We start from the raw sequence: 140,178 nt of genomic DNA on the forward strand, positions 1-140,178 counted from the left end.
GTGGCACCTTTCAGCCCCACGGGAATTGTACGAGTTGCATAGATCACCATTTTGGTTTTGGTACCCATGGCAGACATTGCTAACTGATCACAGAATCTTGATCCTGGGTGAAGTTTCAGAATGCATTCTCTCCTACACAGTGTTCTAGGAAGCCATTAGAGTTGGCACCATTTAGAGTTGACACAGTTAGTGAAACCTGTCAGCCACATCTGGTATAGAGCTGAGTCCGCTCATATGATAGGTCTAGGGCATCCAGAAGTGAATGAAATCATTTCTCCCCTTAAGAAGTTCAAGGGGGAGAATTTACAGAATTTTACCCACTTATTGGTAAGTGGCCCTTAATGATTTAGAAATCTATATACCTTCTAAGAATTACCTTCAGTTCTTGAAGTCTCTTTGAAAACTAGAAATCCCCTTCATCCTTTAGGAATTTGTTCAAAGAAAGCAGCATTGGACATAAAAGCTCTTAAATGGAGTTGATTTCAGAATTTTTAGCCGTGGCCCAAAAACCCAAGCCTCATTTTTATTTTGAAATTAACTTTATCCAAATACAGAAATTATAAAGATGTAGAAAAAAAAAAAAAAACGCGTACAGCGTGATTGTCACAAGGTGAACAGAGTTGTGCGAACGCTTCCCCAGATGGAGAAAAAGAACATAACCAGCGCCCAAAAATCGCCTGTGCCCCTTTCCAACAATTATTTGCATCTTTCTTCCTAAAGGTAATCGCTTGTCCCAAATTCTAACAGCAAAGATACATTCTGAATTTTTTGTAAATGAAATCACACAGTGTCGATTCTTCCATAGGTCTGGCTTCTTTTGTTCTACGCGGTAAGATTAATTCATTCCATGTTTCTGCACGTGAGAGTAGTTTCTTCATTCTTATGAAGTATTCCATTATATGACCATTCCACAGTTTATCCGTTCTAGTGCTGATGGACAACTGGACTGTTTCTAGGTTTTGACAATTTTGAAGAATGCTTCTAAGAAAATTCTTGTGCGTGACTTTTGTTGCACATATGTTCACATTTATATATTTAGAGGAGTCTTTTTTTTCTCTTAAACTTGAGTGGATCATATCTTCGACTTTAGTAAGATAAATTGTTTTCCAAATGGGTTGCACCAATTAGTACTTCTGCTAGCAGTGTTTGGAAGCTTCAGTTACTCCACATCCTTGGTAACACTTGGTATTGTTAGTACTTTTAATTTAAGCCTTGTGGCAGGGTTGTGTTATTTCATTGTTACTGTAATTTGCATTTCCCTGATAAGTAAGGATTTGAGAAGCTTTTCATTAGTTTCTTTGCCGTATGTCCAAAACCTTTTGTAAAGTGCCTGTTCAAGTTTTTTAACTGTCTTTCTTTTGGATTGTTGCTTTTTCTTACTGATTAACAGATCTTTTTATGTTCTAGATATAAGCCGCTTGATGATTACATGTCTTGTAAATATTTTCTCACACTCTATAGTTTGTCTTTTTACTGGCTTAATGGAGTCTCAATTTCTAATTTTAGTGTACTTCAATTACTCAATTCTTTATGTTTATTCAGGGATTTGGAAGGGGGTATCCTATTTTAAAAAGTTTTGCCTTTCCCGCATTCATTACTTTATTCTTCTGCTTTTCGCATTTAAAACCACAATATACCTGGAATTGATTTTTGCATATATCTTAAGATAAAAGTCAATATATTTTATTGACTCAGCACTCTTTATGTAAAAGGCAGAACTTTCCCCAAAGTGTATCTTTTTCATAAGTCAAATATCCATATATATGTGGGCTGGTTTCTCTTGTGTTTTTGTCTCATTGTTTATTTATCTGTCTTGGTGCTATAAGTTTACTGCCTTAAACACTTTACCTTGATGAATATTCATATCTGGTAAAGTAAGTCCTCCAACTTTGTTCTTTTTTAGTGTCGTGTTTGGCTATTTTTGCCTCTTTGCATTTCATATGTTTTGAAATCAGCTTGTCATTTTCCACACACACACAAAAGATGTTGTTGGGATTTTAATTTGGTTTACTTGAGACCCATAGATCAGTTTGGGGAGGATCAACACATTTATAACATTGAGTCTTCCAATCTAAGAAAATAATATCTCTCTCCATTTTATTTAGTCTTCTTTAATTTCTCTAAATAATGTTTAATAGTTTTCTGTGTAAATCATTAGATTTATTCCATATAGTTGATGTTTTCTTTATGCTATTGCAAATGGTATCATTTCTAAAATTTCATTTTCTATTGTTTATTGATTTATTTTTTTATTTTTGAAAGAAAGAGCACACACGAGCAGAGGAGAGGGGCAGAGGGAGACAGAATCTCAACCAGGCTCCATACTCAGCACGGAGCCCAATGCGGGACTTGATCCCACAACCCTGGAATCATGACCTGAGGCGAAATCAAGAGTCAGACACTCCACCGACTGAGCCACCCAGGTGCCCCTAAAACTTCATTTTCTAATTGTTTATTGCTGGTATACAGAAATGCAATGATGTTTTTTTCTATATTGACCTTTCGTGCAGTGACATTGCTGAATTCCCTTAGTCTAATAGTGTATTGATAAGATTCATTTAGACTTTCTACGTACATAATTATGTCATCTGCAAATAATAGTTTTAGTTTTTGCATTGTTTTCTTTTATTAATTTTTTTAACATTTATTTATTTTGAGAGAAAGAGAGACAGAGTGTGAGTGAAGAGGGGCAGAGAGAGGGAGACACATAATCAGAAGCAGGCTCCAGGCTCTGGGCTGTCGGCACAGAGCCTGACACAGGGCTCGAACTCTCAGACCGTGAGATCATGGCCTGAGCTGAAGTCAGACACTCAACCAACTGAGACACCCAGACGCCACATATTTTTTGCATTTTCATCCTACCTTATTCCATAGGATAAGAATCTTGAAAAGAAGTAATAACAAATATCCTTGCCTTACTCACAATCCTAGGGAAATTTTTCAATATTTCACTATTAAGTAGGAAGTTTGTTGTAAGTTTTTGATAGATACCCTTTATTCCATTAAGAAGATTCATATCTATTTCTAGTTTGCTATTTAAAAAAATGCATGTTGAATTTTATCAGTTTTCCTGCATCTCTTTAAAGGATCGTGTGGGGTGCCTGGGTGTCTCAGTCAGTTAAAGGTCCAACTTCAGCTCAGGTCATGACCTCGAGGTCCATGAGTTCGAGCCCCTTGTTGGGTTCTGTGCAGAGCCTGGAGCCTGCTTCAGATTCTGTCTCCCTCTCTCTCTGCCCCTCCCCTGCTTAAACTTTGTCTCTCTCTCAAAAATAAATAAACATTTAAAAAAGTTCTTTAAAGGATCATGTGATTTTTCTCCTTGCATGTATTAATGTTGTGAATGACATTGATTCTCAGATGTTAAACAATCTGTATTCTAGACTAGATTCAAATTTGTCATGATATATTATTCTTTTTGTATATACCAGGATTTGATTTGCTGATATTTTGGTTGAGATTTTTTTCATCTATAAGAGAGACTGGTATGTGTTTTTCGTCTTTTGTATTGTACTTGTCAGGTTTTAGTATAAAGATTGTGTTGGGGGGTGCCTGGCTGGCTCAGGCAGTACAACATGTGACTCTTGATCTCAAGGTTGTAAGTCTGAGCCCCCACGTTGGGTGTAGATTTTACTTAAAAATAAAATATTGAAGAAGAAAAGAAGATTGTGTTGGCCTCATAAGACAAGTTGGGAAGGCTTCTCTCTTTTTCTGTTCTCTGAGTTTGTGTGAGATTGGCACTCTTTCTTCCTAAAATGTTTGGTATGATATACCAGTGAAGACATCTGGGCTTATAATTTTCTTGGGGGGAAGATTTTACTTACAGATGAAATGTCTCTCTTTGGTAGATTTAGGACTATTCACATTTCTCTTTCTTCTTGTGTCTTCCTAGGACATTGTCAGTTTCATCTAAATTTTCAAATGTATTGGCATAAAATTGTCCACCGTGTACTTATTCCTATTTTGATATCTGTAGAATTTGAAACAGTGTCCCCTTTTTCATTCCTCGTATTTGTTTTTTTTTGTGTGTGCTTTCCCTATTTCTTTTGATCAGTCTTGACAGAGGCTTATTCATTTTATTAGTCCTTTTAGAAAACCAGGCTTTGGCTATGAGGATCCCCTCTATGATGTATTTTTATAGCTTATTATTTCTGCTCTCTGTTATTCTCTTCCTTCTCTCTTTTTTTAGGGAAGGGTATTCTGTTATTTTTCTAAGTTCTTGAGATAGATGCATAAACATTGCTTTTTATCCTTTTTTCTTAATATATGTATTTAAGACTTTCTAAACAACTTTCACTTCATCTTACAATCTTAGATACATTGTGTTTCTGGTATTATTCAGTTCAAAATATATTTTTATTTCCATTGTGAGTTCTTCCTTGACTCATAGGTTATTTAAAATTAGGCAACAAAAATATTGTCTAATTTCCAAACATTTGGGGAATTTCCTAGTTTCTTCTTTGCTGTTGATTTCTAGCTTAATTCTACTGTGGTCAGAGAATAAACCATGCCTAATTTTAATCCTTTGAAAGCTATTGGGGCTAACTCTATGAGCCAACATATGGTCGACTTTGGTAAATGTTCCATGTGTGTTTAAAAATGCTGTGATTTGGGGCGCCTGGGTGGCTCAGTCGGTCGAGCGGCCGACTTCGGCTCAGGTCACGATCTCGCTGTCCGTGAGTTCGAGCCCCGCATCGGGCTCTGTGGTGACAGCTCAGAGCCTGGAGCCTGTTTCAGATTCTCTGTCTCCCTCTCTCTGACCCTCCCCCGTTCATGCTCTGTCTCTCTCTGTCTCAAAAATAAATAAACGTTAAAAAAAATTTTTAAAAATGCTGTGATTCTACAGATATTTGGTGCCGTGTTACAACAAGATTATGTTTGTTACTTCTGTTATTCAAACCATCTATCTTCTTACTGATTTTTTTTTTTTTGTCTACTAGTTCTATTGGCTCCCAAGAAAACTGTGTTGAAATCTCCCACCATAATTGTGGATTTGTCTATTCTTTTAATTCTGTCAGCTTTTGGCTTTATATATTTTTGTGTTATTAGTGTTATAAATTAAGCATTTTATTTCTTTCTGGTGAGTTGCCCTTTTAATTTTATATTTTTTAAAGTAGGCTTTATGCCCGGCCCAGAGCCCAACACGGGGCTTGAACTCACAACCCTGAGATCAAGACCTGAGCTGAGATTAAGAGTTGGATGCTTAACCAATGAGCCACCCAGGTGCCCCGACCTTTTTATTTTAATGTAATGTCTCTTTATGGCAGTATTTTTCAGTTGTGGCACTATTGACATTTTGGGCAAAATAGTTCTTTGTTAGGGGGATGGCGTGCCATCCTGTGTCTTGTAGGATATTTCAGCATCCTTGTTCTGTAGCAACCCCACCCCAAGTAGCAGCCCCACCCCAAGCTGTGACAATCAAAACTATCTCTAGACATTGCCAAATGTCCACTGGGGGGCAAAATCGCTCCTTGTTGAGAACCACTGATCTACGGCAAGGCTCTGTGCCTTAAAGTCTATTTTGTCTGATTGTTAGTAAAGATAGTTTCTATCGGTATTTGCAATAGAAAATCTTTTACGTCCAACCTTTCAATATCCCTAGTTAAGAGGCACCTCTTGAGGTGCCTGGGTGCCTGACTCCTGATCTCGGTTCAGGTCACAACCTCACAGTGCGTGGGTTCGAGCCCCGTGTAGGGCTCTGTGCTGTCAGCACAGAGTCTGCTTGGGATTCTCTTTCCCTCTTTTCCTGCTCCTACCCCCTTGTGCTCGCTCGCTCTCTCAAAATAATAAAATAACTTTATTTAAAAAGAAAACGATGTGTCTCTCATAAGCAGCATTAGGTTGACTGTCTTTTTAATACAGTCTGACAATCTTTTAATTGTGATTGGAGTTATTTGTCACTTTTACCTTTAATATGATCACAGATGTGTTTGGGTTTAAATATGCTATATGGGGGCAGCCGGGTAGCTCAGTCAGTTGAGCATCCTCCTTTGGCTCAGGTCATGATCTTGTTGTTCATGAGTTCGAATCCCACTTCAGGCTTGCTACTGTCAGTGTGGAGCCTGCTTTGGATCCTCTGTCTCACTCTCTCTGCACCCCCCTGCTCGTGCTCTCTCTCTCAAAAATAAATAACACATTTAAAAATAAATATGCTATGTGATTTATTTCATATTTAATCCATGTTCTGTGTTTTTTGTTATATCCATGTTCTGTTATTTCCATGTTCTTTTTTTTTTCTCCCCTTTCTTACTTTCTTGGGTTCTGTATTATTTTATTATTTTCTTATTCATCCCATTAGTTGAGCATCCTTTTATTATTTTTCTTTTAGCTGTTTAGAGGTCACAACATGTATCTCTAACCTATGAAAATGTAATGTGCGGACGTGTACCAATTTCTGTGTCGTTCCATTAAAACCTTCTGTATGAGGACAGTAGACCTTTCTATTCCATTTACCCCAATCTCACATCGTGTGAATTTTTATTTCTCCATAAATAGGACCAAAGCAATTCATCATTTCTTAACTTTATATAGTCAATGTTTATTTAAACTTGAATATTCATGTTTTTCATTGTTCTTCATTTCTTTCTGCCTCTCCCGCCTCCATCTGGGATTATTTTCTTATTGCCTGACCAACTCCCTTTGGTCTTTCATTTAGTGAGATCTACAATTGCTGAGTTCTCTAGGTTTATACCTGCCTAACAGTTGTCTTTCTCTTTATTTAAAGGCCGTTGGCTTGGCGTGGGATTTCAGGTTGTGGTTCTTTTCTTTCTGTTGGTAAATCAGTCATCAGTCTTTTGGCTACACCTTCGAAGAGAATGTGTTTTTCTGCTTCTCTTTGTCTATGGGTTTCAACAATTTTACTACGATGTTCTTGGGTGAGGTTTTGTTTATCAGCATTGGCACTCAAAATACTTTTTAACCCATCGCATAATAGTTTTCATTAGTTTGAGAAAATTCGTGGCCATTGTGGCTCCAAATAATTGCTTTTACCCCATTCTCTTTATTATCTCACCCTCTGGGACTCCATATTACACTTTCCAATTGTAACACACAGATAGGAAACACCTTACAAATACGAACCAACAGAAAGCTGGTGTGACTATACTATGGTATTTTTCTGTTTTTCCCTTTTCTCTCTCTGGGCTTCAGTCTGCATATTTTCCCTTTTGATTTATCTTCCAGATCACTAGCTCTCTTTAGCTGTATCTAATCTACTATCACTCTCCACTTTAGTTATCTGTTGCTACGTAACAACCTATCCCAAAGTTTTGTGTCTTAAAACCGCTGCTGCCATTTATTTGCACATGATGCTGCAATTTAGGCAAGGTTCAATAGGGCCAGTATGTCCCTGGGCCATGTGACGTGGACTAGGCTAGCTTAATTGGGGCTTGGGGATCCACAATGACTTCGCTCACATGTCTGGCACTTCAGTGAGGGGGACCGGAAGAGTTGGGGGCTGGTTGGATCTCCCTCTCTCTCTCTCTCTCTCTCTCTCTCTCCATTTTTTCCATTCTCTAGGGCCTGTCTCTCTTCACGTGCTCCTCCCCTTCCATACCATCAGGGTATCTGTAATTATTGCACGGTAGGTCGGAACCGCCAACAGGGTGAAAATGGGAGGTGCTGTATGTCTTGATGCCTAGGCCTAGAACTAGCAAGGCATCATTTCTCCCACATCCTTCAGTCCACAAAGTAGCCCATCAGATGGTTGAACTTAGCTGCCGTACTCTCCCCAAACTCCTGCAACATCACTTCATCCGGCATGGTATTGACTCCTTCACCATCGTCCCTATTCTCCATGGCCCCTGGACCTCAGAGAGTGGTGGGCGCATAGCGCTCCCCAGCAAATGTTTTTTTTTTTCAATAAATGAAGAAATGAATGCAAGCTGCTGATGCAGTGTTTTCTTCAGCAGCGTCTGTGCTAATATTGGAACTATACTAGCCAAAATGGTAGCCAAGTCTGCAAAGTTAAGGTAAAAGTCTTTAAGGTCTTCTACATCCCCTACAAAAACCTAGTAATTCATTAACATTCTCCAGTTTGCTCCTCGACCCAGAACAGGACAGTGAAGGGGTGAGAATGAGAGAAATCTCAATGGAAACAGCCTTTGGGCTCTGAGTATCAGGGAGAATTCCCAGGACCGGAAACAATCTTCCATTCTTTCTGCAGATAAGACCCCAGGTGGCTCAAGTAGTGTCTTCAGAGACCATCACCATGCTTCTGGGATCATTATCGGGGTGCTCTCTTCTCCCCTCTTTGGTGATCTGAGTACATTTGTTGCTGTTATACCCAGCTGTGATGACTGCCCCCAACCGTTGACCCATACCCTGTCCTATCATGGCCCATGTTGACTTTATGGTTCCTTCTGCCAACCTAGAATTGCCCGATGCTCACACCGAGGTGGGTGTTCTCTCTCTCACCACAAGTAGTACATTACAGTCCTTTCCCTGACTCTCAAGAAGGTGTCAATATCTTACAGCCCCTTCTCTTTCAAGGAATGGCGAGACCAGTTCCTCTGGGACCAGGTCAGAGGACATTTGAAAGGTGCCTCTAGTGGCAAAAGTAATAGAAATGAACTCTGATGCAAAGTTCAGGGAGCTCCCGGGGACAAACTGATGTGTGTGTGTGCGTGTGTGTGTCTGTGTGTGTGTGTGTGTGTGTGTGTGTGTGTGTGAGAATACCAAATTTTCCCGACTCCCTTTCCACAAATCTTTCCACTGCACCATGTTAACAACAAAAACAAAGGTAAGACTATCGACTAATGTTGAATGAGTACTTACTATTTGCCAGGCATTGATTGTGCTAGGTGCTTTATATGTATCATCACATACATAATTTGGGGAGGAGGGATTGATTTTAGGCAAATGAAGCATCATAGAGTGGGTGAATGGGGGGAGGGGAGGCCATTTGAAGGAACTATTAGAATTTTGTAAAGAACCTGAGTAAAGATATGAAAGGAGAAGGTGAAAACTGGTCAGGGTAGCAGGAGGCACAGTCAGTGAGGCGTCCGACACTTATCTAGGCTCAGATCATGATCTTACAGTTCGTGTGTCCCAGCCCCACATTGGGCTCTGAGCTGATGGTGGTGAAGCCTGTCTGGGATTCTGTCTCTCCTCCTCTCTGCCCCTCCCACGCTTATTTTCTCTCTCTCTCTCTCTCTCTCTCTCTCTCTCTCTCTGCCTCAAAATAAATAAATAAGCTCTTAAAAAAATTTTAAAGAAAAGAAAACCGGACAGGGTCAGCCAAACATGTGGATGTGTGTGAGAGGGAAGAGGAGTGGCAAAAAGGCCAGAGCGCCAAGGGCAGGGCGAAGTAGGAACCCGGAGGGATTTTAGGATAATAAAATCAAAAGTGATCAAAGGAAGTTATTATAACCATTTGTGAACGGAGTTCTTTCCAAGTTTCAGAAGTAAAATTAATGTGTTCTATTTTGACATAACGAAGAGACCGAGACCGGCTCTTGGGGCCAAACTAAAATAAAGCACATCAGAGTCTTAATGGCCTTCCTGGTGTCTCTAAAGGGTTACTCATTATCTGTTAAATATTTGAATAGAGCATTGTTCTGGTATCGCCACAGGAACGGTCCTTTGCATAAAAGCAGAGGAACCAGTCTGAAAGCCCTGTCTGCAGTGAAAGCCACAGGGCAGTGCATCAACCCCAGCAGCGCTGTGTTGACAAGGTGGTCTGCATTCAGCCTGGACGTGGAGACGCGGACGGGCTCTCAGCCAGGCACATTAGGAGGTTCCTGAGGACCAGCCAGGGGATCACGGGGGATGCCCTGTGCGTCTGTTATGAAGGCTGACTTGGTTAGGGCATGGGAGGCAGGCACGTGACGTGTGCTGAGCGGTGAGACCAGGCTCAGACGAAACCCTGAAACCAATGCCCAGCTGGGAGGCATCTCCTGGCCCCACGAGTGACGCGCCCCCCTCGGACTCTGTCTTCAACCTCTCCGTTGACTGCTTCTCCACGTTGTAAGCTCCTCTGTTTCCCCGATCTTTTAAAAAGCAGCCAGTCACGACAGGACAGCTCACCCTTCCTGCGTTCTTGCTCGTCCCCCTCCATTGCCTGGAAAGAGGGGTCTACACTGGCTGCCTCCACGCGCGCGCATCTCACTTGCCTCTTGGGCCGCTGTTGCTCCCTGGTTTCTTCCCCTCCACCATGTCAGTGAAGCAGTTCCCACCAACGTCACCAAAGACTTCTCGGTCACCAGATTCGATGCGTCCGTCTCGTGTCTTATTCCACTTGACCTTCCTGTGGGCATCCGTCTGGAAGGATCCCTCCTTTTAGACATTCTTTGATTTTTTTGGTTTCCCCAGCACTCCACTCCTCTTTCTTTGTTTTCCTGCGTGACCCTTAAAGGTCAGTGTTACCAGGCTCCATTCTTGGCCACTGCTTTTCTGATTGGACACAGTCTCCCGGGAACCTCCCTCAGGGTTTCAACCACCACTGGTATCATGGTATCATTGAAATCTCTATATTCTGTCTTGACCACCTTCTCTAAGCTGTATATTCAGCTGTCCGCTAAGCATCCCTTTCCAGACGCCCCACGGAAATTTCGACACACAAAACCACTTATAATCTCATCCCCAAATTGCCCTTTCTTCATGGATTTCCTCATCTGAGTGCCAAAACTAATCACCCTGTTGCTTAACCCAGAAACCAGGGAAGGGTTTCTGACTTGGTTCCTCCTCCCTAGTTACCACCCAGTGAGTCAGCAAGCCCTGTCACAGCCCCTCTGTCTCCTGGTGACAGCACCCACCACCACAGCTAAGCTCCTGCCTCCAGACCCTTAGCCTCAAATCCACCTCCGCGCTGGCCACCAGAGTAATTCGTCTGGACCCAAACCAGGATCATGTCCCTTCTCTGCTCAAAGTCTCCCTGTGGTTTCCAACTGACAACCTTCCGTTCTCATTCCTTTCCTCTCCCCTATTTCCACCCTAGGCCCACAGGGACGCTGGACCACAGGGGGCAGGCAGCCAACAGCCCGGGCTTCGAAGCTAGTCAGAGGGATTGAGTTTTGACATAAGATGACATAGGAACCGTTCACAGGTTCACGGACGGCGCATGATGGCATGATGACAGATACACACGACAGGCGGTACAAGCGGGAGACGCATTAGCAGACTGCTATGGACTGAATGTTTGTGGCCTCCCTAAATTCATATGCGAAATCCTAACGTCAAATGTATCTGGAAGTGAAGGCTTTGGGAGGGGATGAGGTCATGGGGTGGAGCCCTCATGAATGGGATTAGTGTCCTTACAACAGGGACCCCGGGGAGCCCCCGTGCCCTCTTCCCACTCCTACCTGTGGAAGGACACAGGGTAAACACTGCGGAAAACACTGTCCTCTATGAACCAGGAAGCCGGTCCTCACCAAAAAAAACCAGAACTGCCTTGTTCTTGGGCCTCCCAGCCTCCAGAACGGCGAGAAATAAACTTTCCGTTGTTTTTAAGTCACCCCGTCTGTGGTATTTTGTTATAGAAGCCTGAACCGGCTGATGCTGGCTATCATAACGGAGACCAAAGGACCTAGACTAGTTTTGTACAGTGAGAAAACAAGACAGGTGAGCCTGTAGGAGCTATGAGGAAGGGGTCATATCTGAAAAGGAAAATCACCAGGTGCAAGTGGTAAGGAAATGCATTAGGGGGTCATGTCAAGCACTAGTAACAACATAATCATCAGAAAGTCTAGAGACTTTAGAGCTCCATTATTGGAAGCCCAGCACTAGGAACAGGAGCAAGGGTTGGTATTCCACACACACACACACACACACACACACACACACACACACACACAGTTCTACAAGGCAAGTGAGGGAGGCAGACGCTGATAGAAAGAAATAGCTGCTATCAAAGGGGGGAGGGCAGGAGAGCTCAGAAGACGGGACAGACGCACACAAGAACTGTTCTTGTGACAAGATGAAGGCCACAGAAAGTCGGTTACACTCAGGAGCTGCGCCCGCTGACTTCCCAAAGGTGGGCTTCAGGATGCTGTAAAGAAGTAGCGGTCATCATTAGACAGATTCAACACACGTTGTCCAAAACGTTGGCAGGATTGGAAACGAGTGACCTGCCAGAGTTCAGTCCCTTCCACAAAACTGCAGGCCTGTAAGGATCCACGCAAGGAGAAGCACAAGCTTTTGTGGACTTTGGAGGCGCGCGGGTCCGCGTTCGAATCCCGACTGTGCCGCTCGGCCCAGGACGGCACCTCCCGCGACCCCGGCTCCAGAGCCCGCCCTAGGTGGGTCACAACCCATTGTCAAGGGCAGACCTGGGGCGAGAACCGGACAAGATCGCCGACTCCGGAGCGGTGCTCTTTCCAAGCAGCCTGGGTGATGCTCGGGGCAGCGGGTCCCCTCCGCAGTCGTCCCCCAGGCCTGGAGCGCCTTTGTGCCCCACTCACCGGAGAGCATCCGCAGCAGTGGCCGCGGGGGGCGGCCGGGCGGGGGCGGGGAGGGGGGGGGAGCGCCCCCCAGGGTGGCGCTGGCCGGCGGGGAGGGGGGCGGCCAGGTGGTGATTGGCTGGGCTGCGCCAGGCAGCTCCGGGCCCAGAACAAAAGAGAGCGGGCGGCGGGCGTCCTCCGGAGTAGGCGCTCCCGCCCGCCCCGCGCGGGCTTCGGTGCTGGGGGAGGACGCGCCCACCGCCCGCCCGCCCGCCGAGCAGCCGGGCTGGCGCGCTCGGTTTCTGGGCGAAAGCCGGCCGTGTACCTAGGAATTAACCGGCCGGCGCGGGAGGGGAGGGGAGCGGGAAGCGGGGCGGGGGGGGATGCTGAGCGCGCGCGAGAACAATAATAAGATCGTGTTTGCGGTCGCTGCCCGAGGAGGAATTCGGAGGAGGCGCGAGGCCCGGCGCTCGCGCCGCGCCCGGGAGCCCGGGAGGGAGGCCGGCGGCGGCGGCGGCGGCGGCGGCGGCGGCGGCGGCGGTGGCGGCATGAGGCAGGCGACGCGGCGCCTGTGAGCAGCGCGCGGCGGCGGCGGGGACCTCGGCGCGGGCGAGAGCCGAGCGGCCGGGGGCTCCCCTCCCCCGCTGCCGGGCCGTGATTTGCCGGGCCTGCTGCGCCCCCCGCCCACCCCTCGCCTCAGCCGCCGCCTCGCCGCTTCCCCTCGTCGGAGCGGCCGCTCGTCCGCCCGCCCGCTCGAGGCCCGCGGGGAGCGCGGCGCAGTCCGTCGGCCCGCGGGGGGGCGGCCTCCCGGCATCTTCGCGGCGACCAAGGACGACCGGGGGAGGAAGCGGCCGGGATGGCGCGTCCGCGGCCCCGCGAGTACAAGGCGGGCGACCTGGTCTTCGCCAAGATGAAGGGCTACCCGCACTGGCCGGCCCGGGTGAGTACGGCGGCCGCGGGCGGGCCCGCCCGCCCACCATTTTCCCCTTCATGATGGCGCGCCCGCCCCCCCCCCCCCCCGTCCCCATCCGCCTCGGCCCGGAGCCCGGAGCCCGGCGCCCGGCGCCCGGAGGGAGCCCGGCGCCCCGAGCCGGCCGCGGCCGGGGCCGGAGGCGCGGGCGGCGCTGCGCACGGAGGACGTGCCCGGGCCGGAGGCGAGGGTTCCGGGCCGCGCCCGCTCCCCGCGAGGGCGGCCATCCTTCCGCCCACTTTCGAAGGCGGCTCCGGCCCGGGCAGGCCCGCCGCCGGGGCTTGGGAGCCCGCGCCGCCGGGCGGCGGGCCTGGGCGGCAGGCACCGCTGCGGGCAGGGTCGCGGGTGGGAAGCCGGGTCCCGGGCGAACGTCGGGGCACGTAGGGGAGCGTAATGCAAATGGCTGGCGGCGGGCCGGCGGGGGCCGCGCGGCCGGGGATCCTGGAAAGGGGCCGTGGCCGTCCCGAGGCCAGCGGGAGCCTCTTGGCAGCCGTTCATCCATCCCTCGGCGCATCCTTCGCCATCCAGACTTGTTGAGTCTTCCCTGCGCGCGATTCCGGGTTCCCCGCGGGCCCCATCATTGTCCTGGGGTACGTGCATCCCCGCTGCCCATCGTTCTCCCGAGCCCACCCGGAGGAGCTGCGGGGGGAGGGGGGCTCGCCGCTTGGCCCCGGCGGCTGGGTCCAGGAAGCTCCTCGTGCCTTTTCACCTCCATATTTGTTTTAGGTCGGATCCCAGACCTTCTCCTTGGCCTTCCACTACAGTCCACAATAGCTCTCTCTTTCCTATCTAGCAAGGCTGTCGCCGGGCTCTTTTCTCTAGAAAGCATCTGCGTGTAATGCACAGCATTCGATTTTTTTTTTTTTTTCTTAAGCAGGCCTTTTGGGGAAGAGATCAACACTACCGTGTGTGCTTTGTGTTTTAAAAATAAATCGCTTTTGCTTCTAATTCTGATCATACTTGGTAGTTAGTTGTTTGAAATAAATACAGTGAAAAGGAGGGTCAAGGCATCTTGGAGGCTTGTTGGTATCTTTGGGGAACAGAGGTAGATGTGGGGAAATACTGGCATAAATAAGAGTGTGAGCTCTAAAATGTTGTATTACAGTAAAGTGCAGATAGCTAGACCAAGAAAGAAAAAAAAAAAAAAAACCCACCCATTCACAAAAGGAAGTGACATCACGGGTGGCCAGGCTGAAATTAGCGAAGTTGAAGTAATGGATGGTTATAACCACTTTTTTTTGTATTTAGTTTGACATGATTGTGAAATGGAGAGAACACTGTGCCAGGAATTGGGGGCCTTGGTATTTGGTCTTTGTGGGCTAATCATTTCAACTGAATATCCATTTCTGCAACTCTAAAATGATCATCTGTAGGATTCCTTCCAATACTGACAACCTCAGATCTCAAATGAGGTTCAGGTTCCATTAGGCTGTGAAAATCACTCTTCTCCACATGTGAACTGTAGGTTGGCCTCAACCTCACGGTAGGATAACTGGTTACTTTTCATACTGAAGTGCCATCCTGCTTAAAGGGGCAAGATTTGTGACTTCAGGCATCCTTTAGGGAATCTCTGAGTATATTTATCAAGAAATAAACAGCTATAGGGTTCATTGGTATACACATGGTCAAAAGTGAATTAAAGATTATCATCACCAGTTGGTCGGTTCCTTGTAATCCAGTGGCTTCCTTGAATCTTACCTTTGGTAAATATCTTCTGAGAGTCAAAAAGAAAATACTTAAAGTTTCCTTAACAAGTTGCTTTCATAGGTTGGCCACCTGTAGTAATTTTGAAACAAAAACGTGCTGCAGAAGTGGTCGTAGTTGTATATCTAATCCACATAAAATTCCTAGAATTTGTAATTCCAAAACAAGGCAAAATGAAAAGTGAAATGAGGAAACAAAGTCAGTTGGGTTGTTAGGTATAGTAAATACAGGAAAGAAAAATCTAAGTCTCTTCACATTTAACATAAACTTAAGGGAAGGACCTAAGTCTTTCTTTTTTTTAATTAAAAAAGTATTATTTTATAGTGAGTGGCATGTTATCATTTCCAAGGGAAGGTAAGGGTTAGAAAAAGATATTTGAGTCCCTACTCTGTTCGTTACTGTGCTGTATGCTTCACATATGTTCTCATTTTATTTCTTCTCCAGTTCTGTGAGGCATTATCCCCACTTACACCCAGTCATAGCTTGTAGATGATGTTATAAAGTACTCACTGGAAAAAAACTCTACTTATTTGAATTCTGTCGCTTGCTATGAAGACCAGTCATGTGGGGATTAAAGTCTATATGGCCCCAAGCGATCAGACGATCAGACGATCAGACGTAGGAGGCAGAATGTGGGGGAGACAGATTTCGGTTCAGACCGTAGGGAGTTTTCTATCGGAGGTGGTCCATGCTTGGATGGAGAACCAGCTGCTGTGCTGCAGTGAAGACGTTTGGTTCTAGGCAGCCCCTTGTGAGAATGTGGGCCAAGAGGATTCAGGCATCTAGGAAAATGGTCAGGTTAGATTTAGTTTTGGGCTGGGTTTCATACTCTCTGACCTTAGGCGTGTTCTGTAATCTTTCTAAGTTTTAGTTTGCGAAATAGACATAATTCAGCCCTCACGGATTTAACGTATGTAAAAGCATCAAGCAGTGGTGGTTGAATGTTCCTGCCTTTTTTTCCTTTTTGAATTTCTAGCTTGAATTTCTAGCCTGTATCACTATACTGTTTTTAATTTTCAACTTAGGAGTAGATTGATTCTTTTTTCCACCATTTTATCATGAGTAATTTCAAACACACAGAAAAGTTAAAAGAATCGTACACCCTTCTCTCCGTCACCCAAATTCTATAAGTAGCATTTACTGTACTTGCTTTATCATGTTATTCATATATCCATCCCTCTATCCATATAGCAGTCCATCTTATTTTAATGCATTTTAAAGTAAGTTGCCAACATCAGTATAATTTACTCCTAGACACTTCAGCATGAATTATCGTTAACTAGAGGTCAATATTTTTTTAGATCCTGTTTTTTTTTGGTTTTTTTTTTTGGCCTTTTGAGGTAAAATTTACATAAACTGAAACATACTTAAATGTACCAGTGAGTTTGACAAATACGTACACTGGTATAGTCCAAACCTCTTGCAAGATACAGCAGAGTATCAGTACCGATGAAAGTTCCCTCATTTCCTCTTCCCAGTTAATTCCTGTCTTCCTCCCAGTTCAGATGTGTTAACATTCAGTAGCCAGCTAGCTGTTTCTAATGGAGTATACTTGATTAAATATGACTTAAAAATTACAAGTTCATTTGTACCCAAGGATTAACTAGCTTAATATTAAAAATACACTAAAACGAGTCTCTGAACCCTTTTGATTGTGTACCCTATTGGTAAAAAAAATTTGTGTAAACTTACTTTAAATCATAGGGGCGCCTGGGTGGCTCAGTCGGTTGAGCGTCCAACTTCACCTCAGGTCATGATCTCGCAGTTGACAAGTTCGCGTCCCGCGTCAGACCGCTCCGGAGCCTGGAGCCTGGAGCCTGCTTCTGATTCTGTGACTCTCTCTCTGCCTCTCCCCCGCTCATGCTCTGTCTCTGTCTCAAAAATGAAGATGAATAAATAAACACTTAAAAAAATTATGTATACATGTACTTTGTACTATTCTGTACATTGTGAAACAAATACAAGAGAATCTGAAGGGAGTGACAAATGATATAAATAATTTATGTTTTAAAATTCTTATTAGCGGGGTGCCTGGGTGGCGCAGTCGGTTAAGCGTCCGACTTCGGCTCAGGTCATGATCTCACGGTTGGTGAGTTCGGGCCCCGCATCAGTTTCTGTGCTGACAGCTCAGAGCCTGGAGCCTGTTTCAGATTCTGTGTCTCTCTCTGTCTCTGACCCTCCCCGTTCATGCTCTGTCTCTCTCTGTCTCAAAAATAAATAAACGTTAAAAATTTTTAAATTCTTATTAGCAAAATATTAAGAGTAATAGATTGTTTATATTTTTAAAAATATTAATGTTATTTTTTGCCTGTTTCATGGGAGATCTGACTAGCTAGTCACAGTTTTTATCATCTAAAGAGATTTTCTATAACAGAACTGTCAGCTTGGCCATTTCCTTGTTTGCTTATGCTTACGTTATTAGTACTCTCTTATAGGACTCCTTTTAGCCACTTGTTCATTTGGCAAGAGTTCAGTTAGAAGTGAATATTCCATAATTTTGCTCAACCAGGCACTCTCAAATGGCAGTAAACCACAGTAGGCCCAAAGTGAATAAATACAACCATCTGAAAAAGGACACCAGTGTCAACTTATGTATTAAATATTAGTAAAACTTACTTTTTAGGGAAAAGAATAAGAAACTAAAATAGAAGTTGCACTATTTTCTTCTCACACCTCCCCAGCCCCCATCATCTTGTACGTTCCCTGAGATATGAGCACTCTGCCTATGTTACCCCTGCTCTAAAAAATAGAAATACAAAACAAAACAAAAAGGTCTCAAAACTCTTGTGTTTCAACGAAAGAACTTTTTTAAATTTAAAAACTTTATAGGAGTACTCTCTGGCATTGCTAATCAGAGAGTGAATTGATATGATCACTTTAGAGAGCTGGCCTGGTCGTCTGTAGTTAAACACACCCCTAGCTTGTAATTTAGCAGTCTGGTCTAGGCATATATCCAGGAAAAATGAGTGTTTGTGTCTACCAAAAGATTTGTACAAGAATGCTCGTACATGGCAGCTTTATCCATAATAGCAGGAGATTGAAAACAACCCAGGTGTCCGTCAACAGGAGAACGGATCAGCAGAATTGTAGTATATTCGTGCAGTGGAGTACTACTCAGCAGTAAAAAGGAACAAACTACTGATGCCCACAAAAATATGGATGTATTTCAAGATTTTGAGGTTGAGTGAAGAAAGCCAACACCAGAGCGCACATTCTGTATGCTAACCATGACGATCAAAACGGGCACAATTGATCAGTGGTGATTAGTTCACGGTGGGTGGAGGAGGAAGCCCTGAAGGTGTTCTGTATCTTGATCTGACTGGTGGGTACCCAGAAGTGTGCATGTGTAAAAATATATCAAGCTGTCCATTTAAGATTTGTGCACCAGACTGTATATGTTATACCTCAGTTTAAAAATGCGTACTTTGTATGAAGTGGGGAGAAAGAATCTAATACTCCAAACTTCTTCACGGATTGAATTTCACCATTCTTGGCTTTCAGTGAGAAGTTTTTTCCCTTTAAGACTTCAGTGCTACCGATTTGCATCTTCCTGTTCCCTTTTGACTATTTTAGAAACTGCATTTACTACTTCACAGCTTTTCTTTACATTTCTTTTTAGTTCTGGTTTCTGCCTCTGTCTTTTGTTTATATGTTAGAGTCTTTCCGTTCCTTTCATATTAAATCTTTGCTCCTCTTATTTCTCATCTAGCTCTCAACCTCTCACTTGATAAAACTTAAGAATACAGCATTTGACCTACCATTCTATGACATCTTGAAGAGCTAAATGCTTAGTGAGCTTTTATTGAGCACCTACTGTGTGTATGACACTGTGCCTAGGTATAGTTTTTCATTTTTCTACCAACAGATTAAATTTGCAGCAACTTAAAAATATTATAATTAAATAATTAGTGTTTCTATGCCTTGTATTAATCCTTAGTTTCTGATCCGTTGCACTTTCCGTTTTTTATCTTTGACAATAAACTGTGAGCCTTTATTTTTGGACACCAGGCTACGTCGCTTCAGGGAATCACTTGAGACTTAAACTTTTTTTAATCTCAACATAAAGTAAGATGTTTACACTTTCCATTTCTTTGGCGTGAGTCCAAACGAGTCCGTCATTGTTTCATTCCTCAGGTAGAGTGACACAGATTCAGTCAGCCTTTTCCCCAGGGACTGTATTCGTGTTGCAAGGACCTGGCAAATTGTCTCCTTTTCTTCTGCTTAACTCTGGGAGCAGATAGGCAGCTTAAACTCTCAATACGAACGTGTACCTTTTCCATTGCTCCCATTTCACCCAGGTGAATCTGTATTTCTGGCACATCCCCTTTGGAATGCCCTAATGACTACTGTTTTCCCCATGATTTGTAAAATGTTAATTCTCTGAAGTCAGGTTTCTACTATATGAGATTGTATTTGATTCTTTTGGAAAAGGATTGATGGTTTAAAATTATATATGACTATTGAAAATGTCTATTAGCATAAGAAGAACATTGTAGGCTTGTAAATAGGGTAAATATAATAGGGGAAGAGCCCAAATGCTCCTTTTTATTGGAAAAAGTTATCTTCGATTGCAGAAGATTGCCCAGATACTCAGTCAGAAGCTAGTCTACTTGATAGTTATTAGTCAGTCCATTGCAAAATGGCTTTTTATCCTTTAGAACCTTGCTACCGGAAGTATGGTCTGTGGCCAGGATAGGTGACAGTGACAAGATAGTGCAGAAATTGAGAGTAAGAGTTTAGAAACTTTTTTTTTTTTTTAAGTTTATTTAGTTTTGAGAGAGAAAGGGAGTGCAGGCGGGGAAGGGGCAGAGAGAGGGAGAGACAGAATCCCAAGCAGGCTCTGTGCTGTCAGCGCAAGCCCGTTGTAGGACTTGAACTCACAAACCATGAGATCAGACCTGAGCTGAGATCCAGAGTTGGACTCTTAACTGACTAAGCCACCCAGGCACCCCTAGAAACTTTGTAAAGCAATCTGATAGAGTAACTTTATGCTAGTGAATCTAATTTTATTTTTTTTAAGTTTATTTATTTATTTTGAGAGAGAGAGAGCGCGCGCATGTGAGTGGGGGAGAGGGAGAGAGAATCCCAAGCAGGCGCTACACTGTCAGCTCAGAGCCCGACATAGGACTTAAACCTACCAGCTTTGTGAGATCATGACCTGAACCAAAACCAAGAGTCGGATGCTTAAGTGACTGAGCCACCCAGGCACCCCTTGTGAATCTTATTTTTAAAATGAGGCTTGTATTTTATATGCCTTTAATTTTATCTTTCTAATAATTAGTCTTTCATGTATTTTATAAAAATGCCCATCTGTAACAAATTAGAAATTAAAAACAAACAAAAAAATGCTGTTTTTTCCACCACAAATGGAGTACTGACTATAGAGAACCCTTAAAGGTCAGTAGAGTTCCTTGCATCTAAAACTATCTGCTCATACTGTGAACTGATTTTTAAAGATTTTATATTTAAGTAATCTCTACCCAATGAGGCACTTGAACTCACAACCCCAGGATCAGGAGTCACATACTCCTGACTGAGCCAGCCAGGCCCCGCTGCTTATACTGTAAATTGTTTAACCTATCTTTAACCGTTTAAAAGAGAGAATGGATTAACCTTTATGTTATAAATACCTCATGTCTGCAAAAAAATGTTATTACATAAGTAATAATGTTCATTGTAGAAAGATTAATATCCCTCTACCTAGTAACAAGCATCATGAATATGCACCTACATGTGTAAGTACATAATTTTTATAATACATTCAGTTTTGCAGCCTTTTATCCCCACTTAAACACTGTATCTTAGATGTCCTTCAGTGGCAGTGAATGTATTTCTATAACCTTACCTGTAATAGCCATCTGGTAATTGATGGTACAGACCTATTTGTTATAAATTATAACCGTATTTACCATATAACCATATATAACTTCCTATTATACTGATATTTAGGTTATTTCCAGTTTTTTATACTGTAAAATAATACCCTGAGACACATGCTTTTAGCTAAACCGTTAGTTACTTCTTCAGGATTGGTATCCGGGAATCACATTTCTTAGTCAAAGGGCACGTGCATGTTTTAAAACTTTGGATTTATATTGTCACATTGCCCTCCAGAAAAGTTTTAACCATCTTAACCAGTAGCAGAATAAGAAAATACCTGTTTTCTCACATATTCATTAAAAGGAGATGATTTAAAATTTTAAAAATGTTTGTCAACCTAATAAATACAGATATTTAATAGAATTAATTTCCTCGTTGACAATTGAGGCAGAATATATATGTCATATATGACATATATCAAATCATGTATCTTATATGTCTTGATTACAAATTAGGATGAATATATGATAACACTACTCTAAGGTAGATAGTCCCATAAGAAAACCAAGACTTAAGAAATTCACCTAAGGTTATATACACTGAGTGAAGTGTGTTAATCCTAGACCATTAAGAATGCCACAGGAACATAAGAAATGTGATAACAGGGGCTCCTGGGTGGCTCATTCAGTTAGGTGTCTGGCTCTTGGTTTTGGCTTAGGTCATGATCCCAGCGTCCTGTGATCCAGCCCCACATCGGGCTCTGTGCTGACAGCACAGAACCTGCTTGGGATTCTCTGTGTCCCTTCTCTCTCTACCCCTCCCACACACACGCTCTCTCTGAAAATAAATAAAAATAAACTTTAAAAAAATGTGGAAACAGATGAGGTGAAGGAACTGAAGAAGCATTTGGCACTGTGTAAGAAGACTATGTATATTATATATGTTACGTATGTGTATATGTATACGTATGTGTGTGTGTATATGTATATGTATGTATTATAAGCTACTGGGAGGCCAGCACTCTCAAGTCAGAAAACGTTTATTGTGACATTTGTTATTATTTTTCTCTGGTCTGTGTCTTTGAAAGCCCTTTGACACGAGGCAGTATAAAAGTAAATAAGATATCCGTTATGCATATAAAGAAAGCAGAGCCCATTAAAATCCATTCTGAATGAATAGCATAGTGTTGACTTTAGTTTTAGGTTCTAAAACCTTTATGTGTGATGGAACACATAGACTTTGAAGAGCAGGTATAACGAGAGTTACTGGTTCAGTAGAGCCAAGAAGCTAAATCATAAGGACTACTACTAGCCTGTGTAGCTTTTTGCCAGTTTACTGCATTCTTAATCCCTATAACAGCATTTTCCTGTGTTATTTCACTGCCCTTCATAATATGTAATTGCTTCTCAGCTATGGTAGTAAGTGAATTTTTCTATTATATCTTTTTACCACTAGGAATTTGCTGCAGTTAGGTAAATAGCTGTATGGTCACAGAGAGCTACATAGAGGTAAAAAGAATGAAGTAATCTAAAATTGGTGAGCTCAAGCCTTTAGAAGGATCCTCCAGATACCTGAACAAGATTTCCTACGATATTGGGAAGAACAATGAAGCCAAGAGTTAAAAGACAACATAGTTCATTCCACCACTGTCTTGATTTGTCAGGTTTGGGCATCTTTTACTACAACCTCGTTGTAAAATGGGGAGGATGATAATTCTTACTCTCTTTCCCTTTTTTTCCTTGGAATCAAATATTGAAATGTGCATGAAATAGTGTTTGCTAGTTAAGGATCATAGATGATACATCTGTTCTGTCTAACTTGTAACCAAAGAAATTCAGTGAAATATTTGTGTTTATCAAATTCTTACTCACTTTCCCTTCTTTTTCCCTAGTAATCATGTGTTAAAATGTACATGAAAGAAGTGTTTGCTAGTGTAGTACCCAACAATCACCTACCAGGAACACCAAACTCCTTACTGTACAATGCTAGAAACCTAGTAAAGTCTCAGCAAATGCTTTTGTGGGTGGGTGGGTTGGTGGGTGGGTGTCTTTCAGTAGTTTCCTCGTGGCTTCATAATTTTGAGTTAGCTCTAGGCTCTAGTCATTGTAGGGACTTGTCATTGTTACCCCTTATTCAGATTCCTGAGTATGATGGCCATTTCTAGAGGTTCCAAATAGTTTCAGTATTTGGGGGCAAACTAAGTTGGACTATGTGGCATACAAAAAAGGCCTCTGAATAAACTACTCAGTCCACTAGATCACTGAAATGCGAGCTCTGAGTGGATTCTCTAAGTCTGATTATAGTCTGTAAGGCCACCCAGAAGTGGAGGTTATCTGGTTTTCAAAGTATAGGAGAGTCCATGGTAACAACAAAGTTACCTCCATGGGGACTGGAAAATTCTTGATAGCATAGCATTAACTTCTAGGTTTTTATTGCAAAATGTATTTAAGATGAGAGCTGTTAGAAGTGCTGGGTATGTTAGGTTCAGAGGTGGTAAGCAATGTAAAAAAGAGTGTCACAGAAGATTCGAAAATTTTTATGTAGGAAAAAATGTCAAAAAATAAATTCATCGCTTTAGATCTCTTCTTCCTTTTTCTTTATCACTGAAATAGAACTTTTATGCTAAGGGCATCTTTAACTTAGGAGGAAATGCTTATTCACAGGGAGCGGTATGACAGATTCTTGGTTCATTTTTTTTTTTAGAATTAGCATATGTTGAGTGAATTGAAAATTAATTCCCTCTAGACCTCTGTTTGACTTTCAAAATGAGACCAGCTATTTTCAAACAAGGCATATAACTGTTCTTATTTCCTTCCTCGAACTGTGATGTGAGGATTAAGTCAATAATTTCGAAAATATTTAGATCTTAGCAGTGAGTCATCATTGTTGCTTGATTCTGATGCAGTCTAGTCTGATGGCTTTCAGCCCCCCCCCTTTTTTTTTTTTTACTATAGCCCATAAATACTAATTTCATACACACACATATATATACGTACACACACACCAGAAAAAAGTTTTCACCGAGTCATATTATATGTGATGCATTCTGATATTTTTATATTTTTATTTTGTGTAAAATCAGGTTGTAACTCACTAAATCACTTTCACTACCTATAGTTTGAAAAAAGCACTGATCTGGTCTGTTAGGCCAAAGGGAAATTGATCTGTGTGAGTTTTGCTTGTGTGTATGGATTTTGGAGACGAGTTAGCAGTCCTGAGCTTTTTATTCTGCTGTAGCCACAGTCTTACATGAAAATCACATGGACGTAAGAAAAGAAAGTTACGTTATTTTAGGTCATTTAACCATCCAGGCCAGTTTTTCCCTTGATCTCAAAAGGCTTGGTATATAAATATAGTGTTTCTACTCTCATCATCCTTCTAATCTTTAAACTGCACATGGATCTACAACTTTGTTGAAGCTAATTATAGCTTCATATATATGCCTTCTTAAGGATATTAAGCTCCATGTATTTCTTAACTATCCAGCTACAGAACAGTGTTTGACTACGTGGTGTTCCCTGGATGATAGTATTGAAGCTCTGGGGGTTTCTTGAGTTTGTGAGGCTAGCCTGGAGGTATCAGGCTATCCAGGACTGAGGATGAAGGGCTTTTGTTAATTCCAGAAGACTTGTACTTGGGGGGGAGGGGGTAGTTTCTGAAGTGGGTGTAAAGTCATGGGACTAACACGTTTCTAATGGTTCTGTATTTCTTTTTCTTTAGTTTTTTTAAATGTATGTTTATTTTTGAGAGAGACAGCTTGAGCGAGGAGGGGCAGAAAGAGGGAGACACAATCTGAAGCAGATTCCAGGCTCTGAACTGTCAGCACAAAGCCCGATGTGGGGCTTGAATTCACAAACCGTGAGATCGTGACCCGACCCACCTACTGAGCCACCCAGGCACCCCTATATTTCCTTTTTAAATCATTTTGTCTAATCAAAAAGAGACTTCTTGCTATTACTAGATACAGCAGCCTCAGTAGAGAGAGAACCTAGTATTGAGGATAGTAAGGCATTCTTCAGTTTCTGTAAAAGATACCTTTCTGAAAAGATACAGTAAGCACAGTTTTAGATCTCACATCTGGCTGATTGACTCACACAAAACAAGTACACTTCTATGAGAGAAGAACCCCACTGTACTAAATGGAACTTATCTTGGAACAGAAAGGGTACGATTGGGTTAATCTTCATGTTATGCCAGGTATTCAAGAGCTCTGGTTGTTGTCCAGCTCAGTCCCTCTGTCACTGCTGTGGTCTGCTGGCTCTACCTTGTGGGAGGCCAGGTGGAGGGAAGAGACAGAGCCTTTGCTAGAGTTATGAAGTATGGTGGTTTCCACTGTTTGTTTTTAATAAGTTCCTTGTCTGGGGCAAAGATTATTTGACTCCCAGGGATCAGGTAACCCAGAACAAACATGTCCCTTGTTTTTCTGTTGTCACAAGAGCAAATTACAGAGGTAGAGCAGTTTACCAGGAGTGGGCAGTTGGAGAAGTTTGCCGAAGTGAAATGGAGGTGACGGTGACCGAGGACTCCTCCTTTGTCAGTGAAAATTGTTTCTCATTCAGTGTTACTGTAAACTCTGGAAGCCTTTGACCTCCCCATTTCCTCTTGGTCTGTCCACTGCCTCTGGGCTTCCCTTCCTTCTTACATGAAGGAACCCACATGATCACTTGAACTGCTCTCCCCCTTTTACTCTGATACATTCATTCTAGAAGCCCCTTCCTGGCTGGCCATTCTTCTCGCCTGCCTTTTCTGCTCCAGCAAATGGTCTCCTGCAAGCAACTGGCCGTAATCACAAAGACTTGCAGCCTGGGCCTGCCCCACCCCCCCCCTCCCCCCCCCCCCCCCCCCCCCGCCCCCGATTGCTTTCATCTGGGCCCCCAGTGCTGCTCATGGTTCTTCTCGCTGGTGGCGAGATACTTTCATTGTCCTCTTCCAGCTCAGATTCTTTCCCCTCATTTTCAGCAAATTCTCTCACTTTCAGGTTTCACGTGTTCCTTTTCAGGGTGAAGTAGAAGAGCAAGAGTCTTGTGGGTAGGTGAAGCCACATCTGAGTAGATGAGTAACCTCGAGTAGGCTACCTAATCCCTCCGGCCTCGATGGACTCATCTGTAAAATGGGCACAATAACAACTTTTTCGTATCATTTCGAGGATTCTGAACATAAACAGCCTGGAGTTTAACATGATTAAAAAATCGTTTCCCTCCCCTTCACCTCTTCCCTGTGCTGCTTATTAAGACCCTCCTCTTGCTTGACTCCTCCCTTTTCCTTCTTTCATCAACATTCAGTAAATATTTTTTGAATCTTTGCTATATCCCAAGTGCTCTAACAGGTGCTAGGGTTGACCTAAACAGCGTCTTCCCCTTGACGAATTCTTTCTCCTCAGACCAGAAATGGTCCTCTTACTGTCTCATTCTTCCCCCTCCCCCAAAGGTCACCCTGATGTGCTGATCCAGAGAGCACTCCGTCCTTACTTTGCCTCGGTGGAATTTAATACTGCCTTTCAAAAAATACTCTTCCGAGGGGCACCTGGGTGGCTCAGTCGGTTAAGCGTCCGACTTTGGCTCAGGTCATGATCTCGCGGTCCGTGAGTTCGAGCCCCGCGTCGGGCTCTGTGCTGACGGCTCGGAGCCTGGAGCCCGTTTCAGATTCTGTGTCTCCCTCTCTCTCTGACCCTCCCCCGTTCATGCTCTGTCTCTCTCTGTCTCAAAAACAAACAAACATTAAAAAAATTAAAAATAAAAATAAAAAATGCTCTTCCTTTGTTTGGCTTCCCTCATGTATTGCTTTTCTTGAAAGGTTCTTCTACTTCTCTGTGCCTTTGTAGGGTCTTTTTCGACTTCAAGCCACCATCTTCAGAATAATATCTTCTAGACCTCTGTTGCAGGCCCTGACTCAAATCCACACCTCCGTTTTCTGACTAATAGCCCTGGTACCACAAGTTCGTGGTCAGAACTAATCTAGTCACCCGTCCCTACCTAAATATTTCTTTTTCTTTTAATGTTTATTTATTTTTGAGGAAGGGAGGGAGACAGAGAGAGAGAACGAGCAGGGGAGGGCAGAGAGAGGGGGACAGAGGATCTGAAGTGGACTCTGCACTGACAGCAGTGAGCCGGATGTGGGCCTCAAACTCACCAACTGCGAGATCGTGTCTTGAGCCAAAGTCAGATGCTCAACCGACTGAGCCACCCAGGCGCCCCTCAAGTTTTCCTATTTTAGTAAAAAATTGCTATCCGGCCAGTCACCCCCCAAAACAAAGACCTCAGATTATCCCAGGTGCTCTTTTTTCTTTAATTCCCACATCTTACTTGGTCACCTAATGATGTCAAGATGGACTAAGGTTCAAGTAGAGAGAAGTGCGGTGAAATTGGACTCCTCACACGGCGCAAGGCAAAGTAGGGGTGCTACATGCCTTAGAACCTGAGACATATTCGTGTTGTAATAAACAGGATGTAATTTCAACAAAGCAATAGGACATTAAATTAATATTATTAATTTGGATTTTATTGAGGTCCTTTTATTTCTGCTTGATATACAAATTAATCTTGGTTTTACAGTATATGGTTATGAGTACAATTGTTACCTTTGTGCATGTTTCAGAACATTATCATAAAATTTTATGGGGGTCTGCAAGATTTTGTTCCCTTTAAAAATAATTATAGTTGACCCTTGAACAACAAGGGGACAGGGACTAGGGGCACCAACCCCCACAGTCAAAAATCCAAGTATAAATTTTTTTTTAAGTTTATTTATTTCGACAAAGAAAGAGGGTGAGCACAGGAGGGAGAGGGAGAGAGAGGGAGGGAGAGAGAGAGAGAGAGAGAGAGAGAGAGAATCCCAAGCAGCCTTTGCACTGTCAGCACGGAGCCCCACATAGGACTTAAACCCACAAATGGTGAGATTGTGACCTGAGCCGAAACCTGGAGTCGGATGTTCAACTGACTCAGCCACCCAGGCACCCCCAGGTATAACTTTTGACTTTCTAAAAACCTAACTACAAATAGCCTACTGTGGACCACAGGCCTTATGAATAACATAAATAGTTGATTAGCACATATATATGTTTATTATAATAAAGTAAGCTAGAGAAAGACAATATTGTTAGGAAAATCATAAGGAAGAAAAAATATATTTACGATACTATATTTTTTTGAAAAAAATTCAGGTATATGTGGTCCCGTGTAGTTCAAACTTAAGATGCCATAGGTTAAGGGGCCTCAACAAACTAGAATGAATTCTTGACCATGAGGGATCTAGAAATAAAGACATATAAGGAAATAATAAGAGATGTGAATGTTTTGTAAAAGAAGGAAAGATGTACATAGCGATAGTAATTTTCAAATATTTAAGGGACTCCGACGAAAGAAGAAATAGGAAGTATAGGAGAGCAGAAAGAGCATGTGCTCTGGAGCTAAGGATATAAGGGTTCAAATGATGCTCTGCCACTTACCTGTGTGACCTTGGGCAAATTACCTAATCTCCCTTAGCCTCTTTTCTTCTTCTCTAAAGTGGAATTAGTGTTATCTACCCCCACAAAGTTATTGAGAGAACTTATTTAAAGGTACCTAACACATGGCTGAACCTAAACAAATACTACTTTATTCTGTCCTCTGATAGTTTTTACAACTAGAGTTAGGGGACAGATTTTTTTAAAATAATTTATTGTCATGTTAGCTAACATAGAGTGTATACAGGGTAGTCTTGGCTTCAGGAGTAGATTCCCATGATTCATCACTTACATACAATGTCCAGTGCTCATCCCAACAAGTGCCCTCCTCAATGCCCATCACCCATTTTCCACGCCCCCTCAGCCCCTGACCCCCATCAATCCTCAGTTTGTATCTAAGAGTCTCTTATGGTTTGCCTCCCTCTCTGTAACTTATTTTTTCCTTCCCTTCCACTATGGTTTTCTGTCAAGTTTCTTGAATTCCACGTATGAGTGAAAACATATGATACCTTTTTCTGACTGGCTTATTTCACTTAGCATAATACCTTCCAGTTGCATCCACGTTGTTGCAAATGGCAGAATTTCATTCTTTCTCATTGCCAAGTAGTATTCCATTGTGTATATATACACCACATCTTCTTTATTCATTCATCAGTTGGTGGACATTTGGGCTGTTTCCATAATTTGGCTATTGTTGATAGCGCTGCTATAAACATTGGGGTGCATGTGCCCTTACGAGTCAGCACTCCTGTATCCTTTGGATAAATTCCTACTAGTGCTGGGGACCCAGCTATTGTTGGGTCATAGGGTAATTCTATTTTTAATTTTTTGAGGAACCTCCACACTTTTCCAGAGTGGCTGCATTCCCACCAACAGTGGGAATTCCAGTTTGCATTCCCACCAACAGTGCAAGAGGGTAGGGGACAGAAATTTTGAGGGAACCGATTTAAGTGGGCTTATTTTTTTTTTTTTATTTTTTAAATTTTTAACATTTTTATTTATTTTTGAGACAGAGAGAGACAGAGCATGAATGGGGAAGGGGCAGAGAGAGAAGGAGACACAGAATTGGAAGCAGGCTCCAGGCTCTGAGCCATCAGCCCAGAGCCCGACGCGGGGCTCGAACTCACGGACCGTGAGATTGTGACCTGAGCCGAAGTCGGATGCTTAACCGACTGAGCCACCCAGGCGCCCCAAGTGGGCTTATTTTAAGGAAGAAGAATTAAATGAAAGTCTTAGCATTAATTGTTGAGAGCTTGTATGCCATTTCTTCTTATATACCATCACAATAACCCTGTGCTGTTGATGTTCATAACCCCCGCCCCCTGTCTTTACATGTGAAAAAACTTTCTGAACTTGAGAAAGATTTTAAATATCTTAAAAATTGCCCAATTACAGTAAATGATAAACCTGATACTGGGCTCCACAGCCTGTATTCTAAACCATTCCAGTACATTGTGTGGTTTATCTCTGGTAATGGATGTTTATTCATCCATTCATTGAACAGCTATTTATCGGACACATCCTCTACTCCAGGCGGAGTTTATAGTGCAGAACGTGACCCAGAGGTCGAAGGGGATAGGGAGTGCTGGCAGTGGTACAGAGGAAGCAAGGGTCTTGCTGGGTCGTATAGCGAGTGTTCGGGGAAAGCCTCTCTCGTAGGACAGCATTTGAACTCAGAGATCTGAAGGAGAGGGAGCCCTGTGGATATTGTGGGGAAAGCATTTTAGGCAGAGAAGAGCAAGTTTCTCAGAAGTAATCTTTTTATTAAGAATAAGTATTTTGGGGGCGCCTGGGTGGTTCATTCGGTTGGGCCGCTGACTTTGGCTCAGGTCATGCACTCCGTGAGTTCGAGCCCCACATCGGGCTCTGTGCTGCCAGCTCAGAGCCTGGAGCCTGCTTCGGATTCTGTGTCTCCTTCTCTCTCTGCCCCTCTGCCTCTCATGCTCTCTCTCTGTCTCTCTCAAAAATAAATAAACATTAAAAAATTTTTAATAAAAAATAAAGAATAAGTATTCTTAACCATTTTCACTTAGTTGTTTTTCTAGATTGACTTTAGCAATACGTTGAATGAATTTCAAGAGAAATCTCAATGGAATTTTAGTTTGAAGTGAATTAAATTGTAAATTAATACAAGGAGAAATGACGCTTTTACCAATATTGAAACATTCCAGCCAGAAATATGGAATGTTTCTATTTTTTTTTTCTGTCTAGTAGAGTTTTGAGGTTTTCTTCCTAAAGGAACCACACTTCTTAAAAAAATTACTGGGTGTCATTTGCTGTTGCTGATGCTTTTATAAACTGAATTTTAGTTGCTCAGAATAAGAACCTTGGCATCATCCTTGACTTAACAGTTTTTTTTACTCCCCATACCTAGTGTGCTGGCAAACCCCGTTCATTCCAACTTCAGAGTACAAGCAGATTGCAAACCCTTCCACCGCCACCATCCTTGTCTATACGGCTATTGTCTCTTTACTGTTCTAGTAGATTTCTAGCTGCTCTCCCTCTCCACCCCTGCCCTCTGAAAGTCTCTTCTCAGCGGTACAGCAAGGGCAACCGTCATCCCGTTAACGTAGAGGGTCGACCAGCCTCCTCCCTTCCTTGATATAGCCCAGCCCCAGCCTCCTCCCTGTTCCTTACACCCGGGTCACAGTGCTGCCTCAGGGGCTCTGTCCCGGCTCCCTCCTCCGGGCATCGCCCAGACCCCCTCCAGTCTGTTCGGGCCTGCCTCTTCCAATGAGAGATTTTAAACCATCCTGTTGACAATTACAACCCTGTCCTTGACTCATTTTGTACAGCTCCTTTTTCATATTCTTACATACTAAATAATTTACTTATTTATTAGAGTTATTTGCTGTTTTATTTTCCCCCTTGAGGGCAGGGATTTTTGCCTCTTGTTTGTTGGTGTATCCTTAACACTTAGAACAGTGACTGGCTCACAAAAAACATTTAGTAAATATTTGTAGAAGGACTGAATTCAGTCTTTTTCTTTTATATTTTCAAATCTGGTCTCTGGTGATAACATGCCAAGGCTTTTTTTTTTTCACTTATTTGTCATCCTGCTATACTTTAATTCTGTTTTTCTAGTGATATACTTTTTCATAAATCATATGCAAATTATGATTCTTTTGTCTTTTCTGTTGCAATATTTGTTTGTTGGAAAGTGGGGTAGGAGTTATCTTAATATATTAACTAGAACTTCCAGAACAGTGTTAAGCACTGGAGGCAATTGACATCCTTGCCTCCTTCCTGATTTTTAGGAATATATCTTGTTTTATTACTGTATTTGGATTTGGCTGTCTTCATTATGTTGAAATATTCTTTCATTCTTGTTTTTTAAATAATTTTTATTAAGAAGTTAAATTTTGGGGTGCCTGAGTGGCTCAAAGTGTTAAGCCTCCAGCTCTTGATTTCAACTCGGGTCATGATCTCATGGTTCATGAGTTCGAGCCCTACGTCAGGCTCTATGCTGATAGCACAGAGCCTGCTTGAGAATAAACTTTTTTTTTTAAGTTAAATTTTGCCAACCGTCTTTTTGCCATCTGTTGTAATAATCATATAAGTTTTCTTTTTTAGCCTTTGTATTAATTATATAAGTAGATTAAATATTAAATTATACTTGCATACTTGGAATATACCTTACTTTGTCTCAGTATAGAAACATATCTGTGTGTGTGTGTGTGTGTGTGTGTGTGTGTGTTTTAAGATGTAATTCAGGTGCCATAAAATTCATCCTTTTAAATTGTGCAATTCAGTGGTTTTTATTATATTCACAAGTTTTGGTACAGCCGTTAACATTAATTCCAGAACATTTCATCACCCCAAAAGGAAAGAAACCCTGTATTCATTAAGCAGTCACTCCCCACCCACCCAGACCCCGACAATCACAAATCTACTTTGTCTCTATGAATGTGTTCATTCTGGACATTTTATTTAAATGAAATCATAGGGGCACATGGACGGCTTAGTTTTGGTTAAGTGTCCAGCTCTTGATTTCAGCTCAGGTCATGATCTCACGATTCACGGGATTGAGCCCCACGTCGGGCTCTGCAATGACACTACCAAGCCTGGTGGGACTCTCTTTCTCGCCTCTTTCTGCCTCTCTCTCTCCGTCTCCCCCAAAATAAATTAAACTTAAATAAATACATAAATAAATAAATGGAATCCTAGACTGTGTGGCCTTTTGTGTCTGGCCTTTCACTTAGCATTATGTTTATTCGTATTTCATCTGTGTATAACAAGTGTCAGCACTTCATCCCTTTTTATAGCTGAATAACATTCCACTGGGTGGGTATTTCACATTTTTTAAAATCGCTCATCAGTTGATGGGTATTTGGATTGTTTCCGCTTCTGGCTGTTATGAATAATGCCACAGTGAACATTTGTGTACAATTTTTTATGTGGACTTCATGTTTTCAATCTCTTGGGTATACACCTAGGAATGGAATTGCTGGGTCATATCATTACTCTGTGTTTAACCCTTTGAAAAACTGCTGGACTCTTTTCTAATGCCGCTTTACTACTTTACATTCCCAACAGTCTAAATGCTCTGTCTAGAACCTCTAGTACAATGTTGACTAGAAGCGATGGCGGGTGAACATCCTGGTCGTGTTCCTGATCTTACGTGGAAATTTTTCAGTCTTTCACCATTAAGTATGATGTTAGCTGAGGTTTTTTTTTTTTGTTTTTTTTTTGTTTTTTTTTTTTTGTTTTTTTATTGATGCCCTTTATCAGCTTGAGGTTGTTTCCTTCTATTCCCACTTGGTTGAATGTTTTTATCATGAAAGGATGTCGGAGTTTTTCAGATGTTTTTCCTGTGTCTAATGTGATTGTCATGTGGTCTTTGTCTTTTGTTCTATTAATATGGTATATTATATTGATTGATTTTGATATGTTGAATCTACCTTGCATTCCCAAAATAGTCTCTTGGTCATGGTGCACATTTCTTTTAAAAACCAAACTAGTTTTAGTAAATAATTTTAAGGTCATTTCCTTCCCTATTCCAGCTTTCCCAATCTGCCAACACACATGGTGGTACACATGAAACTGAATACAGATTAACCTTTTTCACAGGTTGTTTTGTGAATGCAAAACCCAATAATAGTCTAAACCTATTAATCTTAAAAGTGTCCTCTTTTATCAGTTGTCTCTCCTTGTCAGTGAATCAGTGTCTGCCTTGTTCCCCTCTGTTCAATATGCTTTCCCTTTTGCAAATAATGTCTTTGCAAGTTGTTTTCCATTTTGGTCTCCTTATTTATTTCCTTCACTTCTTTAGTGATTTGGCTTCTTTGTTTTATAGTGTTCTATTATGTTGGAGCAGGTTCTAGTTTTAGCCAATATGATTATTTTCCTTACTTTCACTTTTTTCCTTGTATTCTGAAATTCTTTCCATAAATGGCATCCAAGTCCTTTGGGTATTTGGGGGTTTTTTTTGGTTTCTGAAGTATAGTTAGCATGCGGTGTTATATTAGTTTCAGGTGTATGGCAGCAATTCACCAATCTTATACATTATGCTGTCAACACAGAGCCTGCTTCAGATCCTCTGTCCCTCCCCACTCTTGCTCTCTCAAAAATAAATAAACATTTATTTATTTGTCTGTTTGTTTATTTATTGAGCAGCAGGCACAAGTTTATTAGAATATAAGATCAGAAAGGAAGAATAGTATGAAAGCTCTCAAATTAAATAAACATTTTAAAAAGTTGAAAAAAAATGTAGTTACCATCTGTCACCATACAATGTTATTACAATATTATTGACTCTATTCCCCTGTACTTTCATCTCTGTGATGTATTTATTTGATAATTGGAAATTTGTATCTCTTAATTCCCTTCATCTATCCCCCAGATCCTTCCCCTCATGCAACCACCAGTTCTCTGTATTTAAGATGGTTTCTGTTTTGTTTGTTTTGTTTTTTAGATTCCACATGTAAGTGAAATACTGCACTTGTCTCTCTCTGACTTATTTTACTTAACATAATACCCTCTAGGTCCATCTGTGTTGTTGCAAATAGCAAGATTTCATTTTTATGGCTGAGTAATAATCGTATATGTATACCACATCCTCTTCATCCATCCACCTATTAGTGGACACTTAGGTTGCTTCAGTAACTTGGCTATTATATAGTAAGTAATGCTTCAGTAAACACAAGGGTGCATATATCTTATTGAATTAGCGTTTTCATTGTATTTGGGTAAATTCTCCATAGTATAATTACTGGAATCATAGGGTATGTCTACTTTTTTTTTTTTTAAGAGAAGAGAGAGTGAGTGGGGGAGAGGGGCAGAGGGAGAGAGAATCTTAAGCAGGCTGCATGCTCAGCACAGAGCCTAACGTGGGGCTCAACCCTGGGATCGTGACCTGAGCCTAAATCAAGAGTCGAACGCCCAACCGACTGGGCTACCCAGGCACCCTGGGTCTTTCTATTTTTAATTTTTTGAGGAACCTCCATACTGTTTTCTCACAGTGATTATACCAATTTGCATTCCCACCAACAGTGTACAAGGGTTCCCTTTTCTCAACATCCTTACCAACACCTGTTATTTCTTGCCTTTTTGACACTAGCCATTCTAGCAGGTATGAGGTCATAGTTCATTGTGCTTTTGATTTGCATTTCCCTAATGATTAGTGATGTTAAGCATCTTTTCATGTGTTTGTTGGCCATCTGTATGTCTTCTTTGGAAAGAGGTCTATTCATGTCCCCTGCTGACTTTTTAATTGGGAAAATATATATATAATATATATATATATATATTATATATATATATAATAAATAAATATATATATGCTATTGAGTTGTAGACTCTCTTTATGTATTTTTGGATATTGATGTTTTATTGTATATATCATTTCCAAATATCTACTCCCATTTAGTAGGTTGCCTTTTTATTTTGTTGATGGTTTCCTTCTCTGTGTGAAAGCTTTTTATTTTGGTGTGGTCCCAGTAGTTTATTTTTGCTTTTGTTTCCCTTGACTAAGGAGACATATCTAGGGAAATGTTGCTAAGGTCAATGTTCAAGAGATGACTGCCTGTGTTTTCTTTTAGGAGTTTCATGGTTTCAGTCTCACATTTAGGTCTTTAATCCATTTTGAGTTTATTTTTGTGTCTGGTATGAGAAAGTGGTCCAGTTTCATGTAACTGTCCAGTTTTCCCAGCACCATTTATTGAAGAGACTGTCTTTTATCCATTGTAAACTCTTGCTTCCTTTATCATAGATTAAAACCCATATAAGCATGGGTTTATTTCTGGGCTCCCTATTCTGTTTCACTGATCTGTGTGTCTATTTTAGTGCCAGTACCATACTGTTTTGCTTACTGTAGCTTTATAATATATCTTGAAATCCGGAATTGTGATATCTCCAGCTTTGTTCTTTTTCAAGATTGCTTTGGCTATTTGGGGTCTCTTGTTCCATACAAATTTTGGGATTATTCTAGTTCTGTGAAATGCCACTGATAATTTTGGTCAGGATTCATTGAATCTGTAAATTGCTTGGGTGGTATGGACATTTTAACAATATTAATTATTTCTGTCTGTGAACACAGTATATCTTCCCATTTGTGTTGTCTTCAATTTTTTTTAATCAGTGTTTTATAGTTTTCAGAGTATACAGGTCTTTTCACTTCCTTGGTTAAATTTATTTCCAAGTATTCTTTTTAGTGCAATTGTAGATAAGACTGTTAATCTTTCTTTCTGCTACATCATTATTAGTATATGGAAACGCAACAGATTTCAGTATATTTTGTACCCTACAACTTTACTGAATTCATTTATTCTAGTAGTTTCTTTAATTTTTGTTTTAAGTTTTATTTATTTCTTAAAGAGACAGAATGAGCAAGCAGGGGAGGGGCAGAGAAGGAGGGAGAGAGAATCTCAAGCAGGCTCCACACTGTCAGCACAGAGCCCAACATTGGAGGCTCGAATTCACACACTGAGATCGTGACCTGAGCTGAAACCAAGAGCCAGATGCTTAACCAACTGAGCCACCCAGGCGCCCCTATTCTACTAGTTTTTTGATGGAGTCTTTAGGGTTTTCTATATATGATACCATGTCATCTGCAGATAATGACAATTTTACTTATTCCTTAACCAATTTGGATACCTTTTATTCTTTTTCTTGTCTGATTGCTGCAGCTAGGACATCTAGTACTGTGTGACTAGAAGTGGTGAGCATGGACATCCTGGACTCATTCCTGATCTTAAGAGGAAAAGCTCTGTTTTTCACCATTAGGTATTCTATTAGTTGTGGGTTTGTCACATGACCTTTATGTTGAGGTATGTTCCCTCTAAAGCCACTTTGTTGACAGTTTTAGCATGAATAAAATGTTTGATTTTGTCAAATGCTTTTTCTGTATTGAGATGATATAGTTTTTATCCTCCATTTAAAAAAAATTTTTTTTACTGTTTATTTCTTTTTGAGAGAGAGATAGAGTGCAGGTTGGGGAGGGGCAGAGAGAGAGGGAGACGCAGAATCCGAAGCAGGCTCCAGGCTCTGAGCTGTCAGCACAGAGCCCAACACGGGGCTTGAACTCATGAACCGTGAGATCATGACCTTAGCAGAAGTCGGACACTCAACCGACTGAGCCACCCGGGCACCCCTATCCTTCATTTTGTTAATGTAATGGATCACATTGCAGTTACTGAACCATCCCGGCATTCCTGGGATAAATCCCACTTGATTGTGGTGAATGATCCTTTTAAAATACTATTGAATTCAGTTTGCTAATATCTTGTTGGGGGTTTTTATATCTGTATTCATCAAGGATGTTGGCCTATAGTGAGGTTTTTTGTTGTTTGTGTTTTTGTAATGACTTTGTCTGGTTTTAATATCATGGTAATACTGGCTTCGTGGAATGAATTTGGAAGCTTTCCTTTCTCTTCTATTTTTCAGAATAGTTTGAGAAGAAAAAATATTAGTTCTTCTTTAAATGTTTGGTAGAATTAAGCTGTGGAAGCCATCTGGTCCTGGACTTGGTGTTTGTTGGGAGTTTTTTTTGATTACCAAGTCAATTTGGTTACTAGTAATTGGTCTATGAAGTTTGTCTGTCTTCCTGATTCAGGTTTGGCAGATTGTGTGTTTCTAGGAAGTTACCCATTTCTTCCAGATTATTCAGTTCGTTGGCATATAATTTTCATTGTAGTCTCTTATAATCCTTTGTATTTTAGTAGATTGTTGCTTCTCTTTCGTTTCTGATTTTATTTGAGTCCTCTCTTTTTCTTGAGGAGTCTGGTGGCTAAAAGTTTGTTGATTTTGTTTATCTTTTCAAAGAACCGGTTCTTGGTTTCATTGATCTGTTCTTGTTGTTGTTAATCTCTATATAGTTTATTTCTGCTCTGATCTTTATTATTTCCTTCCTTCTACTGCGGGCTTTGGTTATTCTTCTTTTTCTAGTACTTTAGGTGTGTGGTTGGATTGTTTGAGATTTTTCTTGTTTCTTCAGGTAGGCTTTCATCACTATAATATCCCTCTTAGAACTGCTTTTGCTACATCCCAAAGATTTTGGATTGTTGTGTTTTCATCTGTTTCCCTGTATTTTTTTATTTCACCTTTGATTTCTTCACTTACCCATTGGTCGTTTAGTAGCATATTGTTTAGCCTCCACATGTTTGGGGTTTTCTTTTTTTTTCCTTGTAATTGATTTCTAGTTTTGTACCATTGTGGTTAAGAAAGATGCTTGATAGGATTTCAATATGTTCTGAAATTTATTGAGACTTGTTTTGTGGTCTAACACATGATCTCTCCTGGAGAATGTTCCATGTGCACTTGAAAAGAGTTGGTGCTTAACTGCCTGAGCCACCCAAGTGCCCCTCTCCCAGGCTTTTTAAAAGTCCTTTGCGCTATGCCTTATGATTGTCCAAAGCCCTTTTTTCTGGTAGTCTACCACATCTGCGTTCCTCAAATGTTTTTTCCATTAAAGAAAAATGTATGTAAATAATGAGTATTAAGTAAGGCCAGAGTAGAGAGTACATAGACATTCCCAACCAGCAAGCAGAATCAGTGTTACGAAAAATAGCCAAACAGAAAACAGACTTCGTGGAACATACCTAAAAAGCAAAAGAAGTGGTTAGAGATAAATATAAGGAAAGAGATGATAAGTAAGCATCAAATCTATTTCAGAAAAAGTCAGTTGCAAATAACATGAACTCTAGAAGAAGATAGGACAGACAGTTCAAAACTGATTATCAGAATTATAATGAAATGTTCTAGACTTTAATAGGGAAAAAAAAACTTCTAACACTAGAAATAGATAAGGCTTGCCACGTTTTGGGTTCCAAGACATACATTGGTCAAAGTCTTACGTCTTGTATTAAAATTCTGTATGCTTCCAATCAAGGAATGGGGACAAACAGTTGAGATTCACAATAAACTATATTGAGATTTTGATTGGATTTGGATTATATCTATGGATTAATATAGGGAGAATTGGTATCTAATAATATTGAGGTTTCTAAAACGTGAATGTGGTCTATTTTTCCATTATTTGGGCTTGCTTAAATGTTTTTTTTTTTTTATTTTTTTATTTTTGGGACAGAGAGAGACAGAGCATGAACGGGGGAGGGGCAGAGAGAGAGGGAGACACAGAACCGGAAACAGGCTCCAGGCTCTGAGCCATCAGCCCAGAGCCCAACGCGGGGCTCGAACTCACGGACCGCGAGATCGTGACCCGGCTGAAGTCGGACGCCTAACCGACTGCGCCACCCAGGCGCCCCAAAATGTTTTTAAATTGTTTTATAATTTTCTTTTTTTTTTTTAATTTTTGTTTTCAACATTTATTTATTTTTGAGAGACCGAAAAAGAGCACGAGCAGAGGAGGGGCAGAGAGAAAGGGAGACACAGAATCTGAAGCAGATTCCAGGCTCCGAGCTGTCAGCACAGAGCTGATGCGGGGCTCGAACTCACAAACTGAGATCATGACCTGAGCCGAAGTCAGATGCTTAACCAACCGAACCACCCAAGCACCCCTTTATAATTTTCTATGCACATCTTTTTAAATATATCCTTAAGTATCTTATACTTTCTACTGCTGTTATAAATGTGTGTGTTTGTTTGTAAATAATGTTTTCTTTTTGTTGCTCTTCTTTAAAATGTATATAGAAGGGTGGAAAGCCAAGACAGGGTGTTTCTGAATCGGAATAACATGATGGATTTAGCCTACCAAATATCAAAATGTAGAATTCTTCAAAAAGTAGTTAGTAGTAGACAAAGTTTGTGTCAGGGAGAGATGCATTAAACAGTAGAACAGAAAGGTTACTTAGAAACTGGTCCACAGATTATGGAACCACGATATGTGACGAGGGTGGCATTGCAGTTAGAGGAAGGGGATGTGGAGAGACTATTATGATTTAAATATTAGATCTGTATTTCACACAGTATACAAAATCATTTCTACATAGATGAAAGAGTGAAAAGCTTTTAGGGCATATGGGGAAATATATTATGTCCCTGGAATGGGAAGAATTTCCCGTGAAGACACAGAAGGGGCTATCCATGAAAGTAAAGATTAATAACTTTGAGTATATTAAAGTCAAGTACTCTGTTCAACAACAACAAAATAATCCTCTGATGAACTTGAAAATATAAGTCACACACTGGGAGAAGATCCTTGCTACACACAGAACCAATAAAGCTTTAGCATACAGAATGAATCAGTCAGAAAAAGACAAACAGCCTGATAGAAGAATGGGCAAAATGACATGAATAACCATTTCACAGAAGAAATACCTAAGGCCTACAAATTTATGAAAAGATGTTCAACTTTATTAGTAATTAGGGAAATGCAAATTAAGATCATACTGAGATTACCAAAAATTAAGAGATTTGCCAGATCATATATTGGAGAGGATGTGAATCAACAGGAATTCTTGTATACCACCGAGAGAATATAAATTGGTCCAACCACTTTGAAAAACAATTCAACTTTATGATGTGAAGTTGAATTTCGTGTATTTTTTGACTCAGCATTTCTAATCCTAGTTGTGTACCCTGGAGAAACTTAACCATGTATACCAGCAGACGTGGACAGTAATATTCACACTAACACGATTTGTAATGGCAAAAAGAAACGTGGAAAAAACCCAAATGTCCTTTAACTAAGAATGGAATATGAAGTTAGGGTATGTTGACATAAAAATATACAACATTAAAACCTAATGAACTACAGCTATACATTGGTTGTTTTCAGGGCAGACAGGCTAGCTTTACAATGATTCATGTCAAAAAGTAGATAATAAAACAATATTTTACTCATTCTTTTTTTAAGAAAAAATTGCTGCATTCCTGTTTTATGCCAGACAGCACTCTGGGTGCTAAGGACTTAGCAGTGAAAGAGGTGGACAAGTTTTCTGTCCTCATGAAGCTTACATTTTAGTTTAAGGGCGACAGATGGATAAATAAGCAAAACAATATGTAATTTAACGTAATCATAAGAGCTGTGGAAAAAGTTGAAGCAAAGTAAAAGGATAGCATATGATTTGATGGGTGTGTGTGTGTCTGTCTGTCTGTCTGTCTGTCTTTGCAGCTCAAGGGAGGGTTTTTTCAAAATGTAACATTTGGGAAGAGTTGAACATCCTGTGGAAGAGAGTGTTACAACTTTCTGGAGGGGAAAGTAGGAAGGAGCTTGGCATTTACAAGGAAGAGCAAGAAGGCAGATGAGTTCTGATAGGGAATGAGCTGGGACAAGGGGGAGTGGGCAGGAGAGAGAGTTCCAGGGGTAGACAAATTCATACTGTGTAGGGTCTCAGTTTTAGTAATAAGTATAGGCTTTTTAAAAATATGGAAAGTCATTGGAGAATTTTGAGCAGAATGACATAATCTGACTTATGTTTAGGGTCTGAAGAACTGATTGTTGGGGGCAGAGGTGGAGGGCTTGGGGGAAGGATGCAGAAGGCCCAGTTAGGAGGCTTTTGTGGAAGTGCAGGCATTCAGTGAGGGTGGGGTGGACCAAGGGGACAGTGGCGAATCCAGAAGGAGGTGGTTAGTTAGTTCAGTGATATATTTGGGGGGTGTAATTGAAAGGACTTAGTGATAGATGGGGGAGATCTCTATGAAGAGGGAGTCTCCACTGGGAGCAGCTGGGTGGGCGGTGATGCCATTTACATGGGGAATGAAACATGAGCGGGTGGGGCCCTGAGACTAAGAGTTTGTTCTTAGACCTCTTGAATTTGGAATGCCCGTGAGCCGCTCAGGCACATGACCCTGACGCTCTCAGAAGGGAGGTCTGGAGCTCAGGGGTAGAAATAGGAGACTCATCCACGTGCACGTGTACATGGCATTCAAAAGCTTGGAAGGGAGCACCGAGGGAGTGAGTGTAGCAGAGAAGGGAGGCTGTGGAGGGAGGCGGTGAGGGGGGAAGTGCCAGGGGCTGTGCTGTGCTTTCGGGAACTGTAGAAGATGTTTCAGTAGGCATGTTATGTAATGGCAACATACGTTTGCAGTAGAGATTACAGATCCCAGGTCAGTGTATTTTGAGAGAACAGTAAAAAGACTTCTGTAGAGAAATGCAGAAATCAGATGAAGAGGCACTTCAGTGAAGGGTAGATCCTAATGGCCCGTACACCTATGAAAACATGCTTAACCTCACCATTAATCAGGGAAATGCCAATTTAAAAGAGCAGTAATACCTGATGCTGTCAAATATTGGAAGGGAGGTCATTTTCATACCTTAGGGGAAATGTGAATGATTACAGCCTTTTTTGAAAGCAGTCTGGCAATCTCTATTAAAATGAAAAATCTATGATCCAACAGTCTCACTCCTAGAAATCTGTCTCCTGGAAATAGGAACACCAGTGCATAAAAATCTAAGTATGTTTATTATAGCCTTTTTTAAAGGGAAAAAACAGGGCATCTGTGTGCATCTGATTCTTGATTTCAGCTCAGGTCATGATCTCAAGGTTGTAGGATTGCCCCGCATCACATCGGGCTCTGTATTGGGCATGGAGCCTGCTTGGGATTCTCTCTGCCCTCCCCCTGAGAGAGAGGGAGAGCGAGAGGGGTCTGAAGAACTGATTGTTGAAGAACTTTCTCTCTATCTCTCTCTCTCTCACACAATAAATAAACATTTAAAAAAAAAAATAAAGGGCAGGGGCGCCTGGGTGGCTCAGTCAGTTAAGCATCCGACTTCAGCTCAGGTCATGATCTCACGGTCTGTGAGTTCGAGCCCCGCGTCGGGCTCTGTGCTGACAGCTCAGAGCCTGGAGCCTGCTTTGGATTCTGTGTCTCCCTCCCTCGCTCTCTGCCCCTCCCCTACTCACACTCTGTTTCTCTCGCTCTCTCAAAAATAAATAAACATTAAAAAAAATTTTTTAATAAATAAAAATAAAGGGCAAAGACACTAAAAGTAGAGTCAATACCCATCTTTCATGGAAAACTTGATTAAATTGTAGGTTGTCTAATTATTGGATTGTTATGCAGCCAGTTGACGTCAAGGACCTTTCACGATGCAGAGAATTTTATAAAATACAATTGTGCATGTGTGTGCTGTGTGAAACACCATAGTCCCCGTCATTCTGCCTGTGTATATAAAACTTTTGTAGATGATTATATATATAAAGGTAAGTTTTTGTGGTTTTGGTTTTTTTTTTTAGAGGGAGAGAGTAGGGGAAGGGTGGTGTGGGGGGACAGAAGATCTGAAGCAGGCTCTGTGCTGACAGCAGAGAACCTGATGTGGGACTCGAACTTGTGAAACCATGAGATCATGACCTGAGCCAAAGTCGGACACTTAACTGACTGAACCACCCGGGCACCCCGAGAAAAGCATAGTTCTTAAATAACAATTGCCTGAGAATAAGTAAATCTGGGGAAGGTTGTTGGAGGTAAGCCTCTACTCACTCAGTCAATAAACAAACATACATCTCTGTTTAAAAGAAAAAGGATCCCAAGATAAAACAGCTTCTGTGATACTTCCCATTTATGTAAAATATTTGTGCCTATATATAAAAGACATGAGAAATCATCACTAAAATTATAATCCTAAGGTATAATTAGCTTTTTAAGGTATAATTTAACTTTTTAAAATAAAATGCTAGATTGGAATATACTTGTCACTATTGTTTTTTTCTCCTTTCAGTGCTGGTTTAAATGGAGAATCTTGAAATTGACAAGATAAATTCCATTTTCAAAAGAATAATTTTTTAATTTTTTTTAATGTTTATTTTTGAGAGAGAGAACATGAGCAGGAGAGGAACAGAGAGGGAGACACAATCTGAAGCAGGCTCCAGGCTCTGAGCTGTCAGCACAGAGCCCAACACAGGACTCAAACCCATGAACCGTGAGATCACGACCTGAGCCAAAGTTGGATGCTTAGCTGGCTGAACCACCCAGGCACCCCTCTAAAGAATAGTTTTATGTGTACAAGATTATTACCATTTTATGCTCTTTGTTAACTTCTATTTCAGTATCCATTTTCCTTTTGCTTTCTTAGCTTTCAGTCTTTAACCAGCAGTTTGTTCTGGGTATAAAGTAAAAATAAAAATTAGAACAGATTAGCAGGCAAACCCACAAGTAGCTAGCTGTATTCAGTTGAGTGATGAACCTGACTGCATATCTGAACCATGAACAGAGTGATCTAATATTTACTATCGTGTACATATTTGCTCAGGAGGTACAGAGGGCCTTATACCGTTCAATATTAGAAAATATATTTACTGATTTTTTTAGTATTGATTTTTTTAATAATATGTATTGTATGCTTTTTTTTAATTATTATTTGAGTATAGTTGACACACAATGTTACATTAGTTTCAGGTACATGACACAGTGATTTGACAACTCTGTATGTTATGCTGTGCCCACCACAAGTATAGCTATATCTATCACCATACAGCACCATTACAATAGCATTGACTATATTCCCTTTTATTCCGATGACTTACTCATTTCATAACTATAAGCTTGGACCTCCTGCTCCCCTGAACCTGTTTTGCCCATCCCCTAATTTCCCTCCCCTCTGGCGGCCATCTGTGTGTTTTCTGTATTTATCAGTCTGATTTTGCTATTTATTCATTTGTTTTTTAGATTTCACAAGTAAGTGAAATCATATGGTATTTGTCTTTCTCTGACTTATTTCACTTAGCATAATACCCTCTAAGTCCATCCATGTTGTCTCAAATGACAAGATCTCATCCTTTTTACGGCTTAATAATATTCCATTGTAAAAATACAGTATCTTCTTTACCCATTCATCTATTGGTGGACACTTGGGTTGCTTCTGTATCTTGGCTGTTGTAAATAATGCTGCAGTAAACATGGGCGCATATATCTTATTGAATTAATGTTTTCATTTTGGGGGGTAAATAGTAGTGGAATTACTAAATCATTTGGTAGTTCTGTTTTTAATTTTTTGAAGAATCTCCATACCGTTTTTCACAGCGATTGTACCAATTTACATTCCCACCAACAATGAGCAGGGTTCTTTTTTCCTGACATCCTTGCTGGCGCTTGTTATTCTGGCCATTCTGACAGGTTTAAGTGTATTTATTGATTTTTAAACTGAAATTAACACAGACATCATGATTGCCATTAACTGTGTGAACTTCTCAGCATCCATGAGAGCCTCTGGGTTAGGAAACTACCATTTACAGAAGGTGGGATCTAGCCTGGCTGATTTTCTCTTGTCTTTGTTTCGCGTGTTACTTGGTGTTCACCTCGACCTGTCGCCCACCTTTGTTCTTTCCCTGTGATTTAGCTGCTGTGTCTTCATTCCTCATTTTACTTGTTTGAAGCTTTGTTTTGCTTCTACTCTGTGTTCAAAGCCATTATGTGATGCTAGATTGTTCCTGTCCCTCTGGATAAGATCCTGTATCTGTTCTGGTCATTCTCTGCTAATGAAAAGCCCCCAAATCAGTTCTAGTCATAAAAGCAGACCAAGTTCAATAATTAATATGGTCAGTTAATAATTTAAAAGTCCAAACTGTCTTTAAAGCCAAAATTTCTCCCTTCCAAAGAAGCTTATAACTCCTGAAGTAGGTTGGCCTACTGCAGTGGGAAGGAAAGGTCAACTAATTTTTCTGACTTTACTACCATACTGACTGCTCTTCTAGCATTCTTCAACCCTCTAGTGATGAGGTGGGGAAGAAGGTGGCAAGAAAGATTTTAGTGGAACTTACTATAACTGTTGTGAGCTGGTGCTGATTGCTAGCTGGATTTTGCACCTGTTAGAGCTGATTGTTTTGCTCATGAGCGCTTTTGTAGCTCCTTCAGAGTCACCCAGTATTAATTACCTTTAGCCACATAACAAATTTCTTCATAACTTAACAGCTTAAAACAACACACACTTATTATCACAATTTCTGTGGATCAGGAATCTAGGCAAGGCTTACCTGGACCCTCTACGTCTGTGTCTCTCACAAGATCACAGTCATCCTAAGGCGTGTCTAAGGGATAGATTCGCTTCCAAACTCACTCCAGTAGTTGTTGGCAGGATTCAGTTTCTCAAGCATTAATGACCTAATGGCCTCATTTCTTCATGAGCTGTTGGCTAGAGCCCTCCCTTAGTACCTTGCCACATGGACCTCTCCATAGAGCAACTCGTAATAATAGCGGCTGGCTTCCAGAGCAAAAGGGCAAGAGTCCAAGAGATGGAAGTGACAGTCCTTTGTAACCCAATCTTGAAAATGACACCCTACCACTTTTGCCATATTCCGTTCATTGGAAGTAAGTAACTAGATATAGCCCACGCTCAAGAAGAGGGCGGTACACGGACCATGAATACCAGGAAATCAGGATTGTTGGGAGCCATTTTAGAAGCAGTCTGCCACCCCGTCACCAGTATTCTTGGGATTATCTCATCTTCACTTCTCTTGATAAAGGCAAATGTATCTGTCTTCTGAGTAGTCACTTATAACTCCCTCCCCCTTGGACATCTTTCTTCTCTGGTCCCCTCACCTCCAGGTGGCCCTCTTGAACAGGATTTAAGACGACCTCCATCTCTAGCTAATGGTCCATGGAAAACATGCACCCTTTACCACCAGAAACTTGGGAGTGCAGGCCAATCACAGCATAGTCACCACCCATTTCAGTCTGCCACCAGAGCAACTAACCAGAAAACCTGTACTTTCTCAAGATTTCTCAGTTTTGAGTCAATCACTGGTCTTCTAGGACTCCCTAGGTCTAGAAGACATGTCCCACGCTCTCCATGTGGTCTTGTTGAAGCTTCTTTTCCTAGGTCAAGGTGGGGAAAGGAGGTCCTTTTCTGAACTCTCCTTATCTCTAACCTTTTTTTTTTGCTAGAGCTAAGGTTTACGAGCCATTTTGACAACATTCTTGGATCCTCAGCTGAAACTGACACTCAGGTAGTTCCATATTGACATCCTGTTTCATCTGCTGTTTGCCTTTTTCCTAATCCTTTGAAGGCATTTGCCTTGGGTGGTTGCCTACAGTCATTGCAACAAGAAAAATAATTACCAATTTATTAAATCAAACAGTGGAACATAAGAGAGAAGAGATGGGAGAAAGATGAATAAATAATGAGAAAGGGAAGGGAGGAAGATGGGGGAAAGCACTAAATACCTTATTTTGTTTCAGATTAGAATAAATAGATAAATATTGTCTTCATGTTATTGTGTAATTATTATTGTTTTAATGGTGTTCTTGAAATGTTTGAGACACTTGTAGAATTAAAATTATGAAATTTGAGTTTAATTCATAGAATAAAGGTAAACATGAAGAGAGAAAAGAGGCATATAAAAAGCCAGACATACTGGAAGCATAAATGTTCTCCATTTAGATCCATAAATAAAATCCAACAATAATAATGTTTGTAAGAGGCTGACCTAACACAAAATAGTGGGAGGTAAAAATTACTCCAAAATCGGAAAGATCTATTTATCAGACTGAATAAAACAGATGGAGAGATGGCAGTAATTTATATCAGACAAAATAGAATTTAAGGGGAAAAAAAGCATAGTGCATATCATTTTATATTGACAACATAAAGGCCAATGAAATTGACATCAGAAATAAAAGATGTGCCCAAATTGGCGTAAGTCTTGTGAATTGGATTCACAAGTATCCAAATTTAGTTCCACGTGATCATCTTTCTGAGTTTTTTGGTGGAGGAAGCAGGGTTTGGAAGATCTGCATAAAGCAGTAAATTCTCTTTCTATTAAAATGTACTTTATAAATTTTGTGTATAATTAAAGAAGTTTTGCTGGTGGAGGACCAGCTAAGACTCCTTGCTAAGGAAATGGGAAAGGCAAGGCCAAAGTTATGCAAATATAGTTTCCTAGGAATTCAAACCAGGTGTAGAGCTGGAGACTGGTGGGAAAAGGTGCTCTTTGTATCCAATCAGACAAGGTCCCCATGGTTGAGTTTAAACGAGAAGTCATCCTCTACGGATGTAGAAGAGTCCAGTAAGTTTAACTGTCCACGTGTTCTTTACCTAATACAGATTCCATTCTGCAGGTTTTTTTTTTTAATCAGACATTCTGGGACAGGCCCTAAGCATTAGTATTTTCATTGATTTACTTTTTAAAAATAGTTAACGTTTTTCTTTTTAATTTCAGGAGAAATACAGTTTTGTGACACTACCATTCCTCCTACCCTGATGTAGCATTGTACCCTTCCTAACATTTTCTTAGGCTTAAATAAGCACATGCGCATGCAGACACGTGCGCGGGCACACACACGCATATACACACACACGCTCAGAGTTTGATGCAGTTAACATTTTTTAATTTGCAGCTTGCTCTTTTCACTTGCCCTTGACATACTGCTGGCTTTCCAAGTCAATACACATAGATGTTGGCTATGGATATGCCATAGTATAGCTGCGCCATAATTCAGTTAATCGTCTCTTCGCCGATGGCCCGTTAGTTGTTTCTTCTTTTGGCAGGAGAACTTCAGTGAACATCTTGGTTTGTTTATCTTTACATGCTCGTGCTCTTATTTCTATAGAATAGATTGGTTCCTAAAAGTAGAATTGTTAGGCTGTGTGGTATGTATGTTTTTAATTTTATAATGTATGCGATCATATCCGCTTCTTAAATGTTTGTAGCAATTTACATTTCATTTATGTAATCGTGTATGTGGGTGCTGGTTTCCCTACACTCACTGTTAAGCACATTTCTAGCTTAAGAAAATAATTCATTAAAACCGCAAAAGTAATAACAAGGGAAAACAGGAGAAAATTTTTTTGTAGTCTTAGAATAGGAAAGTACTTTAAAAGCAAGATACAAAACCATAAGCCACAAAGAAAAAGATGAATAGCTCTTATGATATAAAAATGAAGAAATTTCTCCTGGCCAAAAAGCCATTGCAAATGAAATTAAGACAAATGACAAATGGGTGAAAACATTTGGAGCATATGATAGAAAAAGAGATGAGACATATAGAGAGATATAGACAAAATGAGCTTTTGTAGATCGATAACAAAAGCCCATAACCCAGTGGAAAAATGAGTACTGGGCGTGAAAAAGCACTGTGTAGAAAATATAGTATGTATGAAAAGATGTCCAACATCATCTCTAATTAAGAAGTGCAGGGGCGCCTGGGTGGTTCAGTCAGTTAAGCGTCCGACTTCAGCTCGGGTCACGATGTCGCGGTCCGCGAGCTCGAGCCCCGCGTCGGGCTCTGGGCTGATGGCTCAGAGCCTGGAGCCTGCTTCCGATTCTGTGTCTCCCTTTCTCTCTGCCCCTCCTCCGTTCATGCTGTGTCTCTCTCTGTCTCAAAAATAAATAAACGTTAAAAAAAAAAAAAAAGAAGTGCAAATTAAAACAAAACATTTTTCACATAGCAAATTGAGAAAAAAAAAAATATATATATATGTATATTTCTAATACCCATGAATAGTGAAGTTACGGGGATATAGAAACTCACATATTATTGGTGGAAGTGTGACTGGCACGATCTCTGTAATTGGCAGTTTGGTGATTTTAAAAATTCTTTCTGAATTGTTTTTAGCTAAAGTACGTACATAGTTTTAACAAAAAACTTTTACTTACAGCGGAATACAAGTCTCCTGTCTCCTCTTCACTTATTGACTAGACACAGTCCACTGACTTTCTAGCTTAAGAGACCAGGATGTAACCAACTTGTTATATTACCCTCATATTCCCTCCCTTCCCCTACTATTTTTACCAAAATGTTATTATGAAAATTTTGAAACATACAGAAGAAGTTGGAATGTAAAGTGAATCCCATATACCCACTTCTGGGACCCTACAGTTAACATTTTGCTGGGTTTGTTTACCACACTTCTGTCCTTCCAACAGTCTCTCTCCATCCATCCATCCATCCATCCATCTTATTTCTCATGTATTTTAAGTTAATTTGCATATGTTATTTCATCCTAAGCACTTCAGCATATGTATACTTAACTAGAATTTAAAATTTATTTACATTTTTGAGATAAAGTTTGCATACAGTGAATGCATAAATCTTGTGTTTCACAGGATGAGTTCTGACAAACATATACATCTGTGTAACACAACCCGCATCAATATATGAAATATTACCATCACCCCAGAAAATTTTCTCCTGCGTCTTCGCGTCTTCCCATTCACTCACCACACCCACCTTCCCCCAGAAGTTACCACTGTTTAGACATCTTTTCACTGTAAATTAGCTTTTCCTTTTCTAGCACTTCATATAAATGGAATCATACAGTATCCCAGTATTACTCTTTTATGTGAGATTCTGTCATTTAGCATGTTTTTGAGATTAGTCCATGTTGTTGTCTGACTAGAACTTCATTCCTTCCCGTTGTTGGATAGTATTCCCTTGTGTGAACCTTGAATACACCACACACAGCCCGCTCAGCCGCTCTCGTGCTGATGAGCACCGGGGCTGTTTTCACACTTGGGCTACTATGAATAAAGCTCTGTGTGCATCTTTGTATAGATCTTTCTGTGGACATGTGCTTTCATGTTTTTTGAGTCCGTGCAGAGAGGATGTGACAGTTTCGTACGTTAAAAGACCATCACAGTAGATACCCCTTCATACCTCCTAGAAAGGCTGGCCGTACCAACGACGGCTAGGATGTAGAACGTCTGAGCTCTCTTATGTTGTGTGAGGGAATATAAAATGATATGATAACCACTTTGGAAAATAGTCTGGCAGTTTCTTACATTTAAGGTTAAACATTTACCTGTGCTATTACCCTGTAATCCTGTTCCTGGGATTATCCAAGAGAAGTAAAACCATAGATCAAAAAAAAAAAAAAAAAAAAGCAAGAATATTTATAGCAGTTTTATTCACGGTAACCAAAACTGGAAACAATACAAATGTCCAAAAACAGAAACAACAACAACAAATGTCCATCCGTACATCTATAGGAGAATGGGTGCAGTGGAATATTACTTGGCCATGTGTACGACTGAACTACTTCTATAACATGAATTCAATTCATTTCAAAAACTGAGCAATAGAAGCTAATACCCAGACTTCTTACCTTTTTTTTTTTTTTTTTTTTTTTTTAAATTTTGAATTCAGGAACCAGCAGAGCTGATCTGTGGGGACGTAAATCAGGATAGTGGTTGCCTGTGGTGGGTGGGAAGTAACTGGTAGGGAGGATGAAGGAACTTTCTGAGATGACTTAAATGTTATATACTTGATTAGGTTAGTTATCTGGGTATATGATGTATCAACTTCTCGTGAAAAGTGAAAATAAACCCTAAAAGCAAGTGTATTTTGTACCTCTTCAAAATTGAAGTGTGGGGACAGTTGCTTAGAAGACCATGGGGACTAAAGGAGAGTTGAGGGAACGTGCCAGAATTTTAGGCATTTCCATTTAAAACATGATTTCTGGGGGTGCCTGGGTGGCTCAGTCGGTTGAGCGGCCCACTTCGGCTCAGGTCATGATCTCGCGGTTGAGGAGTTCGAGCCCCATGTCGGGCTCTGTGCTGACAGCTCAGGGCCTGGAGCCCGCTTCGGATTCTGTGTCTCCCTCTCGGCCCCTCCCCTGCTCATGCTCTCTCTCTATCTCAAAAATAAATATAAACATTAAAAAAAGTTTTTTGTAAACATGATTTCTGAAATTGAAAAAAGAGGACGTGGATGTTTAAGTGGAGATCTTCCATGACAGTCACAAACCAAATCCCTCGCTTTTTACCCTTCAACCTGAGCTTCTCCCCTTGTCAGAGACTGGCTCTCCCTAAGGTGCCCTGTGAGGGCAGAGGGTGGATTGGATGACTGCCCACACGTGCTCCTTCTCCAGAAGCCATAACAGAAAACACTAATGAGGGCCCTCAAGAAGTCATCTGGCCTGTCCCCTACAGAGAGCCCATCACAAATAAAAACACTGCGTTCTAAGTGTATCTTCTCAGAATTATTTATAATTCTTTTAAAGATAAAACTGTCAAGGTTCTGAAAGTTTCATCGCGTGGAAAACAAAATGTCTTTATGAAATAGCTCTATCAAGTAATAGGTGATGATTTTTATGTATTTAAAGATATTAGGGACCGATTTCCTAGAGATTTTTCATTCTTTTTTTTTTAAGTTTGTGTATTTATTTTATTTAAAAAAAATTTTTTTTAACGTTTATTTTTTTTTGAGACAGAGAGAGACAGAGCATGAACGGGGGGAGGGCCAGAGAGAGAGGGAGACACAGAATCTGAAACAGGCTCCAGGCTCTGAGCCATCAGCACAGAGCCTGACGCGGGACTTGAACTCACGAACCGCGAGATCATGACCTGAGCTGAAGTCGGACGTTTAAACGACTGAGCCACCCAGGCGCCCCTGTGTATTTATTTTGAGAGAGAATGAGCGAGACAAGAAGGGGAGGAGTGAAGAGCGCAAGAATTCCTAGCAGGCTCTGCACCGTCAGCACGGGATGTGACGCGGGGCTCAACATGAACTGTGAGATTGTGACTGGAGCTGCAACCAAAAGCCAGACACCCAACAGACCGAGCCACCCAAGAGCCCCTACAGATTTTTCAAATTGTTATTTTGGAAGCTATGTCCATATAGTCGTGTTTGTGGTTCTTTTAACAAAGTGTCATTTTCAAATATTAAGTTGATGAGTAACCTATTTATTAAGCCAAATATAGTCACATTTAGAAAATTCTTTCCCCTTTATCTTGTGCACATTTCCTTGTTTCATAATGTGCTTCCCTTTTCTTAGCCTGCAGTAAATTTGTTGACTCATTTGTAGACCTCTCTATCTAAAGCCATTTTTGTAACATCATCATGCAAGCTTTTTTTTTCCTGTGTAATTTAACTTCACTTTATACACTTTTATACCCCAAATAGTCTTTTTTTTCTCTCCCTGTTCTTTTCAGCTAGCCCCCCAAATCTTTCTTTTTTTAATTTTTTTATTATCTTTTTTTTTTAATTTTTTGAGTCAGATGCTTAACTAAGTCACCCAGGCGCCCCTGTTTCTGTATTTTTTTTTTAAGTTTATTATTTTGAGAGAGAGAGCACGCATGAGCAGGGGAGAGGCAGAGAGAGGGAGAGAGAGAGAGAATGCCAGGCAGGTTCTGTGCTGACAGAACAGAGCCTGACATGGGGTTCCAACTCACGAAACCAAGAGATCATGACCTGAGCCAAAACTAAGAGTCAGATGCTCAACCAACTGAGCCACCCAGGTGCTCCTAGCCCCCCAAATTGTTCTTGTTGGCATAGTCGAATAGACAAGTTTGCTTGTCACATTTTTTTTCTTAAGCGTAGAGACTCCTTTATACCATAACCTTGAAATAATTTTCCTTAGTAATCTGTTATCGAAAGCGTTCCATGATGTACTTTGTCTTCCGTGTCATAGTTGAGGTCACTGATTTCCTCCATGAGCAAGTGTAGGCTTCTTCAGGTCCTAAGTCAGTAAGGAAACCTTGGAACTCAAGGGATATCTGTTATGCACCTGCCGTGTGTCGGTCACTGCTTTAGGCAGTAGGGCTACTGTGGTGAAGACGCAGGTTTCCCCAGCACAGACATTATATTCTAATGTGAAGAGGCCAACAAAATACTCAGTGTCAGGAAAGTGCTAAGAATAAAAATAAAGCAGAATAAGGGAACAGAGGAGGACAGGGGAAGAGGTGCTATTTTTAATTGGGTTGTAAGGGAAGGCTCTCTGATGAGGTACTACCTGAGCAGAGATTTGAACAAAGTACGGGAATGGGCCATGAGCATTTCTAAGAGCAAGGGCATTGCCGAAGGAGGGCACTTGGGTGTCTGTGCCTACCCTCTGGCTCTCAGCACTTCTCACCCTCCACTCCTCCTCACCCCCAACCACCAGGTGGACTGCAGTGAAACCATGAAGCTGCCACCATGTGGGACCCCTGACCCCCAGTATTCCGATCAGATTCCCCTGATGTTGGTGCCTGTTTTCATCCTCTATTCGCCCTGTTGCTGAGAGGGAGTGGTTATGGGAATGGCTCGACACTCAACACTGGACAGATGAGATAGACCCCCGCTTATTTGTTACATGAACTCACACCCGCGTGGCCCAGAGGAAGAGGTGATACCACATGCCGCCCAGAGCCACTTGGGGTTTGCATTGAGGAACAGAGTGGACAGCCAGGGGGCCGAGAGAGGTGGGCTTTGTAGCATTGAGAGCGTGGGGCCCCCACAGAACAATGTGGTTGGCTTGTTCGAATCATTCAGAGCACTGGCAATACTGAGCTTCTGATCTCCTACCACAGTCGGAGCCAAAAGAATTTGTTTCCCAGTGAACACTTCAATCTCAGCAACGTCATGAGACTTCTCAGAGATGTGACCACTTAATTAGGAGAGGAACTTAGATATCTGAGAATAATGAATAATGGCTTAAAGTAATAATATAATGTTTCAAAATCACACAGAAGATGGTAGCCCACTTTTTTTGAGGACCAAAACTCTTCATTCAGCAAGGAACTTTTGTTTGTTCAAAAACAAATTTAAGGATATGACAGCACAAAGTCTTGGGAGTTATTCTAATGAAGTATGGCAGATTATTCTGAGGCTAGGGAATAACCTTTTTTACCACATCTTGTTAGGAACAGACAGGATACTCCAAGACCAATTTGTTATTTTAACAGAGAAAACCAAATTTTGGTATTGTATTAATAAATATCTGACCTTAATGGATTTGTAAGCTCACCCTTTTTAATCTTATGAATAAATAATCAAAACTGAGCCAGCTGTACCAAAAAGACAAAAAATAACAAGTGTGGGCAAGGATGTAGAAAAAGGGGAACACTCACACCCTGTTCTGAGCATGTAAACTGGTGCAGTCTCTAAGGAAAACAGTAAGGAGTTTCCTCAAAAAATTAAAAATAGAAATACTATGCAAACAGGCAGTTCCACTTCTGGGTATTTATCCAAAGAAAATGAAAATGCCAATTTGGAGAGATATAAGCACCCCTATATATTACAGCCTTATTTATAATAACCAAGATATGGAAGTAACCCAAGTGTTCATCGATAGATGAATGGATAAAGAAGATGTGGGATCTGTATACAGTGGAATATTACCTAAGGAAAAAGGATGAAACCTTGCCATTTGTGATAACATGGCTGGGTCTAGAGGGTATTATTATAAGTGAAGTAAGTCAGAGAAAGGCAAATACTGTATGATTTGACTTGTATGTGGGACCTAAAAAACACAAAACCGGAAACTTGTAAAATGAACCAAACAGACGCATAGATATAGGGAACTGTTGGCTACGAGAACAGGCAGGAGTTGGAGATGGGACAGGCAAAGTAGGTGAGGAGGATTGAGAGGCACAAACTTAGTGACCGTCACAGGATATAGAGTGCAGCATAGGGAATACAGTCGCCAATGTCATGGTCACTTCATATGATGACAGATGACGACCACTCACCGTGGGGACCATCTTATAATGTATAAAAATGTTGAATGGTTGTGATGTACACATGAAACTAACAGGATATTATATGTCAGTTATAATTCAGTTGATAAAAACCAAACATCCAACTTTGGCAACATTTTAATATTTCACTGCATAAACTTTTAGACCACTTGCAGTTACACAGTCCAAGGCAAGTAAATTTCCCTTTCCACAAACCTATAACTTTCAGCATTCATCTGGGCCTTGTCCTTAATCTTCTCCCACATGTGGGAACAACCTAAATACTTGAGTTCAAGTACAAAATTAATCTTTTCCCATTAGTAAACGAAAACACCTCCTGTTACCTCACCTACCTGGTTATACTTCTGTGCCAGTGTTGTTCTCTGTAGAGTCTCAATCTCCATATTAATTATAATTTACCCAGAGTGACATCTGTTTTACAGAGAGCCAGATACTTGAGGAATTACTGTCCCATACAAGTGTTTTAGCAAACGATCAAAGCTCATGGACAATCATAATGCACATATCCTTCCTGTGTCTTAGATCTTAGAGTAGCAGACTTAATCCCTACTTGTAATCCCTATTTGTATATGACACAAAACCACACACGGCTCCCAGTGCTTCAGTATTCTGTTCTATGTGGAAATTATTCAAGGATGCAAAGATTATCCTTTAATTCAATTTAATACTAGCCCAGCATCTTAAAGTTAAGTATTGGAAATTATGTTTAATCTAATATACCACAGAATATAATAGCTGTTGGTTTAGAAAAGTTTGTCAGAAATATAATTCGTTTATATTTATATTTTCCTTAACCATTAACATTATATGGAAGCAACATTAGCTTATCAGTAGACCTGTTTAAGAAGTCCCAATGTAATTAGTGTCTTCATGAGGAAACAAACCCAAATTTTACTTAAAAAATAAAACATATACTTATATTACATTCTATAAGGATTAAATTCAGACAGAATTGTTTTTACAACAGAATTATCAACCAGTCTGATTTGTTCGAGGATTCACTTTGATTGCTTAAATTTGGATTTTTTTTTTTTTTTTTTTTTGAGAGAGCTGGGGAGAGGGAGAGAGAATCTTAAGCAGGCTCCGTGCCCAGCAGGGAGCCCAATGCAGGGCCTGATGTCACAGCCATGAGATCATGACCTGAGCCAGAATCAAGAGTTGGACACTTAAACAACTGAGCCACCCAGGCACCCCTAAATTTGGTTTGTTTTTGTTTTGTTTTGTTTTTAATGTTTCTGTTTATTTTTGAGAGAGAGACAGAACGTGAGCAGGGAAGGGGCAGAGAGACAGGGAGACACAGAATCTGAAGCAGGCTCCAGACTCAAGGCTGTTAGCACAGAGCCTGATGTGGGGCTCAAACTCACAAGCCATGAGATCATGACCTGAGCCAAAGTCGGATGCTTAACTGACTGAGCCACCCAGGCGCCCCATGGTTTTTTATGTATAACTGCCTCTGACCTGTCAGTTTCCGTGAGAAGGATTTTTTTTTTCTTAGAAGGCCACCACATTTAATATAATATGGTATTCCTTTAATAAAAAATAGGAATTTTGCTATTTTGTACATTTTAAAGCATTAAGAAAGCAATCATGCATTGGTACATTTTTGCAATCACATTGCAAAAATCCTGCAGACATAATGAGACTCCTGTTAAGCACAAGAAATGAAGGCAGTCCATCCACAGGAACCACAGCAAGAGGGGGAATGTCTTATAATGTATTTCAGAATCAGCTGGAGGTTTCTTAAAACATTGACTCTTGGGTTTAACTCCCAAAGTATCTAAGTCAATTGGTCAGAATTCTGGACTCAGAACTAGTATTTCTGATGAGTCCCCATGTAACGGCTGATGGTGATGGTGCAGGGATGAAACTCTGAGGACACGTTTTCTAGGAAATACAAGGTTGCCTCCCTCCTGCCCCGAGTGCATAGGGCTGTGGATTTATAAACTTCAAGGGATTACAGGCTTGGTTTCTAACTGACATCCCCTGAGTGTCTCTGCAATGAGCAAAGCAGACAAATCAATGAAGGACATTAACAAAAAGGCTACCGTATTGAAAGTATTGTACATTCACTGTTTTAATTCCTGAGGATTCTTATGTACCTTTATATTTTTATAAGTCATATTACTATCTGTAAACCAATAGAAACAGATCTTTTAAGAAAATTATACCCAATTTGTTAAGACCCTTTCCAGAAGTAGAAAAATGTTTCAAAATCACAGGAGGAGTAAACACTCTGTCAAGTAAGAACACAGAGAGCTTCTGGCTTCAGGTCTGAAACTTCAGCTACAGGTTAAAGGTAACATAAAATACACACATTCACTGATCTCGGTCTCAAAAGGACTCTTCTTCTGTCCAAAGGAAGCAAGACATTCTACAGACTAAAAGACTAACATACCAGATTCTTTGCCACGTCACACCCAAAAGACAGTAGGTCACCCTCGTCCTGTAATGGGGGATAACACATTGGCTGTGTGCAAACCAGAATCCTAACAAACGTAGCTGAGAACTGGGAACAAAAGTAAAAATACAAAGTCAGGAAAGCAAACAGTAAAACAAAACAAAACAGAAACTGAAAGTAAAATTCTGTTGCCACTTGGTATTCACAGTAGGAGCCAAAAAACAGTGCCTGGGAGGTGCACTTTTTAATTGGTTCAGGAAGGTGTATCTACTTGAACAACTTGTTATTCCAAAAATGCCAAAGTACGATTTTCAAAAAAGTTAAAAACAAGACCCTCGGGGCACCTGGGTGACTCAGTCGGTTGTGTTCGATCTTGGTTTTGGCTCAGGTCATGATATCAGGGTCATGAGCTCGAGCCCCCCCGTCGGACTCTGGGCTGACTGACAGTGACTGACAGCGTGGATCCTGCTGGAGATTCTAGCTCCCTCCCCTTCCCCCACTTGTGTGCACACTCTCTTGTGCTCCCTCTCAAAAATGAACAGGCAGGAAAAAAAAAAAAAAAACAAGACTCAATACAAGTCAGCCTACTTAACACCTTTATAGGGGAACCAACATGGTTGTCAGACCAGTTCCTAGATCGTTGACAATATTTATTACAAGGGCCACATTCAAGTACTCCAAAGGGGCCGGCTAAAAGGTATGAATGAGGAACGCAGGCATTGACACTCTCTAGAGTGTGGCGGAAGTGTAACATACTTGGTCTCAAGGTGGCATCTGTTGAACATCTTGGCTAATCGTTTCCTTGTAGGAATGCTTGCTCATCCCTATCTGTAATATTTTTTTTCACACAAGCTGTTCTGGATTTTAATGTGAATCTTCCTGTTTTAAAGTGTTGGTAACTAATTCAGTTGGGAAAAAAACAAAAAAAAACACCGTTCGAGCCAAACAAAATATATCTTCAGGCCAGAGATGGCCTGAGGGCCGTCGCTGTGCAGCCTCTGCAATAGATGTTACTCATGTAACATTATAGCAAAGAAAAAGTTCATCCAAAAGCTGTATTGACAGAAAGTTTTAAAAGATTTCTTTTTAAACTGTTTACTTGCAGTTTTTTTCTAAGTGTGAAAAAAAAACCCAACATGACGTGACAGTGTTTTGTCACCTGGTCACCATGCATTTCCATTTTAAGTTCTATCCTTGGTCCACTTAAAGTACAGTTACTCATTTTCTGGCGATCTGTTTCACAATGGTGTGAATATCGTTAACACTACTGAACTGTATATTTGAAAATGGTTAAGATGGAAAATTTTATGTCGTGTTTTTTACCGTACATACGCACAGAGACACACATTATTGAACGTTTAGTGAATTTATTCAAATGAAATTATTCATTTTAAATTGTCTTTGGAGGGTCGTATTGAATGTAACAGGAAAGCCTGGAGACCAGGAGGTACTTTGAAAGACCTGTAATGGCCTTGTTAAAAGATCATGAGAACTTGTTTAGGGAACAACACTTACTAATGGGAATAGTGATCAATTTGAGAGACATTCCTGGAGCTGAATTGGGAGTATTTGGTAAAAAACTGAATATGGGGCTTGAGGAAATAATAAAAAGATTAAGGTTTCTTTCCTGGTAACAGACTATGCCAATAATTAAGTTAGAAAACAAAACTAGATTCAAGGGAAATTAGTTCAGTTTTAGACAAGCCATGGGATTTCAAGATTGAAGGAGACCCAGAGGTCACCAAGTGCAACCATCCCATTTTACAGATGTGAAAGTCAAGGCCCCAGGAGAGGAAATGATGCCTTCGATAGCACAGTTTAAAATCAGAAGCAGGACTTTACGAGTTCTAGACTCAAAGTTCATCTTTCCCCAGTACACAGAGTGTCTGCTCTGACACATGGTTCGTTCAGTTCAGAGACGAACTTGTGGGGTGACCCCCAGGCTGCTGCCACATGTGAGTGAAGGAGGCCCGCAGATCTCTTCCAGACATGGGGTATCAGGCCTGGTCTCTTGCTCTCTGAACTCCAGTGTGCCTCTCCTCTTTGTAGCCTTTTCTTTAGTTTGAGCTGCTTGTAGGACCTGGAAATAGAAATGGTTTGTAGACATTGGTAATTTCATGCCTGCAGTTCAACATAATCCTGTCAGAATTATGGGAATTCAAAGGAAAGGTTGGGGCTACAGATGGAGATTTGCAAGTTTCCGTTTCTTGAAACATTGTAAGGAATTATGAATATGTAACTATATAATAGCCTAAAGAATTTGGACTTTATCTTATTAGAGGTTCTCAACCTTAACCGTACATAAGAATCAGTAGGTCTGGGGGTGGGGGGGACTAAAGTAACATTATTCTTTTTTTATGTTTGTTTATTTTTGAGAGAGAGACAGACAGAGTGCGGGTGGGGGAGGGCAGAGAGAGAGGGAGACACAGAATCTGAAGCAGGCTCCAAGACCCTAAGCTGTCAGCACAGAGCTCGACATGGGGCTCGGACCCACAAACTGTGAGATCATGACCTGAGCCAAAGTCAGACACTTAACCAACTCAGCCACCCAGGCACCCTAAGTATCATTTTTTTAAAGTTCCAAAGGTTTCATGTGCACAGTTAAGGATGCTTTAAGCAATGTGAAACCATAGAAGGATTTGAAGCAGGGATGTGAGATAATCAAATGTGCATTTTAAATGTAATTCCAGCTTAAACGAGTGGAGAGAGACTTGGAATAGTCCAGGAAAGAGATGGTAATTGTTAATGACTGTATAATATTTCACTGAGTTAATTTTCCATAATAATTCTCTGCCTTACAGCATGTATGTTTCTAGGTGTAGTGTGTGCGTGTGTGTAAATTCACCGTCCTCTCCAAAAAGTGCCATCTTTTTGTTTGTTGTTGTTGTTATTCTTTTTAACTATTTTGCTAGGACAGATTCCCAGAAGTAATGCTGTTGAGTCAGAAGAAATGAGTAGTTTGGGCTCCTGGTGATGTATTACCATAATGGTTATAATCAATTTACAGTGTTACTGTCCATGTGGTGGGCCAAATACGAACTTTAGAATCACTTATAAGGTTCAAAAGAAGAAAAATTATTGGGATTTTGATTAGAATAATTTTATTTTGAAATTAGCAAAAAAATTATCAGAACAATATTTTGTTTATGCTATTTTACATGATTTAACTGAATATTTAAAAACTAAATTTATCTTTAACAGATTGATGAACTCCCAGAGGGAGCTGTGAAGCCTCCAGCAAACAAATATCCTATCTTCTTTTTTGGCACCCATGAAACGTAAGTCAACAAAACAACCTGAAATTTCAGCACCTCTAATTTGGCTCTACGAGGCTACGTTGTTTATACCTGGTCTTATTAAAATGAGCACAATTATATAAATTCGGCAAGGTTAATAATGTATTTTTCTTAATGTGAAGATTTTTCATTCATTTTACTTTCGAATGTTATTTCTGTGTAAATGTTGGACATTACCCAGAATCTCCTTTGGGACACCTGTAAGTCCTTGGGTGGTCTCCTTCCCACTCCCAGTAATTTCTTTTGTTGCTCTTGTATATTTCCCTTCTGGAGAGACTTCCTTCATTCATATTTCATACAACAAACTTAGGTTCTCTCAGGCCCTTTCAATTTGTTGAACCCTGAAGCAAACATACCAACTTAATAAGGTTTTTAAATTGTGTTGGTTCGAGTACAGCCTAAACTGCTGGATAAACGGAGCTGAAAATACAGCGTCTTAGATAGCAGAAATTTCTTTCTTTGCTTTGAAACAATCCAGAGGTAGGCAGGTAGCTCAGGGTGTGTAGACTGCTCTGCTCTGGGGACCCAGGTTCCTTCTGTCACTTTGTCCTGCCATCGCCTGGGGTGTTGCCTTGTCTGCTATTTAAAAACAAATGAAAACTGGGTCAGCAGCACCTGTACGTCTTCCAGGTAGAGGGGAGTGGAGGGTGGTTAGAAAACATGAAGAACAGGACACTTGTGCGTAAGGAAGTGACAAGGAAGTTGCATAGGTCACTTACACTTGCACGCACAGCTGTGGCAAAAACCTGGTCCTGTGACCACGTGTTGCCATCGGGAAATGGGAAGCATAGCGTCTAGCTTAGGCAACTGCAATAGGGAAGAAAATTGGAAGGAATAATTCATCATTGAAAGAAGGAAGCTGGTTACTAGATACCAGGAGATGATGGTCAGTCTCGACACACTAAAAACGTGTGTGGTCCGTCACACAAGGACACAAGTGGAATAGGGATTGTATGTGTGGAGGAAGCTAAAAACTGTCATGAGGGGCACCCGGGTGGCTCGGTTGGTTGAGCATCCGACTCTTGGTTTCGGCTCAGGTCATGATCTCACAGTTCATGGGTTCGAGCCCCCTGTCTAGCTCTGCGCTGCCAGTGTAGAGCCTGCTTGGGATCTCTCTGTCTCTGTCTCTGTCTCTCTCTCTCTCTGCCTCTCTCTGCCCCTCCCCTGCTTGCTCTGTCTCTTCTCAAAATAAATAAATAAAACTTAAAAATGTTTTCTAAAAAAGAATACCTGTCATGAAATCTTACAAATCTCCAAATTCAGGGTCATCCCTTGTGCTTGTGTTCATTTGAATGCAGTAGGGCCAGGCGGGAACTTTTTCTTAGCTTGCTGCCTCTGCCAGTCTGGTACCTTGTTCATGCTCGCCTCGAAAGAGAGCTAGCCAGGGGAGAGGGGGCCCTTAGGACGTATTTATTTCTTGTCTTCGTGTGAGAAATAGTTGCGTTTCTTTCAAGAAGTTAGTTTTATCCTTTTTTTGTTTTTATCTAGTAGTCACTGTGCAATACCCAGCGTACCATGATTTCCTCCTTAGAGAGGTTGCTAGAAAGCTTAGAAGTAAATGCTTTATCTATAATAAGCACAGAGGGCTTCGCGCTACGTATTTTGACATCCGCCTCATTCCTGTCTCCATTTTGCATCTATACCATTACTTTGCTTTTTCTCTGAGACCTGTTTCCAAATGATTTGATCGTATTTCTGGGACCTGGCAGGGTTTAAGAAACGAGCTTATCCCTCTTTGTTATATAGGACAAATCAACCGTTTACTAACATTGTGTGGTCGCTTCTCTTAGTAAACATTTTCTGGGCATTCTTTAAAGCACTATAAATAAAGAGCTTACCACCTGGTGTGCAGCTGGTGAGGGTAGCAGTCATCCCAGTGAACCGTGTGAAGGGTTTCCCGGAACCGATTCTTAACGCATCGCTAATCTAAGTCAACGGCATCCTTCCGAGGCTCTGTTCAGTAAAAGTAGTTCTACCAAGGAGCGATATAATATAGTCCATATGTTCGTTTTTTACTGGTTAGATTATACAGAGGTAGGTTTCGAAACATCTAGAGGAAAACTAACTTCAAAAAAACCTGCCAGGACTTTGTTTCAGCAGAGCATTTATTAGGGATCGGGTGTCCCTGAACCTGAGATTATACGCCCTGGCAAGTACCTAATGTTCAGCCCGTCTGTGGAGGCAGAGTACACGTGGGTGTTGCTCGCTCCTGTAGACACGGTGCTCAGCACAGCGCCTGGCCAGTGGGAAGTGCTTAAAATAATAGCTGTTGGATGAATAAAATTCACTAAATGAAACAAAGGTGAGGAACTTCACAAGAAAGCTGTGCGCAGGCCAGCCAAGCACCCCTAAGCAGACTAGAATTTTCCTCAGAACATGGCCTGGAATTTATTCTAACGCCCAGACAGTTAGGTAATTGGATCCCCAAATTCTTCGGTTGCATATAACTTAACCCCAGTAGGTTTAGTCTGGACAATTTTCAAGACAGCCTTGGCCAGGAGAAAAAAAAAAAAAATAATAACATCCTTAGAGCATGGAACTTTGAACAATTTTGTTTTCTGGCCTACCCTTTAAGGTTTGTAAAACATGCAGGAAAATTAACCAACTGGGAGGAGATTTGATTTGTGGAATTATCTGTCTATATTCTAGGAAAAAACATCGTGTATCAACAAATAAGTAGTTGTTTCAGAACAGTTCACTCGGGGTTCTTCTTTCTGGCAACAGCTGGCGTGGCCAGTCGCACATTAACCCTGCCTCCCGTGGCAGCACAGAAATACAGGCAGGCCCTGGCGAGCACCAGTAGCTGACGCGAACCTCGGGCAGCTTAGCCCGCAGTTAGCTCCTGTACGTGGCGTCAGAGGCCGGAGAAAAGTCAAAAGCCATGGTCTAACAATGCAGGACACGTTTCTCTAAAAGGAGTATCGACAAAGTCCATTTCTTTCTCCTGTTCAGTTTGTCAAGCAGGACACTGACATCCTGTGATTAAAATGTCCAGTGACCTGCAAAATTATGTCTGGATTCAGTGAGATAGAGTCATGTTGACCAAGCTGTCAAAGGTCAAGGAGGTTTTGGTGGTCGGGGGCAGAAAGCTTCCTTGGGTGTTTTTATCAACTTGGAAACTTCGATCAGCTAGGCAGTGAGGAATCAGAACGAAGCCCCAGTCAGAGAGTGGAATTTATAGCACTCAACAGTAACCTATTAAATAACAGTCTCAAAGTTTCCAACATCTCTGCAGATAATTTCCAAACATATACCTCCAGCTCGGACCTTTCCCCTGAGTGCCAGAATCGCCTCTCCGGCTCCCTACACTTGACCTCCTCACTTGGATGTCAGACCGGGGTTTCAAACTTAACATCGAAATCTGAGCTTTTCACCCTCAAATCTTGTTCTCTCAAAAATCTTTCATTCCAGGGGCACCTGGGCGGCTCAGTCGGTTGAGCGTCCGACTTGGGCTCAGGTCATGATCTCGCGGTCTGTGGGTTCGAGCCCCGCGTCCGGCTCTGTGCTGACCGCTCGGGGCCTGGAGCCTGCTTCGGATCCTGTGTCTCCCTCTCTCTCTGCCGCACCCCTGCTCACTCTCTTGTCTCTCTCTCTCTCTCTCTCTGTCTCTCTCAAAAATAAACATAAAAAAATTTTTTTTATATATAAAAAAAAATCTTTCATTTCAGTAAACGCCAGATCTGTTCTTCTCATTTCTCAGTCTACAACCTTGGAGATAACCTCAGTTCTCCATCCCTCCCACGTGCCATCTCCAGCCCCTTGACAAATCGTGTTAGCCCTTTCCTGACAGTGAATTCGGAATCCCGCGCCTTCCCACCGACCGCACGGCTTACGCCCTGGCCCACGTCACCGGCATTACCTCAGTGGCCCGATTTGCCTCCCTGCTTCCGCCCCAGTGCCCTCTCCTTCGGTCGGTTCTCAGCGCGGTGGCCAAAGGGATCCTGTTAGAACACAAGCTGTCACTTCTCTTCTCAGACCTTTCGTGGTTTCTCGTCTGACCCTGAGCCTCCATAGCGGCCTTCGAGGCCCACCCGATCTGTGTCCCGACGCAGCCCCCTCAACGACCTCCCCTCGCCCTGCCCTCCCGGCTCCCCTCATCCCAGTCACCACGCTGCCGGCCTGTTTCGTAAACTCAGCGGGCGCCTCCCACGTCGGGACCTTCCGGGCCGCGCCCCGCCCTGCGTCCGCGCCGCTCTCCCCCGGGTGACGGGCGGCTCGTTTCCTCGCTTGCGTCGATCGCCGCCTTGTCCGCGAGGCCGCCCGTGACCTCAGTGCCCGGGGTTGTAAAGTCCACCCCCGGACTCGCCACCCCTTCCCTGCTTGGTTTCTTTTAAGAGCACGCGGTACCGTGGTTTTTCCCTTCCGATTTTGGCCGAACCCCCGCTCGCGCCGCCAGACCGCGTGCTCCCTGAGCTGGGGGCGTTCGTCTGTTCCCCCCGGAAGCCGCAACACCGCGGTGGTGCCTGACCGGTTCGAGGCGTCCGCTCAGGTCTGTCTCACGGCTGGGCACGTGAGCCTTAGTTTGGAATGGAAGATTCTTGCGTGGCAGCCGGGATGCGGGCCTCCGCCGTCTCATTCGCCGGGTTGACGTCACGGGTGGTCGTGCCGAAGACGCTGGTGTGAACGCTCCGAGCTGTTAGCCAGCCGCGGGATTTATTCTAACTGACTTTCTTTTTATGGCCGTGATTCGTCTAAGGTAGGGTTGAAATTGTGTAACATTGTATCTGTTTGTACTTCTGATTTTTTTTCTTGTTTACTGCCTCGTTAAACACCAATGTGATTTTTTAATTTACAGAAAGAACAGTGAATAATTTGCTAATGTGGTATATAGATTAGCATAAATAAGGCTTAGTTTAACATGATGATGTAAGTGGTCAAAGGGGACATCTTTAAAACTACCTTTGTGGGGCGCCTGGGTGGCTCAGTCAGTTAAGCTTCCGACTTGGGCTCAGGTGGTGATCTCACGGTCTGTGGGTTCCAGCCCCGCGTCGGGGCTCTGTGCGGACAGCTCGGAGCCCGGAGCCTGCTTCGGATTCTGTGTCTCCCTCTCTCTGTCCCTCCCCTGCTCATGCTCTGTCTCTCAAAAATAAATAAACTTTAAAGGTTTAAAACTACCTTTGTAACCAAAAGCCAGTTTTAAAACAAAAATAATTTGGTAATTTAAAAGTAAGATCAGGGGCGTCTGGGGGGCCCAGTGGGTTGAGCTTCCAGCTTCAGCTCAGGTCATATTATCACGGCTTGTGACTTCGAGCCCCACGTCAGGCCCTGTGCTGACAGTTCAGAGCCCGGAACCTGATTCTGATTCTGTGTCTCCTTCTCTCTCCCCCTCCCCCACTTGTGCTCTCTCTCTGTCTCTCAAAAATAAATAAACGTAAAAAAAATTTTTTTAAAGTAAGATCAAAGCACAGTCTAGAGTTGCTGGTTTATGTAGCCAGCTATCTATTTTTTCTGCTTTGAAGTGTATGTGTAAAACATTTTGTGCTACGTGCCTAACTCAGAGGGTTTATTATACTTTTAACTTGTTTACTAAAATATGCTCTGACACCTTTGTTGATACTGATATTAAAAATATTGTACCTTTGAAGGTCAAATGTATCCTATTTCTAAAATATCTCTGCAGTGCATTTTTAGGTCCCAAAGACCTTTTTCCATATAAGGAATACAAAGACAAGTTTGGAAAGTCAAACAAACGGAAAGGATTTAATGAAGGATTGTGGGAAATAGAGAATAACCCAGGAGTGAAGTTCACTGGATACCAGGTAATGGTTTGCTTCGTTGTTACATCTCATTTCTTTGGTTTTAACTCTCTTTGGGGTCTTTGTTATATGTCCTCTTATACTAGTAGTTACTCTCCATCTATTTGAAATCAGAATTTAGCTCCGGTAATATTTTGGGTTAAATGCAATTCTGTTACTCAAGGGGGTTCAAGTCAAGTGGTCACTGGAAAATTGAGGTTGACAGTCCTTTATTTGGCCATCTTAAGAGTAAGCTGAACCCTTTTAGATTAAAATAGAATGTTTTTTTCACAGTGTCCGTGAAAATTTTTCAAAAATGTAATTAGCTAATATCTTGTTATTTCGTAGGCAATTCAGCAACAGAGCTCCTCGGAAACGGAGGGAGAAGGTGGAAATACTGCAGATGCGAGCAGTGAGGAGGAAGGGGATAGAGTGGAAGAGGATGGAAAAGGCAAAAGAAAGAATGAAAAAGCGGGCTCTAAACGGAAAAAGTCCTACACTTCGAAGGTGCCTGAGAACCGTTTCCGTTGTTATTAATGTTATATGCACATTCATTAGATGATCTTTAATTCCTCCATTGGGCACATAGAAATATACTAGCTCCGTGGAGCCTCTGCCTCTAGGGACAGTAATACAGCCAAGGGGATAGGACAGGTGACCTTACACGTGAGGGCAGCTGGCTGTGGACCCTTCAAGGCCGACGTGGCACTGAAAATACTGCCGCTCAGCTGGAGAAGGTCTGTTCTTCAGCCAAGGGGACAAGAGCAGGTGTGCCTCCTACGGTCACCTCCAAATGAGCTCTGAAGACTTTAGGAATATAGGAGACTCAGTACGATTGAGGACAAGTCTAGGTAAATATAAAGATACACCCTTAATCTGTCTTTCTGCTCTAAGGAATGTACACATAATACATATAAATGAAGAGAGGACTCTGAAGGAAACCAGTGGTAGGAGAACGTTCTTTAGATAGAGGGCGAGGCCTTTCTGAAGAGAAGAGGCAGAGTTCATACTGAGGCCCGAAGAAAGAGCTGGGGGTGGGGGAAGGGGGCGTGTGTGACAGAGCAGCCCAGATGTGACGCAGGAAGAGTCTGGCCTGGCCTGAATTGGAAGAAGACCAGCGTGGTTGGGGGTCATGACCCAGAGGGAGAGGCAGGCAAAGGCTCAGTCATGGAGACTTGTGCGCCACCTTAAGGAATTTGGATTTATTCCCAGTGTGACGGTAATAGGAGTGACGTGATCCTAGATTTACAAATTGAAAGTCTAGGTTTTTCACAGTAATCCAGACATACAGTTGAACAAACTATGACATTGTAAAAACTGTTCACCTTTAGAAACTGGAAGTAAGATAGATAGATCTTTGAAAACCAGAGATTGGCACAAGTTTCACTATAACTGGTCTGTCACACCATTGAATAAATTACTTCCATTTAGATTCTGGTATTTAGTAGCTGGACACCAGACTTGGGAAACTCCTTAAGAACCAAGTCCCAAGACTTTATTCGATGATCAGCATTTTCTTTTACAATCTGTAAAGTCTACCCCACAGGCATACAGGTAAAAATGTATGAATACATATTACTTTGCACCTAATGAAAAACATGGTATTTGCCTTGGATGGGGATACAGTTTGCAAATCACAAAAAAATAATTAGAATTTTCCTTGTCAGACCATACCTTCCATTGCATTTTTAAGCTGAGTTTTTTTTTAGCATTTTGAATTTCACTTAAACACCCAATCGAATTGATTTTTTTAAAATTTATGATTGCCCGCTGAGCTGTGCAATGTATTGTACCACCCTCCATTATCTAAGCTACCTGACGTAGTAGCAGCGTTTAATAGTGTGGATATGGGGCTTTTGAGTGTCATTATTTTATTGCTTGTTGTGGTGCCCAGAAGTAATGGGGCTCATGCCTAGTGCGGGTAGGTGATTTAAAGCAGTGAAGGGGTAAAGACATACTTTACTTACTGCGGTTTCTCTGTGTTCAATTAAGGGATCATCTTTTTTTGCTTTTCCTTCCAGATCACAACTTTCACAAGCACTTAAGAACCGTGACTTTCTTTTCACTTTTTACTGTTTTATTTATTGTCAAAAGAATTATGCACAAACACAAAGACTTTGGAAGAACATAAATGGTTTTTCATTTTCAGTATTAACTGAGAACCTAGCACAGTGGTTCTCAAACTTCCACCTGCGTCAGAACCATGTGGAGGGCTTGTTAAAGCACACACTGCCCAGCCTCACCCCCTGAATTTCTGTTTCAGTAGGTCTTGGGTGTGGGGTCTGAGAGTTAAAGTTTTAGGTAAGGCTGATGGCTCTGATCTGGGAACCACATTTAGAGAAGCACTTACCTGACGTAACCTCCTTGTTGTCCTTGACTTCCCAAATGTTTCCTTTTTTCCGAATATGGTGATCTTTTCTTACCCCTATTTCTTAAAGTTGAATAATCTTCCTTTACCACTGAAAAGCAGTGGTTCACAGTGAAAAGCAGATTTGAACATAATTGAAGATTTATGTGTATCTCTTTGGCAGTAAGTACATGGATGATTCATATATGAGCCATCACAGATCCTGGAAAATTATAGGTCAAAATATTTTGCATGCACATTACCGCATAAAGTAGGGCAAATCAGAGAGCCTCACAGCAGAGTAAACTGGTGATGGTGCTAAACTACTAGTAATCTTAAGTTAAAAAACCAAAGGTGGCAACAGTTGGACACAACCAATTCAGGAGCACAGTGATGAAACAGATAAAGGGTCCCTCCCCACAATTACAGGAATTGCCCTGATCTGAATTTGCAGCACAGTAAGAGCTTTTCAGGGTTACCAAATACAGCCGGGGGGCCAGGTTTCTTAGAATGCTGACTGTGGCTCGACAGCAAAACTTGAGGAAAGGCCTGATTCTGGTCTCTGTAATGCCAAATTATAAGGCGTATAAATTCACTCGTGGGGTTACTCATAAGTATCCTTTGTAAGCATTAGAAATTTTAGGGAGTTGTGAATGATTACCTCTAAGAACTGTAGGTCAGAGATTATTATTTGAGAATTACTACATAAAGCAATTACTCTATTTCGATAGTTATACTGTATTTACTAGGAAAACAAAAAATATTCTGCTTTTTATGTTGTCCTACTTGATCTTAGCTTTAACGGTAGACACTCCACGTTTGGATTATTAAATCTCTGCTTTTCCTTCGTGTGAAAAGTAAAGATGACCTCATTTTAAGCTGACATTTCGGGCTTAGTTGGTAGTTTCAGTTAAGTAAAGCAGAAGCAATGTAATTATGTGCTCTATCACAGAGCTAGGAGATACTTTCTCTTTGGGAGTTGTATTTAAAATATTGATTGTCTAAGGAATCTCCAATTTGCTAATTCATTTCTGGAAGACCAAAGGTGACTTGGCCAAACCGGTTTTTCCTCAGCTCTTATTTGCCAGGTGCTTAAAGACTCTTAAAAGTCCTCAAAAAGGACATGTTAGTGAAATGCTACGTTTTACTTTCTTAAAGATGCACAGTGGGGCCAGCTTTTGATCCTTTTAATGCTATTCTGCAAAGCAGCTTTGGCTATAAACTATAATTGTATTTTCGTTTTCCTTAAGCTCATCTTGATTTCAAAATCACGGTGATAAAAAAGCAGGGGGGGGTGGGAGGCTAGTTCCCTTGGGTTCTTAAATAACTGTCTGCAATTTAAAAGAGTAAAGTAGTTTATATTACGTGGATCCTGTCAACCAAACAGCTTCAGCAGATTTCTTAACATGAATACTCCTGTATCATGTGAGATAGTCCACCTCACTCTGTGGACCTGAGTTTCTACTGTAAAACGACAAGGAAGGACAGGACGGCCTTACGGTGCCTTCTCACTCTTAGCCTCCTAAGGTGGTGTCCATCCAGCTACTGTTTATTCACGAATAGTGTCCTGGGTACACGAACCTTTATGTACTGCTTTTAACATGGCACCGCTGGAAGGGACTAACAGGTCATGTAGTTCACCTCTACTTCCTTCTCCAGCTTGTTACCCTGAGGCCCAGCGAGGCGAAACGATTCGCCCGGGCCACCTCGCCCAGCCTCGGCACGCCGCCTGGTTGCACTCGTATATCCGGTGGCGGGGCCACAAAGACTGGCCGCGGGTCAGCCGCTTCGGCAGCTCTTACTTGCCCTTGTGCGTCAGGATTTGTCCCTTTGACTCTAACTTCTAACTTGTCCAAACGTTTAGAAATCCTCTAAACAGTCCCGGAAGTCTCCAGGAGATGAAGATGACAAGGACTGCAAAGAAGAGGAGAACAAAAGCAGCTCCGAGGGTGGAGACGCCGGCAACGACACAAGAAACACAACTTCAGACTTGCAGAAAACCAGTGAAGGGGTAAGGACGGCGTGTAACCTCCCTGCCCTTCTAACCTAGAAGATGCTAGAGATCAGCAGTGCTTCACAGTCACTGGTAAACACTGTCCTAGTAGATGGAGAAAGATTCTCAGCCTGATACGTGGATGTGCACGCAGCTCCTGGATGAATGATTAGCTGCGTAGAGTCTGAGAACAAAAGAGAGCCAGGTGGGAAGTGCACCTGCCTGTCAGTGTGGAACTCTGTGAACAGTTCATTCTTTTTTAAACTAACTTGAGCAGCTTGAGTCTTTTCTTTTCTTTTTAGTGTTTATTGACTTACTTTGGGGGAGAGAGAGAGAACACTTGTGCACAAGCAGGGGAGGGGCAGAGAGAGAATCCCAAGCAGGTTCTGCCACTGTCAGCGCAGAGCCCGACTTGGGGCTTGATCTCATGACTGTGAGATCATGACCTGAGCCAAAATCAAGAGCCAGGCACTTAACCGACTGAGCCACCCAGGTGTCCCAACTTGGGAGTCTTTTAAAAAGTAAGATGTGAAATACTGAAGTTATGAAATGCCATCTCAGAATTTTACAGTTAGATTTATTTTATTATAAGATGAATGGCATGTCCAAAATAGGAGATTTCATGCCGCTGTTTCTTTCCTAAAAGCAGTTTGTTTGTACTTTAATATACCCACAGGGCTTTAAGTATTTAAGGATTCAAACAACACGTGAACATTGGTATTTGAAGTACTGAAGGGGAAGACTTGTCCACTTTGAATTTTTGTTAACTCTTTTTTAAAGTATAGTTGCCATAGAATATTGTGTTCGTTCCAGGTGCACAACAGTGAGTCCACATGTGTAGGCATTAGTGAGTGTTCGCTGTGATGGGCCTGGGTACTGTCTGTCATCAGACAAAGTTGCTACCATATTCCTGACTCTCTTCCCTGTGCTGTACTTTATACCCTCGTGACTTACTTGTGTTACAACTGGGAGTTTGTACATCTTAGTCCCCTTCTCCCGTGTCACCCGTTTCACCCACTCCTCAGCCCCTCCTCCTGGTGGTAGACAAAGTGTGCCTCCTGTATCTGGGACTCTTTTGTTATGTTTGTTCGTTTGTTTTGTTTTTTTTAGATTCCACGTAAGTGACATCATATGGCATTTGTCTTTCTCTTTCTGGCGTATCTCACTTAGCGTAATATACTCTAGGTCCATCCATGATGTCACCGGTGGCAAGCTTTCATTCTTTTTTATGCCTGCGTAATATTCGTGTGTGTGTGTGTGTGTGTGTGTGTGTGTGTGTGTGTCCACGTACACACCATATCTTTGTCCGTTCATCTGTCAGTGGACACTTGGGTTGTTTCTATATCTTGGCTATTGTCAATAATGCTTCAGTTAACATAAGGTTGCATGTTTCTCTTTCAAGTGCTGCTTTCATTTTCTTCGGGTAAATACCCAGAAGTGGAATTACTGGTAAATCTGACTTTTTGAAGAACCTCCATACTGTTTTTCAGAGCGGCCGCACCAGTTTACATTCCCACCAACCGTGCACGAGGGTTCCCTTTTTTGCACATCTTGTAACACTGGTTACTTCTTACCTTTTTGAGTCTAGCCGCTTCGGACAGGTGTGAGGTGGTTGCTCGTTGTGGTTCTGATTGGCATTTCCCTGACAATGAGTGGTGCTGAGCATCTCTTCACGGGACTGTTGGCCGTCTGCGTGTCTTCCGTCCTAATTTCCGTTAACCTGTCAGGTGGCGGGCAAGTCCGCCTTCGTAAAAGTGTTATTAGCAAAGGCACATTTTGCCCCTGGTCCTCTTCTGTTAGTCTTTTCTCTTTCAAGACTAATTGGACAGCGGCAAATCACTTTGAAACAATAATCCACAAAATACATTCTGGTTGTTCTTCTGTTAGATTCTGGTTTCAGCCGAGTTCTCGACTATTCTTGTCAGTACTGTTTACCTCTCAAGTCCTCCTTCATCCAGTTTTCCAAAATTAGTCCCCGGTTACGATTCTAACGGCTCCCTTATCCCTCTCAGCCACTCAGCTTTACTCCTGCCTCTGAGGATCTTTCTTCTTTTCACCTCTTCAGTAGAGAGTCCTGTCATCACCTTTGCCAGCAGCCCTCCTGGGAACCATCCCTAACAGTCACCGAGGGCCTGAGTACCTGACTCTTGGTTTTCTTTTTATCCCACTTGCCGTCCCCACCCCAGGTGGCTTCAGTATGCATACAGCAAACCCCCCACAACTTGTCTCTCCCGTGACCAAACTCACTTCTGGCTGCCCTTCCTGTGACAGAGGTAAAGACGGTTTACACCTGTACCACTCAGACTGCGATCTATGGACAGATCGCATCAACAGCACCCGGCAGCTTGTTAGAAATGCAGAAGCCCAGGCCCACGCCCAGGCCTTCTGAGTCAGAATCTGTTTTAACCAATTCCCCAGGTCATTTATATGCACATTAAAGTCTGAGAGGCATTAATCTGCACCTTTCTGTTACCAGGCTCCAGAGTGTCGTCTCCTCGTCCTTCCTCCGAGGCCAACCCAGTCATCCTGTACCTTTCTCTTCTTTCTCCTGCCTAGAAACAGTATCAGGCCTCCCTTAACCTCAAACATACCTCCCTTTCCCCACCTACCCTGTTCTTTTCACTTTTCTCTTCATGTCTGAACTTCCTAAAGGAGTTCTCCTTCCTCCCAGCATCCACTTCCTCACCTGCACACACCCGCCTTACTCCATTACACCCGAGGTGCTTCTTCACCATTTCAGTACGACTGCCCTTGTAGAGGTCCCTGCCGATCCTCTCCTCACAGGAAGGGCAGTCCAGGGTCTTTTCTCGTCTTTATTTTACCTCTGCAGCATTTAGTGCCGTTACCCCTTTCTCCTCTGGACTTTGCTTCCAGGCCACCTACTGCTTCCACAACCAGCTCTTCTCGGTCCCTCTGCAGAGCTCCTTCCTTGGCACACTACTCTTCTGAAAGCTTCCCCGCGTCCATCTTACCCACTCTCGTGGTTTCAGCTGTTTTCGATGTATTACTGATGACTTCCCACTGTACCTCCTGCATTGTAGATCCATTTTTCTAACCATTTATGAAACCCATTTCTACTTGAACATCTTGAAAGCACTTCTGGAAACACTTGCCATTAGCAGTAGCGACAGCAGCAGAGTCAGAGTCGTAATGGCTCACAGTTTACTCTGTGCCCCAGATTGTGCTAAATGCTGTCTATGCATTGTCTCATTTAATCCCCACACAAATCCCAGGATGTAGGTGGAGGTCTTATCCGTTGTGTACCTGGGGAAACTGAGGCTGGAAAGATTGGCCCAGGGTCACATAGCTGGTAAGAGCCTGAATGTAGAACAAGAGCCTGAGATCCATTCATTTTTTCACTCGTTCATTTAAATTGAAGTGCAGTTGACACACAATATTACACTCGTTTCAGGTGCACAACATAGTGATTTGACAAGGCTACCTTATGCTGTGCTCACCACACAGTGCTGTCACAGTGTCATTGACTGTTCCCTGTCCTGTACCATGTCCCATGACTTACTCCATAATTGGAGGCCTGTATCTCCCACTCCCCTTCACTCATTTTGCCCCTCCCCTGACCCTCCTCCCTGGCAACCTTCAGTTTGTTCTCTGTATTCATGGGTCTGGTTCTGTTTTTTAGATTCCACATGTAAGTGAAATCACGATATTTGTCTTTCTTTGACTTATTGCACTTAGTACAATACATCCTAGTTCCATCCACATTGTCGCAAATGGCAAAATCTCTTTTTATGGCTGCGTAATACCCCATTGTATATATACACCACCTGTATCCATCCATCTGTCGGTAGACACTTGGTTTGCTTCCATAACTTGGCTGTTATAAATAATGCTGCAATATAGACAAGAGTGCATATGTCTTTTTGAATTAGTGTTTTCATTGTCTTTGCTAGTGGAATTATTGCATCATACAGTTTTTCTACTTTTAATTTTTTGAGGAACCTCCATACTGTTTTCCACAGTGGCTGCACCAATTTACATTCCCACCAACAGTGCGCAAAGGTTCCTTTTTCTCCACAACCACACCAACACTTCCTGTTCTTGTTCTTTTGATATTAGTCATTCTAACTAGTGTCACGTGATCTCATTTTGGTTTGCTTGCATTTCTCTGATGACTAGTGATGTTGAACCTTTTTTCATGTGTCTGTTATCCATCTGGCTGGATGTCTTCTTTGGAAAAATGTCTATTCAAGTCCTCTGTCCATTTTTTAATAGGAGCTATTGTTTTGGTTTCGAGTTGTATGAGATAGAAAGAAAGAAAGAAAGAAAGAAAGAAAGAAAGAAAGAAAGAAAGAAAGAAAGAAAGAAAGAAAGATAGATATTATATATGAGATATATAGATATATATGATATTAACCCCTTATCAGATGTATCATTTGCAGATATCTTCTCCCATTCCGTAGGTTGCCTTTTCATTTTGTTGAACAAAAGCTTTTTATTTTGGTCTAGTCTCAATAGTTTATTTTTCCTTTTGTTTCCTTTGCCTGAGGAGACACATCTAGAAAAATGTTGCTACACCTGATGTCCAAGAGGTGACTGCCTGTGTTTTCCTTTAGGAGTTTCATGGCTTCCTGTCTCACATTTAGGTCTTTAATCGCCTTTGGGTTTATTTTTGTGTATGCTATAAGAAAGTGGTCCAGTTTCATTCTTTTGAAGGTAGCTGTTCAGTTTTCCCAGCAACCTTTATTGAGACTGTCTTTTCCCTCTTGTATATTCTTGCCTCCTTTGTCAAAGATTAATTGACCATATAACTATGGGTTTATTTCTGGGCTATCTGTTCTGTTCCATTGATATACGTATCTGGTTTTGTGCCGGTACCATACACTTTGATTAACGTAGTTTTGTAGTATATCTTGGAAGTCTGGGATTGTGGTGCCTCCAGCTTTGTTCTTTCTTAAGATTGCTTTGGCTCTTTGGGGTCTTTTGTGGTTCCATAGAAATTTTAGTATTTATTTGTTCTAGTTCTCTAAAAAATGCTTTGGTATTTGAGTAGGGATTGCATTGAATCTGTGGATTGCTCTGGGTAGTGTGGACATTTAAAAAAACATTTTTTTAATGTTTATTTTGGGGAGACAGAGAGACAGAGCACAAGCGGGGGAGGAGCAGAGCGAGAGGGAGACACAGAATCCGAAACAGGCTTCCAGGCGCCGAGCTGTCAGCACAGAGCCCGACGCGGAGCTCGAACCCACAAAGCTCAGGATCATGACCTGGGCTGAGGTTGGATGCCCAACCGACTGAGCTACCCAGGCACCCCTGGGTAGTGGGGACATTTTGACAGTATTTGTTCTTCTAGTCAGTGAGCATGGGATATCTTCCCATTTGTTTGTGTCTTCTTCAGTTTTTTTCATCGGTGTTTTATTATCTTCAGAGTATAGGTCTATCACCTCTGTGGTTAAGTTTATTTCTAGGTCTTATTCTTTCTGGTGCAACTATAAATGGAATTATTTCCTTCATCTCTCTTTCTGCTACTTTGTTATTACTATGTAGAAACAACAAATTTCTCTGTTAAACTTGTATCTTACAAGTTTACTGAATTCATTTATTCTAATAGTTTCTTGGTGGAGTCTTTAGGGTTTTCTATCTGTTATATCATGTCATCTGCATATAATGACAGATTTACTTCAATTTGGATGTGTTTGGGTTTTTTTTCTTGCTATGGCTAGGATGTCACTAGTACGTTAAATAAAAATGGCAAGAATGGACATCCTTGACTTATTCCTGATCTTAGGAGGAAAGCTCTCAGGTTTTCACCAGTGACTATGATGTTAGCTGTGGGTTTTTCATAGATGGCCTTTATTTTGTTGAGTTATCTTCCCTTCATACCCACTCTGTTAAACGTCAGATCCTTTTATTTTTAACCCATTTTTAATAATATATTTGTTTTATACAAAAGAATATATATGTAATATATGTAAAGTAATAAACATAGTATTCCAGTGAATACCAGTGACCCTCCCACTCAACCCCAAAACTAAAACAGAATCATAACTTATATCTAATTACATATTCTTCCCTTGCCCCATCTTCTTCCTACCCAGAGATAAGCACTAGTGTTGTATTTATTATTTCCTTTCATTTTCAGGATTTTAACTCCTATCTAACATATAGGTATATATTTCAATAATATATTCCTTAGCTTCTCTCATTTTTGAGATTTTTCTTCCCTTTGAGACCGATGCTTTTATGATCACTATTTTACATATGTGGAGATCGGGTACAGAGAAGTTAAGCAGTTTCCCCGTCGTGCCGCTGATGGATAGACTGAGTCAAGAGTCCGTGCTCTTAATCCCCGCGCCATACTGCCAATCATTTGAGATTTTGAGGAAAAATGGTGGCATTTACGTACTAGCATGCTTCCAAGAGCCCTTCACGTGGTCGTGTATAGAAAGGTTTATTCAGGGGCGCCTGGGTGGCGCAGTCGGTTAAACGTCCGAGTTCGGCTCAGGTCACGATCTCGCGGTCCGTGAGTTCGAGCCCCGCGTCGGGCTCTGGGCTGATGGCTCAGAGCCTGGAGCCTGTTTCTGATTCTGTGTCTCCCTCTCTCTCTGCCCCTCCTCCGTTCATGCTCTGTCTCTCTCTGTCCCAAAAATAAATAAACGTTGAAAAAAAAAATTTAAAAAAAAAAAAAAAAAAAGAAAGGTTTATTCATCTTTCATGGCAGCATAATACTCAGTTTTGTGACTTTCATGTGTTGCTGGGCGCAGCCTCCTGCTTGCCTCCTGGTGCACATAGGCAAGAGGTCCCTGAGGGTATACAAACCCAAACTGGACACGGCAGCTCGTGAGTTCGGGTCTTTAACTCTACAAGATAATGCCAAGTTACGTTCTTAGGTGTTTGGACCGGTTTACGCACCCACCTTCAATGCACAAGTTCCCTGTGATGTCACTGTGTCACTGTCAAACTTGAAAGTTTTGCTCGTACAGTGAGTATAAATGATAGTCTCCACGCAGTTCTTTGACTAGTAGTGAGGTTGAGTTTCTTTTCAGATTTACCTACCACCCATGTTTTCTTCTGCCGTGCGGTGCTGGATTTTGCATTTTTGCCCATTTTCCTGTGGGATTTTTTGCGTTATTGATCGGTAGGACTCGCTCCTTCACATATTCTGGACTCTAATAGGGTTGGTCATGTGCATTGTAGGTGCCTTCTCCACATCTGTGGCTTGTCTGATTTCTTATATACCTTTAGGTGAACAGACTTTCTCTGTTGTAGTCAAATGTCTCAAACTTGTCTTTTTGTGGTTAGCATTTTTCTCTTGTTTACGAAGCCTGTCCCTTTCCCAAGATCAGAAAGGTGTGCTCCTGTATTTCCTTTTTTAAATCATGAAGTTTTATTTTTAACATGCTACTGTTTAGTCCATCTGGAAGTGATTTGGGCACAGTACGAGGTAAGGTCCTGTTGCCTTTTTCCCACAGCGTCACCATTTGAACCATACCATGTATGAAGCTGTCCCTCCTTTCCTCTCTGGTCTCAGTGTCCTCTGTCATGTAGGCATGGCTCTCTGTCTGGGTTCTGTGTTCAGTTCCCTTGGTCAGTACCATGCTTTTCATAGTGATAGCAGCTTTATAATGAGTGCTGATGTCTCGTGGGGCCAGCAGACTAATCTTAAACTTCTTTTCAAGTATGTAATAGTCACAGTCCAAGATAGAAAAGCAAAAAGGGTTTTTTTTCTCGATGGGAGAATTTACAGCACACGTTCTGGTAAGAGTGAGTCAAATGAGGAATGATCGCACAATGATCACGTAGGAAAGAGCTGCGCAAGCAGTGCTCCTCGGAAGACAAGGCACAGGACCTAGTGCATGTGCGGGGGGGCTGCCCTGCTTCCCCCACTGCAGGGGGGAGGCAGGTAAGCGGGCACTAGGGGTGAGAGCTTGGAAGAGTCCTCACCTGACCGCGTCCGTTTTCTTAGGAAGCAAGGTCAGCATCTGCGAGAGGTAACGGGAAGAAGTGTTGGAATTTCGAGAGGCAGGAAATGGGACCGAGTAGGCACTTGGAAGAGGTGGAGTCCAGCTACAAAGAGAGCTGGAGACACCAGTGGTTGCCGCTGACAGGCAGCTGGTGCTGGTGTTTGCACGGACAGTTCATCCTGTGAGCACCGTTCACAACACAGTCCCCTTGACTCCTGCCTGTAAGAGGCCAAAGAAGCCCCAAGTTCTTCTGACAACCTAAAATGCTTCCATAATTTTGCCCCCCAGAACGGTGACTTCAAACCATATTTGCAGATACAGTGTCCCCCCTTATCCGCAGGAGACATATTCCAAGACCCCCCATGGATGCCTGAAACTGTGGATGACACGAACCCGGCGTATGCTGTTTTTTCCTACATGCGCGCACCTAAGATACAGCTTAACGTATCAGTTAGGCATAGTGAGAGGTTAATAACGGTAACTCAGAATAAAATAGAACAGTTGTAGCAAAATACTGTAATAAAAGTTAAGTGAACGTGATCCCCCTCAAAATATCTTCCTGGGCGGCACTCACCCTTCCTGCTCGATGAAGGATGAGATAAAGTGAAGGCTACTGCTTCCTGACCACACTTGACCAAAGAAGGCAAAACCGCCCATCGGGGGCGGGGGGGGGGGCTGCTGCACTCCCAGTGGTTGAGAGCCGCCTGCCCTGAGAAATAGCCATGGGGGTGAGTGAGGTAGGGCGCAGAACGAGCTCTCTGGAGGGGAGAGCCGAGGAACTGAGGGGTCAGAGTTTTGGAAAGACCGTCTACATGGAGAGACATCCCCAGTGATTACAATATGGAATGATGGTGAGGCAGAGCTGAAATCTGTAGGGAGTGACCCCAGGGGTCCGGAGGTGACTGCAGGCAGGAGAGGGGGTGGTTCACAGCATGGACGTTCAAGGTGAGGAGGGTTGGGTGAACACCGCCTCCACCGCCGGGCCAGCAGTGCAAGAGCTGTGGCTGAGAAAAGAGGTCACAGGAGAAGCAGCAGCACGATCCCCAGGGAGAACCTTTCTTGTGAACAAGTTGGGGGGCAGAATACCTGAGAAACGCTTGTGGGGAATATGGAGATTTGCTGGTGGCTGTGATGTCCAAGGGGCCTAGTGGAAGAGACTGCGGAACCTGGGTGGGAGCAGGAGAGCGTAAGGGACGAAGTCATAGGGGCGCCTGGGTGGCTCAGTCGGCGAAGCGTCCGACTTTGGCTCAGGTCACCATCTCACGGTTCATGGGTTCGAGCCCCGCGTGTGTCCTTCAGATCCTGTGTCCCGCTTTCTCTGCCCCTCCCTCACTCATGCTCTCGCTCTCTCTGTCTCTCAAAAGTAAATAAAAACATTAGAGAGAGAGAGAGATGAGGTCATAGACTAACATGTACTAACCCGACCAGATGAGAGCCTAGGAAGTGACATGCTCAGGAGCCCATCTGTGGTCACTGAGACAAGCCTAAGGACAGAAGGATAAAAGGCTTGATAGTCTCGAGGCGTGGGGCTGTTGAGGTCACACGTATTGGTAAGGGTTCTTACTAGGAACCCGCAGAGTTCTGGCCCCCCCCCCCCCCCAGGCTCCGTCCTCACTGCTGCCAGGGGAAGCACAAGGCAGAAAAGGGCTCACGTGGAGCGTCCCTTGTCGATTCGTGCGGCACGACGTAGAGGTTACTAATCTTCACGACCCGGGTACCGTGCACTGATTGGCTCGGGGCTGCTGTATTGTTTATCTCCACGTAACAAATTACCTCAAAACTTAGGGCTTCAAGTAGCATTTATTGTCTGGCATTTTCCCCTGGATGAGGACTCCAGGCAGGCACAATTTGTTGAGTCCCTCGTCTCAGGGTCTCTCCAAGGCTGCGATTAAGGTATTAGCAGCCGCTCAAATCCTTTTGAGGCTCAGTTGGGGGTTGGTCCCCTTCCAAGTTCACTCAAGTAGTTGTTGGCAGGACTTAGGTCCTCACTAACTTTGGCCAGAGGCCCACTAGGTTCCCTGACACATTTGCCTCTCTATAGGGCAGCTCCTACGTGACAGGTAGCTTCATCAGCAAGAGAGAGAGAGAGAGAGCTTGCAAGACAGAAGCAGGGGAGGGGGTCACACAAGGGTATGAGGACCAGGAAGCAGGACTCATTGCAGTGCCAGAAAGTTGCCCATCCCCAAACTAACCACAGATAACAAAGAGATTGAAACTGGCTTGGACCAGTCAGGCTCTACCCCCCTTTCCCCCCCGCTGGAGCTAGAGTCAGGTCCTCGAATCACAAGGCCACACAGAGTAGCAGGGAAGGGCAGAGGATAGAGTAAATATTGGGAGGACACCTGCCACGGTCACCATAACCACCATGTCCATGCTTTTCTTCTTCGGGCTCTGGACCCGCTTTCTTTAGCAGAGGGCCAGCTACTCTTGCCCTCGAGATCGAGTCCAGACTCCTTACTGCAGCACGCAGTGGCCTTCGCACTCTGGCCCCAGTTTATCTTTCCGGCTTCATCTCTCACCATTTACTCTCGTTTCTTCAAAGCCAGGGGTTCGCCAAACTTTTTGGTCTCAGGACCCCCTTAATACTCTTGTAAGCAATTGAGGGCCCCAAGAGTTTTTGTTACAACCATGGATATTTATTGAATCAGGAATAAAAACAAATTTTAAAATGTTAATTTAAAAAATTTATTCATTATAAAAAATATTCATTATTTAACATAAATAACACATTTTTATGAAAAAGAACATGTTTCAGAAAGCGTTTTGTTTTGAGAAAAATGACATGGTTTTACATTTTCTTTTTTAGTTTTTATTTAATTTTTAGTAATCTCTATACCCATGGGGCTCAAACTCATGGCCCTGAGATCAACAGTTGCACACTCTACCGAGTGTGCCCCCCACGTTGTTTTACATTTTTAAAAATTTCTTTGTTTGGCTTAATAGAAAGGGCTCTTACATCTGTCTCTGTACTCAGTCTCTTGCAATATGTTGTTTTAGTTGAGGTATGTGAAGGAGCTGTGGCCTCACACACACCTGTAGTTGAAAGCGGAGATACGAGTGAGTATCTTAATAGTTTCTCCAGATCATTGCGAATATTCTTTGGTATTAGACCAGCTCTGTAAGTGGTAGTTTCTTAAAGGTTAGTTGCAATGTGGAATCTGAACTTTTCTGTATTCTGTTAGTTTAAAATCCATTGGACAGTCTGGCACTTTGAATGACTTTTACCCATTTGGAAAATGCTGGTTTCCTGCATTATTTGGGTCTTCCAAATATTTCATCATGAAGTATTTTTAATCACATTTTTTAATATTTATTAATTTTGAGAGAGAGAGTGAGCGTGCGCACGAACTGGGGAGGGGCAGAGAGGGAGGGAGAGAGAGATTCCCAAGTGGTCTCCACACTGTCATCTCAGAGCCCTACTCAGGGCTCAAACTCACAGCCCATGAGATCATGACCTGAGCCGAAATCAAGAGTCAGATGCTCAACTGACTAAGCTACCCAGGCGCCCACAATCACGTTTTTAAATATCAAGTATATCTTGTCAGAAAAACCTTCACTGGGAAATTTTGATCATGGAGGATGTAAGTTTTCCAGAATTCTAAGTTTCACTTGAGAGCTTGAATGTTATTGTTGGCAACAAATACTGCCACTTGTCTTCCTTGATGTAATAGGCTCATTTCATTTATTTCTGACAGAGTGTCTGAATAACCATAGTTTATCTGCCATCATTTTTTCAAGTGAAAATGGTGCTCTAGGGAAAGATCCTATGACTTACACTGTCTCCTAACTTCTGCTGTGTTTGGGCTGTCCTTCAGTTTTGCCTCCACCCTGCAGCCTCTTAATGTGCCTCCAATTCAGATGCCTCAAGAGAGAATCTGATTGGAGTAGTCAGCCATTGTCTGCTGAGGGTGGCTTGGCACAGAGCACGGCAGCCAGCACATAAGGAACCACTTCCGGCTGCTTCCTCGGAGGAGACTTCCTGTCTAGTCAACACCCCGAGCTCCATGCCCAGAACGTATATCATTATGATTAGCAAGATTTTTTTTTTTTTTTGAGAGAGAGCGAGAGAGTGAGCGTGCACAAGTGGGGAGGGGTGGGTAATGGGGAGAGGGAGAGAGAGAATCTTAAGCAGGCTCCATGCCCAGCACAGAGCCAGACATGGGGCTTGATCCTAGGACCCTGAGATCATGAACTGAGCTGGAATCAAGAATTGGACACTTAAGCCCACTGAGCCACCACCCAGGCGCTCTAGCAAGATACTTTTTTGATGCACAGATGCAAATAGAGTGATTATGGTATGAGAAATTTTTAAACATGGATTCATAATTTGCTTTTAAGCACTTATTGACAGCACCATGTTAAAAGACCAAAAAATTCCCCAGGTCCTTAAAGTTGTGCTTATATTCTGGTACCACTGCTACTTTGTTTCGGGCATGAATTCTATTCTGATGCTGCTGTGGGACCATCTGTTCCAAAAATGTTTTTCAATGTGGATTGAGTAGTTGTTACTATGAATTTTCTACCAATGTAAACATAGATTTTATTGCTTTTCACATTGACATTAATAAAAAGACACTGTTAAATAAATGTCTTCGGTTAACAATTTTTCATTGCTTAAAATGGGTGTCTTCCTCCTTCACAAAGGAGGAAAATCCTCCAAAGGCTATAAGTATAATGTATCTGGTATTTTTGTCAATGAATAATTAGGAGTCACCAGTCCCGGTATTTTGCAAGTTCACAGATTTTAAGTAGACTTTTATTATTTTTTTAAAGTTGGCTGTCTCCTTCTGGTAGGAGCAGAGCAGGCCAAGAGAAATAGATGTCTGGCATCTTGAGGCTTAGTACCTTTTCCTCTTGACTGATACGTGGTATAACGAACACATAGATTTCGGCTGTATACTTGAGAACATACCCATGAGTGAGCGCACTCCTTGCTCACAAGCAAGTTTGTTCACTCAGTGAAGGAAAAAGAATGGAAGCAATGTGTTTTAGGAAGAAATATTGGGGCCTGAGTTCCCTCTTTCGTTCATCCCTTGAGAGCATTACGAGGGGGTTAATGTATTTGGGTTAATGATGAAGAAAACAAAAATAGCCTCCCTATGAGGAAATGTAACCTGACACAATTTAAAGTAGGACCCAGATTGAAACATCATTCTTTTAGGAAGTGGAAATATTTTGTCACACAGATGTGCCATCTAAATTTTAAAAGAAATCTCGACTTCCTTTCTCTTCATATGTCTCGATTTTGTTAACACTCGTTATTTCTTCCAGCCGCATGTCCCAAGTAATTAAGTTATAATACATGATAATTTGCATACATTCCAAATGCTTTTTAAATTTGAAGCAGCTTACCTTTCTAACACTACAGTCCTCACAAAGATGGGTTATCTCAATTTCTCCATGGACTTTACCCCAGCAATACACATTGTCCTGAGTTGTATAGAGTGCACACTACTCTGGGCCCTGCCAAACAGTAGACAACGTGTGTTGTTTCCTTTTTTAGCGGGGCACTAAACATGCCCCAGCGCTTCCTCCAGGTTATCGAACTGACAGGTAGTAGGAAGCAAAGCCTCACGGGCTATTCCTGCTAAGTATTATTTCCACTGCAGTACAGATGAAAATCTCAGAAAATCCCAGCTATATACTTTATAGGTATAGATCGCTTTTATTGTTAATATCCTAAGTCATCTAAAGGCTTGTTTTCTTTCTTTTTTTTTTTTTACAGACCTAACTACCATAATGAATGCTGCATATTAAGAGAAACCACAAGAAGGTTATACATTTGGTTGTCTAATAATCTTGGATTTGATATGAACCAACACATACTCCTTGTTGTCATTGACAGAACCCCAGTTTGTATGTACATTATTCACACTCCTCTCTGTTGTGTTTGGGGGAAAAAAAAGACATTTTAGCCTTTTTTAAGGTTATTTAATTTCATGTTATTTGGTTGCATGAAGTTGCCCTTAACCACTAAGGATTATCAAGATTTTTGCACAAACTTCTACATGCCTAGGATCCTTTTATCAAGGCGGCTGTGTTCATCATTCTCCTGCCTTGACTCCACTATCACCAGAGGCTCAGTTAAAGATAAATTAGCATTTTCTTAAAACGACCACTCCACATAATGCTTAAGGGATTTCTTCTCTGTGACAGAACCCAGGAACCAGTTCCTAAACACATAACGTTGGCATATTGAAGATAAAATTGAAATTGTCCTTCAGTTTTGAGGCCATGTGTAAAGTTTAACCATATTGTAAAATATCTATTCCGTATTAGAAATAGCTAGTCAACAGCTTATACTTCTCAAAACTCATACTGTTATGTACACAAACTCAGTTTTTATATGTGAAGTTAGTGAGTCCTTTTGTGTTATTCCAAAATAAAGGCAATGATTTATTTTTTCCCAATGCCAATACAATTTGAGCTAATCACTCAAGGTGGATACTTTACATTTTAAAGCTGGAATCAGCAGTAGCCCTATGGGAAACCAGACAAAGCATTGACTTTTAAATGAACCATTGTTTTCTTTTGGAGCTAGAATTAGAATAGTTGATACTCATCCACAAACCATTATTATGTGTACATTATTGTTGCTATTGTGATAATAGAGAATTTTATTTATTTTTATGCCAGCTTATATTGTGAGAGCTCATTTAGTCAATTTGGGTTTTATCAATCCTGTTATGCTTGTCCTTGGACCATCTTTCGCGTATTCGAGGTTTGTAGTTGAAAAGTTTACTGTAAAAAAAAAAAATCAAAAACAAAAAATGTATTGTTTTTACAGAATAAATTTATTGGAATGTGTACTGGGAGTAAGATTTGAGGTTGTAAACAACTAAGTTAGTGTAATTTGGCTTTATATATGTAATGTGAGGTATTAATGTAATTCGTATATTAAAGCAAAAATTGTTAACAGCAAGTTGACAAGAGAATCAAGTGCAGGTGAGGGTTTTCTTTTTTTTTTTTTCCTTTTTTTTTCTTTTTTTTGAACATCGGGGTTTTAGGTTTTTTGTAAACATGGGGGAGGGAGAGGAATGGCTACATGATGGCTTGCACGTCTCAGATACTAACTGTTTACCAGCTCAGTGGACCCTAAATGCGCACACTTGACATTATCCATGCGTTGACTTGGACTCTGTTTTCTTTTTGTTTTCTTATTTTGGTGAAGAGCTAAATAAATAACATGAAGAGAAAATGTGAGAAGTTCTAAGAGCCCAGGGCCATTGACGATGGTGGTGGTGATGGGATTACGATTATGGCAGCCAAGGGTATGAAAGCACCAGTCTACCTACCCCTCTAAGGCTCTGAGAAGGCGGCTAGTATTTCTGGTTTGTTTCTCTCATGTAGCAAATTGTAATTTTTCTCTATACTCATCATTCCAGATATGAAAAGTTCATTAAAAGATACTAGGGATGCCAATCCAGTTCTTTTTCCTTGAAGAGTACTTTTTAACTTTGAATACTTTACTTTAATTGTAAATTAGTGAAATTTAATCAGTTCCTCAAAAGTCCTGTTCATTGCTCACACTAAAGCATAAGGAGAATGTAGCTGACATTTTGAATTGGAACATGTAACTGACAGATTTTTAGAATAAAAATCCTAAAGACTACAAAACTGCTTTTGGAAAAAAAATACAAAATGTTTCAAATTCGTTAAGATTTGTTTTCATAAAAGGCCAAAAATAATTTATTAAGATTATACACAGAAATACAGTAGAAATATTTCCAGTCACCAATAAAACAGGTATTCATTAAGGGTACTGATAAAGTCACCGATCCCTCCTTAGCCATTTAGACTCACAAAAAATTTTTTATTAAAAGCAGTGTTTATAACAGCAGTGAATAATACACTTTCCTTGGGAAAACATTTGTCAAATAACATTTTAAAATAATGTGATAATTTGCTTTTTATATTGAGGTTGATAATGATGCATATATATCTTATATGCAAAAAGTATTTCTCCTGAATGTATCTGCTGTTCTAAATTCCTTAATATGCACAGGCCATATTCACTTCTGAATAGTTTCATTTTCGTGCTCACTATTGTAGGAGCTACATTGTATATGTTTACAGTTATATTTAATATGTGCAGACAGAATATTGAAATAGATGGTCAAGTTACTCACAAATAATTTTGAATAGATTTCTTTAAACTGTTTCTCAACTTCACTTATCCTTCAAGAGAAGAAAATTTACCCACACGATACCATGTGAGAGCTCACACATACAGTGCGGAGCCTGAATTTACATATTTTTAAGTATTGCTGTATGGGAAGGGAGTAAAATGGGACAGATCAGTACCAGGAATAAAAGTCAGTCATCTAGAGAGGAAGAAATAATACTTTTATTCAACTTTTTCATCTGCCTTTGTTTTTATAAAGAACTCTGGTTTGTAGATACAACGATAGGCCAAGAGCTGAGGAAGAACTCCATATGCTATGTTTAATGCTAGAAAGAGGCTTTTCGCTTCTTCAGGGACTCTGTAGACATAAGCGGTTCTAGCATGAAGAGAAGCACCGATGTGAGAAAACTGAGCCTGTTGCATTTAAAAAAAAGGGGGGAGGTCAGCATGAGCTCTGTGTTCAGTCGGATTCACAACGTGTTCTGGACGATTCATTCAGACCATGTTTCCTGTGCCCTCAAAACCAGTACTTTCAAACAATCGACAGTCTTCAGGATTTCACTGAATTCAGGACAGTCTTAATGTAACTACTCAAATAAAGTATACCTTCCTTAGCTTGGCTTTATCATGCCATGCAGTGCCCCTTACCAAACATTAGTGGCTTAATTTAAAAGAAAAACTGAAAAAATCTCCGTTTTTTGTTTTTTGGTTTTTTTCCCCCTGATTTGCATTCTGGAGATCCTAAACACTCAGGCACTCAGTTGTGGCTTACTAAGTGTGTTTGGCAAAAATGAAGGAAGTACAGAGCTTAGAAAGCAAAAATATTTTTATATAGCCATTTAAAGAGAAGCAATGGGGACCTCAGCTTCATTAATCAGTCTTTTCACCTATTCCTTGGAACAAGAGCCCAAAGCCCTTCATTACATGTTTTTTGTTTACTTCTTCACGTTTTTGTTGCTTATGCAACTTTAAAAACTACTAAGGGTTGTTTCGTCGGTAAGGTTGTTACCAACGTGGGTGAGGGTAGGATTATGGTCGCTCTTCATAAAATGGCATGTGTACATGCAGGCGACCTCTTCATACCAAGTTCTCCTTTATTTAGTACAGCTTGTCACCATCACCTGAGACCAGTTTCCCATTTGTACTTAAGTACTTGTTCATAACATACATTCAGAATGTATCTTGTTTGATACTTTTCATAAGCACAGGGAAAAACGATTAGAAAAGGCCTCTGTGTGAGGATTTCCTCAGCATTCTCATGTCCTTACAGAACACAACCCTGCAGTGTGTGTTTTCATATCTTACTGAAATCCACGCTGTACGTGAATAAAGGACTGGAAATCTAAATATAAGAAGTGATGAATTATTAGTTCATCAGGATCAAAGTGGAAAGAAGTCACAGAATCCAAGAATGAAAAACTAAATAATTCGCTTTAAATACATACAAGCTATCTTACATTTCCTTCCGTACGAAACCAGATTATTCTGCGAAGTGGTTAACAGACAAAATTTGGCTTTTCCATGACAAGTAAAGGATGAGCTCTCACAAGTGGCACTTGTATGGATTTGTGTCCATCGCAGGTATTTTAACAGATTGCTGCTACGTCCTGGGACCTCTGGTACAGTCTCGCTACTCTCTGGAGATAAGCGGTCAGTGTGATGTGTCGCGAGGACCACAGAAATAGCCTGTGTACGCCCTCCGCCTCGTGCTCCACGAGGCTCGGCAAGGGCTCTGCCCTCAAGCACGCGTCCCCCAGAGCAGGTGCCGAGCAGAGCCCAGCAGATGGGAAGCGTCCCATCTCTGGGCTCTGAAGACAAGACCTGGAGAGTCCGGGGCCTTCGAGAGGCTGCCCAGGGGGCTGCTCTTGTACAGTCCTGGGAACACGGAGCAGGAGCGTGGCCCCTGTCGTTAACCCTACTTTTCCCTAGAGCCTCTTCTGAACAGCAGTGATTTTCTGAATTAATATAACCAAACTTCTGGACTAGGGGCCAGGTTTGAACCTTGATTTTCAAAAATGTGGGTTTGGTGTCTCTATAGACACATGTACTACGTGACAAAAGTCACCACGTTCGGGGAAGGTGCCAACCGTTCTTTGAGAGACTGAGCGATACGAGCAGTCGTACCTACTTGCACAGGGGAACCTGCACCAAGTCAGTGATTCCGTAGGCTCTCTTCCTGCACTGACCAGTGCAGTTAATACCTCATTTTCAAAATCAGCAAAAATCATTGGCAGCATTCCAAAATGGTCATGTCCTTAGAGTAGACTGTAAGCCCACCGGGCAGGTACTGTGTCTAATGTTTTGTGTGGCGCCTCTCGCATTGTTAGAGCTCAATAAACGTTAATCAATAATGGTCTTGTGACTGTCAAAATACAAACAGCTTCCGCAAAGCATTTCTCTATTTTTATACCTATTTCCGTAGGCCTCCTTTCTCCAGAATCCTCTAACAAGGGCCCGAGCCCAGAGCCCAGTGTCGTGCAGTTTCTAATGGGTGTGTTGCTGGTGGCCACGCCTTCCCGCTGAGTGAGCACCCAGCCACAGCTTCCTCCCCACGCACGCGGTGTCCAGTGCCCGGCTTCTGAAGTTTCAGAGAAACCTCAGCCTCCCCTGAGGACAGTTTCCTTCCTAAGCACGGGGCTGCTAAGGGCCTGCATGGTGTCTCGTGGGTCCTGTTCCCGCCGGCACACAAGGCCTCCTGACGGCAGGGCTCAGAGCTCAGCCGGGCACCTGGTGCTGGGTCGGTGGCTCAGTTGGCCTGGGGCTGCTGAACCGTCACCCAGGGTGACAGGTACAACCTGTAGAGCCCAGAAATGTCTGCAGAATTCAGTGATGTGAGGTAGAGTCTCTCATCATCTTTCTTACCATTCTAAATCTGTTTTCACCTCAAATGAATTTAAAAGATCTGCTTTGAGTTTTTTTTTTTTTTTAAGAAATGGATGATTGGGATGGAAAATGAGGCAATAAAGGCAAAGAACGGTTACATTTTAATAGCTCTCTTTTCTTATATTTATAGAGACAGCCTGGAAAGGATGACTAAAAAATCACAATCTCGGTTCCAGAAGGAAGAGCTGAAAGTATTATGTGTCCACATGAGTGTCACAGGCCAAAACTAATGTGAACATTGGGGCAACAGCCAGGCTGTTTGGCCGATACAGCAGAAGTAGCTAATCCAGAACTATGTTATTTAGCACAGTCCAGTGGTTAAGAATTCTGAATCTGGAACCATACAGACTGCCCAGTCCCAGCTGTACCACAAGCCAGCAGTATGACCCTGGGTTAGGTATGTAACCTCTCTGGCTTCCTCATCTGTAAAAGTAGGATAATAAGGGCACATTGTCGTGCCGGTGCAATGAGTTGATCTTTGTGAAGTGCTTAGGAGAGTGGCAGGTGAATTCCCTGCCTATGACCTGGGATTCTGCTTGGCTGAGAATTCAGGTGGGCTCTTCGTTTTCAGATCCCCTTGCTGACCTTCTGACAATTTTAAGTCTGTCTCCACCAAAGGATAATCATGTGAAGACTTTAAACCCAAAGTCTAACCTCAATACTAATTAAAGGTGTATCGTGATGAATTACACTGGAAGCAAATTATTAAATAGGACTTGGATTAGTATCCCAGCTATCCACATGCTTCCTAAATCTTTTAGATATTTCCTAAAGGTTTCCATAAGGGGGGGGGGGGACAAAATTCGCCTCCAGCAGAGTCAACTCTACAACCATATTATCCACAGATAAGCTTCCAGACCCTCATGTGAGGAGGTCCGTGGCACCCGCACGGCCAGGGAGTCTGCGCAACAAGCCGGAAGGGCCTGGCTGACTGAAGCAGGGCTGTTGTGTTTCCATGGGTGTTGCTGGGTGCATGACAGGCTCCCTGCCAGGCCTGCCGTGAGTCTGTCCCAGGGCTTCCTCCCAGCATCCTTGATGCTTAGGTAATGTCCACACATTACCGTTTAGGTACCAACATCCACACGTGGCCACAGATTAATGAATGAATCTTCTGAGCAGCACAAGGCATTTCTAGACTCCCACTGGGAATCTTCTACCAATAAGAGGAGGAGCACCAAAAATCTGCAGCTCATTCTGTGCCAGGCACCGTTCTGAGCCTCTTACATGTATTATTACCTCACGTGATCCTCAGCAGCTCTATGACAAAGGTCCTGTATGATCCTAACTTTACAGAAGAGGAAACCGAGGTAGCCAAGGTCACGAGCCCATCAGTGACAGGCTGAGCAATGAGCCAGTCTGTCTCCAGAGCTCATGCTCTTAACCATCTTGACTATATTGGCTCTGATTGTTTTCTTTTAATTTCCAGTGATATTTTAGCAGAGAACAATTGTTCAGTTGCTAGAAAGTACCAATATGTAAGTGGGTCTGAGCAGCCTATTTCAAACTAGATTTGCAACTTTAATCCTACGTAAGAATTTTATATGAAGAGACACTTGGGTTCTGAATAAGTCCCCACTGGAACTCTTTGGTGTAAAAAATGTGTCGTGGTTTGATTTGATTTTGTTTTCTTTTACTTTCTGATGGATATTTCAATTTCTGAAGGCAGGAGATTTGGCAGATTCCTCCATGATCTGAAGGCAGGGGCTCAATAACTAACATGTTTTCCACTGACTTGTACTGACCTAGGAATTTTTCAAAGATTTGTTTTCCTTATTAAATCACATAGACTCCTGGGAGTTCACTAGGCCTTTCAAGAAATGCAGGTTTTGATCAAGTTAGGGGGTTGGGAATGCACAAAACCCCTAAATGAGGAATGGCCGTTTTAGCAAGCTAGGGATGTTAGTCCGGGTTATGGAGGGTGTTTTCTGTGATGAATGTGTCACCCTCCCAAGGCGAGAATTAATTTCATGAGCAAGTATTGGCCAGGTAGGAAACAAATCACGTAACAGATTCAGCGTTCTCATCGCGTGCACTGTTGTGTTATGATTTGTAACTTTTCCTTAGGCTGAGCTCTCTGAATATGTAAATACTAAAGCCAAGCCAAGAGTCATGGAGATGTCAGACACAGCAGTTCTCGGATGACAGCATTCCACTGGGTTGGGAAAAACATCCTTCTGACATTGACAGGATCCAGTCTGTAGCCTCCAGCTGCCTTGTCCAAGTGGGCAGTGACGGATGAGCCCAAGGGCTCCTGCGAGGCCTGGGGGTCTGGCTGAAGCTGCTGACTGCGGCCCGGGGCTCTGCCATCCACACCGCCCTTCCCAGAACCACCCGGCTGGAGTCGCGGGTGCCTCTCTGCAAGCTTAGCCCTCCCCAGCAGGTACAACCCAGGGTTAGCCCTAGTGCCCCAGGTTCAAGCACCCACTTGCCCCCAAGGTATGACCTTCCCAAGCCTCTTGACTGCTGACTGCCCACGTGACTGGGCCTTGACCTACTTTTCCTGCCTCGTCCTCCACTTGTCTCCCGAGACTTGACTGGGTCCTACACCTGGCCTCCCTCCTGTCAGCCTCCTAGATGATGACACCCTGTGTTCCTGCGGCGGGGGGCAGACCAAGCAAGGCACAGGACACGCAGAGGAAACCCGATCGTGTCCAACCCTGAGCAAGCTGATGATCCTCGAAGAGAGGGGGCCGGTAAGAGTGAGCTGAGCGGGAGCCCTCTCCGGGAGAGCTCAGGAGAACGCAGCCAAGAAAATCCAGGCCAGGGCTCACTCTGCCCTCTGGCCTGCTGCACCCCTGCCCAGCCTGACAGCCCACAGAGCCCGCTCACGTGTGACCGCCCCCCCCCCCCCCCCCCCCCCCCCCCCGAGGCTCTCCGGCGCCTCCGTGCCCATATGAAATGAAGTCTTGCCTTGTGCTCACTGCTTGAGCCATGCCACTACTATGGCTCGCTGCTTGCAGGAGAAGAGAGAGAACAGTAGAGAAGAAGATGGGCTTTGGGGTCAGACAGGATTCCGTGCCCCTATTCCCCTATTCTGCCTGCCGTTTAGTAACTGTGACCCAGGCGAGTAACAAGCTGTCCTCAGCCTCAGCTCTCTTAGCTTTTAAGAAATCTGCAGGGAGGATGCTGTGTGTTCACTGCACTGTTCCAGGGCACGGGCACACGGGAGTGCTGTGGGTTCACTGCACGGTTCCAGGGCACGGGCACACGGGAAGACCACCTCTGCTTCCGTTGCAGCCGAGGTGGTGCTCATCTTTGCACAAGCAAGAAATAAAGCTTTAGTGTGTTAAGCCACTGAGTATTTGCTACCCCGGCAGAGCGCACAGCCTGTCCCTACCCAAGTAGGTAAGTAGAGCACAGCCTGCTTTGCCTCACCCAAGTTAGAGGAGAGCTCAGACCAGTGCAGGGCAGTGGGCTGGAACTCACTGGGGTTTGAGGGTTACTCTGGAGACAGGACTAATGACCTAGTGATGGGCTAGACGGTAGGGGTGAGGGAACGGGAAGGAGCTGCTGAAAGGGGGGAGGATCTGTTTGCAGGCCGCGGTGGGGAGAGAGAGGGTGTAGGAGGGTCAGGAGTCCTGTTTTATTTAAACACTAACTCCGAGATAGCCGCGTGAAAACACGGAGTTTGGGATTAGGTATAGGAGTCTGGGGACAGCTGGAGCTAAAGACAGAAAATTGGAAGTCAGCTTATAGTCAGTATTGAAAGATACGGAAATAAAGACCTCTTCAGAGGTCTGCTAAGAGGGTAAATCTTGGTTCTCCTCCCCTTCAGTCCTCCAAGGAGAGACAGGAACCCTTGCTCTGGGTGCTGCGTCAGCTGTTTTGATACTAATATTCTAATTCTGTAATTAAGAATTACCTCAGGGGTGTCTGGGTGGCTCAGTCTGTTAAGGGTCCAACTTCAGCTCAGGTCATGATCTCGCAGTTGATTCGTGGGTTTTAGGAAAATTTTTTTAAAGACCTCAGACTGGAAGGATTTAGCCCAAAGGATCAACCCATAAATACTGTAGCTGTTTTTCCACCCTGGAAATTCTAAAGTGTTCTTTTGCCATCCCAGTTACTATAACCAGGAGCATAATTAACCATACGTGCTGACAGTTTCCACATGAACCTCATTCTTAGGCCGGCTTGAAAAGAGCGAGATGCAGAGAATGATTTTAAAAAGATGAATTCATTTGTTACTGTTTTTATTTATAGTAAGGGGGGGGAGATAAAATCATTTAATAATTTTCTTCCTTGTTCCTAAGATCAGTTTGTTTTGCTAGTTATCTTGTAAAAATGTGCTTTGTATAATAATACAATTTCCTAGATAAATTTATTCCAGTTCAATGAAATAAGCATTCACTCTAGGGCAGGGACTTGGCTAAGTCGCAAGAGGAAAGAATGGAACTTTCTCCAAACCCATTTCCCTGGTTCGGGATACCGTCATGTAACAGAATTCTGAAATCTTAACTTTAGATAGGCATCTTAAAGATAACAGCTCTCCAGTATTTTTGTTCAGAGCCTGGGGAAGGGTCCTGGAAGGCTGTGGTGGCACCTGCTGGGTATGTGACCTTGGACAAATCATGTAACCTCGCTGGGCCTCAGTTTCCTCATCTGTATAACTGGATGGCACAGCAACCATCACGTATCTAGTTACTGTGAGATTTAAATAAAATGCACGTGCAGAAACGTCTTCCAAAGAACCGTAAAACGAAAGGGGATGTGTCTAGTAACTATTTCCTACCCCTTAAACACCAAGCAGAGATGTTTTGCAGATACTCAACAATGACAGCCAAATCCCCAGCGAACTTTCTTAATAGGGCGTATTTTGGGTACCTGGGCTAGACCTCCAGCATGTATCAGTGTCACGTCAGGCATCCAGGAGCATCCCGGAACCACTAAGCCGTAAAGCGCAACCACAAAGTACGGGACAGAATAGAACAGGTATGCCAGCATCTGGATTGGACAGAGAAAGAACACCGTCAGCAGAGTAACAGTTAACCGCACACGACGAAAAGCACAAGAGATTGAACATTTCTAATTCCCATCTCCTACGTGGATCCACACGCTCCCATTCTTTTTTTTTTTTTTTCTTTTTAATGTTTGTTCATTTTTGAGAGGAAGAGAGAGAGTGGAGGAGGGGCAGAGAGAGGAGACACAGGATCCGAAGCAGGTTTCAGGCTCTGAGCTGTCAGCACAGAGCCCGATGCGGGGCTTGAACCCACGAACTGTGAGATCATGACCTGAACCCAAGTCGGATATTTAACCGACTGAGCCACTCAGGTGCCCCCACATGTCCCCATTCTTCAAGAAAGAAAATTAACAGAAAAATCTGAGGCTTGGGGCGCCTGGGTGGCTCAGTCGGTTAAAGCATCCAACTTCAGCTCAGGTCATGATCTCACAGTCTGTGAGTTCGAGCCCCGCGTCGGGCTTCGTGCTGACAGCTCAGAGCCTGGAGCCTGCTTCAGATTCTGTGTCTCCCTCTCTCTCTCTGCCCCTCCCCTGCTCGTGCTCTGTCTCTCTCTGTCTCAAAAATAAATAAAAACATTAAAAAAGTTTTTTCTTTTAAAAAGAAAAAGAAAAATCTGAGGCTTCATAACTACTTGACCTGGATTTTAGGATAAGCAGCAGGATCCTTTAGATAGGGCTCTTGAAATTGTGTATAAAATCGGCAGAGCTCAGCCGGGCAATCCAAAGCAATCTGAGAAGAAAAACGAATTAATTATAAAGTCATACATCTGATTCTTATGGTTTGCTGATAAGGCTAAACATTCCAAGTACAGCCACAAGCTGTTCAACAAAAACTGTGTGTTGTAGAAGGTCATCAGTAAAAGGGAAAGAAAACAAAGTCCACAGATCTACTCTAAGGATGTGAAGGAGAGTTAGGAGAGGAGCAGGAAATGGCTAATGCTCTGTTCTTGCTACCTTCTGAGGACTCGGCTTAAGGATCTAGACTTCAGCAGCCAAAGCACAGCTCACGCTGGATTACCAGTTTCACTTCCTGGAAATCACTAGCCCACTCTTAAGAAAAGCCCATTCGTGTTCACACCAAATTCGTCTTACTGTGCTTTGCAGTATTCTAAAAATAGCATCCTCCTCCCTCCAGCAAGTGCCTCAGAGTATATGGCCTTTAGGGGCAGTAAAGGATAAGGATTTGAAAGCAGAGTCCTGTGTGAAACCACATCGTGTGTCCACTTTGAAAGGAAACACAGAACAAAGTGTCTGGCACATTACGGGGTCCCCTCTGAGTCACTGCCCTCATGCATCACCCCTCCCGTCCGCAGCCATAAATGTTGTCCCACCTAGATCACATCCATGGACACAGACCAGTGGCAGAGTTGGTAAAAATGGACCCCAATTTAAAAGCCCGTCTGCCTAAGCCCCGCCCACCGAGTATGCAAACACCCACATGCACACATTTTTCTCCTGTGTGAGAACAGCTGGGGCTCGTTTTGTTGTTCCTGTGTTTCTTTTAACTTTGGGAACGACAGCAAACTAACTAAAGAGCAGTTTTGGGGGTGCCTGGCTGGCTCAGTCGGTAGAGTTTGCGACTGTTGATCTAGGGGTCGTGAGTTCACGCCCCACATTGGGCATGGAGATTACTGCAGAAAAAAAACAAAAGTTTAACTGCTCTGTGGTCTGAGTAAAGTCTACGGCCTTGCTTCTTTGCATTTCTTCCCTGGGCCACTCCTCCCGTCAGCCGACGCTACTGCAGGAAATTTCTGCTCTCCTGATAGAGACAGCCTCTCGCGCTGATCCCAGCCAGCAGCACAGGGCATTTAGTTCAAGGACCCCAAGACAGTGAATCAGCTACAGCATCTCACACTCGGCTCCCCAACTGTTGTGCAATGCCAGCAGCCTTAGGACAGTAACTGCCATTGACGATGCGTATAATTATCCGTATCATTCCGGCCACTTTTATTTATTTCTGCTAAAAACAAATCACGAAACTGGGGCATCGCCAAGGATCATCTATTGATAAAAAGAGTAACACCAACCGTTTCCTGAACACTTACCACGTATAGGGCCCTCTGTACGTGGTTTGATGTCTATGATCTTATTTAATCTTCAACCCAATACCATTAGGTAGGTACTGTTATTTTATAGCGAAAGGAACTGAGGTCAAAGACCCTGAGTCATTTTCCGAAGGCCATACAGCAGGTAAATAGCCAAGATTCTAACTCCTTCTTCTAGGGACCTTCCTCAGTCCCTGAGAACACAGCCTTACCGGACTCTTCAGGTATCACCCTTCCCAAAGACATTTACGTCAGAATCAGAAACATTCAAACCAAAAGAATGAAACTCTAATGGCTAATTTTTCAGGCACCCTAAAACGGGGGAAGGAAGAGACCCCTGGGTGGGGCTTGATCCAGGGACCCGAAGGAGGTGGCGTCCAGGGACGAGGCAGGGGCCACCCTGGAGGGAGGAAGGCCTGGGGGTGACCCCCACAGGTGGGAGTGGCAGCAAGCAGAGCCAGGCCTCCAGGCTCTAGAAAGTCTGATTAAATATGTATTTCTCTCTCTTTTTTTAATGTTACTTTGATCTGTTACACTTACCAAGCCTCTGAACAGACAGAATCCAGTTGCCAGGAGGAGACACACGACCAGCATTAAATCAAATGGTCTTCTCAGCAGGTCCTTTGCTTGCACTTCTTGAACGACCTAAAATAGAGTTTGTAACCCATGAGCAGGCCCAAAGCGCCAAGAAAGAGTCTGAGGTCTACTGAAGCAGGAGGGCTGAGATGCTGGACGGGGAGGGATTCATATCCTAAACCACTAGGCACGTAAGTTAGGAAAATCATGTTCCCCCTCTCAGCTTCCAGATTTCTCATCTGTGAAATGAGGAGATTGGGCCAGGTCACCTTGAAGGTTCCTTCGAACTCTAGGAGACCTTAAAGTTTTCTTGAGATAGCAGTTTTGTGATTATCATTATATGAGATACCCTCATTTTAAAAGTAAGGTAAACCATAAACCCATCACACTATAGAGTCACTATATTTTTCCCTATATACGTATACATATATGTAAATTTATGTATATATATACCTATATATATACAGATATACATACACACACCGCATTTATACTTTACAAAATTATGACTTTACGTATAAATAATTTGACAAAATTTGAGTGTTCTTTTGACCCTCAACATCTACCTATATTATAAGCACTTTGCCACATTATTAAAAACTCTCCTAAAACTTTTAAAATCATGTGGAAAAAACATATTGTAGCCATTCTCTCACGGGTGGATATTTATGCATTTTCACCGTTAATGTGATGTTGAACAATTCTGTACATAAGTCTTAGCATCTCTCTGATGATTTTCTGAGGGTAGGGCCTTAGACGCGGAATTTAAGGGGTTAAATATTCCAAGGCTGAGAAACACTGCCAAATTGCTCTGCGGAGCGATTCTGAATTTATTCCTCTCAGCACTGTGTGACCGTGTCCATTTCTCCCTGGCCACCACTGTGTTTTAACATTTAAAAAACGATCGTGAACAGTTGTATGTGTCTTACGACGTGAACACTCCATTGAGGCACTGACATGGAGACTTTAAAAGCAGCAGAGCCCAAGGCTATGGTTACTGTTTGCTTTTTCTTTTTGGCTACCCCCTGGTTCCTCAAAAGGATGTAAGGGTGCAGAAGCCAGCAGTGCCCCAACCTGAGTTTACTCAGCAGGTGTCTACTTGTTTACAAATGAAGTGTTTGCAAATTACAATGGATGTTAATGAATTCTACGTAAATCTTACAGTAAAATGAGTATGAGTAATCATGGTCTGATTATCTCTGGTAATTCATATTTTCATATATCATTTTGCTTAAAGAATCTTGCCTGAGGATCTAATACCTATAAAAAGGAAGAGAAACTCAGAAAGACGTTACTACCTTAGAAATGAAGACCTTAACAGAGTACCCCCCCCCCCCCCCCCCACCGCCCCCAGCCAGTACTGTTTCACTCCGACCACCTTGGCTGTGAATGGAAGGGAGGGGTCTCAGAAGACGTCCTGGAGCCAGTCTCCATGTGCCTGGATCTCTTGGTAAATCACACCCTGTGGCTGTGTGTGCTACCTTGAATACCAGCATCTCTCCAGCCTCCCCTTGGGACAGTACATGCACTGGCATCTCTGACAGAGGGGCCCAGATGCTCAAATGCCAGGCCATAAAGAGCCTCAGACAAACCACACACGCCATGCACTAATGCAGAATCTGATGGGAACAGCCAGTACAGACCAGCAGCACGGCCTGGCCCACTGAAGCAGATGTCTGAAGCAGACAGAAACACCCTCCCTGCCACTGTAACTAAGGCGTGACCAATGCACAGAATCGACACAGTCAAACCAGCTGCCCCAGATGCTCCCGTCCACGGAGGCGTGGTTCAGTGCGATCACCAGGAGATGTGAGTGAGCCCTGTGCGCTTGGGAACAGGTTACAGTTAACGTAATAAAATCACCTTTGAGGGATAATTATAATTTTCTGACGGCTGATTATAGATTCTGAAACCAGCCCAGACAGGAAGACAAGTGTATGGTATGCTTAAGAAGAAAGCAGGGCAAATGCGTGTTCCATACTTCCCTATTTAAAAGAAAGAAAGAAAAAGTCAAAAGTTTGCCACAAGCACGTGTAAACACAAGCAACATTTAGGATACCGCCCCACCTCAAGCCGTCTAAAATTGTGCTGGGGACCAGGTAATATTCTTAAATGAGACACACACACAAAAAAACAAACAAAAAAACAGGTCAAATTAAAACTATCAGGTGCTTTTTAACAGGCACATTCTATCCACTGTATTTTTAAAGTATATTTAATATAATGCCCTGATTTCTTGCACATGTAAATTACCTTTTACATTAGCTTTTGAGAGCCTTCATTTTTAAATGTATTTATCGAATGTATCGAGTTACATATAATACACAAAGCTGTAGGAAGCATTTGCACACTGCCTATAGTCGCAAACACAATACTCACCCCCTCTAGATCCTATATGTCAGGAAGCCCTGATACAGCATTGTCTAATTGTTCAGTGTCTACTTCCAAAAATTGCTCAAGAGCCATTTCTTAAAAAGTGAGATTAAGGAGGGGAAAAGGAAGAATTCTGCCAAACAGTGTTGTGATAAGCTTGGAATTTCTTGATGCTGTTACAACCAAGATACCTCCTCTATTTAAGAACACTCCCCATTGTTTCAGAAAAAGGAAAGTGAATTTTAAGATAAAGTTTCTTACCCACAATGTTTCCTGGCACAAAAACAACAATGCTCATGATAATAGATCCAACCCAGTAGAGGCCAATGGTTCTATAGCTTTCCCTGTAATGAAAAAATCTTGGCTTAGTGCACTTGTCTTAGAACACCCATTAGCAAAAGATGATCCGTATTATTAGCGGTATCCTAACTAGTAAAGTCTGTGAACCGAAACTTACTGAATCGATAGTTAAAAATCAACTCTCGGGGACCCTGGTGATCAAACTTCATTTCCACCTGTGATCTATACCATAGAACCCTCTTTGTGTCCTTTTGAATAGGAATTTCGCTTGCAACACTGGTCGTCTGTTAATCTACAGCACGGTCAATCACTGTCAAAGGAAGTGCCTCATTTTTGACGGTTTTGTAAGAAGTTCCCAGCAGGAAAGGAAAAAAGAAAGTTCACAAAAAGAAAGGAAATGGACCCATATTTTAAATCACTGTAAGTATGAGTAATGGGATGGTAAGTGGACTTTTCATGGTGTCAGAATTTTGGCCAGAGCTCTAGAGACAAAGATAATATGTAACCCCTCCCCCGTGTTCAAAAGGAGCCACCAGACACCCCTGACCTTACCCGGCAGTGTGGACAAAAAGCTCTTTCAGCCGATAACCCTGACAGCCCACCTCCACAAGGGGCTATGAGGAATCAAAAGGAGATTATCTGAAGGGAAACAGGTGGCCGATACTGTGTTTTCTGCCTGCCCCACCTCCCAAGCCAAGTGCAGCAGATTCACAATGACTGGGATCGTCAGCAGGACAATCTTCTTCCCCAGCAGGATGCTAACTGAGCCGAAGAAACTCGCCCACTCCTGGCAGCCTCCGAGCAGAGCCCAGGCATTCTCTGAAATACGTGACGTGGTCCCTGGAACTTGGGTACCTTTCATGATGGGAGAAGCCAATGCCTAGAAAAGTCCAAAACTTAGCGGGAGCTGTCCCTGAGTTCATGACTGAGGCAGCAGGGGCATGGGGCAAGAATGCACCATTTTCTCTAACCTGGAGCCAAGGGGAGGCCCAGGAACCTAGCTGGGCTTGAAGAGATCCTACCCCAAAGGGTATGCGATCTAGGTTACAGGGACCCCAACGGAAAGAAGCTGCGGGTGTACCACCAATGGCAGAGGAGTCCCACACATTCAGCCACAGAGAGCTCTGCTCGCTTGGATTTGCAACGCCCAGGTTCCTGTGGAAGGGTCTCCCGAGAGGCCACACGTGCTCCACGTGACAGACCTAGCATATCCTAACGGAGGGCATCAATCCCCAGAAAACTAAGTGTCACTTAAGACCCTGCCCCTCTTCCTTTAGCTCCACGTGTACGTACACACACATTCCCGGAGAGGCCAGCTGCACGGCGACTCGAGAAAGAACAAAACGAGAGGCCATACGCCCTGACCTCAGTGCAGAGCCCCACGCCTCAGGGCCACACGGGAACCGGAGGTGGAGGAAAGACAGAGCTTCGAACCAAAATGAGATGGAAGTTTAAAACCAGAACGGACTGGGCTTTCACTCCAGCAAATGAGACGGTCCTTAGAACACAGTCAGTAACTTGAGCGGTCTGCCCAAGCTTGTCACCACGGCAGGGGACGATCCAGAGGGCCATGTTCAAAAGGCAGCGATGCCAAGAAAACAAAGCCACGTCTAACCTGTGTCCAAGGAGCGTATGTTCATGTCCGTGTATGCCTGTCTGTGTATTTGCCCCCACATCTGTGTTTTCCTTCCGTACCCGCGTACCGGTTGCTAAGGCAAAGGCACACACAGCAGACGGACCGACTTACTCCCATGCTATGGCTGCCACCATCACCAGATACATCAAATAATGAGCAGAGCCATCCCAGTAGCAGATCATGTGCCCGTACGCCGTGTTCAGATACGGTTCACCCTAAGGAGAGATTAAGAAATGAGTCTACTTTACATACGACTCGGACATCTCCACACAGAACTCCAGACCTGCGTTTCAAGTCAAATGAAGCAGCAGAACCAGCTTGTGTCTGTCTGCTAACTTGAAACTATGCAGAATCCTGTACAATTACAAATTGGTAGGCACATGAAAACACAGCTTTACCCTGGAGCCCCCAAAACTGGAGCCTGCCGCGGGATGGCCCTGAAGAATGCCCAGCCAGCATCTGACCGGCTGGGCCAATGCCCGTGGATGGCGATACAAGACAGACAGCCTCATGGGCAATCCGCTAATGCACTGAGGCCAAGTCAAAAATGAGACTCAGGGCGCTTGGCTCTGGCCAGAGGACGGTGGCCAGAGGAGACCCTGCTCACCAGAGCCACCGGCCGACCTTCCCGATTCACCTACGTGCTCATCCCCAGGCTTGCACGAGTGAGGACGAGGAAGGCACTTCTGCCCCCCCACACATGGACAGACAGACGGGCACCCAACCGCCCTATGGGACAGACCACGATTGACTCCATTTTACAGATGAAACGGAGCGCCAAGGGTTTGTGAGACCGCCCTAAGGTCACACAGTTGACATCTAGCACAGAGCATACTGTCAAGAAAAGCCATACTTCTCCTGAGGATTTTTTCATTTTACAGCCATGAGATCCCCTGACGAGCGACATGTCGTGCTCCCAGAAGGCTACCACAAGATCACTGTCCGATTTGCATGGGTTTTTCGTTTCCTTCTGAGTCTCGTGTTCCTTTCTTCTCTCTCCCACGTCCATGCCATCCCGCCTTGTTTCCGGCCTGTCTTCCTAAGATGCCCTCAGTCCTTTCTGCGGCCAGAACGGTCAGATCAGCCAGCCAGGAGGGGCCCCTCTGAAGCGTGGTGTGCCCGGGGCAGGGCCTGCCCGGTCCTCTCTCCCCGCAAGCGAGATGGAATGAGAACTAGCGAGGAGGCAGAAATAACACAGCAGCTGGACTTCTGTGCCCACGCCTGACGCGCATCTTTTCTCCCTGACATGCTTCGACTGAACAATCCAATCTGATTTCATGACTTTAATTGTTCATGCCTACACATCGGGCTCTCGGAGCCGGTGCTGGCTCCCCTGGTGGCTTCATGGGCACTTTTTTTTCTTAATTAAAAAAAAATTTTCTTAAGGTTTATTCATTTTACAGAGACAGAACACGAGGGGAGGAGGGGCAGAGAGAGAGGGAGACACAGAATCCGAAGCAGGCTCCAGGCTCCCAGCTGTCAGCACAGAGCCTGACGCGGGGCTCGAACCCACAAACCGCGAGATCGTGACCTCAGCTGAAGTCAGAGGCTTAACCGACTGAGCCCCCAGGTGCCCCAGGACATTGGTAACTAGATGCCCCACGGGCCCTTCCGAGTTTTCACGCATCAGCTTCTGCCCTCAATTGAGCCTCAACTGGCTTCTCTTTTTTTTCTTTATTTATTTTGAGAGACACGGAGAGAGCGAGCCAGCAGGGGGTGGGGCAGAGAGAGAGAGAGAATCCCAAGCATGCTCCTCCCTGTCGGCACAGAGCCCGACGCGGGGCTCGATCTCACAAACTGCGAGATACGGTCTGAGCGGAGATCAAGAGGCTGATGCTCAATTGAGCGCCCCTCCCCCTCCCCCTCCCCGCCCCCACCCCCGTCCCTGTGCCCCCCGAGGCCTCTATCTTTTTTTTTTTTTTTTTTTTCAACGTTTATTTATTTTTGGGACAGACAGAGACAGAGCATGAACGGGGGAGGCGCAGAGAGAGAGGGAGACACAGAATCGGAAACAGGCTCCAGGCTCTGAGCCATCAGCCCAGAGCCCGACGCGGGGCTCGAACTCACGGACCGCGAGATCGTGACCTGGCTGAAGTCGGACGCTCAACCGACTGCGCCACCCAGGCGCCCCCCGAGGCCTCTATCTTAAGGATGACACCACCCTGCCTGCCCAGCTCAAAGCCGCAGGGTCCTGTTTCCACCCCTCTCTCTCCTATGCAGTGTGTGGGCACGTCCTTTCATTTCTGTTTATGAGGTCACCGCGGGCCCCCCTCCCTCCGGTTCAAACCCTCCCTGCCCCTCACTGAGCCGTTCCCAAACGGTCCCTCTAGCTGCGTTCCAAAGCCTTCCAGAGCAAGCTTCCGCCTGCGGGACCAGGCCTGCCTCCTGTATCTGGCAGCTGGGTGCCCAGAACCTGGCCCTGCCGCCCTTCCCACAGGGACACCAGCCCACCTTCTCACACCCTGTCTGCCTCAGGGCTCGCCACCCTCGGCAGCTCGACCTCCGGGCCCTCTCAGCAGCCACTTTCTCCCCAAAACCTGCCCCCTCTGGACCCAGTGGCCCCAGGCTCCCCAGGCTTCCCTTCGGTGTCTCAGCCTGTCCCTTCGCAGTTCGCTTCAGGGGGCTCTTCTGGCCGCGGCCTCCCACGTTCCACCCTCCGGCATCTCCTCTCTCCCCACTTGTTCCGAGCAGGCTCCCACTGAGATGGCCCCCAAACCTCTCCGCCAGGAATGTTCCTCAGCGCTCAAGCCCTGCCAACCAGAACATCTGCCAGGATGTCCCTCAACCACCCAAAACTCCACACGTCCCCAGATGAACTCAGCATCATCCCTGCAAACCTGCACCCCAGGCTGACTGTGGGGAAACACCTGCTGTTTCTCACCTCCAAGCTTTCACTCAAGCTGTCCCTTCCCCTCGGAATGCCCTCCACCCCCGCCCCCACCCCAGTCCATCTGGAAAATGTTTATCATCCACTGTCATCGCCATTTAAAAAAATGCTAGGGGCTCCTGGGTGGCTCAGTCAGTTAAGCGTCCGACTTAGGCTCATGATCTCACGGTCCATGGGTTCGGGCCCCCCATCGGGCTCTGTGCTGAGATCAGAGCGCGGAGCCTGCTTCGGATCCTGTGTCTCCCTCTCTCTCCGCCCCTCCCGCCGCTCATGCTTGGTCTCTCAAAAATAAACATTAAATTTTTTTTTAAAAAAATGCTAGAGCCGTATCACAAATTCGATGGGGACTCCCCTGACTGCTTCCGGACTTAGTTCTTCCTCTGTGCACAGGTAACACCTTGTTTTACTGCCTTTTGCTTCATTGTGCATCGCAGACACTGAGTTGTTTGTCTTGTGTTTTTTGTTTTTTGTTTTTTTACGAATTAAAGCTCTGTGGCCACCCTCCATCAGGCAAGTCTCATGGGGCCATTTTTCCAACCGCATTTGCTCACTTTGTGTCTCTGTGTCACATTTTAGTAATTCCGGCAATATTTCAAACTTTGTCATTCCTGGCAGAGTTGCTATGGTGATCTGTGACCGGTGATCTTTGCTGTTACTATTGTGACTGTTCTGAGGCCCCACGAACCGCACCCACACAAGACGGTGAACTTAGCAACTGCTGGGTGTGTTTGACCGCTGCACCTCCCCGCACAGCATCTTCCTTTCCTCGGCAAACGTCACTGTCGTCTTATCCTAGGAAACGGCCACGGCCACCCCCGCCTTCAGCGACCACCGCCCTGATCAGTCAGCAGCCACCAACATGGAGGCAAAGACCCTCCACCAGCAGAAGATGACTCACCGAGTCCTTCGACAGTGGTTGGCAGTTTTTGCAATAAAGCATTTTAATATTAAGGTATGTATGCTTTTTGGACCTAATGCTATTGCACACTTAACGGACTACAGTGTAGTGTAAACATAACTTTTTTCTAGTGTTTATTTATTTATTTTGGGGAGACAGAGTGCAAGCAGGGGAGGGACAGAGAGGGAGACACAGAATCCGAAGCAGGCTCCGGGCTCCGAGCTGTCAGCACAGAGCCCGACGCGGGGCTTGAACCCACGAGCTGTGAGGTCGTGACCCGAGCCGAGGTCGGATGCTTATCTGACTGAGCCACCGGGCGCCCCATAAACATAACTTTCACATGCACTGGGAAACCAAAACATTCATGTGAGGTGCTCTGTCATGATATTTGCTTTAACGCAACAGTCTGGGACCGAACCCGTGATATCTCATAGGTGTGCCCATACGGTGTGCCCAGTGTGTGCCTCCATCACTGCTCCTAGGACAGCTAGGACTTGTCTCCACTTGAGACCGCTCCTGGCAGGAGAAAGCAGGTCTCGTGACCCCACAGTCTACTCCGGCTACTGTCTTTAGAAGTAAATTCCTCCGGTTCGCCCCTCTGGGCTTAATAACACCTGCATACTTCCAAAAGCAGGAGGCAGGATGTCTTACTTTCCCATCACCCCCAACTCATCCTCGGGTCCCGCTCACTCCAAAGACTCCGGTTCTCTGAAGTTCGTCCCTCCTCCCTACCTCCTGTGCTTGGCCACCCGCCTGCCCTCACTGGCCCTGCAAATGCCTCCCCTTCGAGCCCATCCTTCCTAGAGCTGACTGCATCGCTCCCTGGCTCAAAATCTTCCCTCGAATGTGAGATAAAGTCCAAACTCCCTTAGCTTGCAGACGAAGCTCTCCATTATTTGAAACACAGACGAAGGCGAAACTTTCAGCTCTGCTCCTTCCTTATTTCCTGTGTGACCTTGAGCAAGTGACCTAAGCTCTCTGGGGCCGGATTCATCCACCATAACACAGGGAGGAGGATTAGGTGTCTCAAGTGCCGGGCAGCACTAGCACATGACGACGGGGAGGGAAGGATGGTCATCGCAATCAAGTGGCTTCCGTAAGTGCCGTGGTGGTCGCCACTTTCCACGTGTAAGACCAGCCTGAGCTTTTGGCCGTAGTAATGGTTTCACAGTAACAGACACCAAACACTGAATTCACTTGGAGGATCTCATTCCTGGAGAAGGGGAGTGGAGCGGGTGTGAGGGAACAGGTGTACGACCAAACTCTGGAGAGAAGTGCCCCCCGCTTTGCACGTGAGTAAACCCGCTGTGTCCGTGGCAGTGAGCGATGCCACGGACCGTGCCTGCTTACACCAAACGGAGGGATTTCGTCTCTGAGCCACACGGCTGAGGCTGCTGACCGTTTGGCGTAAGGCTTACGGTTGCTAAGCGATGCCATACCTCTCTCAAGTAGTGTGTCACAAACCCGTCAATGATTCCGTCCTGTTCCAGTGCTATGATGAGGTTCACCACACTGGTAAATCCGAACACTGCATACACTAGAGCAAAGAAAGCGAGAGTTTCCTTTTTAATTAAAAAAACATTTTTTTTGTAAGTAACCTCTACCCCCAACCTGGGGCTCAAACCCACAACCCTGAGATCAAGAGTCGCACGCTCCACTGACTGAGCCAGCCAGGTGCCCCGAGAAAGCAGTAGTTTAAAAAGCAGTGGGTCAGGAGGGGGCGCCTGGGTGGCTCAGTCAGTTAAGCATCTGACTCTTGATTTTGGCTCAGGTCACGATCTCATGGTTGTGGGTTCGAGCCCTGCATCCGGGCTCTCTGCTGACAGTGCAGAGCCTGCTTGGGGTTCTGTCTCTCCCTCGCTCTCTGACCATCCCCCGCCCCTAAAAAATAAATAAATAAACATTAAATTAAAAAAACAAAAAGCAGTAGGTCAGGAGACAATGACTAAGAGCTTGGCATTCACCAGTAACAGTGACTTGTTTTTAATGTGACTGTGGACACTCACCATGGGCTAACAGAAGGTCCCTCCTGCACACACATTGGTACCTTTGCCTGTGTCACTGCCCAAGTGCCCTGTCCAAGGAGACACCCGCCAGGGGGACAGAATGACAAACTCACCCGCTAACTGTCCCACAGGATTCTACCAGGCCCCCCCATCCGTCCTCCGCTCCCTACAAGTGGCTGCCCAGGACCCCATCTGCACAGAGGGAACAAAACCAGTAACCAGTGGCCAAGAATAGAGGTGACCACGAGGTGGGTATATTTACAATAATGACTCAGGGGCACCTGGGTGGCTCAGTCAGTTAAGTGTCCGACTCCAGCTCAGGTCATGATCTCATGGTTCATGGGTTCGAGCCCCACATCGGGCTCTGCTGACAGCTCGGAGCCTGGAGCCTGCTTCAGATTCTGTGTCTCCCTCTCTCTCTCTCTGCCCTTCCGCTGCTTGTCTTCTGTCTCTTTCTCTCTCAAAAATAAATAAACATTGGAAAATAAAAAAAATAAAACAGAAGCCATGAAAAAGTAAGTGGGGAGGAGAGCGGCAGAGGTTAATTCACAGAGAGGGGAAGCTGGCCTTGCCGAGTCTGCAGCCGGGGCCGCGGGGTTCACATTCTCACTGGGAGCGGAAGGCCCACGGCTGCCCTGCCGTGCACACCCTGCCTCCCTGTGCCTCCCAGGCCTGTGGTCCAGGCCTGGTAGTCTGGGATCGGCCATCAGTGATCGGTCACCATATGTCTCCCAGGAAAGGAAGCATTTAGCGTCTGATCACTGGACAGTTCCACCCTCGCTGAAGCTGACAGGAGCATCAGATGCTGGGTCACAGGTGGTAAGCACCCGCCCTGAGGCTTCCGTGTGCTCAAGGCTGTGACAGAGACAAGGAGAGAGGGCCGAGGGTGTGGGAGCAAGGGTGCTCAACCCTGGGGAGTCGGGACAGACACAAGTCAGCTAAGTATGGGCACCACAGAGTGGCGGGGGGCCGGCGGGGGGAAGATGGCAGCAGGAGACCTGTCTAGAAAGGTGGACCAGGGCCAGAGCAAAGGCAGGTAGTGTGGGGCAGGAGAAGATGTGGGCCCTGAACTGGGACAGGTCCAGCTAATCTACTGACTGGCTATCCAATCTTAGGCAAGTTGCATCATTTACCTAAACTTCACAGTTTTTCAAAAAAAATTTTTAATGTTTATTTTAGAGAGAGAGAAAGAAAGAGAGAGAGAGAGACAAAGTGCGAGTGGCGAAGGGGCAGAGAAAGAGTGAGACGCAGAATCCAAAGCAGGCTCCAGGCTCCAAGCTGTCAGTGCAGAGCCCAACATGGGGCTCGAACTCACGAACCGTGAGATCATGACCTGAGCCGAAGTCGGACGCTTAACCGACTGAGCCACCCAGGCGCCCCTCAACTTTAGGGTTTTTTACACGCAAGCTGGGAGAAATTAGTTACTCCCGATTCTTCTTTGCCTCCCCACCTTTGCCAAGATCCACTGTGGGCAGAGAATATGCCCCATGCCATTGGTGATACACTCAGCCACATGACTTGCTGTGGCCAGTGGAACGTGTGGCCAGTGGAACTGACAATGGCCAACTCCAAGTCTCCTCTGCCAGGAGGAGGGCACACCTTGGGGAGCTACTGGTCCAAGAGCAAGGAGACACATGACACAGCCCTGAATCTGACCCACAGCCTAAAGCACAGCATTCTGGCCAACCCGTGAGCAAGGAAAATAGATGTTTATAGCCAAGACATGGAAACACCCTACGTGTCCATTGATGGATGAATGGATAAAGAAGATACACAGACACAATGGAATCTTGGCCATAAAAAAAAGAAGGAAATCCTGCCATTGGCAACAACATAAATGGATTTCGAGGGCATTGTCCTAAGTGAAATAAGTTATCCGGAGAAAGACAAATACCGTATGACCTCACATGCGGAATCTAGGAAAGCTGAGTTCTCAGAAACAGAGCTTGGAACGGTGGTTGCCAGGGGCTGGTGAGTGGGGGAAACGGGGAGATGCCGGCCAAACAAACTTCCGGGTGTAAGACGAGTGAGTTGCGGTATCCGATTTGCCACGTGGTGACCGTGGTCGACGACACCGCGCCGCATGCTTCACGTTCCCACCGCGCACCAGAGACGGGTGATTACGGGAGGAGAAGGACCTTACTGAAGGCAAGCGACCTGGTCGTGGTCACCATCTCCCAGCGTATGCGCGCATCGCGTCATACGAGCCTCCGTCTCACAGTCGCACAAGGTCACCTGTCAGTTGCATCTCAGCGAAGCAGGGGGAGTATGGAAAGCGCGTGCCGCTGCTACAGGGAGCTGGGGCCTGGGGGGTGTCTGACACGCAGCCTGGCTACAGCAGACGCTGAATGAGTAAACGCCCAGCAAAGTTCCCGGCAGGGGAAGCGCTTGAAGGCGGTAACGGCTCGGGCCACAAAGGTCACGGGCTTTGGGGTCAATGCCGGTCTCAGGATGCGACCGTGACCTTGTTTCTCAGCTTCTTAATCTGTAACTGGAGGGTATTTGTTGTAAGCATTAAATAAAACACTCCTGGGGCACCTGGGTGGCTCAGTCGGTTGGATGTCCGACTTCAGCTCAGGTCATGATCTCGCGGTCCGTGAGTTTGAGCCCCGTGTCGGGCTCTGTGCTGACAGCTCAGAGCCTGGAGCCTGTTTCAGATTCTGTGTCTCCCTCTCTCTGACCCTCCCCCGTTCATGCTCTGTCTCTCTCTGTCTCAAAAATGAATAAATGTTAAAAAAAAAATTTTTTTAATAAATAAATAAAACACTCCTGCTGCAGTGGCCACGACCAGGCACACTTTTTTTTTTTTTTAAGGTTTATTTATTTTTGAGACAGAGAGAGACAGAGCATGAACGGCAGAGGGTCAGAGAGAGGGAGACACAGAATCTGAAACAGGCTCCAGGCTCTGAGCTGTCAGCACAGAGCCCGATGCGGGGCTCGAACTCACAGACCACCAAGATCACGACCTGAGCCGAAGTCGGACGCTTAACCGACTGAGCCACCCAGGTGCCCCCAGGCACACTCTTAAGTGCTTAATCAGTGGTGTTTTTATTTATTTAATGCACGTGTGTATTTTTCAGGCACTGTTGTAAGTATTTTACAAATACTGTTTAATGTTTGCACCGGCCCTCCGTGGTAAGTGCTGTTAGTTTCCTCATTATACAAACGTGCAGACCGAGCCACTGTACTTGCACAGCTAAGTTCCACACCAGGTGAGGCTGTTTGCCAGAGGGCCAGAGGTGCAGGAAGGAGAGTGGAGATCAGAGGTCAGAGCACGGCTGGGGTTGGGGCGAGGAACAGAGGGGCATCCTGCCTGGCTGGCCCTGGCAGTGACCTTCCGCCCTGATCTCAGCTGGGAAAGGGTGGGGTCCACAGCCCGGAGGAGGCGTTAGTTTGGAGGGGAGGAGGGAGGACTGTGTGGCCCTGAACTACTCCTACGCTTCCTACCACATTACCAGCGGGCTCAGGGCATTGGAGGCAGACTTCTTGTTCACAGAAGAAACATAACGCAGGCAAAAGTCAAGTGTTGTGCTGTTGAGTGGACCCCAACAGTTCCCGTCCCACGGGCCCACGGACACGTACCATAGAACAGCGGGTCCCGGGGTGGTTTTCTTTTGACGAGGACACGAGCCAGCAGGGCTACCAGGAGCAGGATGAGGGCAGCAACCCCTACGATTGTCCAGGAACTGCAACAACCGGAGCAGGGAGGTGGTCACTTATCGAAATAAATACATGAGTGCGTGGAATTTCCTGGCTGTTGATCGCGTTTGCTCCCACCTCTGCCTCTGCCTACAGCTCTAGTGCTGTGGGCTTCCTGACGTCTTTCTGCAGCACGTTGGCCCCTCCCCGGCCACCCGTGCGACTTTCAGGGACCGGAGCCACCAGGTTCTCACTCGTCCCATCCTGCCCACCTGCATAGCGCCCTCCCCCCATCCTATCCCATCCCCCCCCCCCCCCCCCGCAGATGGCCTCTGCCTACCGGCCTCCCCAAACCCTGCTCCCCGGGGACGGACGTGCCTAACCACCGAATCCCGCCACCTCCCTCAGGGCCGGCCGGAAACCCTCAGACTGAGCTCCAGGGAGCCACGGGAGTCACAACCGCACGGACCTTTCAGGAGGACAAGGAAGGAGGGCCGGGTGGAAGCGTGTGGCCCGACCTGCGGCCAGAGTGAAGCCAGCTCCCCACACCCAAGGCCAGCAAGCCGGCGTCCACCCCACAGCCGGGAGCTGAGGTGAGGCGAGGCCGGGCACAGGGAAAGGGCACGGCGCCGGGGATGCCAGAAGCCAAGCCGCCTTCCCCGCAGGGCAGCACTAGGGCGTGAGGCTGGGCCCAGTCACCGGTCAAGGCCCCTGCACTCTGGCCCCTACGCAGCCACTGCCCAACTGTGTTCGTGAACTAATTTTAAACCTATTAAGGATAAAATGTATCATGCAGCCCTATGTACCAGGCACGGTGGATGCATGGAGGAGGTCCCTGTCTCCACGGAGGGTCCCATCTGAATGAGCTCTGAGCTCTCTCGGCCAGGAGGTCACCTCTAGTCCTACACACAGATGCTCTCTCTCACCTCCAGCACCAACTGGGCTTGCAGTTATAGACAAAGTGTTGCCTGGCCCTCTCTTATAGCCTGCTACACCAGCGCCCCCTCAACAGCCCTCGAGAGCTCCCACAGGCACCACTCCTCAGCTGAAATCCCTCCACACTACTCCAGCCCAACAGGAGAACTGCTGGGTAACCTTTGCCATTGCCCCTGAGACTTCTGGAAAGTACCTTCCTCAGTCACAGGCTCCACAACCCAATAAGACCTACCAGTAACGGAAGGACAAACTCCTGCTGAAGTTCGCTCCACACACCTGTAGCTGGAATGGGTGTTAGGCACCAGTCAGAAATCTGCCCCCAATGTAAGAGAGGTCAGTCGGGAAGTGGGAAGTGATCCATCCAACCTTCAGGTAGATGGGCCCCAAGGAGACTGGTTGCAGGGGCAGGAGAGCGGTATCCTCAGCACCTGGCCCCAGGCCCCACAAAGAGTCAGGGAATGGACACTGGGCATCAGCATAAGCCAACCTTGACCTGCAGAATCTGAATACTTTGGAGTGGGGCATGAGAATATGACACAAAGTCTGCCTGGGGACTTCTGCTAGGGTATACAAGAATTGATAAATAGATGAGGGAGGGAAAGGGGGAGAGTAAGCCAGGAAAGAGAAATAAATGGATGGATGGATGGATGGATGGATGAATGGATGGTGGATGGTGGTGAATGAATGGATGATGGATGGTGGATGATGGATGATGAATGAATGGGTGGATGGATGAATGGATGGTGGATGGTGAATGAATGGGTGGATAGGTGGGTGGATGGATGGATGAATGGATGATGGATGGTGGATGGTGGTGAATGAATGGATCATGGATGGTGGATGATGGATGGTGAATGAATGTGTGGATGGATGATGGATGAATGGATGGTGGATGGTGGATGGTGTATGAATGGGTGGATGGGTGGATGGTCAGATGGATGGATTACAGATGGTGGATGGATGCATGGATGGCACACTTCTATGATAAGAATGAGGACGAATGTCAATGTCCAGGCAAGAAATTGAAATAGGAAGTCTCTAGGGGTGCCCATCAGTGGCTGTTCCAGGCTCCTCCTGTAGGGATGAGCAAAAGGAAGAGAGGACAGAAGAGGAAGCTGATGTGGGTCAGGAACATGATACTGAACTGAAGCATCCCGTGAAGAGGGAAGAGGTTAGATGTGCTATATAAGCCGACGGGCATTTTAATCACAGCCTGAGTCAGGTGGTGGCCAGAAAGTAACCCCCATTCCTGCTCCTACCAAGGACCTATGCCTACAGCCGGCAAGATCACGCAACTGGTGCTCTTCTACAGTATGAGAGAGCTGTGTAAACTGGTTCCCGTGTCCCCTCACACTCGCCACCTGGGGGAGGAGCAAAGCACGAAGAGAAACTGAGGCAGCAGATCCTGTGTGCATCCCGGTCGCAGCCCAGTGCAGAACCGAGCAGGGACTTAGGGGGAGAGGGAGATGGGGTAAGGGCTGAGACTCACCCCAGGGTGAAAAAGTTGCTAGTCATGGGTCTTGGAATGGGGGGCATTACAAGGTGTCCACGAAAGGACACCTACACACACAAAGGGGACATGTATGGGTGAGTATGAGCAGAGAGAGAAAGTGTGCATGCGTGTGTGTGTGTGTGTGTGTGTGTGTATGAGACAGAGAGAGACAGAGAGAGAGAGACATCCCAACTCTTCCCTGACTCCTTAACCTGACTTGCTTTTTCTGTTTTTCAGGCTTTCGTAAAAGGTTTGGTGGGAAGGAAGCTTCAACTAATCCAACTATTTCAAACCTAACTGAATGTCTGCTATGCACAAGGCCCTGTGCTGGGCAAGACAATACTCAGGTGAGCTATATGGTCTGGGAAGGTGAGTTTGGCCACAGGAAAGTAACTCTGGTGGGAAAAGTGCAATCCAAGGGGGCCGGGTGGAGGGAAAGATCACATCTACTGGGAGGGAGGGTCTGGAAAAGTTAGAGGAGGCATTTGGCATTTTACCCCAGGCCATAGAGTCCTGGTGCAGCTTCAAAAGTCAGGTCAGGGAGGAAGGCCTCCAGTCAGAGGGAAATGCATGAGGAAGGGCAAGGAAGTAGGAAGTTAAGGAGCATCCAAGGGCTGGGCCAGGGGAGCTCCAGCAGGCCAGTGCCCGGGGAACTGCAGGGAGGAAACAGATGTTAACCCAGCCCTGGGGTCACTGTGGCTGTGGAAGGGGATGGTGGCAGGGTGGGTGGTGGAGAAAGAAGAGAGAGGAGTCAGAGGCCACTGGAATTTTAACCTACAGGGGGAAGGGAAGAATGCCTGGAAGCAGTTATTCAGAACTCTGCAGGGCTTAGCAATGTGCTCAATAATATACAGCAATACATAATTCAGTGTGTGCTCAGTAAATGCCATCGCCATCCTGCCAGTGGCTGAGGCCAAAATCTCAGAGTCATCCTCAAATCCTCTCCAGGACATGCAGTCTCTCAGTAAGCTGCCCCGCCTCCCTCCAGAATACCCCCACACCCAGCCACATCCCCCCACCCCGCCCTGAAAGGCTCTGTCCCCACATCCTCCGGTGGCCACCTCCTGCACCTCAAGTCTCCTCCTCCAGGAAACCTTCCCTGACCACCAGTCCCCTTCCCAGGCACTCGGGTTGCCCCATTTTACTTACTGATGTCTGTCTCAACACTCGTGTCCCCCACCTTTCCTGGCTTGTCTATAGCCATATCCCCAATTCTTGGAACAGAGTCGCACGCAGCCTATGGACTCAATAAATGTTTGCTGAACTGCGCATAATGCCATTGTAGGAACGCAGGGTCCCCCGTGCACTGTATTCACAGACTCGTGACATTCGCTGCCCAGAGCTGCTGCTTGCAGGAGTTGCACCCCAAGACTGGGTCAGACCAAGGGCAGTCGATGCCGGTGCCTGCGGAGTGCTCAGTATGGATGTGTGAGGCTGTCGGCAAGTGGTGGCCCCAGGAGAGGGGCAGAGGCAGAGACAGAGACACAGAAGGGGAGAAGGAAGTCCCCGCCCTGTGGGCAGACACTTATCCGCAGCCTGAAGGTCTGGAGGGGGGTTGCAGCTACAGACTGATGCAATTTCCTTAGCACCAACTGCTGTGGGAAACATAACAGGTTAACTTCCTCGTCCCCACACACAGCGGGGGGACATCAGCAGGCACAGAGGCCTGGCACCGGTCCCACTGCCCGGCCGGGCCCGCAGCTGCCTGGTGCACAGTTGCTCAGCCAGGGACCCCTCGCACAAGCCCGAGGCCGGCGTTGGGCTCCACCCATTTCCTTAGCCTCCAACGGCCCTGCCTCTCGCCCCTGAGCTGTCTGTCCTGCACAGCGCCTCTTCGCGAACAGGTCTCTTCGGATCCTGACAACAGGGATACAAAGAGAGGCCATTTGACAGACCGGAAAACTGAGGCCAGCCCCCGCCCCACCCCGCCCCGGGGCAGTGCCAAAGCCACGCCTAGAACCCAGGTCTTTGCCCGCTGGTCCCGGGCTATTTCTGCTAGTCATTCACAACAGTTTCTAAAATTAATAAGAAATGAGAAGCATGTGTGCGTCCGTACGTGGAAACGCTCACCGCACGAGCCGGGGGAACACGGCCGCGCTCGTGGTGGTCGCTGCTGCACCGCCCGGGACCCCTGCCCCCGGGCTCCCCAAGGGCAGGGGCATCGCCTCGTTGACCTCTGTCTCCCCGTTGCCCGCACCGCGCGGGCGCCCGGCACTTGGCTCCAGGGCTGCGCCGCAGGTCCCGGACGCCCGCCCGCCCGAGCCGCACCCCCACCGGCCCCCCAGGGCCGCGCGCCCCCACCCCCACCCCGCGCCTCCCCTCCCCTGCCCGGCCCCCGCCGGGTGCGGCTCGGGCCCCCTCGGAAAAGTTGCCGCTCGGCCGCCCCCCTCCCCCGTGCCCCGGCGCCGACCCCCGCCGCGCGCGCCCGCTCACTCGTGCTGGGCCGCCAGGTGGTTGAAGACGTAGGTGACCGGGATGGCCGAGAGGGACAGCACGAAGACCCCGGTGGCCGCAGAGGCACTCATCGCCGCCGCCGCGCCGCTCGCCCTTCAGCGCATCCCGCGCGGCGCCCCGCCCCAGCTTCCGGCAGCGCCCGCGCCCCCAGTCCGTGCCCTTCGGGGCGTCCCGCGCCGCGCCCTCAGCAGCGCCCCCTCGGCGAGCCGGCCCGCAGCCGCCCCGGAGCGCAGCGCGGCGCCGCCCTGCAGTCCCGGGAGGGGGCGCTGCTGAGGGCCGCGGGGGTTCGGCCGCCAGCGGGGGGCGGCGCCGAGGGGGGGCGGAGACAGCCCCCTGCCCGGACAGGTGCGGGGGGGGGGGGTGGGCGGGGATCTGCGGGAGGGCGGCGGCCCGGGAGGGGTGGGGGGTGGGCGCACGGCCGGGGGCTGGTCGTCGACGACCTGGAGAGGCTCCGGCAGAGCGGAGGGGGGTGGAGCCAGACCCGGGTGGGGGGGGGGGTGTCCACGTGGGGAGCCCTAGGGCCGGGACGGAGGGACGGATGATCCCGAAGGCTTGGATCTTCTGGGCCGGCAGCGGACAGGGGGCAGAATGCGAATATCCCTTTCAAGCCCTGGCTGCTCCCTCAGCTTGCTGTTGACCTTGGCCAAGTTACTCAAGTCCTGTGTCTTTTCCCTTCCCTGACAATGGGGGTAACCCGGGGCGGTGTGGTTGTGGGAGCAACCGAGCTGGTGTGCGTCGGCCACGGCCGGCTCCCGCCGTTCCCGTTCTGGGGGTTGAAACGGACACAGGGAGAAATGCTATGATTTAAGACACGAGAGCACCATTCGTTTCTATCCCCGGTAGCGTTCCTGGAGGCCAGGTCACCCCGGACAGCCTGTGCTGGGCCCTGCATGGGTACAAGGACTGGGAGACAAGGACGCTGCTCAGACCTGCTCAGACGGCTGTCAGATGCCCATTGGTTACAGAGAAGGGAGCCGAGTATTGCCCTGGCTGCTTGACCATGTTGGTGACCAGGTCTCAGAAAGCCCCTCCACCCCGGGACTGAACCTGGATTAGTCTACTGTCCCGGAAAGGGAAGGAAAGTAGGTTCAAACAGAGTGCAGGTCAAACAACCCAGAGAGGTGGCATGTACTTAGCGTAGGAAGGGTACCACTGCCAGCGACCTGATGACATCACTCAGCTCAGTTTAGAGACGAGGAAAATGAGCCACAGAGAGGCTGTGACCTACCTGCTCTGGGCCACTCAACTTTTCCCAAGCTGGCTCTCCTAATCCCCTATCCTGGCGCTTCCTGGAGGCTTCTCCAACTCTGAGGACAGAATGAGAAAATCTTGGCCCAAATTGTGACACACCCAAAGTTCTCCCAAGAGATGTCCTCACCTGTGACCTGGATGTCACTCCCCTTAAACTCTGTCTTCCTCCAGGGACGCCCGGGTGGCTCAGTGGGTTGAGTGTCTGACTTCAGCTCAGGTCATGATCTCACCGTTCGTGGGTTTGAGCCTCACGTCAGGCTCTGTGCTGACAGTTCGGAGCTTGGAGCCTGTTTCGGATTCTGTGTCTCCCTCTCTCTCTCTGCCCCTCCCATGCTCATGCTCTCTCTCTCTCTCTCTCTCTCTCTCTCTCTCTCTCTCTCTCTCTTTCTCTCTCTCTCTCTCAAAAATAAATAAACATTAAAAAACAAGCAAAATACCTCTGACTTCCTTCGGACAACAGATAGCTCCTCTAAAGCCCCCTTCTGTCCTCCCACCCAACCCCTGAGGCCAGTCCAGCCCCTCGATCACTGCCCAAACCTGACTGGGTCAGTTTTGCCTTCTCTGCACACCCTGAACCCCTCCGGCTGCCCTGGGTCCTTCCCCTCAACCAAGGCACATACACAACTATGTCCCAATGTACAAGGATGCTCTCTGGGCCAGAGGTTCCTCCCCTTTGCCACCTACTCTCTCTCCTTTCTCATCTACACTTGTGTTTTTTTAATGTTTACTCATTTTTGAGAGAGAGTGGGGGAGGGGCAGAGAGACGGGGACACAGAATCCCAAGCAGGCTCCTCGCTGACGGTAGAGAACCTGACACGGGGCTCGAACTCACAAACTGCAAGATCATGACCTGAGCCGAAGTCAGTGGCCTAACGGACTAAGCCACACAGGCGCCCCTCCGTGCTTGGTTTTAATACCTTTGTCTATGCTGAGAGATCCCGAATTACCATCCCTAGGACTGACTCCTCCCCTCAGTGCTGCCACAGAGGCGTCCCACAGGCACCTCACAGCTCTCTCTCATCTGGTGGCATCACCACAAACCTGGTCGTCCAAGCCGGACCCCTGGGAGTCCACCTGAGTTCTGGCCAATCCCAAATCCCTCTGGTTGCAGCAAACGCCTGTCAGGTCTGTCTGCCCCTCCCCATCTGCACGCCTACTCCCTACTGCCTGTTCAGGTCTGTTCTGTCTCCCATGTCCCCCCCCCCACCCCCTCGTCTCTCTGCCTCTGATCCCACCGGCTCTAGAAGGCCTCATCTGACCACCCTCCTGCTTCCCTTACCCTCTCCGTCAAGCTTCGCTTCCTTCACGTCACTCTTACTATCCAAAATTATCTCGCTTACATGTCTGCCTTCTGTTCTGTGTCCCTCTCTCCAGTATGATGTACGCTCCTTAAAGATAAATCAGGAAATTATCTGTCTTGCTTACAGTTCTATTCCCATCATTCAGATTAACAGAGGAGGTACAGGGTGGGTACTCAAGAAATCTTTGCTCAGGGGATGAATGTTCAGATCGTCATTGTCTGATGGAAATAGAATGTGAGCCACATGTATAACCTAATTTTGGAGGTTTTTTTTTTTTTTTTTTTAGGTAAACTCTACCAAGCATGGGGCTTGTGTTTATGGCCCCAGGATCAAGAGTGGCATCCTCTCCCAACCGACCCAGTCAGGGGCCCCTGTAACCTTAAACCTTCCAGTAGTCACATTACAAAAGCAAATAGAGGGGCGCCTGGGTGGCTCAGTTGGTTGAGCATCCAACTCTTGATTTGGCTCAGGTCGTGATCTCATGGTTCGTGGGTTTGAGCCCCATATCGGGCTGTGCGCTGATGGCACAGAGCCTGCTTGGGATTCCTTCTTTCTGTCTCTGCTCCTCCCTCCATGGGCACGCTCTCTGTGTCTGCCTCTCTCTCTCTCTCGAAATAAAGAAACATTTTTTAAAAAGTAAAAAGACATACGTGAAATTCACTGTGGAATGATATATTTGATTTAAGCTACCATGTCCGAAGGTGATTGTTTCAATAGGTCACAGATGTCAAAGATACCAAAATATTTGACCTTTTTGTATACCTTGAAATTTTATGTGTTTCGCTTACCCTATATTCCGTTTCAGACCAGCCACCTTTCAAGGACTCAGCAGCCACAAGCACCAGTGGCATCTGTATTGGACTTACCCCTCCTGTCATGCTGACCCGGATTCAGTTGCGCTCTCTGCTGGCTGCTGTTAAGAATGGGTGTGGCAGTTACATCACTAATAAGCTTGTTCAAATGTCCTGAGGGACTCTACCGTGTTTCCAGCGTCGTTCTAAGACGTGGTCACACAAAGATGAATTACAAGTACATCTTGCCCGAGAAGACCACCGTCTGGCGTGAGAACGAGCTATGTAAACAGTTACCGTACAAGGCGTAAAAGATCTATGTACAGATTGCCGTAGGGACCAACAGTTCCGTCTGGAGGAACCAAGAAAAGCTTCAGAGAGGAGGTGAGGCTTTAGACCAGACTTGACGAACCAGTAGAAGCTGGCCAAGCAGACAAGGAATAGGTGGGGCTTCCCAGGCAATGAGGACAGCACGTGTCCAAGGCAGAAATGTGTGGGAGCATCTTGGTGAACTTCAAGCCATTTGCTCTGGTTGAAGATACTGGGATGTCACGCACGAGGGGGCTGGCAGGAAGAGAAGACAGACAGGTGACCAGGGCCTCGATCTCAGAAGACCTCAAGTGCAGGGAGCATTTAAGATTTGAGTGGGAGGGGAGCCTGGGTGGCTCAGTGGGTTAAGCGTCCGACTTTGGCTCAGGTCCAACTTCAGCTCAGGTCACGATCTCATGGGGTTTCGGGCCCTGAATCAGGCTCTGTGCTGACAGCTCAGAGCCTGGAGCCTGCTTCCGATTCTGTGTCTCCCTCGCCCTCTGCCCCTCCCCCGCTTGCACTTGCTCTCTTTTTCTCAAAAATAAATAAACGTTAAAAAAATTTTTTTTTAAAGATTTATGAGTGGGAAAGAGTAGCATCTTTTTTTTAAATGATGTTTTTATTTATGTTTGAGGGAGAGAGAGACAGCACAAGCCGGAGAGGGGCACGGAGAGAGGGAGACACAGAATCGGAAGCAGGCTCCAGGCTCTAAATTGTCAGTGCAGAGCCTGACACTGGGATCGAACCCACAAACCATGAGATCATGACCAGAGCTGAAATCGGACTTTTAATCGACTGAGCCACCCGGGCGTCCCAAGAGTAGCATCTTTAAAGCCCTGCCCGGCAGCTGGTGTGGACCATGGTTTAGGAGGAGAGACAGGAGGCAGGAAGGCTAATTAGGAATAATGACAATTGTCCCAGCAAGAGATGACAAGGACCAGAACCAATGCAATGTGAGGGAAGAAAAGGCAGATGAGAAAGATCTGGATAGGAATTCTAAGGGGAGAAAGTCGGGAGGCAGGGGCTGAGCACGGGTTTGGTTTGGGACACGCTGGGTTGCCAGTGCCCGTGGCCCGTGGGGTTCCCAGGAGGAGCTGTCCCATAGGCAACTGGGGATACTGGTCTATGGCAGCCAGAGAGGCAAAAGCGCAGATTCAGATTTGGGGAACCTGAGCCTAGAGGTGTGGCTGAATATCAAGGAAATGAATTCATTGTCCCAGGAGGAGGGGAGGGTCTAAGAGAACACTAACAGACGCCATCAGAGAGGGGTTGGTGAGCACCTGCCACCAGCAGGGCAGCCCAAAGGCATCTGAACACCATGGCGGAAGCATCCAACATCCCAACCCTGAGAGCTCTTCCCTCAGAATCTGTAAGAGACTCAAGGGCCACAACAAAGCTTTGGACACTGTGATAACCATATTGGGGATTAGGATTTTGTTGACAACAATTTCTCTTAATGCCGAAATGACGAGTGGTGAACAGGTTCCCCCAGGAATATAATCTCATTCCACAACACTACAGTATTCTGTAGACTCCAAAGTGCCGTTGACCCTTGAACGAGGCAGGGGTTAGGGGCGCCGACCCCCCGTGCCGTCAAAATTCTGCATCTCGGGGTGCCTGGGTGGCTCAGTTGGTTAAGCGTCTGACTCTTGGTTTTGGCTCAGTTCATGATCTCACCGTTCGGTGTGTTTGAGCCCTGCACTGGCAGTGCGGATCCTGCTTGGGATTCTCTCTTTCCCTCTCTCTCTGCCCCTTCCCCAATCATCCTGTCTCTGTCTCTCTCAAAAATACATAAAAAAAAAAAACTCTGCATGTAACTTTTCACTCCCTAGAAACATAATACTGATAGCCTACTGTTGACTGGCAGACTAATACATAAATGGCTGATTAATATGTATTTTGTATGTTGCATATATTATACCATAAAGCTTACAAGAAACTAAGAGAAAAGAAAACATTAAGAAAATCATAAGGAAGAGAAAATGCAGTCACAGGACTGGACTGTATTTATCAAAAAACAAATACACGTGTAACTGGACCCATGCGGTCCAAACCCATGTCTTTCAAGGGCTCACGTGGATTTGCGTGGACATTAACTCTCTTATCTTCACAGCAGATGTCTGAAGAACATAGAGCCCTTTATGGATGGGGAAACTGAGGCTCAAAGAGGCGAGATGATGTGCCCAAAGTCAAAAGAGAGAGTGAACCTGAATCCAGATTTTCTCTCAGTCACTATACCCGGGATGCCACGGCTGACCACGCACCACGTTGGGCGCCTTAGAAATGGCGGATGATTTCGCCACTTGACTCGCGCAGGAAGCTCAGGTCTGGAGTTCTACTCCATGCCCATCAGTAAGTATTAAATTCCTATCTTGAAAGAGGGTTGGACATGACTGAAAAGGTATTCAGACAGTAAAGTTGTTTGGTTTTTTATTTGGTGGTGGTGGTGGTGGTGGTGGTGGTGTGTGTGTGTGTGTGTGTGTGTGTGTGTTTTAGGAACATCCATCTTGCAAGCCATGAAGATAATACTGTAGCTGTGAAATTTGACCCCAAGCTTCCTGCAAGCAAAAATAGACACATGGAGGTGAGCCCACTGACCGTTCTCTGATGAGAAAGACACAGGTTTTTGTCACATTGATTCAAAATAATTGACTAATGAGGAATTAAATCGAAGCCCCCCTCCCCAATCCGGTGTCTGCCGTGGAGGGGAAGTGAAAGCAGAACAGGGGGAACTTGGGCAGGTAGGAACTGAGAATGTGCGGACAGGGGCTGGGGGGACACAGAGTAACACTCTCCTACAAGGGCAGTGTAGACGTCAGCCCGCAGGCCACTCGAACCCCAGCCCCAGAGCTTTCCCTTGTCACATGCTGCAGTTTCCCCCCTTCTAAATCCTTCCGATAAAAGTTGTGTTTGTGTTTTTATGCACAGTTGCACACTCGAGATGAATGTGCCAGGGGTAATCAAACAGACCTATCTGTGGGGTGAATAGGGACAGTGACCGGACAGTGACCAGGGTAAGGCTGGTGTGCCTTAGTGGGTAGATCGTTAGAATCCTGTCTGGAGCAGGGACCAGACAGTGCTGAGTCCACTCAGAGAAACTCTAAGTTACATTAAGCACCAGGTTTCTCTTCGGTAACCATGAGCGCCCTGTTAAGGGCTGCAGTTAGTAACACAGATATTTTGGGGTGACGGTTGCTGTCTGTCCAGCCCCTAACAGGGTGCCCGCCATGGAGCAGATGCCCGATAAATGTTAACCGAAGAGAAAACAGGGGAGAGGAGGAACGGAAGGTGGGGCTTAAAAAAGAAAAGATGAAGAGAGAGTAAAGGGACAGGGTAGGATGGAAATCTGTAGGAAAATGGCAAGAAAATAAGACGAAAGGAGAGAGAAAGTAAGGCGTAAAACGTTGGTCCAGAAGTCTAGCAGTCGCCAGATGAGGTCTGTACTATTGCCCTGGGTTTCCTAGCAACCAAAGCAAGGAAGGAAACATACTATTACAACATTCACAGGATCTATAGGATAACAACAGATCGTTGTTCAGAATGGCTCCCCTGGCCCCTCCTGAAGGGAACACCGTGTCACACGGTGTGCCCTTGGTGACACTCCTACAATAAATATAGAATCAAATCCTGAACGGTTACGTCTCAGCTCACCCTGGGTGCGGGTGGTTGGCGTGGCACCAGACCCGCTCAATACACTCCAGGAGCCACAAGAATTCCACACAGATCAGCAACTCTCCGAAGCTTTGGCTTGGTTCAGCGATAAATTCTACAATATTGGGGGGCAGGAGGGAAAGTACCTTCCCGACAGGCACACCGTGGCTCCCAGTCCAAGGCCGGGGCAGAGGTCAGCAGTGGTCACTAAGCTCTCTTCCGGAGGGAATGCGCCTCACAGCCCTTCTCAACGGGGCACCCCCGGAGGGATCTTGTCACCTGCCAGCCTGACTCTGTCCGCCAGCTCTGATCAGGGGGTATTCAGGCATATCCTTCAGGCGATGCTCTAGGAATGGTATTTCGTATAATAATGTTTCAGTCCAACGAGGCAGCAGGGAGTTTGAAATTGCAGGGGCTGGCCGGAAAGAAGACATATTCTCTGTTGGTAAGGACAGAACATTGTGGTTTGACGGGCAAACAAACGGAGGTCGGCTTGACATTCTTGCACGAAAGGGCTGAGCACTTGGGCGAAGACTCAATCCTAACCCAAGGTTGCTGCGGTATTCTCGCTGTTCCTGAGGGACACCAAACAGACCTCACTCTTGTGTTAGGGTTTGGGTTAGAGAGAACTGACCGGAGGGGAGATTGGGGGGTTTCCATAACAGTGACTTTTTGACTTTCCCTCTAGATGCCTTTTGTTCTTTAAAGGATTTCTTTTTTAAAAAAATTTTTAATGTTTATTATTTATTTTTGAGATAGAGAGATAGAGAACATGAGCCAGGCAGGGGCAGAGAGAGAGGGAGACCCAGAATCCGAAGCAGGCGCCAGGCTCCCAGCTGTCAGCACAGAGCCTGACGCGGGGCTTGAACCCATTAACCGTGAGATCATGACCTGAGCCGAGGTCAGATGCTTAACAGACTGAGCCACCCAGGCGCCCCTAGGTGCCTCTTGAACCTCTAATTCAAGAGGCAACATAACAGGCAACATAAGAATAGTTAATATAGAATATAGAATATAAGAATAGTTAATATAATTAATTGTCATATATATATGAGGGACCACATGTATGTACAGGTGGGGGAGGGGCAGAGAGAGAGAGAGAGACGGAGTGACCGAGAGAGAGAGAGAATCTGAAGCAGGCTCCACACTCATCATGGAGCCCAATGCTGGGCCCGATCCCACAACCCTGGGATCATGACCTGAGCCGAAATCAACAGCCAGATACTCAACCGACTGAGCGCCCCCAGGCACCCCAAACAGTGCACACTTATATTTCTAAAAAAGGAGAAATAGAGGCACCTGGGTTGCTCGGTCGACTGAGCGTCCGACTTCAGCTCAGGTCATAATCTCATGGTTCGTGGCTTCGAGCCCCACATCAGGCTCTGTGCTCAGAGCCTGGAGCCCGCTTCGGATTCTGTGTCTCCCTCTCTCTTTCTGCCCCTCCCCCACTCACAGACTCTCTCCCTTCTCTCTCTTTCTCTCTCTCTCTCTCTCTCTCTCTCTCTCTCTCTCTCAGAAATTAATAGACATTAAAAAAATTTTTTTAAGAATAAATAATACAGTGCCTGAAACAGGAAAGGGTACTCCTAGTTGACCAGGAATTTGAAAGAAACATAGAAGATTGTGGTGGCTGGGGCGCCTGGGTGGCTTAGTCGGTTAAGCCTCAGCTTCAGCTCAGGTCATGATCTCACTGTTCATGGGTTCGAGCCCCACGTCGGGCTCTGTGCTGACAGCTCAGAGCCTGGAGCCTGCTTTGGAGCCTCTGTGTCTCCCTCTCACTCTCTTCCTTCCCCACTCATGCTCTCTCTCTGTCTCTCAAAAATAAATAAATGTTAAAAAATGCTTTGGGGCGCCTGGGTGGCACAGTTGGTTAAGCGTCCGACTTCAGCCAGGTCACGATCTCACGGTCCGTGAGTTCGAGCCCCGCGTCAGGCTCTGGGCTGATGGCTCGGAGCCTGGAGCCTGTTTCCGATTCTGTGTCTCCCTCTCTCTCTGCCCCTCCCCCGTTCATGCTCTGTCTCTCTCTGTCCCAAAAATAAATAAAAAACGTTGAAAAAAAATAAATTAAAAAAAAAAAATGCTGGGGCGCCTGGGTGGCTCAGTCGGTTAAGTGTCCGACTTCGGCTCAGGTCATGATCTCGCGGTCCGGTCCGTGAGTTCGAGCCCCGCGTCGGGCTCTGTGCTGACCGCTCAGAGCCTGGAGCCTGTTTCAGATTCTGTGTCTCCTTCTCTCTCTGACCCTCCCCCATTCATGCTCTGTCTCTCTCTGTCTCAAAAATAAATAAACGTTAAAAAAAAATGTTAAAAAAAAAAAAGAGAAGAAGATTGTGGTGGCTTTTACGTTGGGGGCCCCTTGAACCACACTTCCCCTTATTCAGGCCCTTTTGTAGACCGCTGCCACACTGACTCTGGACCTGGCATGTGGCTGGCTTGCTTTGGCCAATGGGACCTTAGGTAGCATCATTTGAAACAGAACCTTATAAGAGCTTGCACGTTAGAGCTTGTGCTCTTGAGATGCTTTCTTGGAAGCCAGCCACCATGCAGTGAGGAGGCCCAAGCAGCCACATGGACAGGCTGACATGGAAAAGAACCAAGGGCCCTGGCAGACAGCCTGAGCTGAGATCCCAGGCGCTAGCCAACACCAACAGGGAAGAAGGTTGGTTTGGACTTCCCTGACATCCCAACATCAACACCTCACAAAGCAAAACAAACAAACAAAACAAAACAAAAAAAACAACTGCATGGTCAACCCACGGAATCATAAAAAAAACCAACACATTTTGGGGGGCGCCTGGGCATCTCAGTTAAGTGTCCAGTCCTTGATGTCAGCTCAGGTCATGATCTCATGGCTCGTGAGACTGAGCCCCACAACGAGCTCTGTGCTGACAGTGTGGAGCCTGCTTGGGATTCTCTGTCTCTCTCTGCCCCTCCCCTGCACACACACATGCACGCATTCTCTCTCTCTCTCTCTCTCAAAAGAAATAAACATTAAAAAAATAATAACAACACATTTTTGGTGTTTTAAGCCACTGGAGTTTGAGGTGTTTTGTCATGTATCAGCAGATACCCGAAAAACGGAAACCTGGGAAGGAGATGGAGGAAATGTAAGCCTTACACACCAGATTCCTCCTGAGGGAGACAAGGTGCAGGCCCGAGTTCACAGCAAATAAATGCGAACCGGAGGAGACATCGGATGGGCGTTCAGGGACAGCACTGAGAACCACGCAGAGAGTCGGACACGAACACGGAAGGGCCAGGAGCAAGGGTGTCCCTGTGCAGCGTTAACCAGGAAGCCTGCTCTCCCAGGCAGGTGGGCGATCCGCACGGAGAATGTCTGAGGCAGGTTGACAATGAAGCCGAACCCACTGGGACCACTGTGAGGGTCTGTAACTTGACTACTTGCTTCCTGTCCTGATACCTGAAAAGGTTTCTCTGTTCTGGATCGCCCTCAGACGGCTCTGTCAGCCAAGGGAGAGGCCGGACAGGGACCCACCAACATGCAAAGACGCTCATGAAAGCTTCCCACGTAAGGAACATAGCTCTCGTTCACATCTCTAAGCAGGAAAGCAAAGTTGTAGGTATGTTAGGAAAACCAATAGCATGAAAGAGACGGCTCAAGTTGAACCAAGAGAAAAGATGATCTTGGAGGAAACAGAGACAGTTTAGGAAAGAACAGAGAACTTTATAAAAGTGCAGTTAATGTCCTTAGAGATGGGGCAGCTGAGAAAAGGGAGGAAGGGGCTATCAGAAAAATACAAAGGACCTGAAAATAGTCTTGGAAATTAAAAATGGGATTGCAATAGGAAAAATTCAATTAATGGGCTGAGTAATAATTTGGACACAGGTAAAGACCGGTCAGTGAATATAGAATCATGGAATCTTAAAGAATGTAGAGCAAGGGGAAAAAAAAAAAAAAAGAGGCAGAAAATATAAGATCGTGGAGAAGGACCCAAGAGGTCCAGTGTCTGTCCAATTAGGAAAGACTAGAGAAAGTAGAGAGAGAAAATAACCAGAGAAGTAACAACAATATTTTCTTAAGTTCAAGAAATACATGACTATTCCAGACTGAGAAGGCCCACTGAGCAAAATTAAAGAAAAAAGACTAACCTCCCCCCACCAAACTCTCCCAACCTCCCTTACCTTGATTTGCTCGCTTCCTTTTCCCAGAACACTTTCCATCTGCTACCCTACTATACAGCTTTCTTAGTCATTACACATATGATTGTTTTAAGTTTATTTATTTATTCTGAGAGAGAGAGAGAGAGTGAATGCATAGGGAAGGGGCAGAGAGAGGGGGGGGGCGGGAGAGAGAATCCCAAGCAGGCTCCATGCTGTCAGAGCAGAGCCCGACATGGAGCTCAACCCACGAACCGCAAGATCATGACCTGAAATCAAGAGTCGGACCCTCAACCGACTGAGCCACCCAGGTGCCCCCATTATGCTTATTATTTATGACCTGTCTCTCCTTGCTAAATTATAAGCTCCAGGAGGACAGGAGTCTTTGCCTGATTTGTTCATTGGTCAGTGAAGCCAGGCACCTGACATCCAGTACGCGTGAGTAAATATTTGTGTTGAGTTGAATTAATTTTTTTAAAATTTTTAAATATTTATTTCTTTTCGAGAGAGAGACAGAACACAAGTGGGGGAGGGGCAGAGAGAGAGGGAGACACAGAATCCGAAGCAGGCTCCAGGCTCCGAGCTGTCAGCACAGAGCCCGACGTGGGGCTCAAACTCATGAACCTTGAGATCATGCGCTGAAGTCGGACACTTAACTGAATGAGTCACCCAGGCACCCCTGAATTAAATTTAATGTTTATTCATTTTTTGACACACACACACACACACACACACACACACACACACACACACACACAGAAGAGTGAGGGAGGAGCAGAGAGAGAGGGAGACATAGACTCCCGGAAGCAGGTTCCGGGCTCTGAGTTGTCAGCAGAGAGCCTGACACGGGGCTCAAATTCACAAACCATAAATAAGATCATGACCTGAGCTGAAGTCGGATGCTCAGCCGATTGAGTCTCCCAGGTGCCCCTAAGCTTTACATTTTAGAACCAGCTCCAAGCACTGGAGAGCTAGCTGAACGCCTATGCAATCAAATTTAAAACTCATCCATTCGAGGGGCGCCTGGGTGGCTCAGTTGGTTGAGTGTCCAACTTCAACTCAGGTCATGATCTCACAGTTCATGATCTCTCTCTGCCCCTCCCCTGCTCGTGCTCTGTCTCTCTCTCTCTCAAAAATAAACAAAAATTAAAAAAAAAAACTTCACCCACTCAATGCACACTTATTTATTGACTGAATACAGTGTGCTACACTGTGGTTATAAACTGGAAAGTGTGAATAAGTTACCAACCCATTCACCATCTACAGGCGACTCAGCCATGTAAGCAAACTTTCACAAAGTTGTACCTGAGAAGGACAAAAATAATATATTTCAAAGGTGTCCAGGGGAGAGACTGCTTAATTTAGCCAGGGAGGCAGCCAAGTCAGAGGAAGTGCTCCCAGAAGGACCAGGGCAGAGAGAGCAACTCAGAAAGAGGTTCCCTAGAACATATAGAGTGGAACAGAGACGAAAATACCATCGTACAACGTGGGAGCTACCAGCCACCTCTGGGGGCAGAGGAACTCGTGACGATTTCAAGCTGGACAGGGAGGGACACGTTCAGGTTGGCCATTTCGGAAGCTTGCCCTGATAGGTGTGGAGAGACGGAGGTGTAGGGATAAGACAGGAGGCAGAGGGAGGAGAGGAGCCGCGATCTAAGCCAAAAAAATGAAGGCGTCTTGAACCAAGGCAGAGACGGTGACAAGTAGAAAGGAGAAGCTAATTAGGAATGAACTTGTGACTACTTGGATGTGAAGGGCGTGGACCAGAGAAGAGTTTAGGAACAGCAGCTGGGGCTCCTGGGTGGCTCAGTCAGTTAAACGTCCGACTCTTGGTTTCAGCTCAAGTCATGATTCGTGGTTCCTGGAATCGAGCCCCGCATCGGGCTCTGTGCTGACAGTACAGGGCCTGCTTGGGATTCTCTCTCTCTCTCTGCCCCTCCCTCACTTGCTCGTGCACTCTCTCTCAAAAGAAAAAAAGGAAAAAGAAAATGGAATGGCAGCTGGCTGGGGAGAAGGAAACGAAGAGGGAACCAGGAGGCTGAGATACATCGAAACCTATGGTGGTTTTTCTCTAAGGCTTGGAGACGGTCCTCCTCCCTTGTGCTGATTGCTGCACAAATAAAACCAAGTTTTATAACTAGGAAAGAAAGAAAGAAGAAAAAATGGTTGGGTAGTAGTTGTAAGAAATATAGGATGTATTTTTTTTTAATTTTTTTAACATTTTCATTTATGTTTGAGAGATATAGACAGAGTGCAAGCGGGGAGGGGCAGGGAGAGAGGGAGACACAGAATCCGAAGCAGGCTCCAGGCTCTGAGCTATAAGCACAGAGCCCAACGAGGGGCTTGAGCTCATGATCTATGACCTGAGCCGAAACCAAGAGTCAGACACTTAACTGATTGAGCCACCCAGGCACCCCCTGTCTTTCTAATCCCCATCTTGAGCACAGTGGCTTTTCAGCCTTAAGCGGGTCGACACACAGCCCTTTCTTGGCTTTTTTTTTTTTAAGTTTATTTATTTATTTACAGAGAGAGAGAGAGAGAGAGACAGCACAAGCAGGGTAGGGGCAGAGAAAGAGAGAGAGATTCCCACGCAGGCTCTGCACTGTCAGCACAGAGCCCAATGCGGGGCTCAAACTCACAAACGGTGAGATAATGACCTGAGCTGAAATCAAGAGTCGGACACTCAACCGACTGAGTCACCCAGGCGCCCCTGGGTTTTTATCGTGAACTGGACGGCAAAATCCTCCCTGAGGGCCCGCTCCCAGGCTTCTCCCATCTCACTGGCCAAACTGGTTGCGCGCTCACTTCAGAAGCCATGGCTACCAGGGCAAATGGCAAGACTCGAACCAGTTTTAGTTTTCTTCTGAGGCCTGGGGACCAGTCCTCCTTCCTTACAAGGAGCTATTTTATTTGGGCAGCCCCTACAGGTGTTGCTGCCCAAATAAAATCAGCTCTTACAGACTAGAAAGAGGAGATAAGAGGTAGGTAGTGGCCTTAAGTCAAGTTTCCTGCCTTCAAGACCCTGGAGGAGGGGGGACAAAAAGACAAAAAGAAATGACCCAGGTCAGCTCCCTCCTAAATCCCTCTTGCTGGCATTTACCGTGAGAAAGAAAACACAAAGGCCTTATCTCTGCGAGGCACTTGCCAGGATCTAACAGGTCTGTTTAAGTTCTTTGTGGAAGGCACTCCTGAAATGCAGGATTCCGTGGGGCCTACCCGCCCTCCGCCCCCCACTCTGGGAAAACATGAGCATCAGCTGTGTAATTACCAGAGTATAAAATGAAGCTGTTTCCTGCCCCCTTTTTGGAAGCGGTGTCCCACGCGCAGCACTCAAGGACCTCTTATGTTCGTTCTGGGCCAGGATGCACCCGTACGTGATGAGGAAGGACCTGGAGCTACGCTGGACGCCCCAGACTTCAGGTCTCCCATCTCAAAGCCTCGTGTATCTCTTGAGTTACGAGAAAAGGCCAATACGGGATAACATCTCTGATTTCTTGTGAGCCTGATGGAAGGATCTCGCGTTTGGGGTTATTTAAGGTGGGTAAATTGCTATGTTATTATCCTTATTTGACAGATGAAGAAGTGACAGCTTAGCGCGGCTGAAATACTGCCCACACTCACCCAGTGAGGCATGAGCAGACCAGGACAGGGACCCCGGCTCGGGGACTTCCTGCCAGAGCAGGTTGCGGGCTGGTTGGTAGAGCCATTCCCTGAGACAGGTGTGAACCCTCGGCTTCCCTCGTTCCCGAACACGGTTTTACGACATACAGAACACACTTCTGTTGCTTTCTGATATCAGTTGATCTATTGAGGCCAAAGGCTAAAGTCCAACAGCCAGACATTCTTTCCACTTTGACAAATGCCAGGGTTGCAGCTGATTTCTTTTTTCTTTTCTTTTTTTAGCCAGGTAGCGGCAATTTATTTATTTATTTTTTTAATTTTATTTTTTTAGATTTACATCCAAATTAGATAGCCTGTAGGGCAACAGTGATTTCAGGAGTAAATTCTTTAGTGCCCCTTCCCCATTTAGCCCATCCCCCCCCTCCCACAACCCCTCCAGTAACCCTCAGTTTGTTCTCTAGATTTATGAGTCTCTTCTGTTTTGTCCCCCTCCCTGTTTTTATATTATTTTTGTTTTCCTTCCCTTATGTTCATCTGTTTTGTCTCGTAAAGTCCTCCTATGAGTGAAGTCATATGATTTTTGTCTTCCTCTGACTAATTTCGCTTAGCATTATACCCTCCAGTTCCATCCATGTAGTTGCAAATGGCAAGATTTCATTCTTTTTGATTGCCTCATAATACTTCATTATATATATATATATACACACACACACACACACACACACACACACCATATCTTCTTTATCCATCCATCCATCCATCCATCCATCCATCGATGGACATTTGGGCTCTTTCCATACTTTGGCTATTGTTGATAGTAGCAGCAATTTATCTTATAAGGTCTTGAAGGAGGTTCCAGGGAAGATGTCCTCAGCTCAGTTCAATGTGCTTGGGGGAGTCCAGGAGGCAATTTCTAGTAGACGTTTGAATATCCGAAACAAATGTTACCCTAAGAAGAACGATCAGGATGAAGACAGAGACAGGGGGATCACCAGCACGGTGGCTCCCAGAAATCATGGGAACGGATGAGGCCATGCAGACAGTGTGTTTGGAGGGGAGAAAAGAAAGGAGCACCAAGGATGAAGCCCTGAGTAGAACCAACGCTTACGGCTGAGGACAGACGAGGAGCTCATCATGCAAGAAACTGGAAAGGAAAGGTATGAAAAAAAAATCACGCAAGTGCATCACAAAACGCAAGCAAAGGGGGTGGTCACCTGTCACGTCCACAAGGTCAGATGAGACGACAGGAAGGACTCACTGGGCTTGGCGGTGAGGAGATGACCAGTCAATAGCCTCGAGGTGCTCAGTGGAGCACTGGCCAAAGCCACACTGTTGCTTAGGGAGTGGCCGGAGATAAAGAAGTGAAGATTCTGTGATAGAAAGGAGGAAGAAGGGGGGACACTTCCAGGCTGACAAGGGCTGAGGACATTTTTTTTCTGTTAGGGGGCATACTTATGTATTTGTGGTTACCAGGAAGAAATGGAGCCCGTAGAAATGGAGACATTCAAGTCACCAGAAAGGAAAGAGAGAAAGAGTACAGCCAGGTAGTAAGGGAATGAACTGGAGAGCAAAGGCGGAGAAATCAGCCCTGTAAAGGAGGGCAGCTTCTGAGGCCGATGGGGGGATAACAGGCAACCTACTTGTAATGGGCTTCATCTCGTCGCTGGGACTTGAGTAGCGATGGGCAAAGTTAAAGGAAATGTGTTCACATAATCAGCCTGCTCTATATTTACCTCCCTGGAACCAGAGGGGCAGTGTGTTCTAGCGATGTGGACTCTGAAACCCAGCCTGCTGTTTTGAATTTCAGTTTTGGCCCTCACATGCTTTTTTGTGGAAGGTCACATTTAGATCGCCGTGGCAGTCTCAGCAACTGCTCGGTCTCCGTGGCTTCTTTCAAAGCCTCAGAACAAGTGGGGCAGATAATTCCAGCTCCTGAATGTCCTTGGAGCCCTAATACTATTTTTATGAACATGACAACAGCTTTGATAATGGGGCATAAACTGGACTAATTTTGGCTACGTATCTTGTTCTTGATTGCATCAAAATAGTATACGAGACAGCCGACGAGGAGGGTACAACAGGACAGTCAAAACAGATTAAAAAGGGAAAGAAGTCACAACTGTGACAAAAATTTGAAAGCTGTTTAGCCTCCACAGTAATTACAGGAATGTAAATACCATTTGAAAAATGAGCTACCTACCATCTATTAAATAAGCAAAACCAAAAGTCAAATTGTCAAATCCGTGGGGGGTAGACTTGAGGTAAATAGTAATACAGAAATTGCCAGTGAACATTTCAATTGGTTCATTTCTTTGAATAATTGCTAACATTTACTGAGTGCTGACTCCACATCAGGCACTGCTCTAATGTGTATTCCTCCATCTAACCTTCGCCTAACTCTCCGAGGTAGATTATGTCCCTGTTGTCATCTCCATTTTCCAAGTAAGGAAACTGGGGCACAGAATGGTTAAACAAATTGTCCAAGGTCATGAAGCAAGGAAGTGACCGAGCCGTGGTTCAAACCAAGCAGATGGATCTCAACTCCCTTGTTCTTAACGAATACTCTATACCAGCAGGACCCCACTACATTCTTAAAGATTGTTGAGCCTTTCATGATAAAAACACTCAACGAACACAAAGCTAATATACCCAATAATAAAAGACTAAGTACACTACCCGTAAGATCAGGAACGAGACAAGGATGCCTACTTTCACCGCTGCTAGTCAACAACACTGGACAGGAAGTCCTAGCCAGAGCAATAATGCAGCAAAAAGAAATAAAGGCATCCAAAGTGGAAAGGAGGAAGTAAAAGTACCTTTGCTGATAACATCATATGTAGAATATCCCAAAGAAGAGACACACAGACACACAACTGTTAGAGCGAGTTAATGAATTCAGCAAAGTCGGCAGACACAAGATCAAGGCTCAGAAATCAGTTGTATTTCTATATACTAGTGATGAACATTAGGAAGATAAAATTTAAAAAAATTCCAGTTATAATAGCATCAGAAAGAATAAAATACTTAGGAATAAATTTAGCTCTGTTGGTATATGACTTGTGCACTGAAAACCACAAAACATTGCTGAAAGAAAATAAAGACCTAGGGGCGCCTGGGTGGCGCAGTCGGTTAAGCGTCCGACTTCGGCCGGGTCACGATCTCGCGGTCCGTGAGTACGAGCCCCGCGTCGGGCTCTGGGCTGATGGCTCAGAGCCTGGAGCCTGTTTCCGATTCTGTGTCTCCCTCTCTCTCTGCCCCTCCCCCGTTCATGCTCTGTCTCTCTCTGTCCCAAAAATAAATAAACGTTGAAAAAAAATTTTAAGAAAATAAAGACCTAAATACATGGCAAGGTATTCTGTGTTCATGGATTTCAAGACTTAATACTGTTAAGATGGCAATAATCCACAGATTCGATGAAGTCTCTAAGAAAATTACAATGATCTTTTTTTGCAGAAATTGACAAGGTGATGGTAAAATTGATAAGGAATTACAAGGGGCCCTGGATAGCCAAAATAATTGAAAAGGAAAAACAAAGCTGGAGGACTCACATTTCCCAATTTCAAAGCTTACTGCAAAGCTACAGGAACCAAGACACTATGGTACTGGGATGAGCACAGGTATATAGACTAGACCACTGGAATAGTATTGAGAGTCCAGAAATAAGTTCAAAAATCTTCGGTCAATTGACTTTCAACAAAAGTGCCAAGACCAGTCAATGGAGAAAAGAATTGTTTCTTTAATAAAGGATGCAGGGACAACTGGATATCCACATGCAAAAGAATGAAGTTAGACCTCCGCTTCATACAATGTACAAAAAGTAACTCTGGGGCACCTGGGTGGGCTCAGTCAGTTAAGCATCCGACTTCAGCTCTGGTCATGATCTCAAGGTTTATGGGTTCAAGCCCTGCATTGGGCTCTGTGCTGACAGCTCAGAGCCTGGAGCCTGTTTCGGATTCTGTGTCTCCCTCTCTCCCTGTGTCTCCCCCACTTGTGCTGTGTCTCTCTCTCTCAAAAATAAATAAGCATCAACAACAAAGAAGTCACTCCAAATGGATCATAGACCTAAATGTGAAAGCTAAAACCACGAAACTCTTAGAAGAAAACATAGGGGTAAATCTTCATAAATTTGGATTTGGCATGATACGGAAATGGCACCAAAAACACAAGTGACAAAGGAAAAACCAAACAAATGGAGTTAGTCAAAATGAAAAACTTTTGTGCATCAAAAAACACTACCAAGAAAGTAAGAAGACAACCTACAAGATTGGAGAAAATATTTGTAAATCGTATATCTGATAAAGGTTTAATATCTAAAATCTAGAAAACTGTCACAACCCTACAAAAGACAATCCAATTCTACAACAAAACAAGGCAACCCAATTTAAAAATGAGCGAAGGATTTGAACAGACCTTTCTGCAAAGAAGGTATACAAATGGCCAGGAAGCACATGAAACGATGCTCATCACTAATCATTAGGGAAATGCAAATCAAAACCACAAGTGAGCTGCCACTTCACACCCACTAGGATGGCTACAATAAAAATTTTTTTTTTTTAAAAAGGAAAAAAACAAGTGTGGAGGATATGGAGAAATTGGGCCCTCCTACGTCACTGGTGGGAATGTAAGGTGAGGCAGCTGCTCTGGAAAACAGTTTGTCGGTTCCTCAAGAAATGTAATGTAGAATTATCGTATGATCTAATGATTCACTTCTAGGTATCATACTCCAAAGAACTGAAAGCACATTTCCTCACAAACGCTTGTACACGAATGTTCACGGCAGCACTATTCACAGTAGCTAACGGGTGGGAACAGCCCAAATATCCGTGGTCCGATGAATGGGTAAACCAGTATGGCGTACCCTACAATGGAATATACACAGAAATGAAATAGTGATACATGCTACCGGTGGATGAACCTCAAAAACATTGGGCTCAGTGAGGGAAGAGTCACGGGTTGGGTGATTCCCTTGACGGAACATCCAACATAGGCAGATCCATGGAGACAGAAGGACGACGGTGGGTTCCCTGGGGCTCAGGGGAGGGAGGAATGGGGAGTGACTGCTTAGTGGGGGTGGAGTTTCCATTTGCGGTGATGAAAATGTCGAAACTCCGGAGAGAGGTCGTCACACAACACAGTGATTGTGCACTTCATTGCTTTGCTTTTTAACCAGGCTCCGTGCCCAACGTGGCGCTTGACCTCAAGACCCTGAGATTAAGAGTTGCGTGCTTCGCCGACGGAGCCAGCCAGGCGCCCCCAAATTATGCATTTTAGAATGGTTAATTTTATGCTATGTGAATTTAACCTCAATTTTTGAAATGTATTCACCTTAAAAAGTACCAAGGATAAGGAGCGCCTGGGTGGCTCAATCGGTTAAGCATCCAACTTGTGGTTTTGTCTCAGGCCACGATCTCATGGTTCGTGGGTTTAAGCCCTGCTTTGGGCTCTGTGCTGGCCATGTGGAGCCTGCTTGGGATTCTCTCTCTCCCTCTCTTTCTGCCCCTGCTCCACTTGTGTATGCTTCCTGTCTCACTCAAAATAAATAAATAAATAAACTTTTTAAAAAAAGTTCTAAGGATGTGCACGGGCTTTTGTTTAAGTGGGTAATATCTACCCATTTTGTTGTGTTAGGAATCAAAACAGGGAAATGTAAAATGTCTTTGGTCATTCATTTTAAAATAACAACAAAAACAAACACATAGAAATAAATATGTAAAATCTCCAAATAAGAGCAAAATACTTTTTATGAAAAAATAACTTTTTTCCACTGCAGAGGTTAGTGAAAAGAGTAGTATTGCTTTACGTTTTCAAAAACCTCTTGAGGGGCGCCTGGGTGGCGCAGTCGGTTAAGCGTCCGACTTCAGCCAGGTCACGATCTCGCGGTCCGGGAGTTCGAGCCCCGCGTCGGGCTCTGGGCTGACGGCTCGGAGCCTGGAGCCTGTTTCCGATTCTGTGTCTCCCTCTCTCTCTGCCCTTCCCCCGTTCATGCTCTGTCTCTCTCTGTCCCAAAATAAATAAACGTTGAAAAAAAAATTTAAAAACAAAACAAAACAAAACAAAAACCTCTTGAATGACTGGCTTCATGAAAGACGTCTGGATTCTTTCTTCTCTATTCAACCTGTTAAAATATACCCCACTGTCAGGCAGCTTTAGGAGAACCTCAACATGTGCTCCTGAGACAATGAGTGTGAAGGTGTTATGTCTTTGTGTTACCATGACAGTAGTTGTGATCTCACAGAACCCCTGGAAGGGTGTCCAAGAACCCCAGGGGCCCTGATCATATTTTAAAACCTGCTGCTGTTTACTGTATAGGAAGGGACAACTTCATGGGCGTAGGACCAGTGCAATCACACGGGACCGTGTGCTTGCAAGAGCCCTGAGTTTGGGGTTTTATGCTCCACAGTTGCCGTCTTTAAATCCCAAAGAATTTTATCTTTGAATTTGTGTTCTGTAGATGAAGTTCGATGGGACGATGGGGCATGCACCGAGGCTCAGAGCACTGTCCCATGAACTGTCCCCGCTTCTGCTGCCTCCCTGTCTCCCTGAGACCAACTCAAGTCACCTGTTCCTCATCCCCTGGTGCCCTGGGCCTTACATGGCCTCCCCTCCCTGCTCCTGCCCGGGAACCACTGTCCCCTTCATCCCTGGTGGGGGCCTTGGCTTAGCACGGGAAGGATCCCAGTCGGGCACATACACCCCGTGGGCACTCAGGGGAAGGCCTGGCAGAAGCTGACCCAGGAGTCCAGCGGACAATTCACAGGGTGAATCCCTCACCCATCCCCAGATCTAGACACCTGCCAAGTCCTGGCACGAAGACTGCAGAGCCCTCGGGTGCCCATCCCCGTGGCTGGGGCAGCAGGTCTACAGGAGGCGAACATCCCTGGCATCATTCAGGTGGCTGGCTGGAGGGAGGAAGTCAGCAGCTGGCATGGTCCTCATGTGGTGCCAGGGGACAGCCCGGTGGGCACCTGTGAGGTGGGCACTCAGCTTGCCAGTATCCCTGTGCCTAGGGGAACCTGACATCAAATAGCAAATAAAACACCACCAGCACAAGTGGAGGGGGGATAAGAGGCAGAGACGGCGGAAAAATTTTTTTTAAGTTTTCAAGTTGAGTACCTTCATGGTACTTCTTTCCTGCTTTTTGGACCAGGGCCTGAATTTTCATCTTACAGGGGCCACAAATCGTGCAGCTGCTCCTGCAGAGGACTAGCCTCTGAAGAGACAATTAAGGCACCTGAGAACTCCTGCCCTTTGTCCTAATAAACCTACAGAAATAAATTATCCCAAGCAAATGAATTCAAAGGGGGAAAAAAACTACAAATGAAAGTACCTAGATGTATCTCTCAGTATAATAAAAAATACTCAATGATTGATGAGGGAAAACTAACTGAGAAAAAATTAGTTTTTCCTTTACCTTCCAAGATCTGTTCCTCTCCTGGTGTTCTTTCTCTCATCTCTGTCCACGGAAGGGAACTAGAAATAGCAACCAGCCCTGAAGAAGTGAGCTGTTTCCTTTGAGGCCAGATTCTGGTTTCTAAATATATTTCTCAGTAAAGGGAACTGAGGTTCCTTAGAGAAATGGCTGATTCCAGGTCTGGGGCAGCGGATGTATATCATGACATCCTACAAAATAAGGACACTCTCAAAGACTACTGTCATCATGTCCTATGGTCCAGGAGCCCAGGGCTTTGAACGATGCCTGCCTGTGTAAATGCCAAGACGCCAAAAGTGGAAACGAGCCCACGTGGGTGCCTGGAAAGGTGACCGTGGAACAGTGTCTGCTGTTTGCACATCTCCTGCACTTAAACTTGATGGCGAGGACTGCCGATCATCTCTTAGCTCAAAACCTGGCAGGGGCTTATTATTTGGGAGGGTTACATAGAGGGTCGGATCACGAGTCACTTGGAAAAGTGAGAGAAACTATTAAATCGCTTTACTAATCAATAAAAGGATGATTGTGGGGGAGTTGCCATGCCAGGAGATTTCTTCCCACCTTCTATTCAAATACCTAGAAAAATTCCGAACACGAGCTGTTTTCAGCAGCCATGAAGGTTTAACACGTTGAGAAGAAAAATCAAAGAAAACTAAAAGAGAAAGAGAAAGCTGCAAATTTAGTGACGTTACTGTCAGAAGTGCTGAAGAAATATAGCTCCTCTATTTATTTTTGAGTGATCTGGTCCTACCAGGTCCCACTGGTCAGGTGATGTGGAAACGAATACATTCCAGTCTGTTCCAGCACAATTAGTCCAAGCCGGGAATGTGACCGATCCGTCTCCATCAGGCCGCCTCAGAGACGAAATGACTCGGCCACTCCCCTCTGCAGCTTATCTCTACCGTAGCATTTGGGTGCGGGGAAGGGGCCACATGTGACCTCAAGCTGTTGCTGCCTCGTGCCGGCCCTTCGGTATGTGTGGGCTGGTGACCACTGCAGGGCAGCTGGCCTGGGCCCTGGCTTCCGGTGTCCACAGCTGACCCCTGAGGTCACTGTAACCCGTAGTCCAGTTCTGTTGTTTCTTGGTTGGAGCCTGGGCATTGCTGTCCAGCTGGCCCCACCTCACCTTGGCTTTTACTGACCTATGGGCTCCACTGAATCGCTACCACATTGTCCATCTGGCCCCTAACCAGGAGGTCCAGGTGGTGGGGTCACCTTTCCCCCACCCAGTAGATCCGTGGCGGGGCTGCTGGCTCTTGACCCTGCATTCCTGGGAACTAAAAGAAATTCAGGAGGAAACTGTACATCTCCCTAGCCACCCTAATTTTCTTTTTTTTTTTTTTAATGTTTATTGTTGAGAGAGAGAGAGAGAGAGCTCAGGCAAGGGAGGGACAGAGAGAGAGGGAGACACAGAATCTGAAGCAGGCTCCAGGCTCCGAGCTGTCGGCACAGAGCCAGACGCGGGGCTCGAACCCACGAACCTTGAGATCATGACCTGAGCTGAAGTCGGATGCTCAAACGACTGAGCCCCCCAGGGGCCCCAGCCACCCTAATTTTAAACCATTCACCTTGATAAAGAGGCCAAACATTCACCCTTCCCTGCTCTGGGAAGATAAAAGCCTCCTGTGTGAGAAAGAGAAAGCTACGAGGGAACGTTATGTAAGAGGGAAATAAAACACAACCATTTATTGAGTTCAGAGCATTGTCACCAGTACTCAGGCAAGCAAAAACCAATCTAAGGAACATGACAGTAAAAGCAAGAGCCTAAGGA

At 44.7% G+C, this 140,178-nt stretch overlaps 2 protein-coding genes across 14 annotated transcripts; one reads left to right on the forward strand and one right to left on the reverse strand.

Annotated features, from left to right (window-relative positions):
* Window positions 1–13,117: 13,117 nt before the first annotated feature.
* Window positions 13,118–89,205, forward strand: HDGFL3 (HDGF like 3). The gene is made up of 6 exons (XM_030317271.2): window positions 13,118–13,314; window positions 60,641–60,717; window positions 66,356–66,494; window positions 66,819–66,977; window positions 70,682–70,828; window positions 84,458–89,205. Exons 1-6 carry the CDS (start codon window positions 13,231–13,233, stop codon window positions 84,461–84,463), a joined length of 612 nt encoding a protein of 203 aa, XP_030173131.1. The 5' UTR covers window positions 13,118–13,230; the 3' UTR covers window positions 84,464–89,205.
* Window positions 58,790–116,089, reverse strand: TM6SF1 (transmembrane 6 superfamily member 1). Of its 13 annotated transcripts, none has more exons than XM_032593553.1 (12): window positions 114,634–115,689; window positions 111,000–111,103; window positions 109,325–109,908; window positions 106,851–106,948; window positions 101,738–101,841; window positions 99,952–100,034; window positions 99,181–99,302; window positions 97,282–97,386; window positions 95,334–95,426; window positions 94,562–94,681; window positions 78,713–78,750; window positions 58,790–59,519 (listed from the first exon to the last, which is right to left on the reverse strand). In XM_032593553.1, exons 3-12 carry the CDS (start codon window positions 109,500–109,502, stop codon window positions 59,300–59,302), a joined length of 1,161 nt encoding a protein of 386 aa, XP_032449444.1. In that variant the 5' UTR covers window positions 109,503–109,908; window positions 111,000–111,103; window positions 114,634–115,689; the 3' UTR covers window positions 58,790–59,299. The 13 variants fall into 13 exon arrangements, 11 of the variants coding, with proteins under 11 accessions (XP_032449444.1, XP_030173117.1, XP_032449445.1 ...); XR_003969274.1 differs by lacking the exons at window positions 109,325–109,908; window positions 114,634–115,689 and adding exons at window positions 68,821–68,929; window positions 115,918–116,072 and having other exon boundaries at window positions 59,437–59,519; XM_030317257.1 differs by lacking the exons at window positions 109,325–109,908; window positions 114,634–115,689 and adding an exon at window positions 115,918–116,077.
* Window positions 116,090–140,178: the final 24,089 nt, after the last annotated feature.

The sequence above is a fragment of the Lynx canadensis genome, chromosome B3 (genome assembly GCF_007474595.2).
Source record: "Lynx canadensis isolate LIC74 chromosome B3, mLynCan4.pri.v2, whole genome shotgun sequence".
Classification (NCBI taxonomy): domain Eukaryota; kingdom Metazoa; phylum Chordata; class Mammalia; order Carnivora; family Felidae; genus Lynx; species Lynx canadensis.

Bases quoted from the DNA above. Each gene is read 5' to 3' on its own strand.
- HDGFL3 (XM_030317271.2), top strand. From the start codon at position 13,231: ATGGCGCGTCCGCGGCCCCGCGAGTACAAGGCGGGCGACCTGGTCTTC. The intron at 13,315-60,640 runs GTGAGTACGGCG...TATCTTTAACAG, and splicing joins ACCCGCACTGGCCGGCCCGG to ATTGATGAACTCCCAGAGGG. The intron at 60,718-66,355 runs GTAAGTCAACAA...ATATCTCTGCAG, and splicing joins TTTTTTGGCACCCATGAAAC to TGCATTTTTAGGTCCCAAAG.
- TM6SF1 (XM_030317257.1), bottom strand. From the start codon at position 116,009: ATGAGTGCCTCTGCGGCCACCGGGGTCTTCGTGCTGTCCCTCTCGGCC. The intron at 97,387-99,180 runs GTGATTTTATTA...ACTCTATTTTAG, and splicing joins ATTATAATTATCCCTCAAAG to GTCGTTCAAGAAGTGCAAGC. The intron at 59,520-78,712 runs GTGAGGACTCTT...TTCTATTTCCAG, and splicing joins AAGAAAACGGACGCGGTCAG to GTCCTACAAGCAGCTCAAAC.